The sequence below is a fragment of the Oryza sativa genome, chromosome 1, assembly GCF_034140825.1.
Source record: "Oryza sativa Japonica Group chromosome 1, ASM3414082v1".
Lineage (NCBI taxonomy): Eukaryota > Viridiplantae > Streptophyta > Magnoliopsida > Poales > Poaceae > Oryza > Oryza sativa.
The window spans coordinates 13,252,552-13,393,771 of NC_089035.1; the positions used below are offsets into that span (position 1 = coordinate 13,252,552).

Consider the following 141,220-nt stretch of genomic DNA (forward strand, 5'->3'; position numbering starts at 1 on the left):
ATGCTATCGCGTTTCCAGCGCACACTTCCAGCGCGCGTATTTCTTTTCTCTTTTTTCTTTTTTTCTTGGCGTTGTTTGCTTCCGCCGTTTCTTTTTTTTTCTTTTTTTCGCAGTTCGCTATCGTATGGGTAGGAGAAAAAATCGTAATTAGTTTACTAGTGATTAGTTTCCTATTTTTACTAGTGATTAGTTTACTAGTAATTTTTCAATATTAACTTCAAAATTTTCAAATTTGGACTTGAAAGTTTTCAAATCTCGAGATAAAAATTTTCAAATCTGGGCTTGGCAGTTTTCGAATCTCGAATTGAAAGTTTTCAAATCTCGAGTTGAAAATTTTCAAATCTCAAGTTGAAAGTTTTCAAAAATTTCAAATCTAGACTTGAAAGTTTTCGAATCTCGAGTTGAAAATTTTCAAATATCAAGTTGAAAGTTTTTAAATTTTTTAAATCTGAACTTGAACGTTTTCGAATCTCGAGTTGAAAGTTTTTGAATCAAAATTGAAAGTTTTCAAATCTGAGTTGAAAGTATTCAAAATTTGACTTTAAAATTTAAATCTTAAATCAAAAGTTTTCAAATTTAACTTAATTTTTTTTAATTTGTTAGTAGAAAAATCTAAAAAAAATCTTGAGAGTATTTCCTAATTGCTATCATTAGTGTTAAGTGTTAACTAATAGAGATATTAAGCGCACGCGCCAGATAGCTACTCCAGCCATGAGTCCATTTGTCCCGAGGCAGGCTGCAATAGCTGTACACAGTTTTCCGGCCCACGCGGACGGCCCAACACCTGTGCGGTCCAGGCGCACACCCCTCGCTTTTCCTCCCAAAGTCCCAAGCCCACCAAAAGACGTACGTCACCGAGGACGCACTCGCAGCAAGTTCATATGGAGTATTGGGACTTTGCTTTGCTTTCGATCGCCTTTTTGACAAAAACACGACCGATCGGTTGCACAACTGTACATGTACGACTCTGTACATGGACACACAATAATAATTAATCGGAGTTGCTAGCAATATGGCGCCATATGCTATAGTCGATTTTTTTCAGCCACTTACATAACAGTTACACCTCATTTACACCCCACTTATATATGTAATTAGAATGTAATTTTCGAATTTACATATGTAATTTTAGCACTTACATATATAATTTTGAGACTTACATTGTAAATACACTAAAATTACATATGTAATTTAGAGACTTACAATATAAATACATACCGACTATTTTTTGATAAAAATATGACGCCATAAATATAGCTACACCCTAATTAATTAACTAACTCGATCAGTCGAATTAGTATGTATCATGAGTGACGACGACCAGCGACGGCCGGGGAAAGAACCCAGCTTGACTCGCGGTTGACCACCTAGCGCAAAAGCGACCGAGCTACACTAGCTGCATTACGTGTCAGCCTATGATCCATCGCATTCCTCGTCCTCTGCTATTTTAGGTGGTCGCTTCCTTTGGGGAAGCTACCTTATACTTTTCTTTTCTCTGGAGCAGTCCAGACTCCAGATGCAGCAAACTCTACTATACGTTATATGCACGTATACGTTATCTCTGCTATTACCTTCGAAATCTGGAACGGATATATCTTAAAGATTGATAAGATCAACACAAACGTCTCGTTATTAACGGATACGTCACGTAGCACTAAAAGAATAATTAATTATAAATATGAAGTCATACGCCTAGTATAAAATTTAATACTGAGCAGATAACTTTTATCAACAAAAACTAAACTAGTTGAGAGATACGCTTAATTTACACGTTATAAAGTAATAAATAAACTAAAAACTGAGCCTTCAAAAAACAATATCTCATCTCTATCGACCAGACACCAAGTGATTATGTCAAGTAACTATATAATAATTGTTATAAAAGTTAGTCGATATAGAAAAAGAACGACTATCTTCTCGATAGCTTCAATCACTGATCACCAAAACATCCCAAATAACAACCCAACAACACATGATATTTAATAAGGTTCAGCTAAAACTCAATCCTATATGCTCTGATTATGAGCGCTCCTTTTCAATCAATATAGAACCTAGTCACTACAAGTCCATGGCTCGCCGCCATCCTCTTTTAGCGTGTGTATACTACATTATAATCATCATAGTTATATTAGAGCATCTCTTTTTGAAGGGTTGCTAGATTACAGAATCCGATTCTAACTATACCTCCTACCACTTATTTCAACTACAAGTCCAATTATAACCTAATATATAGGACTAAAATATTCGACACCAATGTTAGTAGTATTTATTAGTATCAACTTCATATTAAGTATAATGTGGTATTTATTAATTTTGAATTTTTCAAATTATTAAATCATTGATAAATAATAATTGAGATTATCAACCAAGTACAGCTCTACCTATAAAAATTTGTCATTATTGGATCATTTAAAAAAATGAAAATTGAATGATATATAAGCTCTACCTAGACCAGGTGCATGATATAAGCGATGAGGCAAAATTTAGCGATATGTAAAGATAAAAATAATGTTACTTTTCTCCCTGCTCCTTTTAGCGACGGAGTCAAAGTAAATCTTAGAAGCGTTTTTTAGATGAATCTGAACGTTCTACTCTTGATTTGAATTAGGGATGCAAGCGGGACGGACAAGCGGGTTATTTTAGCCCGCTTATCTTACTTATAATTCATTTTTTTCTTCTAAATTTTATACTAGCATGTGGGAAATGAACTAGCAAACGAGTTTTTCTACGGGTAGCCGGACTACCTACCTACATGCATCTCTAATTTGAATAGCTAGTCGTTATCAAGGCTTGGAACCTCTGAGCAGAAAGGGTTATCTATAGGCTTGGCAGCCATCCGGCCGGTCAAAAACCAAAATCAGCACCACCACCACGTACGCACGTGCCAAAGCATTCTATCACGGTCACTTGGCTTGATCGATCCTATATATATACCAGCAACCATAATTGCACGGAACGCACGGCTTGGAATCGCCTCACTCACGAACTCCTACGTACGCTACACAGGCCAGTAAATTAGCTAGACAGATAACGTAGCGTACATGCCTGCTGATCATATGGAAAAGACCGTGCCAACAGTTGTTCCTGCTCGACCTCCCAACAGCGAGGGGGAGCGGAAGTCAACCAACTTCCATCCTAGCTTGTGGGGCGATTTCTTCCTCAACTATGAGCCGCCAACTGCGCCACAGGTACATGGTTCAGTGTAAATTTTACAATTTTATCATATATCAGTCATTAGGGGTATATTATCAGCTGAATTTTCATTTTTTGAATATATAATATATATCACGATCCACATTCCATGATAATCCCACTAGTACACAAAAGATTTTCCTGGACAAGGAGCTCCCATTTTCCTAGATGGAACGTTTTCGCGTGCGTCTGCAAAATTAGACTTCCATTTTCACGTGCGGACCCTTAAAAGGCCTGCACGCAAAAATCAATTTTCGCAGGCGGGCCTCTTAACGGTCCGCATGCAAAAATAAGCCTATTTTCGCGTGCGGACCCTTAAGAGGCTCGCACGCGAAAATCGATTTTCGCGTGCGGTCCTCTTAAGTGGACCACACGCAAAAATACCTCTGCCTCTTTTCCATCTCAATCACTTCAAATTTTCACCTTCTCTCTTCATTTTCCCTTTTATTCTCCCTCAATCACCCCCATCGTTCTCTCTCTGCCTTTCCTCTCCTCCCCTCCCCACCGAGCGCACGGGGCGCGGGAGGCACCTGGCTTGCCGCCACCACCACCGATGAGGCGGCAGCTGGGAGCGGGCGGGAGGCGGCGGGGCGGGCGACCGGCCGGATCTGTGCCGCGCCGACGACGATGAGGAGGAGGAGGCGTCCGAGAGTGTTGATGCAAAAAACTTGTCGTTAACAGGGAGCGGCGACGACGATGGGAGTGGCGGTGGCCAACCACGGCGACAACGACGGGAGTGGCGGCGGCACGACGACGGCGACAACGAGAACGATGGTGACCACGAGCAGCGGCGGCGGGCGATTCTAGGGTTAGGGTTAGGGTTTTGGATTTTTTTTTTGATTTTATTTTTCTTTCCGTTTTTTAGTGCGTGCGGTATAATTTAACCGCACGGGATAATCGATTATCCTGTGCAGTCCACTTAACCCGACTACACGGGAAGATGGATCATCCCGTACAGTTGGACCGCCCTCACGCGAAAATATGGGTGCAGTACGGGCGGGACCTCCGCATGAAAAATCTTGTATACTCATGTCCATATCATATGGTGGTGGTTTTCTTGTCCAATGAAAGCGTAAACAAGTGGCAATGCTAAGAGAATGGAGAATATATATGTAGGAGGAAGAAGATGAGAGAGTTTTGGGGTTTAGACTTTAGAGAGAGGCCAAGGTGATCACATGGTGTATGGTCTCCGAGCTGCATTATTTATTTATATGGTGGCAGATCCAGTGTTAAAAACCTCTAAAGAAGATGATCAAGATGATGGTAGCAGGCAGTGGAGGCATTGGCCATGGCCCATTCATGGGGTACGGTGGCAGCTATGTGTCTGGAGGAGAGAGAGGAAGACGAGTTAGGGTTAAGATTAGGGTGTGCAGTTGGTTTTTATAAATAGTACAAATCTTTTATGGGTAATTTTTTTGGATGGTTAGAATTAGATCTAAAGGCTAACAAGAATGATTTTGATTTAAAGAAATTTTAGTCAACCGATATATAGAAAGCTACCTAAATATTAACACTTTTCTAGATAAATTGACTAATTAATGTTTGTCATTTACGTACAGCAAGCATGCATGAAAGGAAGGGCTGAAGTGTTGAGAGAAGAAGTTAGAACATTATTAAAGGGTTTAAAGGAAGTACAAAAAATATTGGACATTACAATGGCAATACAACGGTTGGGACTAGACATGTACTATGTGAACGAGATTAATGAGCTGTTGCACTTTGTTTACAGCTCTGATTACAATGACAAAGATTTGAATTTAGTTTCACTTCGATTTTATCTTCTGCGAAAGAATGGCTACAATATGTCATCCGGTAAGCCCTTGCGTTTGTAAACTGTTATAAAAATGGAGTTGATTAACAAGTTATATTATATTTGACAGAAGTTACATTAATCATGGTAAATATTTTATATTTCTTGTTCATCTGGTAATTAATGTGTATTAGTTGTTTAATATGTGCTAGCAACGTAGACATTGTGTCCTTCTTTTCCGAGAAGACCCTTTCATTTAAGATATCAAACTCCATTCACACCAAAATAGCAAAAAAAGCTAGCTCACAGCAATACTGTAGGGAAATTTTGGGAATGAACCTACAGTGAAATCATATTTATACAATCATTACATGTTTCCAAGCTAGAACAACGTTTTTTTTATAGACTACAAATATTTTCATTAAACTATCACAAAACTATATAGATCTAAGGCAATACATCATAAACCTATACATATATAATATTAAGTTTATCATAAAACTACATATTTGAGATGGTATATTGCAAAACTACAAATATAGTAACAGACTTATCATGGAACTATAGATTTTAGAGTTTACCCCTAGCACTAATGTTCTACTAGAGTTATATAAGTAGTTTTGGGATAAAATTAGTGTTGCATCTTTAGTTTTGCTATACTGTATATGCTTAAATATGTAATTTTGTGATAAATTTAGTGCTAAACCTATATTTTGTGATACACCCCCTTAAATATGTTGTTTTATGGTGGTTTGGTCAAAATATCTTTAGTTTTATGAAATTTGCACTAAAAGAAAACATTGCAGAGAAACAATGCAATTTATTTCATCTTAGACCAACAAAGCAAAGAGAGACTAATTTAATATGACCAATTATATTTTTGCAAGGAATGATATATTTACATATATTTAGCATGTTTAACCATTTATTTGGAAGTATATTATGCATGGCTCTAGAGAACCAACTGATCAACTATTGATTCTAGGTCATTTATATGTTGGAAATATTATTGGTTGGTATTCAATACTCAATGAACGTTGCAGGTATTTTTCTCAGTTTTAAAGACAATGAAGGGAATTTCATTGTTGATGACACAAGAAGTCTTTTAAACTTATATAATGCAGCAAACCTTAGGGTTTATGGAGAGAAGGTGCTTGATGAGGCTGCAACTTTCACTATAAGTCGCCTTGAGGGTGTGTTGGAATCATCAGACTCAATATTATCAACGGAAGTATCCTTTGCCCTTGAAGCACCAATATTCCGAAGGGCACGAATTGTAGAAATGAGAAACTACATTCCTATTTATGAAATAGAGGCTACAAGAAATGAAACCATATTGGAGTTTGCGAAACTGAATTTCAACCTTCTGCAACTTCTTTACTGTGAGGAATTAAATAAGATCACATTGTGAGTTTTTTTCAAATATTTATTTTTCATTCTTTAACTTTTTCCTTATATTTTATACCCTAGGGTTCTTTTAACTCATGGACAATAATGTTATATATTGACAATACAGGTGGTGGAAGGAGCTTAAAGTCAAATCAAACTTGAGTTTTTCTAGAGATAGGATAGTAGAAATGTATTTTTGGATGAATGGAGCACTATATGAACCTCATTACTCTCACTCCAGAATTATACTTACAAGGGTGACAGCATTTATGACAATAATAGATGATATATTTGACACATATGGTACAACAGAAGAGAGTATGCTACTTGCTGAAGCAATTAATAGGTCAGAATCTCTTAAATCTGCAATATATTTTTATTCTTTTCACCTAATTATCAAATATTAATTCATTGGTATATTCATCAATCGCTCATACAATGGTATCAATACATATTGGCAAGAAAATGCTCGTAACCGTGTAAACTTGTTCAACTAGTGTCTATTGTTCATATAATAAATTAGTAGCAATTAATATATCAGTTTTAATTACACTATCTACTCCCTCAGTACCATAAGAAAACAAACATAGTACCCGTTATGGCACATTCTAGTATTCCTGAAACTGGATAGAGGCATGTCTACATTGGTAAAATTGAGTTGTGGATATTCCTTTTTTTTTAGGTAGGGGTTTTGTTTGAGTGAGGAAGATTATTTTTTAGGCAAGGGTAATAAGGTTGTTTCTAAGATAAACAAATGGTCAACTCTTGGTCAACAAAATGAACATACTCCCTCTATCCCATAAGATAAGAGTCATAAGACATGGTCAAACTCAACATGGTCTCTAAAACTAATCGTTGGCTTATAATTTCCCACATAGTATATAAAGTTTGTAGCAATAAAATTATAACCATATGAAAATATATTCAAATGCCAATCCAATGATAATATTTTCAACAAATAATATCTAATTTATATTATACCAATTGTTGTTTAAAATATTTTGAAATACGTGTGTCGTACATTATGGGCTAAAGGGAGTATAAAGGATCAAAGCAAAAACTCAAGGGTATATGAGGGATGAAGCAAATATCAGGGGCACGCGTGAAATTTAAGGGGCACGAAGGTTCATCATGAATAAATGATATTGCGTGTAATTAGGAGTCTGTCTTGATGGTAATTTTATAGTGCACGGTACGATGTGTCTATATAGTAAAATATGGGTGAGGAGTATGTATTAATGGATAATTTTAACGAAGGTCTAGACTAAAAGAAATAGTATACTAAAATTTGTAAAAGAAAAGGATTTAGTTTAAAGTAAATCAGGCAAGTCTGGAGTAAAAATATTAGCTATATACTACCTCCGTCCCAAAAGACTTAGGACGGATGTAGTAAAAATGAAAATTCTAAGCTTCATTCCTCTCTACATGTATATCTTTCATAATTATTTATGTATAATATAAATATGACCATAGGGGATTACCTCAAGAAAGGCTAATATTATTTGTGCATTAGACATTGTTGTGCTTCAAGCCACAGTGCCCCCACAAATAATTCTTTGTATGTTTTAAGGTAACAAAAATGAATTCATTATTATTTATGGAAGTACCAAATAGTAACTACTAATGCTAGACAAACTCATTACTTTTACTTGTATTTGTAGAACCATTTTTTAGCATAGCTTACATATTTATTTATCATGAAAATTTCATGGAAATATTACAATTAATGCAGGTGGGATGAAAGTGCAATAGGACTGCTCCCAGAGTATATTAGGGGGTTCTATGCATACTTGTTGAAGACATTTGACTCATTCGAGGAAGAGCTTGGACCTGAGAAGAGATACCGTGTATTTTATCTAAAAGAAATGGCATGTAGTCTCCTTGCTTTTGACCAAACCACATATTTGCCATAAGAAATAAATATGTAGGGATAATTTTTATTGTAGTGTTTTACCAAGATAGAGTAGCTACCTTATGAATAAATACAATAAATATGAATTGATATGAAAATTCACTTGTGAAGTAACAATGATTTTTAATAGGTGAAACTAACTGAAAAGATAACATGAAAGTGGGAATTCAGATTTAACTTTATATGGTGGGAAGATATCATGTAGAAAACTACATACTTTGCGCTTCTCACCATTTAAAAAATAACATAACCAAACTAGTATTACTTGTTTGGAGCAATAATTACTATTATCCATTCATCTCTTGCTTTTCCTCAATGAGAATTCATATATTTCTTGTTATGCATGATTTTCACTAGTTGTAACATGCATGAATCTCATTAATTTATGTTATTGGCTAAATGTATATGGATTTTCAGCTTTTGTGCCAAAGAACTTTCATATTTCTCTTTTAAAGGGTTTCTCGCATATGGGAGGCTATCTAACAGCTATATAATAGCTCAACATATATTATACACCTGAGAATCCACAAGTTTTAGTCATTTATTTTTAATCAACATTTAGTTTGTTTTTCTTATATCAACTGTTGTTTTCTAAAATGACTTTATGTGTATATACTCAATAAATGCAGCTAAAACGGTTAGTTCAGGCCTACACCAAGGAGTTAAAATGGCGTGACGAGGATTATACGCCAAAAACGTTGGAGGAACATTTTGAGGTTTCAATGAGAAGTAGTGGTGGTTTTACATTAGCAGCTGCTTCATTTGTTGGAATGGATGACATAGCAACCAAAGACATATTTGAATGGATTTTGAGTTATCCATCCCTTTTCAAGACTTTTGATATATTTGTGCGACTCTCCAATGATATTGTATCAAATAAGGTCCTTCTCTATCTTTACATGTTTGGACATTCTATTCCAAGTTGGTTCAAACGTGTTTCGACACCAACACAATGCATTAGATTAATTCGAGTTATGGCACAAGCTTGTGCACAAACACATAGTTGAGGTATAGCTATAATGATGCATGTTGTTCTAACTCTCCTAATATATTTTTTACCTATCATATATACATGTTTCAGCGTGAGCAAACTGGGGACCACTATGCCTCTACAATTCAATGCTACATGAAGGAGCATGGGACAACAATTCATGAGACCTACCAAAGGTTAAGAGAACTCATCGAAGACTCATGGAAGGATATGGTAGAACATTGCACAAACCCGATTGATGACCAACCATTGATCGTGCCCCAGACTGTAGTGAACTTCGCAAGGACAGTGACAACCATGTATACCCACGGTGATGCATTCACTTCTTCACACACAATCAAGGAAATGATATCATCGATCTATGTGGTTCCAATACAAGTGTGAAGTTTTCATTTAACAAAATATAAGAATCAAGGGTTTGATGGTAGCAAAGAAAAAGAGGCGCATATATATATTCTTTTTAGAAATAAAATAGAACTTGGGGGCATGTCCAAGAATTGGTGATAAAAAAATAGCACATGAAGCTTATAATAAGAGTGGTGTATGTGTACGACTTGTCATTGCCAAGGGTGGAAATATTAATTTGTATTTTTTTAATAGTATGATGTGTTTATTCCATTACCACTTCTTATATACACACCACTACACGTACACACCATACTCATAAACCGACGAGTATGCCCCCGACACATGTATAAAGAGATGCAGGCCAGTGGAAAAATCCCTAACAACACAAAATTTGTATTGCACTCTCCATGAGCAAGCAAGCTCAAGAATGGTGACCGGAAAAACAAAATCAGTTGCTACCCACTAGCTAATTGATTATTGGATTAATGAAAAAGGGTATTGACAGACTTCAAGCGCCTAAAAGTTTGTAAAATTTCAATCACCTAAAACTACAATGGCACGTAATGTGCAATTTTATTTCTTTTTAATTGCAGTTTTGTTGTTATATATGGTTTTACTTTGTTTTTATCTAGGTTGGAATGTTTTTTTTTCATGTAATTTTGTTTTTTTATGAACTATAAGTTCTTTCATGTAATTTTATAATTTGTGTACGTTAATGTACTTTATTGTTCAATATTCTATCTAAGAAGGTGGGAGGTGTGATGAGAACCATTGAATTCTTCTATAAGGGATGAAAAAAGTGACTAAAATTGTTAAAAAATTTAATCACCTAAAATCTAGATGCTCCTTGACCTTGGCCCATTACCATGTGGTTAGAACGAAGGCACGAGTGGGCTGTAGTTGGAGGCTTGGCAGCCCAATTACTAATTTGGGCACAAGCCCGTATATACTTTACCAATTACATTGTCAAGCTCAACCTGACCATGATATTAGACCATAATTTTAGTCTTTTGATCAACCAAGTGCTATAAACAACAATATCAAATTCAGAGTTTTAACATATTGTCATGACGCCATGCCTCCACTCCATACATAGATATGGGATCCGGTTAAATCCAAGGCACAGCTAGCGTATGGATGGAGATCTCTCTGACTCCAATCTGAGGCTGGCAAGGACCATGGCTTGCCATGAATGCTTGATTGGTGTTGCACGTATAGTGAACTCATTAAACAAAATTACATTTCTACCAACTAGCTATCCTCTTTGTTCTAAAATACAACAACTTCTATAAGTTCAAATTTTATCTCAATCCTATTCTCTCATTTCAACCCATTACAATCATTTTCCATTTAATTTTTCTACCAACTAGATGTCTCATCTCAATGAATCACAACCAACTTTATTTAATTTCACACCTATTCTTAATCCCTGTGTAAAACTTTAGGCTATGTTTGGGAGAAAGGGTTGGGAACCCTCCTATCCAACACGTAAAACAAAGCACACATTAGCTCATAATTAATTAAGTACTTCCTCTGTTTCACAATGTAAGTCATTCTAGATAGATATATATGTCTAGATTCATTAACATCAATATGAATGTGAGAAATGTTAGAATGACTTACATTGTGTCAGGGTTATGGGTAAGGTATAACCTCTACCCTTCGATATACGTCACATATCGATATGGTATGCTTGCGCGTATACGGACGTTTTCGGCATAAGTTAAGGAAATCCATTATGGAGTTCACAGATGTAAGGAGTCCTACTCGGATAGAACTGGGTCATCATTGTATCGTGTCGGGTCCGATGTCTCCGAGTCCTACTTGAAGACCAGTTGACCTACGGTATAAAAGGGACCCCCCGGGAGGACCTAAGGCATCGAATCTCAGAGCCAACACATCCACCACAGCCTACGAAGCTGGAGCTTATCGGAGCCAAGTCACCGGGAGATCTAGTCAGATCAACTCGACTACGATCTCGTCGGTAGCGTCGAGTTCCACTATTCCGTTTATAATCTGTGGTTTCCATCATATAATCTCATATCAACTGAATTAGGGCTATTACCTACCAAGGGGCCTGAACCAGTATAATCTCTGTTTCCTGTTTGCTTGATATCGTACTACGTAGATCCTTGTACCAGCGTACCCCAATACCTTCTATATCTGGTCTACGGGTATCCCCCGTCGATAGTGGCGCGCTAGGTAGGGGGACTTGGTGCTCAAGGTTCTACTACTATGACATCCAGCTTCGTCGACAACAGCGTCAACACCAACCTCAACCAAGGAGTTCCTACTTCAACAACACTGGTGTGGACTCAAGTCGGCGAAATCGTCTTTCCAGTTTACACCACTATGTCGATCTCAGCTGGTCCGGCAATGGCCGGAAACAAGAACGCATTGGCTACAACCCGGGGCGACTCTATGTCAAAGGATCCTCCCGCCGAAGCGGAGATCGGAACGTTGACGACATCCAAGCCCGAGATGGATCCTAGTGCGGCCAAGCCTTGTCTTTCTGACAGGAATCACGAGCCGACGAGGATTACTTCCGAGGTGACAAGGTCCTGGTGTCCTATCCACAAAACCAGGAAACACACCCTGCAAGCCTGCTGGGTCTTTCTCAACGTCCATGCTGAAATTCGTGCCTGCAAAGAGCGTGGAATTCAGCGTACCTCTCCAACTCGTGATGTCTATTGTCCTATTCACAAGACAAAGAATCACGACCTCTCGAGCTGCAAGGTCTTTCTCAGCGCCATGAAGACGCCACCTCCTAAGGTCCAGCAGTCACACATCCCCATCAGGGATGAAGACAAGGAACAAGGAGCGACGCCGATTTCAGATCGATTTGTTGGGGTAATCGACATCGATCCCCACGAACCATCATCTTGCACCTACTCGAAGACTATGGATCATCGACAACAAGTACGCCGCGTGAGGTATTGGCTATCGACGATGTCGGCACGTCAGCGCGCACCAATGCGGAAGCGGAGAATCAAGTGACTACTCCGGCCCAGCACATCAGAGCCGTCAACGCAATACTGAGGGAAACCCCCTACGATCCCGTTTTGAATGATGATCTCGCACGTTGGACAGAACGACTACGGGAATCAGTGACCAACCTCAGCAACGCGTTCGAAGAGGCCGCTGCTACAGCGCACCCGGAACAACCACCAACTGGCGATGCTAATGGTGAAGACCCTGAACGGCGGGGATCGCCTCATCGAGCGACCCCTCCACCTCGCGGCACCGGCGATCTCCGCGATCACCTGAATGGCCGTCGAGAGGCCAGACGCACACGAGATAACAAGAACCGTTCCCGGCGTCATGTCTCTTCACGGCGTCACGATAACGAAGATCGAGGAGACTGTTCAAGCGAAGACCGAGACCGTGATAACTGCCACAACCGCCACGATCATGACGATCGCGAACGGCGGGTGCTGGGCGATACTGGTCGAGGACGTCGCCATAATGACGACGATGATGGAGATCGGTGCCGAGACAACAACGGGAACGACGACAGGATTCTCAAGAGCCCAGCCGACGTCCTCGTAATCATACGCCGGAACCAAGCAACCCATCGTCATCGTCATCATCCTTGTCATCTTCATCATCAGATAGACATCCACGAAGAACGTATGATCGCCGACAACCCACCGCCCCCAGTGATGGGTGTAGAGCTTTCGGTCGTTCACTTCGGGATGTCCGATGGCCTGAAAGATTCCGACCTAGAGGAATAGAGAAATACGATGGGAGCACCGACCCAGAAGAGTTCCTTTAGGTTTACTCCATAGTACTCTACGCTGCCGGAGTAGACGACAACGCGTTGGCGAATTACTTGCCAACTACATTGAAAGGCTCTGCACGTTCATGGCGAATGCATCTCCCCCCTACTCGATCTCTTCGTGGGCAGACTTGTGGCAGCAGTTCGTAGCCAACTTCCAAGGAACTTACAAGCATCACGCGATCAAAGACGACCTACATGCGTTGACACAGAACCCAGGTGAATGCTTGAGGGATTATGTTCGGCGCTTTAACGAGTGCAGAAACACAATCCCCGAGATCACCGACGCTTCTATAATTCGCGCTTTCAAATCCGGTGTCAGAGATCGCTATACTACTCAAAAGTTGGCAATGAGGCGCGTCACGACTACTCGGAGATTATTCGAAATTGTCGATCGATGCGCTCATGCGGATGACGCACTGAGATGCAAGAACGACCAACCGAAAACCGGAGGAGAGAAGAAACCAGCCAAGGACGCACCTGAGTCAAGCAAGAAGAAAAATCGCAAGAGTGAGAAAAGGAAATCTCAATCGGAAGTTCTCGCAACAGAATACGCGGACCCTCCCAAGCGCCCAGACCCACAAGGCAGCAACATGAAGAAAGCATGGTGCCCTATACACAAGTCGGACATACACTCTCTAGAAGATTGCCTCGTCTTCAAAAAGTCGCTCGCAAAACACATGGCATCGGAAAAAGGCAAGCGAGTACGCGTGGTTGAGAAGGATGCTGAGGCGCCTACTCAGGAATCGGACTCAGCATACCCAGATTCCGATCTCCATGTCTCACACAGCTTCGGAGGCTCCACGGCATACTCCTCAAAGCGAGAATACAAGAAAGTGGAACGTGAAGTCTGTTCGACGTGGCAGGAGGCTGCGCCCAAGATGATGTGGTCCAAGCAGAAGATAGAATTCTCAAAAGAGGACCACCCCAAGACTGTTGTCATCCTAGGGCGATATCCGATCGTGGTTGAACCCACTATTCGTAATATCAAGGTCGCATGAGTCCTGATCGACGGCGGCAGCTCAATTAACCTTCTCTTCGCCAGCACCTTGGACGCGATGGGGATCCCACGAAGCGAGTTGACACCCACCGACCAACCCTTCCATGGAATCACTCCTCAGTCATCGTCCAAATCATTGGGCAAAATTATGTTGACTGTGACTTTCGGCCAAGCAAACAACTTCCGAACGGAACAGATCACCTTTGATGTCGCTGAATTCGATACAGCATACAATGCCATCATTGGGATAACTGCACTCGCGAAGTTCATGGCCGCATCTCACTACGCGTATCAAGTGCTCAAGATGCTAGGACCGATGGGAACAATCACTATTCAAGGGAACGCTAAGCTGGCAGTACAATGCGACAAGCGGAGCCTCGACATGGTCGAGCACACGCCCAGCCCACCCGCCACAGCTGAGCTACCCAAGAAAGTGAGCAAAACAAACAAGACGCCGAAGCCGGACGGCACAATCAAGATCGTTCCACTCTCCAACGCCAACCCCGACAAGACCGTCAAGATCGGGGCATCACTAGGCGAGAAATAGGAACTCGTGCTCATCACCTTCCTCCGCGACAATGCTGACGTGTTCGCTTGGCAGCTGTCCGACATGCCGGGGGTACCCAGGGAGGTGATTGAGCACAAACTCATGGTGCGACCCGATGCCAAGCCAGTAAAACAAAAACTGCGGAGATTTGCACCAGATCAAAAACAAGCCATATGAGAAGAGCTCGACAAGCTTTTCAAAGCCGGTTTCATCAGAGAGGTATTCCATCCAGAGTGGCTAGCCAACCCAGTCATGGTGCGGAAGGCCAACAGGAAATGGAGAATGTGTGTCGATTTCACCGACCTCAACAAGGCGTGTCCCAAGGATCACTTTCCTCTTCCTCGAATAGACCAACTGATGGACTCAACAGCCAGTTGCGAGTTGTTGAGCTTTCTCGACGCTTACTCCGGTTGCCACCAAATCAGCATGGCGAAAGAGGACGAGGAGAAGACAGCATTCATCACACCGTTCAGGGTATTCTGCTACGTTAAGATGCCGTTCGGACTAATAACCGCAGGAAACACTTTCCAGCGCAAGGTCCAAGGTGCACTTAGCGACCAGCTCGGAAACAATATCGAGGCCTACGTCGATGACATTGTTGTCAAGACCAAGACAAGTGACTCATTGATTGACGATCTGCGGGAAACGTTCGACAACCTCCGACGATATCGCCTCATGCTCAACCCAGAGAAGTGCACGTCCGGAGTACCCTCGGGCAAGCTACTCAGCTTCCTCGTCTCTGGCAGAGGAATAGAAGCAAATCCTGAGAAGATCAAGGCAATCGAGAACATGAAGTCGCCTACAAGACTCAAGGAAATACAGAAGCTAACCGGATGCATGGCGGCACTAAGCAGGTTCGTCGCTAGGATGGGAGAGCAAGGACAACCTTTCTTCGCTCTGCTGAAAAAGCAAGACAAATTTGTATGGACACAGGAAGCCGAAGAGGCATTCATTGCACTCAAGCGCTACCTATCAAATCCACCTGTACTTGTTGCCCCCCAACCTAATGAAGAATTATTTCTCTATATTGCCACCACGCCATACTCCGTTAGCACTGTCATTGTTGTCGAGAGAGAGAAGGTGCAACGTGCAACGACCAGTCTACTATGTCAGCGAAGCTCTCCACGACGCAAAGACAAGATATCCACAGATCCAAAAACTGCTCTACGCGGTAATCATGACATCAAGAAAGCTACGCCACTACTTCCAAGCCCACAGGGTCACAGTTGTCTCCTCCTTCCCTCTCGGTGAAGTCGTGAGAAACAAAGACTTTGTAGGCCGCATTGCGAAATGGGTAGTCGAGCTAAGCCAATTTGATATCCACTTCGTGCCACGAACAGCCATCAAGTCCCAAGTACTCGCCGATTTCGTAGCCGATTGGACCATGCCTGATAACAGGTCAGACAACCAAATCGACAACGAAACATGGACAATGGCGTTCGACGGCGCACTCAACAGCCAGGGAGCAGGGGCAGGATTCATCTTGACATCACCTTCAGGAGATCAATTCAAGCATGCAATTCACCTCAACTTTAGGGCAACCAATAACACAGCCGAATACGAAGGACTACTCGCTGGGATAAGAGCTGCTGCTGTACTCGGAGTCAGGCGACTGATCGTGAAAGGGGATTCCGAGCTAGTCGCGAACCAGGTGCATAAAGATTACATGTGCTCCAGCCCCGAGTTATCCAAGTATCTCGCAGAAGTCAGGAAGCTGGAAAAAAGGTTCGATGGGATCGAGGTCCGACATGTATACCGCAAAGACAACATCGAACCGGATGATCTAGCACGACATGCGTCCAGACGAGAACCACTTGAACGTAGCACCTTTCTGGACGTCCTGACGAGGCCATCAGTGAAAGAGGCAACCGGCGAAGATAGCTCGGTCGCCCCCAACATCGGCTCGGGGGCTACAAAGGCAGAGCGCGCCGTTGCCGATATTGAGACCACAGACGACTGGCGCACCCCACTCATTAAATTCATAAGCAGCGAAGAGTTGCCCGAGGACGACGCAGAAGCCGAGAAAATATCCCGCAAAGCAAAAGTCTACTATATGATCGGCAATGACCTATACAAGAAGGCACCAAACGGGGTACTCCTAAAATGCGTCTCATCTGACGACAGCAGACACCTCCTCCTCGACATATATGAAGGGATCTGTGGGTCACATGCCGCCGGTCGGACATTAGTCGAAAAAGCTTTCCGACAAGGGTTTTTCTGGCCAACCGCCCTCAAAGACGCCTGCGACATGGTTCAGTGGTGTGAAGCCTGTCAATTCCACAGTAAACACACAAAGCTGCCAGCGCAAGCACTCCAGACTATCCCTCTCACTTGGCCGTTCTCGTGCTGGGGGCTAGATATACTCGGGCCATTCCCACGAGGGCAGGGCGGCTACAGATTCCTATTCGTGGCGATCGACAAATTCACCAAGTGGATTGAAGCGACACCCACGGGGGAAATCAAGGCCGACAACGCCATCAAATTCATCAAAGGGATATTCTGCAGATTCGGATTGCGCCACCGTATCATAACAGACAACGACTCCCAGTTCATTAGTGCCGATTTCCAGGATTACTGCATCAGGCTGGGAGTCAAGATCTGCTTCGCCTCGGTTTCTCACCCTCAGAGCAATGGACAAGTCGAGAGGGCAAACGGCATAGTACTACAAGGAATCAAGACCCGTGTCCACGACAGGCTCATGTCACACGACAAGAAATGGGTCTAGGAACTTCCATCAGTACTATGGGCCGTGCGTACCACACGGACGACGTCCAACAAGGAGACACCATTCTTCCTCGTGTACGGCTCAGAGGCGATGCTCCCCACCGAGCTACGACATCAAAGTACATGAGTACAGAAGTATTTCGATGAGGATCAGGAGGAGCAGCGATACGATGATGTGAATCTACTCGAGGAACATCGCGAACGAGTTGCCGTTCGAGCAGCCAGCTACCAACAGGCCCTTCGCCGTTACCATGAGAAGCGCATCCGAGCACACACGCTTTCGATCGGCGACTACGTCCTCCGACGGGTTCAAAGCCAAGCAGGGCGAAACAAGCTCTCACCCAAATGGGAAGGACCGTACACGATCACACAAGTTCTGCGGCCAGGCGCATTCAAAATTGCAGACGACAATGGTCGCGAGTTGGCAAACTCTTGGAACATTGATCAATTATGTAAATTATATGTATAAGTCAATAGTATCCATACTTGTAAGACATCTTACAGCTTCAATAAAGCCTATTTTCAGGTCAAGACCACAATCAAAGTGTTCCTTCCCGACGATCCCTTACCCAGATGACACCTAGCGTTGAAACCTATCCTCATGTCCCTTTACGCCGTCTTAACAAGGCCTCCGAGGAACCTAAGGGAACTTCGGCTGGGGATGCCCAGAACCGATAAGGCCTTGTCAGATCCTGTAGAGACGAAAGACCATGTAAGATCTGGTCGTGTAAGAGTTCTCGCCGTGCGTATTAACCAAGCCGTGTAATCGGAAATAAACTTTCCAACTTCACGGCTGGGGGCTAGGATCAGTGCTTGTTCAACCGAGGCAGGTCAAAGGTCCAAGAGCCTTATCTTCCGAGAAGAATTCTCCGATGACAAGGCTGGGGGCTAGGGAGAGTGTATAACTCAAACGACTGATCAAAGTCGCGAAGTGAGAAGACACTCATACACACTACATCCAGAGTAAGAAAGCTTAGTTAGATAGATTTCTTTTCTATTCCACAAGTATTTATTACAAATTCCATCAAAATCCAGAACTATATTACACTTTTTCCCTTAGACATTTGTCATAGAACACGGAGACTACCACGAAGGCCAACGCCAGTCCATCGACTGGAAGACCTTCTCCGCCAGCGGCGCCATCAACTTCGCCAGGCCATCTATCTCCGTAGGAGTTCTCCGAGAATGAGAAAACCCTTCGCGGAGGAACTCGAGGTGCAGCTGCGGACGATGATCTTGTATGCAGGCCAACACGTGTCCCCCGGCATATCGGCTTGAGCGACGACACTCCTACTTCAAGGCCTCGTCGATACGTTGACCGATGCCTTCGAGCTGGGCGCAGGCCTCATTCAGCCACGAGATGTATCCAGCCGCCGATTCCTCGGGATCCCCACGGGGTACTCGGAGCTCTCTACAGACTCTCGACATGGATGTGCAGCAACTCTTCAGATATGAGTTGAACCACACCTCACGACCCCGGAGTGTCTCTACGGCCTAGTCCTTTCTCTCTTCTAGCATAGTCCTCTCGAGTTCCGCTACCTCAAACTTCGTCCTCCAATACTGGATGCGAAGATCCTGGTCAGCAAGCGCACTCTCGAGATCTGCTCAGCATGGATACGACTAAGTCAAGCTGCTTTTCTCTCCCGAGAACACAACAAATCAAGTCGATCCAGACGGAAGGGCAAAGGAAATGATAACAAAGACAACCAACCTAAGGGAGTCGTCGCCATGCTCATTTCCACAGGCGAACTTCGATCTACATCGCCCTCCAGCACATGTGGCTCGGACGCAAGTAACGGAACGACCACTAGCAACTCAGGCTGCCCGCGCTGCTGGATATCCTCGACATCAACATCTCTATAAACGACAAAAAAGTACTCAAGATCAAAATGCCAAAGAAAGCTAAGGCGATGACTGCACACACTAAGGCAGTTGGAACCAACGAAAGTTTTACAAAGCATGACTAAAGAGTACAAAAGAGTCAAAATCCTACTCTTCAAAAAGTGGGAGAACAGACTCCCCCAGATCGCCGACATCTTCCATCACATCCTTGCGCGCGTCGCTAGCCGCCCTCTGATCCAAGATCTTCCGCAGATCGAGTTCAGGGTGCGCCAGCCTCACACACGCAAGGACATGGCACGCCCCGGTGTAGTTCCCGTTGGACATCTCCTCTCCGATCCTGGCCGCATGCTTGGAGGGGATCTCCTCCATTGCCGCCGCCAGCTCCGTAAGAGAAGACGTCAGCGAGAACTCATCCGGATTTGCCGGGATGGTAGACTTGATACCGCACTCCCCGGCAAGCTAGTGCAAACCAGTATAGGTGACCCGCAACGAGCCACGGATTTCCGACAAGTTGTTCTCGAGCTCCGACATACGGTGCTCGAGTCCCTGCCGTTGTCGCTCATTACCAGCCACCAGTTCCCTCATCTTCTGGAGGTCCTCACGAACCTCCGCCAAATCGTGCGCCAGCCGGTCGGCGTGCTCATTCGCCGACGACGCCGCCACCGCCCTCGCCTTCATGATCTCGCGGCCAATGCCGCGAGCACCAGCCCCGAGGAGGCGCCCCATCTCAACCTGGAGCTCCTCCCAGGTAAGGACGGCAGCCGGCGAACCACGACCAGCCACGAGATTGCTGGCTGGGCCGCTAGGTGTCGCCTCGCGGCTCGTGGGCACGACCACGACATCCGTCGAGGCCACGGCAGGGGACGCGCTGGAGGTCCCTCCAGACCCATCTTGCGCCGCCTTCGCCCGCACCGCCCTATGAAAGGCTGCGATTGAGACAGAGTTCGACGAAATCATGAAACCTCAAATTCATTCACTCACTTCTCGCCGAGCGTCACAAGCCGCTGCCATCGCGGAGGCGGGGGAGACGCGTCCGAGGCCTGGAGTACAATAGATATGATGTGAGGTGGAAGTTTTCCGACCACGTGATCAAATAACAGGAGAACTTACCGAGGGGGTGGGTATCTTCCGACGATGTCCGACTATAGAGGAGAATTTCCTCCTCTTTTTTGAAACGTCGCCGCCACTCATTGTGGCAGCGGCAGCAGCAGCGTCATATGCCTCCTTGGCGACCTTCTCCTTCAGCGACGCCGCCACCTGATGGTCCACGAGCAGCCCGATGATATCAGTCAGAGGGAGAACCTACGCTTCATCAAGTCATAATGCGATCCCGGAAGAAATATGCAAAAGGACCGCTGAGTACAGTTACATTGATGGCAGCGTCGCGCTCGGCTGCCCCTTTCTCGCAAAGGGGGACGGGGACGTTGCTCGCCATTGTCGGGCCGCTGATCATCAGTTGGCCGACACAGCACTCCACGGTTGCGCTATCCAAGCCTGTAGATCGAGACCAGAATCCGATAAGCTGGGAAGAACATGCGCATAAGGGAGTCAATTTAACTACAAAGGAAATACCCCGAGGAGAAACCTGGGTCGCGTCCTCTCGCCCAGAATAATCAAAGGCAGGATGGGCTCGAGCCTGAAGCGGCTGGATCCGCCTACCAATGAAGTCCGCGGCAACTTCATACCCCGACAACCCTCGTTCTCGGAGGTCGTCAACGATATCGATGAAAGATTGGAGGGATGGGGTCAAGGCGGGTTTGGTGGTCCAAGATGGAATCTTGTCTGGTTGCTCCTCAGGAACAACGAAGACCGGATCCGAATCCTCTATCTGAAGATAGAACCATCTCCCCCGCCATTTGCTGCGAGATGAAGGGTACTGAAAGGGGATGTATCGCGACTTCAGGCCATCCCGAAGTCAGAAACCAACACACCCGGACACCCTTTTGGATTCCATCCAGCGTAACTCATAATAAAAGCGGAAGAGATCAAGAAACGGCTCCACCCCAATGTAGGCCTCACAAATATGCGTAAAAATACTCAGGAAGGCGATGGAGTTGGGGTTCAAATGGAGCAAGGAAAGACCATAGATGTCACAGCCTGATTTTCCGTTTTAGGATTTATAAATCATTTAATAAATTATTAATAGAATTTATATTAATGTTCATTAATTTACAAGTGAAGTTAAATGTGGGAAATAAAATTTTCTAAATTTAAAGCATGGATGGATTTAAATTTTATTAAATTCTCCATGATTAATTATACTCTCTGAAATTTTCTCGGATTTTTCAAAGCTCAATTCCTAAATGATACAAAGAACAGTTCAGTAATTAGTTAATCAATAATCATTAATGATCTAGTTATAATTATGTTAAGTGCTTTTCTTGTTTAAAAATCCTTAAATTATAAATTGTTGTTTAAAAGGAATTATTAGAAATGATCTTAAAAGCCTAAAAGAGAAGATCTAATTTTAATTTGTTAAATCTCAATATAAAAGTGGGCTAGATAAAATTTTGTTAAATACTTCTCTTGTTTCTATAGTTCCTAGATTTTTCTGGGATTTATTTGAGCCAAGGAAGTATTTTTAATCAGTGGAATATCATTTCATGAATAATTCAAATAGAAAAAGGTTTTAAAATCTCCCTTTTGGTTTTAGGCCGAAAGTCGGCCCAAGTCTCTCTCTCTCCCTCTCCTCGGCCTGCTTGTGCCCGGCCCGTTCGACCCAGTCCGCCGTCCCTCCCTCCTTTCTCTCTCGGTGCCGCTGACAGGTGGGGCCCACCTGTCAGTCGTCTTCAACCTCCGGCCGCTCCTAGCCGCGCCGCAAGCCGCCGATCTCTTTCCAAAATCCGGCCGCCCCTTTCCTTCTCTGGCCAAATCAATTGAGGGGAAATAATCTCCTCGATCTCCTCTTCCTTTTCTCTTTAGGAAACCTGAGCTAATTCGTTTGGAAATCGTCAGATTCAATGCCGATTTGGTTAGCTTCTCTTTCCAAACCCTAAAACTTTCCATCTTCTCGCCGCCAGTCGCCGTGGGCCTCCGTCGCTGCCTCCTAGCCCCTATAAAAGGATCCCCGGGACCTCCTCTATCCGCCGCCACCTTCGCCTTAGCCCGCCGTCGCGTGTAGCGCCGCCTCCGCGTCAGTCCGTGCGCCACCGCCGTCGCCGTCGGTCCAGTCGCGCCGCGTCGCCGTTGCAGCCGCCGCCTTCGGTCGTCGTCGCCACCGTCGGGATCGCGAGGAGGAGCAGCATCTCGGCCACCCCTCCGTTGCCGCCGTTTCCCGCCGGAGCATCGCCGTCACCGCCGACCCGAAGACCGCCGCCGCTTCAACATCACCGCCGTCGTCATCTGTCGTCGTTTGCCGTCGTCCAAGCCACTGGTGAGTTCGCCGAGCCGAGCTCTATGCGTTGGTGCCCTCCGTTTGCGCCGCCTCGCCGCCGTTCGCCGTCGAGCATGGTGTGCCGAGCCGCCGCCGGCGATGACGTCATCGTCAACGTCAGCGCTTAGTCAACCGTAGACCCGTGGTGGACCGGATCGATCTCGGCCGTCCGTTTGGCTTAGATTAGATCTCGGCCGTTGGTTTCGTAGACCGCCTCTATGCACCCGGTCTACCGTGGACCGTCTTTGATGACGCAATAAATCCCTTTTTCCTTTCAAAAATAATTCTTTATTGCGTCATAATTCAATTAAAATCCATATAAATGCTTTAATCCGGTTTAATATTTAAAAATTCATAACTAATTCATTGTAACTCGGTTTAATGTGGTTCCAGATGCAAAAGTTGTATAAAATAAAGATCTACATATTAAAATTATCCATAAATTGAATTAAATTTATTTAATTCTTTTTAAATGGGCTTTAATTATATTAAATCTTGTAAAATTCGTAATTAATTCATATGAAGTCAGAATGAGGCCGTTCAAGTCTCATAATTCATCTAAAATTATGATCTACATGTTTGTTTACTTTATATGTATTGTTTATTTGGAGTTTCTTAGTCTTTTTCCTCGTTTTGCGTGTTAGCTTGTCGTTTCCGTCGTTTTGAAGGTTCGCGAGTGCGCCGGAAATGCTCAAGAGGATTAATTGAAGACCCTTTATTGCAAGGCAAGTCACATAGATCCTAAACACAATTCCTTTGAGCATGTTGATCCTATATTTAAATTCTCTATTTATTTCAACTGTGCATTTATTTTCGAATGTCACCGGGTGGTATGAATTATTCCTTTGTTATGGCCAATTTGCATTGATTTACTCTATTCCTTGATACCTTGGGTTGTTATAATTTGACTAGTTGAGCTTTATATATTTGTTCAGCTAGATGTTAGACATAATTGCTTAGCCATACTTAGAAACATTAGCACACTATTGGGATAACTAATGTTTCATTATTACTTAATGATGTACATGGTAAAGGTAGCTCACGATGGTCAATCGTGATTGGTTAATTAATTAATGTGCCAACTAAAACTTGATAATGGTGGGTTGTGAGCACATGGTTTTGATGGTAGTGCTCATGACAATTAAGGACCGGTTCACGAGTTTCGGTCGTGAAACATTAACAGTGCCAACCACAAGCCAGAATGGCCAACGGTTGGACACTTTGTATAGCAAGGCTCATTGTGGAGTGCCAGACTGAGAAGTGGCGGAGATAAGCCCACGGGGGTCGCTGGGGAGTCCATGCCTCTGGTTTTTGAGGGGGTGACTACGATCCAGGAACGGTGCACTGCTTTGAGTTGAGTTATGCGAGGGATCTTGTCACAATCACTCAACATGGTGACGTGTCTGGCCGGGCACGGTAACATGCTAGTGGGTTGTGTCTTATGGGTACAGTGGTACACCTCTGGCCAGAGTAAAACTATTCGAATAGCCGTGCCCGCGGTTATGGGCGGGTCGAACAATGTCTTCCGTGATTAGTCCCACATTACTCATTAATAATAATGTGGTAATTGATGGTAATTAATTTAGCTCCATGTTTGGAATGGTACATTCCTGGTTTGGAGATAGATCTGTGCAGCCGGGTATGGTTGTTCAGGATGGTTGGGCCTGAGCAGCATGGGTGTGCTGTTCAGTGTTGATTAATATTGATGATTAATTACTTTACTGTTTTACAATTCTCAAATGTTTGCTAAATGCTGCTTTTGCAAATGAGCCCTATATTATGCCATCCTTTGGTATCTTTGTGCACTTGCATATTTATTGTGTGGCTTGCTGAGTATGTCATATGCTCACCTTGCAATAATCAATCAAACCTCAATTGAAGACAAGTTGCGAAGGAGAAGACGTTTGGCTTATACCCCAGTTGAGCTGCCTGTGGGAGTGGAGCCGGAGCATCGCTAGACCGTAATTCCGCTGCTGTTTTCCCGTTGTATTATTGATGAATCTGTATATTAAATTGTCAGTTTGTGTACCTCAGCTGATTCCTGGACGAGGATTTAATGCACAAATAAGTTCGGAAATTACTAGTGAATTTCTGGGCGTGACAATAGAAATTCAAGACCAAAAGGAGAAATTCAGAAGGCGGAGGAAGAAAACCGCAGAGAATAAAGTCCTCAACCGCAACCATGCGACCCAGGACAGGCTGGGGTTCAGTACCTCCTACTTCCCTCTCCGCGGTCCCGTGACCAGGAAGGGCGCCATCCTCCTGCAGTTTCTTCAGTGACGCACTGGTGGAGGTAGACTTGTCGAGATCCATTGCCATCGGGGATCGCCGTAGAAAGGACCGAGATGAGCTGGCTAGGGTTTTTGCGGGAGCGAAGAAGACGAGGGACGCTTGGAAGCTGGAGAGTTTTTTCAACAGGCGGACCTCAAATTGGATCCCCAAAACTCCCTTAAATAGACGCACCTCCAACGATGCGAATTCCAAGGAAAGGTGAGAGATGGCCACCGGAAATTTCTGGGTCCGTTATGCGCGGCAGTTTCTCGGACTTCAATTTAAATTCACTCATCACCGTTGAGCTTCACCCGGCATTGTCGATCACTCCTTGTCTCTCAATCATCACACCGAGAACGACGACAACTTCGACATCAGAAGTCGCGATCGGTTTCACGAGTTCATTTAAGCAGAAGTCGGGGGCTACTGTCAAGGTTATGGGTAAGGTATACCCTCTACCCTTCGATATACGTCACATATCGATATGATATGCTTGTGCGTATACGAACGTTTTCGGTATAAGTTAAGGAAATCCATTATGGAGTTCACAGATGTAAGGAGTCCTACTCGGATAGAACTAGGTCGTCATTGTATCGTGTCGGGTCCGATGTCTCCGAGTCCTACTTAAAGACCAGTTGACCTACGGTATAAAAGGGACCCCCGGGAGGACCTAAGGCATCGAATCTCAGAGACAACACATCCACCACAGCCTACGAAGCCGGAGCTTATCGGAGCCAAGTCACCGAGAGATCTAGTCGGATCAACTCGATTACGATCTCGTCGGTAGCGTCGAGTTCCACTATTCCCTTTGTAATCTGTGGTTTCCATCATATAATCTCATATCAACTGGATTAGGGCTATTACCTACCAAGGGGCCTGAACCAGTATAATCTCTGTTTCTTGTTTGCTTGATGTCGTACTACGTAGATCCTCGTACCAGCGTACCCCAATACCCTCTATATCCGGTCTACGGGTATCCCCCGTCGACATATTGTGAAACGGAGGGAGTATTAACTAAAATAAAATTAAAAAATTGATGAATATGGTTTTAAAATAACTTTTATATAAACTTTTATTAAAAAAACGCATTGTTTAGTAGTTTGGAAAGCGTGCGGATAGAGAACGAGTGAGGTGAGTTAGGGAAAGAGGGGGGAAAACACAGTATTAGAAGTGTTTATATTTTGTTTTGAAGGGCGTAGTTTGCAGGAGTAGACGACAGTTGGTGCCTGAACGATCCTTCATCCATAAGTATGACTTCAAAATATTACATGCATGCACATGCTGAAAAATTTGGCTGGTACATGCTTGGTACCGTTGACTAAACGACTCTGACCAAAGGACAAACTGCCGTTGTTTTCTTTCTATCATTTATTTATTTATTTATGCGTTCAAGTCCAACGGGAAAACCTCCTGACGAAGCCATCCGGCGTTACCTCCCCGCTAAGCCAAATCGCATCCATGGCTCCATCCTCCCTCCACTCCAGTTTACCTTGCCTACGCAACGACAATTTTCTAGCTAGATAGCGTTCATTAAACCTGTTTGCAACCAGAGTTTGGTCCGAATTAACATCGTAATCATTTTTCACATGAACGCAAAAGTGAGACAGGTTAGAAAATTAATGGGGAATATTGTAAAAAACACCAAGTTTGACGGTCTATCCCATAAGTTATTTTGTTGCAAATATCCACCTCATACTTAGGCCCCAACTCACCACCCTCGTTTTCCACGCGCACGTTTTTCAAACTGCTAAACTGTGTATTTTTTGAAAAAAAAATCGATACGAAAGTTGCTTTAAAAATCATATTAACCAATTTTTCAAACTGCTAAACTGTGTATTTCTCTGTTCTCTGTGCACATAAGATTTGTTCCCAACACACCCAAACGAACACTGCCTACTTAGGCAGTGCTCGTTTGTGCTGGTTGGGAAACTTTCTTTCTGGCACGGAAAACGGAAAAACACATTAACACATGATTAATTAAGTATTAGCTAAAACTAACTTGAAAAATATATTAATATGATTTTTTTAAAAGCAACTTTTCTATAGAAAATTTTTGCAAAAAACACACCGTTTAGCAGTTTGAAAAGCGTCCGCGCGGAAAACGAGAGGGGAAAGTTGGGAAGCCCTACAAACGAACGCAGCCTAGTTTTGTTGTAAAAACCACTCTATAGTGTGCATGTGCCTAAGCAAATCAATCCATTATCGCTGATGTAGAGTCATTACAGGCTAAGCTAGTCGGATCAGTCTTCTTCAAGTGCTTGCATCAGATTTATTTTACATGTTTGATTGAACTTTTTTTTTCATATAGCAAAACTTAGTGCAACAATATTAAAGCTCTCATCAATAACTCTATTTGTGGATGTTAAGACTATAGAAGTATTTAATTTTGATAAAAAACACATTGATTGCTCATAATATATGGAAACATGTTGATTCGGTTAAGCGCATATGCACTAACAAAACCGAGTAGGAGGGTGGGTATTTGCAACAAAATGACTTATGAGGTGATATAACAAACTTTAAGTGACTTATAGGATGATTTTGCAAATTTCTCAAAAATAAATAATATACATGAAATGTGAGAAAAGGTTAAACAAGATTGGCATGTACTCTTTCCATCCCATAAAAAACAAACCTAATATAGAATGTAACACATTTTGCATTATAGTAGTACGAATCTGGACAACCTCCAAAAATCAAACCTAGTACATGATGTAACATATTCGAGTACTACGAATCTGGACAGGGCTATCCAGATTCATAGTACTAGTATGTACCACATCATGTACTTAGGTTTCTTTTTTATCGGAGGGGGTAGGCTTTAGTTTTTTTTTCTTCATGTTTTAAACTTTTATGAGCACAATTGGCAGCGCAAGGCATGCGTCTGACCAGTTGATATGATCAGGGCAAACGAATAAAATTGTACATTGCAGACTAATTTTACTCAGATAATCTTTTGCTTGAACAAGCCTAGTTCTACTTGCATGTATTTTGTTAAATTTAGAACTAATCATTTAAACACTACCCGCAAAACAAAAAACCTCCTAATTTGAACACGTATAGGAGGCCGGTAGGTGCTCTCTCCTCTGAATGATATTGCCAGTCTTGGCATGCAGTTACCACCTCTCTCTCCCTCACTCTCTCTCTCCCTTAAAACACTCAACAAATCGCCGCAATATATCTCGCCCGTTGCTGCCAGGTTCAGTTCGTTCAAACCAAACCTACGCGCCTCTCTCTCGATCGATCGATCGATCGCCGGGGCGGCGCGCGCGTTGCGACGAGATGGTGTCCGCGGCGGACGCGGTGATACCGGCGTGCGCGGCGGTCGGCATCGCGTTCGCGGTCTGGCAGTGGCTCCTCGTGTCGAGGGTGAAGGTGTCCCCTTACTCCGCCGCCGCGGCGGCCGCCCGGAACGGCGGCGCCGGGCGGGCCGTGTTCCGGCCGGAGGGCGAGGTCGACGACGACGACGGCGGGTGCGGGGACGACGAGGAGGCCGACGGCGACGGCGGCGTGGCCGCGATGGCGAGGTGCGCGGAGATCCAAAGCGCCATTCGGGTTGGTGAGTTTCGATCGATCTCTCTCTCTGTGTGCTGAGCCCTAATTCTTCGGTAGAATCGGTCTTGCCGTTCGGCATTTGGGCTCCGTTGTCAACTATACTGTTCTTCGCTTGGTTTGTTGTAGTAAAGCCAGCAATCTTTTTCCATTCCTGGCTTTACGGTTGATTTTTTTTCCCCTATATTACTGGGGAGATTTTTTTTTCTTTTTGCATACTTAGTTTTTTTGGGGGGGAATTTTTTTTCTCGTGATAATATAAGCAAGTCAGAAGTAAACTAAATATGATCTCGCAATACTCGATGGATTTACGTTGAATGCTGAAGAAGCAGGTAACAATTTCAGGCCATTTTTTCATTTTTTTCATCCTTCGATGCTGACCATGACATGATTATATATATATATATATATATATATATATACACGTGTGTATGTGTGAAACTTAGTAACCAATAACTCTGTTTTGGGATGGTACCAGAAATAAATGTGCAAATGAAATATTATCAAATTCAACAAAGTTCAGGATTAAGTACACCAAGATTCCCTAACAATTGTTTCCTTTCCACTGCATATTAACTTTCCACCACGTACACGCCTAGCAAGAAAAAATTAGCTAATTAGATCTTTTTGCTGTCCAACTTTCTATTCCGTAAGTCAGTTGTGAATGAAGTCATCCATGATATTGCAATTAGCCTCGCCTAAGCAAAGGCGTCATCTGGTCAAAGCTTTGATTTAGTAATATTAGCACAAGTTGTAAAAACACGCGCTCCTGCTCCGAGTCTTGTATCCACCAGTTTCTTCTCCGTTTCCTTTGGAAGAGGTCTTTGTTTTCTTAGATAAGAAGCACAATACCCATTTTTCCCATTTGACCTAGTTTGCGTAGCTTTCTTACATGACCCGCTATTAACCAGTGCTAGTTTGGTCCATTAATTAATTTAAGTGCAGTATATTGCTAGAAGCAAGAACAATCAACATGGGAAAGTACCAGGGGCAAACCCCAATTCAATGCAAACATGGAAACCCCATTTTGCACCGTTGGATTAGAAATGTAGCATCCCCTCCTTCCCACCGCACATTTTCTTAACGAGAAAAAAAAACACGCATCCAATGTTTTTTTTTTATTTAGTCCCTAGCTCCCTCTTCCCATCATCTCTCTTAATCTCTCTTCTCTCCCCCTTCCTCTGTTCTTAAGAGCATCTCCAACAGAGTGGCCATTTTTAACTCTCCAAATACCTATTTGGCTAGCCTAACAAAAACTTAGAGAGTTAAATTTGTCTTCTATTCCAACAGACTCTCTACATTCCACTCTCTAGTCTCTATTAACCAATGGACCCCACCTGTCATTCTCCTCCTCTTTCTTCTTCCTCCCCCTCTCTCCAATCCTCTTCTCGTGCTCCTACTGGTGCCAGCGGGATCGGTGGTGGCGACGCTGCGGAGGTGGTGGCAAAGGCGTTGAGCCACCCCGCCGCAACTCCCTCCCTGCCTCGCCGCACTAGGAAGGCAACGACGGCGGCGCTGGGCGGGCAGATCGAGGACGACGGCGTGGACGGGCAGATCAAGGAGGAGGAGCCGCTGCGGGGAAAGGGAGGGGAGGGCAGAGCGGTTGCCGTTGTCAGCACTGCCGTTGGTGGGTAGGCCATCCTCACTGATCGGCTCCTCATCTCCTCCAGGTGCGCCGGCCTCGGCGCCCCACACCAGTTGCGTGGAGGCGGCGGAGGTCGCACGACGACGGCGTGGACGGCGGCAGAGGTCGTCTGGCGAAGCGGACGGCGGCAGAGGTCGTCTGGCGACGGCGTGGACAATGGCGGTGGTCGCGGCTGGCGACGGCGCGGACGACAGCGGCCATCGCGGCTGACGACGGCGCCGGCGGCGCTGGGGGCTATGTGAGAGAGGAGAGCCGGCAAGGAGATGGGAGGAGAATCTGTGTGGGGCCCACGGTTGGCCAATGATTTTTGGCTGGCCAAGTTTGGCTAGTGGAGGGGGGTTTTGGCCAGCCCGGTTGGAGAGGCTGTTGGAGAATGTTTTTTTGGCTAGAATGGCTAAAATTTGGCTTAGAAAGTCACTTGGAGAGGTTGTTGGAGATGCTCTAAGGCGAGAGATGAGGCGTGCGAGCGGCGCTGAGACCGGCAAGACGTCGAGCGGCAACACGACCAGCAGCTTTGTGCACACAACAATGGCAGTGCCATGTGGAGACCAAGGTCATCGAATCTAGCACGGTGGAGTAGTCATCATGACCTCGTTCATCTCTCTAATGGATATATAGCCATTCCCACAAGCAGATCCGCTCTCCCTGCTCACAGACATCGCTGGATTGGTTGTTCCTCCTCGTCACTGCACTGGATCTGCTTGTCCCACGCATCCTCAACACCCAATCCAATGTCGGTGGCTCGCCCTCCCGTCCCTCATGCCTGATTTGGAGTCTGCAGCCCATGACACCATTTGTCCCCGTCGCTAGATCTACTGCTCCATCTCGTCACTGCCACCACATCTACTCGTGCTACTTAGAGATGCAAGCGGACTGACTCGCGAGCTCACTTATAGGTCAAATAAGGGGTAATCCATAGGTTTTTGCATCGTGGCCCGGCTTGCCGCATCTAGCAAGTGAGTCAACCCATAAACCCGTTTATAAGTTAAATTAGTAGGTAACCCGCGAGATACCCGCTAAATTTTGCCTATAATCGGCCTCGTGGGTTGGCCCGTTTACATCTTACTGCTACCGCCAGTAGATGGCCGGCACAGCGGATGTCGTGGATGGTGACCCCTCAACGCCAGCACCTGTACCCCCCCCCCCCCCCGCCCCCAACAACACCAAAGCACTTTTCATTTTAAAAAATAATCTTTGGGTAATTCTTTTACCCCTAAATTGAGCTATTTGTACTTTTTTTTTTTACTCAGATTCAATCAGGTGAGTATTTTTTACATGGTGTAAGTGCAGTTTTTACTCGTGGTGAAGGGAGAGCGGGAGGAAGAGAGGAGTGAGGGAGCCAAGGAATAGAACACGAAAAAACAATGGAGAAGGACATTTTTTCAAAAAAAAAAACACAGTGGGGAAGAGCGGCTTGACCTAGACAACACATCTTAGATCCCATGGTGCAAAATAACGGCGCATGGTTGCACCCAATTTAGGGGTTGCCCACTTGATACTTCCCCAATCAATATAGCTTGCATTGCATTTGTTTCCCCACTAGTTTGATCTTAAATATTGGGCTTCTTTTTATAGAGTACAAGGGGCATGTGCGCACACATTTATTGAATATGTGAGTGTGTACTCCTAAAACTGGTGGATGCTAGCACTAGGTCTAGGATATTGAATTCTACCGGGCTTTAGTTGAATTTTGACCTCTTATTGACAGGGAAAGTGTTTTCTTCTCTGGAGAGGATATCCTCTTGTTTCTTACATGTCACCTTGAAAGAAGCTAAGAAAAATATTTATATGAGATATCTCATGATGCAAACATGCAAGTTTAAATTCAACTTCTATAAGCTATAACAATTATAACTGTGAAAATACATGAACTAATTTCAGTTTAATTTATTCTTTTTTTACAACTTGTAGAAGTCAAATTTGACCTTGTATATTTGTAAAGTAATATATCTCTTATTAATTTATCTTTTTAGAAAAGTTATGACTATTTTAGGAGGTACGTTCATATTCATAGTATTAAAATGTATTACATCTCGTACTAGATTTGTTTATTTTGGAACGGAGAGATTAGACGCTAGCTGCCCTGTGTTGTACTTACTCATGTAGTATCATGCATGCAACATGCATTCACACAGAAAACCAACAGACCATTTATCTGGTGCTAAACTTAAGATTAATTGAGACAATTTGTTTGGTTTTCAATGCCAACTACGGGAAAAAAAGCAGAAAAATATCTTTAAAAAAGAGAAATACAGTACACAATGTTCGATTTAGAGAGAATAGGTTTTATTTTATAAGGTGGCGCTGATAATGAACGAGAAGGGTGGCAGGCAGGCGAATGAAGGGGCGACGAAGGAATAGGGAGGCAGTGGCAGTGCCGTCGATGGCCATGTGCCATCTGACCGCACAGGGCCCCCAAAAATCAAGGGCCCCAAAATTCTCATATTTCAATACAAGACACTAATTTCCAATATGTTTTTATCCTATTCATTTTGTATTTTTAAAAGCTCCCCTCATCTTGATGTACTGATTTGGCTAGAACATATTTATTTTTCTTTGGGTCCAATAGATGTTCAATAATAATCATGGCAACCTTAAAGAAATATAGTTTATAACAGTGATATGAATGTGCGTTCTAGGTACTAAACATTCCATTTTTCTGCTTGGTAAAGAAAATCGAATAACTACATTAAGAAGCACTTATTTTTCTTACTTAAGGAGGTGACTGCCACCATTTACGTAATATTTTTTTTGAACAATTTAGTATCACTTTTATTGATATTTTCTAAATATAAGGTTTTGTTTTATGTTTCTCACTAGGGCCTAAAATTGCTGGGTACGGTCTTGGGCAGTGGTTGTCATAGGAAGGCGACCCGAGGGACAACAAATGAGTAATGCAGTGGCAACAGAACGCTTGTGATGATAATTCAATTTTATAAAGTTGATGGTGATAAGGAGGAAGAGTAGTGGTGGGTAGGCGAGCAGAGGGGTGACAAAGGAGTAGGGAGGGGGCAGAAATTCTAAAAGCTATAATAACATAATCTCAATAATTATAAGGTTTAATCTTTTAATGTGACAATGCCAACAAAGTGAAAGGATAGCAAGCGGGTGAGTGGAACCCTAGCAATGGGGACAGCTAGAGAGCGAGCAAAGGGGCGGCAAAAGTGTAGGGGTGTAGGGATTATAATATAGGAAAATCGGTATTCTCACCCGCAACAGTATAGAGCAAGACCATATGCCAATTATGTAATTTGTCTCGGAAAAAAAGTTTGATACAATTATTGTTTAAAAAAAAGTTTGATACAGTTAAGCCATATCTTTCCTGCTTATGGTAGAGACATTCAAAAAAAAGTGTCAATACTATGCAAAGAACAATCGGGGTAGGAAGTTGCTCCGACTAAATTTCTGAAAGATGGGCCATACCCCGCCTCGGCATATATTGATATCTGCACGCATACTCTCTTTTGTCATTACTGACAAAAGGGTTGGATTTTTATGTGTTATTATGGTCCACCGAGCAAAGGGCTATATGAAAATGGAGATAGTAAATATCTACCAGTGTCTAACAAATTTATTAATTTGCTAGGATTAATCCTACAACTATCAGTTCGTGTCTGAATTTTTTTTTTTACAATTAACCGTGTGACAAATGATTCATGTTTGCATTCAGGAGCAAACTCGTTCTTGTTCACGCAATACAAGTACCTGGCCGCCTTCACGGCGGTCTTCGCCGTGGTCATCTTCCTCTTCCTGGGGTCCGTACACCGGTTCAGCACCGAAAGCCAGCCCTGCCAGTACACCAGAGGCAAGGCCTGCAAGCCGGCGCTGGCCAACGCCGTGTTCAGCACCATAGCCTTCCTCCTCGGCGCCGCCACCTCCGTCGCGTCGGGCTTCCTCGGCATGCGGATCGCCACGGCCGCGAACGCGAGGACCACGGTAGAGGCGAGGAGGGGCATCGGCCCGGCGTTCGCCGCCGCGTTCCGGTCCGGCGCCGTCATGGGGTTCCTCCTGGCGTCCCTGGGCCTCCTGGTGCTCTACGTCGCCATCAAGGTGTTTGGTCTCTACTATGGCGATGACTGGGAAGGGCTGTACGAGTCGATCACCGGCTATGGGCTCGGTGGATCGTCCATGGCGCTGTTTGGGAGGGTTGGTGGTGGGATTTACACCAAGGCCGCGGATGTCGGCGCCGATCTTGTCGGCAAGGTTGAGAGGAACATCCCTGAGGATGACCCGAGAAACCCCGCGGTAAGAAGTATTTTCCTACATCGAGTTGCATGTACCATTCAATTTATCTGAAAGCTTTTTAATTGCCCGACAAAAATGATTTTAAATCGGTGACGGGGCATGGTTGTGACCCTTTATAGGTCATCCGTGACGTGTTAGAACTACGACCCGACAAAAATGACTTATATCGGTGACGGATCATCCCCGATAGTCATATATTAAACGGGATACTTTTTGAACCGAAACGGGTCGCATTAGCTCGACACAAATGACTTGTTAAGGATGGCCGGATCTGTACTAGTGACTACATAAGAAAAATATTAATGACGGAAAATGTGGTCATTAAAGTTGGAAGCAATATTGTTGCCGTAAATTATTGTGAAGGTTTGCTCATTTTGTGTTGGTGCAGGTGATCGCTGACAATGTGGGTGACAACGTCGGCGACATTGCCGGGATGGGCTCCGACCTGTTCGGCTCCTACGCCGAGTCCACCTGCGCGGCGCTGTTCGTCGGGTCCATCTCGTCGTTCGGCGCTGACCACAACTTCGCGGCAGTGTCGTACCCTCTGCTGATAAGCTCGGCCGGCCTCATTGTCTGCCTGATCACCACGCTCTTCGCCACTGACCTCTACAGGGTCAAGACCGTCGACGGCGTCGCGCCGGCGCTGAAGCTGCAGCTGCTCATCTCCACCGTGCTGATGACCGTCGGCGTCCTCGTCGTCACCTTCACAGCCCTCCCCCACGAGTTCACCATGTTCGACTTTGGAGAGGTGAAGCGAGTCAAGAACTGGTATGAACAAAAACAGTGTATCGCCCCTTGCTCCATGTACATTTTGGCACGGATATATGGAAAGTTCAGCATTGGTAAATGGCAATGATGATAATGGCAGGCATCTGTTCTTCTGCGTCACAATCGGGCTTTGGGCAGGTCTCGCGATCGGGTTCACCACCGAGTACTTCACCAGCAATGCTTACAGGTAATTTCACTTGCACACAGTGTGCCGGAATTGCTACAGTAAAATTCTAGTACAGAAAATTTTGTAAGAATGAAAGATATACAAAGGTTTTCAGAGTGCTTGACTTTGCCCAAAATCCTCGTGCAGTCCGGTGAGGGACGTCGCCGACTCCTGCAGGACCGGAGCGGCGACGAACGTCATCTTCGGGCTCGCCCTCGGGTACAAGTCCGTCATCGTGCCAGTGTTCGCCATCGCCGTGTCCATCTACGTCAGCTTCACGCTTGCCTCCATCTACGGCATTGCTGTCGCTGCGCTGGGAATGCTCAGCACGGTCGCCACCGGGCTCGCCATCGACGCCTACGGGCCGATCAGCGACAACGCCGGTGGGATCGCGGAGATGGCCGGCATGAGCCACCGGATCCGGCAAAGAACCGACGCCCTCGACGCCGCCGGTAACACCACCGCCGCAATCGGCAAGGTAGACGACACTGAGGAATTTGATCGGCTACGTGGAATAACTCGTGATCAAGATGAACATGGTTTAATATGTGCTTGCAGGGATTCGCCATCGGATCGGCAGCGCTGGTGTCGCTGGCGCTGTTCGGCGCGTTCGTGAGCCGGGCGGGGATGGCGGTGATCAACGTGCTGAGCCCCAAGGTGTTCGTGGGGCTCGTCGTGGGGGCGATGCTGCCCTACTGGTTCTCGGCGATGACGATGAAGAGCGTCGGCAGCGCGGCGCTGAAGATGGTGGAGGAGGTGCGGCGGCAGTTCGCCGCCATCCCGGGGCTGATGGAGGGGCGCGCCACGCCGGACTACGCCAGCTGCGTCAGGATCTCCACCGACGCGTCGCTCAGGGAGATGATGCCCCCCGGGGCGCTGGTGCTGCTCGCGCCGCTGGTCGCCGGCACCTTCTTCGGCGTCCAGACGCTCGCCGGCCTCCTCGCCGGCGCGCTCGTTTCCGGCGTGCAGGTAGTGTAGTAGGGAGTAGCAGCGTGTACGTTCTGCATGATGACACTGAGCTGAATTGTTGACGTTTTTGGTTTCTTCGTAGGTTGCCATATCTGCTTCCAACAGTGGGGGAGCCTGGGACAATGCCAAGAAATATATCGAGGTAATCTGATGACTTGACTCTACTTTTAAATTCAGACATTTTTCCATTTCAATTGAAATATGAAACATTTCGAGATATTTCCATCTGAAACTGTGCACTTCTTTTGTTCTCCCCAATTGGAAACGCAGGCAGGTGCATCCGACCATGCAAAGGCACTTGGTCCCAAGGGTTCGGACGCTCACAAGGCGGCGGTGATCGGCGATACCATTGGCGACCCGCTCAAGGACACATCCGGGCCGTCGCTCAACATCTTGATCAAGCTCATGGCCGTCGAATCTCTCGTCTTCGCGCCATTCTTTGCCGCCCATGGAGGATTGATATTCAAGTGAACGAAGAGCAAGCTGAAGCACAATCACACACAGCATACGCACGTCTGTATGGTCATAGAGAACAATGTTGCGTGACAATCGCACGGAGTAAACAATCATTTTGATTATCTGTATTTATTCAGGCTAGCACCTGAGAGTTCCATGCCAAACACAAAAATACAAAACAACAAACAAGGAAAGAAACGAAACGAAACATAAACAAATTAAAGAGCAAGGAATGGCAAAGGTGTACCTTGTAAGAACAGTTCAGAACTCACAAGACAGCGTGAATCTTCCGAAGAGGAATCGGGACCATTAGGAATGGAATCTAGCAAAGGAAGATGAACTGTAAATTGGTAACCGACAAAGCAGGTGCAACAGGCAATGAGAACCCCCACCGAATTACTGTAAGAAAACTAGAAACCAGTTCTCCAGATACTCGAGATACTCGCATCTTTAGTGCTGTCACTATAGCATCCGTGCCGAGCACAGTATTAGAAGCATAAGCAAAACAATGTAGCCATTGGCCAGATTCAAGATATGGTTGTTGATTTGAGTTGAAAAACATATGAACATCCAAGACAAAGTATACCCTGCAAAACTATGAATAAACGAATTACAATTGTGTATGATACCGATACGAGGGCACAAACTGCTGCAAAATGGTGCTCAATTAAAAAAGAAAAACTATTCCTTCCTATTTGTTTTACAACAGTCACATCTCAGCCAATGACACTAGAAAGAAATAATGGAGAAGAGCACATATTCACTGCTTCTCCAGAAGCTCATATTTATAGAAATAATTATGCATCATCAGGAGCGTGGCTCGTGTCAATGCTGAACCGAAGGGCATGCCAACTCTCAGTTGTTCAGATCTAATCCTTGCGGACAGTTAACTTTACAGGCTCACAAATGGTTGCTGCAATTTCACGCAACATATACAGGTAAGAGCGATCTACATCACCTTGAACCATTTGCATCAGGTTTGAGATTACTCTATTTGGCCTTCTCTGGAGCAATGTTTTTGGCCTTCTCTGAAGCGGAACACATCGTGGTTCCTTCTTGTTGGCAAGCATTGATGGTTTGGGTTAGGGATAAACCGTTTCTTGATATCACTTTGTCATCTCACTGAATAAGGCTCTGAATCATTCGTATTTGTGGTATTTACTGACTTCTCAGTAGACAAATTGCCCATGGCATTGACACAATCACCACCAGCTTGCCGTGATGCTTCTGTGTTGTCTGCAGAACGTTGATGCTCCTCAGAATGAACACTATGCTCCCCAAAAACGCCATTGGCTTCAGAGCCTGACGAACTTGAGGCAGGTGAACGGGGTTCCTGCTTCTCTAAATCATCCATGCGTTTACTAACCAGGTTAGTCGAAGCTCCAATCTTAACACTAGTAATTCTCGTTTCTATCTTTTGTCTCTTGTGGAACTCCCCATCAGACTGTTTGCCATCCACTTTACTATTCATTAACTTTCGCTTCAATTTGGCTATAGTTAGGGGTTCATCATCCTCTTCAGGCCTGTCAGGCTCCTTAGGTGGAGGATTGAAGTCCTCATCATCATCATCAGCATAATCCACTAGTCCACCAGATTTAGGCCTGCAACATAAACAAATTAAACTTCAGAACTTTTGGAATTTTGAAGATAAGATTTCACAGCTTGCCATTGATAAAAGTGGAAGAAATAGAATACCTTGAGGAAACATCATCAGCTTCACTGCCATTAGTTAACTTAGCCCCACCATCTTGTTTCTGAGCATGTTTCGTCCGCCGGACTGAATCTTCTTCGTCGCTAAGAAAGAGTAATTATCATATCATTTTACATACCACAATGCAATTCATGAACACTGAAATAGAATGCTCTAGTGCAAAAGAGTGCCATTTTCCTATAAACAAAAAGTGAAGCATTCAATGACTAAAGTGGAAAAAAAAAAGAGAGGGAGACAGCAAACCTGTCCTCATTGAAATAGTCTTCCTCTTCCTTCTCAAGGCCTCTTTCTTCCGCTTTCTTTCTAATATCAGGTACATTGGCACTTAACTTCGTTTCAGCACTCTCCAAGTACTTGCAATAACCAAACAAAAAGACCATCTCATTTGAAAGCAAACATAATGATGAGGTACTGAGCAGAAAATTAGTAGTCAGATAGCAATACAACCAATAGGGGCCTATCTGAAAGCAAAATTAACTAAACATCACAAACCAAATGAATGGGCTGAAAGGCCTGCATGGAACAGAAATCTATGTTTTCGGATACCTAAGTTGCACCCAAAGATTTTCCCAATAGCTCATATTTGATAAACACAACTAAAATTTCAGCTCAGAAAAAATAAATCTCAGATTGCTTTCGTTGTGTTCCAGATCTAAAATCTTAAGTCACATTTTGTCATTTTTTGTTTGATTAAATTGGAACTGTCCATGATGCCGCATCAAGACAGAAATGTACACAAGAAAAGGCCCAACCTGTTGATACTTAAGTCTAAAGGCCTGAATACTCCCAAAGTGTTCAAACTTCATAAGTTGATCCCAAAAGGACTCATTGGCATATATAATAAGTTGTTTTAGACCTTCCTGCAAAAGAAAGAATTCTTTGAGCAAACAAAAAACCATATCAACTACCTGGTAGTTCTGAACGTGTACCTTCCGTATGTATTCCAAAAGTTCGAGTACTCCTGACTGTAGCATGTTATATCTATCCCCATTTTCAACAAAGGCGTCAATTATTGGTTTGAACAAATTCATCTTGACAACATGACGAATAAGAAAATCATCCTACAAGAAGAAAGAAATATTAACTGTGATCCGAAAAACTATAGCAAGTTGTTTGAATTTACTCTATCCCTTCGAATCAGGATATAGTTGCTGGTCCAAGTAAAACATACAAGTCTAAAATATAAAATGCAATAACTTAATTATCCTTAACTCTTGAAATTCTATATCTGATCATATAAAAGACCAATTGGCCGCCTACATATATTCATGTGCAAAGATGAAATATTTTTCTACAGAAGTTCTTACAAATAACACATATACGAGTGCATATTTGCAGCTACAAAAGATCCTGACGATAGGTAGGTGTAGAACCTACCATCACCACCCAACTCTCTCTTTTAAAGAGTAAAATATATATACACACATAAGATTACCAACTATTTTTACTGATAATTATGTAAAGATGTAATCAGACCATGATAACTACTGGACTGATGTGATTTAAGGAACAAGCTGTAAATTTCACGCAGAAGTGGCATGCTGAAATTCAAGCAGAACCATAGGCATGTTGAATACATCAAGTGGTAACAATTGTGCATAAATACAAGATGCAAACCCTGAGGATAGCAACTTTGTAGGTAGGAAACATGTAATAGTACACGATACGTAGTGAAAAATGGAAGGGCATGCAATTACCACCACTCTTTGATGCATTAAGGGATTGAATTGTTGGATGATTAAGAATGTTCCACTATTCCATATACTCCCTCCTTCCCAAATTGATCATCATATAAGTTTATGCACTAAGACCAAGTACAATTTAAATCACATCAATCAAGACACAATGCACACATTCTCCCACAATGCATGCATCGATTAAAACCACATGCCAATTACACCCTAGCATGCACACATTCCCCCATACTGCATTAATTGTATTCTAATGAAATCCGTGTCCATGCGGTTATATGATAATCAAATTGAGAAATTTTGGATTATATTACATGATGATCAATATGGGAAGGAGGGAGTATTTCGTAAATGCAGAAGTAAATAACTTAAGGGAACTTTACATTTTCCCAGTGCTGAATTTCCATCACCAGTCAAAACAAGTGCAAAAAAGTTTATAAAGTCAATAGCACCTTACATTTCTCGATATAGTAGTTCGCATAAATCTAACTGCTGCAACAACCAAAAACTTCTCCCTCCGTCGAGTCAAGGCAAGGATTTTCTCTATTGCATTGTTGATTAGAAAGTGGCACCTACACGATTATATAATGTGCAATTAGCAGGTGCATAAGAATTATAACAGAAGTACTCTTGGAATAGTGGAAGCATGGAACATTACTTAATTTTGTAGGGATGATGAACTATGCAAAAGCATAATAGTTCACAAACATTTAACAAAATTTCAGGCTTAGTGCGATTCACTTCAGTTTCGGTATTTCCAGCAGAGTTAGATGCTCTGGAAATGTTCCTCGGAGGACATGATGATGCTATTACATCAACCAAATAGTCAAGATGCTTTTCATAGAAAATTTCAATAACAGCATCTCTCTGCACCAGAGGGAATAAGAGTTAGTACGAGCTAAATAAAAAGGACAGGTGCAAGTTTCTGTCATTCTGAATTGGCTTTATTATGGCCAGATCATGACAGAAATTATCCATCAAAACTAGATGCATCCAAATATTGGTAAGTGTGATGTCCACAACCATTTTTTTCCTCAGTTTTCATAACAACATAGCTGCGCATTTTATTTGAGGAATGCAGATAACATATGACCTTCACACCTACTTCGACAGAAATTACAACTTACATGTGCTCCAGACATGGTAAAAGAATCCATCAAAATACGAAGAATTTCCAGAAATTGACAGTGCATTGCCTCACCGAAGTCAGTTACCATTCCTTTGACCTGAAATTAAGTGACCAGAAATACACTTTAGTAAGATAGTGATTGAATATAAATTTGATGTGGCCTTCTGAAATGAAACATATTAAAGGCAGCAATGCAGCACTGACGGACAACAGCAAAAGCACCACATAAAATAATGACAGGTTCGGTTCCAGCAAGTTTCCAATATATAGGTAAACAAATTGCCCAAGTTGTGGCCAGTAGTGAACAGTGTACATGGTACGATAGTAAATCACTGCAGAAAGACTGTTGTCTGTTAACCCATCTCAGTTACAGATAAGGGATGGCTTTAGGATATGTGTGTTTAGATAAATCTGTTGTATATTGTAAGATTTATTGTCTTTAGATCAAATAGTTGGACACCCATATATGGAGAAGTGTGCGTAATTCAGAGTTAAGTATTTTATCTCCCAAAAGTCCATAGTCCTAGACAGTCTCAAGTTTCTCCTAATATCCCTCCCCCATTAGTCATTGGTCCATATCCATCCAGTGATCCAGACTCCTCTGCAAGGTCCTTATTCTCCTCATTATGAATTATTTCCCCTGTCCACAAATATAGGCATTTTTTAGGAGTTTTAACAGAGATTAAGGTTGAAGTGAAATTATATTGATGCCCATGGAAGTTCACTTGACGAGACCACTCCCAAAGATGCAGTAATAAATACAGAATCTTGAAGGATGGTTAGATTGGGAAAAATAATACTCCAAAAATTCTTATATTTGTGGACAGAGGTAATAACATTCATAACAACAGTAACACATACCTGAAAGAAGCTGTAGCTTATGCTCAGCTTGTGGTTGCTGTGGTGAGCTGTGCTGCTCTGTGCTTACTTTTTAAGTTGCAGTGAAAAATAGAACTTATAATTGTTGTAGTTTGTTTCACAGATCGAATTATAATTAGATGAAATATGGTATCCAACTTTTCACGTCTTCCCTAGTTGTTTCATATTTTCAGTCTGCAATAATATTATCGTTTACAACGTAGATTCAAAGGAAAGAAATTTGCCAAACACCAAAATGTCTAAAAGCTCTGAAATCAAACGAGATTATCATAATCCACCGCAATACCAAACGGACCCTTACCAGAAGTCCAAGAAGAGAATTCCCTTCTTGTTGGACAATATATGACCTCAGTAGGTTGGGGTCCTGATTAAGAAAAAGTATGAGGACATCTGTCCTGCATTTGTCAAATAAAATTCAGGTAGGGGTTAGAACAAATCAAACTGCATTATGGCAATTTAATAACAATTGCTTGGTAAGTACCCAGCTGAAACAATCTTTCTATCTTGACTCTGCAAGACATCCGAAATGATATCAAATACACCTTCACCTGAAAGATCCCTGAAGAAAGTAGGTGTTAACTCATTTAAGTTCAGCTATGAAATTGCACAGCAAAACGCAGAGCTCACATTTATTTAACTAAGGAAAATAAAACAACAGCAGCTTTGGCTTCAGATTAGTTTGGTGGAATAGATAAACCATATGCATTCTATCACAAGGAATGACAATATTACACAGGTAACGTGAGTAAACATATGAAAATGCATAATAAGCCCTATATACCTAATTACAAGATATCCTTGAGCAAATCTGAGGCTAAATGATAGCAAAACAAAGCATAGGGCTGCCAGATAGTGAATACAATGGCACCACCACCTCAGGCACACCAGTATCATAGGCTCTATTTCAAAAGAAGACAGGACAAGGGGGTTAAAACTTAAACACAAGGAGCTAAGTTACAGAAAATAAGTGTGTTGTTTGAGCATTGTCCTCAAGAATTTGACAAACAGTCAACAAAGATCTAGCACCATTGCATGTTGTTGTGTAAAACACTAAAAGGCAAAATTTGTGTACATTAAGTGTTCTGGAACCATGTGCTGAGCAGCCTGAGCTGTTTGTCCACAGGTAGCACCCCCACTTCTATCATCACGAAATGATCAAATAAATAGGTTTGGCCAAATGACATAGTAATAGGGCTCATTGTGCATATTAATGACCCACATACAGTTTTACTGCTGCATAACCAGCTGGTGTAAAACAAAGTATAAAACTGTTTGACTGTTATCTTTTTTGTAAAAAAAAATGCATTAGATCTTTGTGTTCCCACTATACAGATTTACCACTGTGGTTCTAAGTTCTTAACGATAAAACAATACACAAGCAGCAGCCCAATCTCCAGTCACTCTAGTATTACAGTGAGGTGACCAGACGAGCACCAGAAATTTTTGACATTGGTTGCAAACAAAAATCACAGGTTTTATGTTCATTTCTCCTTCAGTAAGTTCGCTAACTACTATCATTCTCACAGCCAAAAGGCATCAAGATGCAACATTCACCATTATAGGTTTTAGTTTTAAAATTCTCTTCAAATTATGGAAGTGCAACATTATGAGAATAGCTTATATAACGAATTTATTAGCATAATTTCCATGTATGAGTCTATTAAAGAAGATTCTTTTTTTTTCTAAGACCAGGTTCTTTTATCACAAGATCCAAAGGTGATACCAATCTGTAATTGAAAGTAGGTTGTGTAGTAACTAGTAACAAATAAACTGGCCATGCTACTTAGTAATCTACATGAGTTGTGGTGCAAAAGGAATAATGCACCTCAGTGCGTAAAGGAATATAGTTTCTAGATGGTTTCAATCTATGAACATCATATCACATAATCCCTCCATCCCAAAATATAAGCACTTCTGAACTTTTCACGGGGATTAAGGAGAGGTGAAATTAAAAGAAGGATGGTTGTGATTGGTTAAGATGAGAAAGTAGGTCGAGAAATTAAATGAGAGATGGCTGTGATTGGTTGAGATGAGGGAATAAGGAGAGAAGATACTATATTCTGGTACAAATTGTGAATGCTGGATGTTGCTATATTTTGGGACAAAGGGAGTAATAACTAATAAATCAGAAATATAACATCAGAAATGAAAACATGGGATATTTAATTATGTTTTCCCAATGACTGAAAATGTCTAGTGCTGGCAGATAAACAACTGCAAGAAATTAACTGTTTTGGCCACTGCTAGACTCTTATGATAAGTAAATGAGATGCTATGGTTTAATCAACACTTCACATTTCAAATACAAGTTCTCCAAAAGGAATGGAAGAGGACAAGGTAGGCATAGTTTTCCCATTGTGCCTGAAGATGAGTTAATAAGTTATTTCCTTCCGTTACAGGTTTCATCTACTTGACTTTGGATGTGTTTAGTTCACGCCAAAATTGGAAGTTTGGTTGAAATTGGAACGATGTGACGGAAAAGTTGGAGGTTTGTGTGTGTAGGAAAGTTTTGATGTGATGGAAAAGTTGGAAGTTTGAAGAAAAATTTTGGAACTAAACTCGGCCTTTCACAAAACAATACGAAACTTGGAAAACCAAGCTTACTGGAAAACTAGTAAAGAAAACCAACACATCATTTGAAAAGAAAAAAAAAGAATCTAGCAAAGAGAAGTCTAAATACCCCCCCTAAACTTTGTCTTGAAGTCCAATGTTCATCTAGCACCCTGAACTTTAAAACCAGACATCAACCCCCCCCCCCCCGGAACTATACAATACCATTCATACGACACACTATGGTGGTTTTGCAGAGTGGTTTTTATCTAGTTTGGATATACGTTGGATGAGTTTATCGGCATCACATATGCATTGAACTTATATGTTAAAATCTCCACCTAAATCTTTCTTTTTTACCCCTTTTTTAGCTCTCACTTACAAACAAACGTTGATATTAATATTAGTACGACGTCACTAGAGTGCATAAATTGATGACTGATTATGGATGATATGTAAATATGTGATATTAGCTATTCAAAACCATTCTTTTAAGCTTCCAATTACACAAAACCAGCATCCAAAACCACCTAAGGGGGTAATATGAACGGTATTGCAAAGTTTGGGGGGTTGGATGTCTGGTTTTAAAGTTCAGGGTGCTAGGCGGACTTCTATCCAAAGTTTAGGGGGGTATATGGACTTTTTCCTTACCAAAGGTTTCAGCTATTCTCTAACTAGCAAATGCATAGCCAAACAAAGATTTGGCTCGATCCACTTGTCAAACAATTGATTTTCTATTACATCTTGGTATAAATTCCTAATGGTGCACCAGATAACCACTTACATCTTGGTATTCAATAAGGAATGAGGGTGCTATTCCAAAAGACAAGCAAAACCGAATGGCTTATTGTTAGTCTAAGTCTGCTAAATACAGCCCATATGCCACTGTTACCACTTTGGAATATTGACGCATCATCATGTGTTATTAAGCCTGTGAAGTCTAATCACAGGGCATAGGACAAAAAGAAAAGGACCAAACAAATACTTACCGGAACAGTCGTAATTGTTGAACAAGCGGCAAACTCTTACTGAGAGTGCAAAATTCATGCAAGAACAGCACCTACAAACACCAAAAACAATCTTAGCAGTGTCACCAAGGCAACGAATAACACACTAAGTATTTTCAGCTTCTGGATCATCTCGACATGCAAACTATGCAAACGATTTTGGCTTTTTTTATAGCTTTGAATGTGAGTCTCACATGCAGGTCCCAGACCCATGTCTGAGGCATCCAACAGCATCTTCTGAACTAAAAAAATTGCAACATATTTGTGAATCCCTTTAACAAGTAACGACATTTCAAGACCTAAAGTTCAACACCCACAGAGAAACAACTAATCTCTGTTAAGAATCATCGATAATGCAGCAGGAAATTCATGAAGACGATAACAGTTTCAGTTCTTAGTCACTGGCAGCAAGAATGACAGTGATGATAAATAGAATAATATGCTGCAGGTTTAAGGAGGCAATTGTATCTGCCAGCTAAATTTACTGAACTTCCTAAATTTCATTGTGGTAATGCCAAGAAAATTGTGTTAATCACCAAAAAGGAAATAGCTGCAATTTTGTTCATGTTAGACTCATCATGAACAAAATGGTTGAATGTGTGCTCACCAATTCTCTTTTTGATTCCATAGAAATATTTGATAATCTCATCCTAGCAAACAATTCTTGGATAAAGCAAGAATCATCCTTTAGTAAGGAAATAACCTGCACACAAATCATTGTCATAAGCGACAAAAACAAGGAAATTTTAAGATCAAGCAGACCAACACCGAGTGCAAGCTGAAACACTAACAGCGGCATTGTTCGAATGTATCATCGTGTTAAGACTAGCTAGAGTGCCATCATCCAACACTCGAGGTAATATAACATCCTGCAATTAACAAGAAAAAAAGCCCAATCTGTCAAATATGCATTCAAAAATAATATCAACAGAATTCTATCATGCAGAATAAGTACAAGGTAGCACTGACCTTTAGATAGCCTATTCTATATGTTTGATGTATCTTTGAAACCACAGAAACATTTTTAATAGGTATGGCCTGTGGGGAAGAACAATGATCTACATTAACATTCAAATCATTTCTGAATCAGACCAAGGTGTGCAATGATCAGAGTACCTCTTTGAAAACTACATGATCCTTTAGAAAAGCGCGATGCTTTTGTACTTTAGGAACATCTGGGTCATCTGTATAGAATAGAACTCAATATATGAAGAAAAATGCGGAAGCAACCCCACAAGCATTTCAGTTAAAACCATAGCATATGTAATTTCATCATATGGAAATGAAATGGGGGAAACAAGAAGCAACAAAGGAGAAAACATACATTCAAGGGCACCTATGATGTCAAGAATAAACTCATCTGAGAAAATCTTGTCAAAGATTGATGAACTGTTCAGCAATACTGCAGAATGATAAACAGTAAATACTAATCTGTGAAATTTAGAAAACAAAACTTTCATACAGATATGTACTTACTGATTCCCCTGACTAATTTGAAGATCATGTGAAGATCATCTAAGTTCTCTAAATCCTCGCATATTCGAAAAATGTCCAGTAACTTTGGGAAAAACTCGCGCTGCAAGAATTTGTAAATGCAGTAGTTAAAGATTTCTAGTCAAACAGGACTAATCAAGTAATCATACCCAAAATAACAAGTATAATCATCATATGTCACTTCCAAGTGTGCCACTGTTGCTTCCACCATGCCATGTAAACAAAAAGAAGATGGAATGTCAACAGGAGAACACCACACCCCAGTCATCTCTGTTCTTATTACGAATAGCCTTTAGATCTAATAGCATACTGTGTGCGACCCATGGAAGCTGTCCTTCAACATAAAGTAAGACAGTAAGACTATAAGAGGCAAGGTTGCTCCCGTCCCACATTCCTTACCAAAGAGATGTCTTTGGCTTTGATGATTCAATTAACTTCTAGTTATACCTTCTATATAGTTACAACCCACTAAGCCTAAAGCTCAACATGCAAACAACCTAATATCTCGTTATTTTTCTCCTACCTTCCACTTCTTGTGATGCAAATCTTGGCCAGCAATCTAATATTTCATCTACAATCTCCTACATAGTCTACTAAATTTATTTCTCTACAAACATGGCTTGGCAAACCAGTTTTATTTGTTGTTAATAACTAATATCCGTTTTACTCCTGGCTTGGTTGCTGGAAAAAAAAACATATTGAAGATTACTTAGTAATTCCCACAGCAAAGCTCGGAGAATCACCTAGTAAATATAGTACATGCAACCATCCCAGGCACAAAGATGAGGACTTACATCTTGTGTTATCAACTCTGCCACGCGCATCTGATCTGTAATGCCACCCTCCAATATAGTCTGCAGATTTAGATGAACAATATTTTTGTTGTCAGCAAGGATTCTCAAATTTGCAGCAGAAAATGTAGGTCACCCAAACACTAACTGTAAAGTGAATGTCAAATTTCAGGATTGATATAGCCAGCATGCAAGTTACTCTGCACCCATTCTGCTGAGGCTTCCACAGCACTCAAAAGAATTCTCCACAGATATTAATAATATACATAAGTAGATGATCAGAAGAACAAGCAAAGGCTTATAGCCTTATAGGATGAACACAAGGTTCATGATTTTTCATATTTACTCGTCAAGGAGATGAGACTTCAAAACATGGTCAAGCAAAGAAAAAAGACTAGCAAAAAAATAGAAGAATTTTTGCTATTGAGCATGAAAGGTAAGATTAATAAAAAAAATGACTTCGTATAGGAACAAAAAAAAAATCCAAACCTTTAAAATTAAAGGAAGATTGGATAACTCAACAGGTGGAAGCTCCCTCAGCTCACCATTAACGGAGCGGAAGGATTCATCTGCAATGAAACCTACAATTAGTTACAACAATACTAATGAAAACAGTACTATCAAAGGCCTCACAACCATAGCAATGTCATGCATTTAGCACCAAGGATAAATGATTATTCAAGAAAAAGCACAATTAAGACCGTAGGGTGATCTTTCAAAGCTCTCAAGATTTTCTCAGGGGTAAATTCTAAGACTTGGAAGTGGACAGATAGCTTGTCACTGGTCTTTTATCTTAGTAACACATTTGATAACAGCCATGTTTGTTCTGAGTTCTGACCATTTCCTTAACACCTCAAGTGAGTTTTTTGCCTTCCATCGCATTGGAAAATGTGAAATGCTAGATGGCAACAGCCAACAGGGATATGTGCAACTGCAATCCAGTGTACTCTCCAAGTGTGTCAAAAGAACAACACGGCTTTGATAGGTGAATGCCATATTAAGGACTTCCAATCTCGTCATCAAGTCATTCAAATATTTATTCATGTCGGCCAGCCCATGTCGTATGTTAAGTCAATTATTAGGAAGGACTCAAATAACGATGGGAGACTCTTTAGTTAGGAGATTCAGAAAATTGTTAGGGAAACTAGAGAAGGTCAGATGAGTTTCCATGGTATTAGAGATTAGTTTCTTAGGGGTGAAGTAAGTCCCCCTATATATAAAGGAGATGAGTTTCCATGTGAATCAAGAGATGAAAATATAAAGTTAGTCCAATGTTCATCAGAGCATCTCTAGTTGGGGAAAAGCCCTGCCGGTCTAAAGATGGGGAGTGCCCTATTCACTGGTCTTCAAACCTTAACCTCAAGCCAATGCACACTAAACAATACAAAACAGTCCTAATTGAGTAATTTGTCAAATTAATACTGCAAGATTGAGTAATGCAGTACCACAGCTGGTAACTTACACCACTAACGTAGGGCAGATTTAAGTTATAGCAACAAAAAGGCCCTTTTCAATAACATAACGCCCAGGAAGAAATGGATAATTTGGTTACAAAATTAAGCAGTGCAGCACGCATTTAGCAAAGTGGGATCTACCATTTGAATGCAATACTCTAGAGGCTTCTAGAGAAACCGAAGTTGGACGAGGACCGACTTCAAGAGCTGCAGGAAATAGTTAAAAGTAAAACAAGGAGGGAAACAAATGAGCAGTGATGGGCTTTAAACAACTCACCACCAAGGTTATTAAACTGAATGTTTCTCTGAATGTCACATATGTTGTCCCTGCAGAGAACCACCAAAAGCCAATGATACAAAATAAGATATCAGTGCATAGTTGAAGGAAATGGTAATTACTAATTAGATCAGCAATACCATATGTATGAGCACCCAGCAGCTTCCTGAAAGCTCAACGCTAATTCTGTTGCTACTTCTGGATCCCTCCATGAGATGATTGTATCTAATAAAGAAAATTGTTACAGGAAGTTATTTATATATATGAATGGTTAACTTGTAAAAAAAACAAGTTTAGTAGTTCACCTTCTTGCTTTCTGTAGATATCTTCAGAAGTAATGTTGTGCATGAGCAATGTTTCATTGTCTTCTTCATCCAAAACAGTCAAACCAAGTTCTTTAGAATCCTGGAATCGACCCCGAGAAAAGGTGTGTGTAAGCTCCAAAAAAGTTAAGGTAACACACTAACAGAACACCATATTACCATAGAGTAGGACTGGTTATCAACTTCATGTTCTAACTCCAGCTCATGTATTTAAATATAAATGGACATGTCTTACAGATCTTAATGTTCTATAATCAACATTGCTAGGGTGTGTAAACAAGGTAACTGTAGCTCAAACATAATACCCAATTTGTGGTGGATTGTTCCACCTGCAGATGTGGGTAAGCTTATTTCCGTAGTTTAAATAGTTTATTAGTTTGGACGGCTTATGAACTTAGAAGAATCAGCAAATCCAAGTTAACACCAATCAACGAAGCAAGGACTAAAGCTCAACTAATATGCTAATGTAACCTCCCCTGGTTTTGAGTGGATTTTCACAAATTTGGACCTTGCAGGGTTGCGGTAGTACCATGAGATGAATCTAAGCCATGTGTGGCTTCTAATGTATAAGGTTACACAAAGCAGAAAATTATTGGCATAAAATAGGCTACTATTTCCACTAGTTTTAACATAAATATAAACACTTTGACCAACAAGGAAGTATAGTGATCCACAACTTTTGTCATTGAATAAAACTAGAAAAGGTGTTAAACAGTGTAGCTGATCATTTTATAATGGCATGAGGAATGACCCACAGCATGTTGATAAAGGATAAACAGAAAACTAAAAGTAGAGTTGCATAAGAGTAAACTAACAATGCTCGCTGGACACTTGTTTGACAATAATATATAGTAGAACCACTAACGACACAGGACAGTACCTCAAGGAAGTCAATATTTACATGCCCTGTGCCCCGATCATCCCATTTCCCTCCATCAGTCAAACGGTATACTTTCACACGCTGGAACAATAACCAGATACTGATATCATTATTGATATGATTTGGCTACGAATAGAAAAATGTAAAGGACTTCCACGATGATAGATGAAATGTAACACACTTTGATATAAAATACAATGAAAAAAGAGACAGAATCCCTGAGTAGCATGTTACCAATTTATAACATGTTAATACCAGGACAGGGTAATAAAGAAGCTAGATCTGTTATTTGAAACGTTGTGGGAGTATCCAAACTCTTAATCTTGAGCGAATTGTGATGACCTGGCATCAATTGTATCATAAATAAAGTAGCGTGAAGTGCCCAGAACTTAGTTCTCATTGACCCATATATTGACAACATGCCATACGCCCATACAGTCAAACTCCCTCCATTGTCAAATAGATTTGATTTAGAATGCACAGAGTACAAACTTCAACTTTTATTTATTATATTCACAAAGAGGCATGTCTTTTTCGCTTAAGCATTCCCTAAAGAGGCATTTATTTTTCTCCCACTCCCAATCTCCAAAGAAGCACTGGAAATTCCCATTGCAACATGCAGGTATTCCAGTAGGTGAATTGATACCTGCCAATCGACAGACAATTCAATTGCCATTGTTCATGTCTTCATGTGTATTACGGTATCAGACTGCTGTGATGAATGCTATGGGGGTTAATACCCTGGTAATTCGTTGTAGGATTATTAACCAAATGAACCGACAGGATTGTTCAACAGTAAAAGCAACATACAGTCACCAACATAATCACCCATCAACTGATAGTAACTACAAGTTTCTTTGGGTAGTGCCCCAATACAGGCAACCATCACCAAATGGAGTATGTCAAAAGGAAATAAGATATCCTCAATTTCCAACCCACCCTTATCTCTCTAGTCTCTAGCCACAATGGCCCTACCAACTACAACAAAGTCCCAGCATAATGAGCAACTCACTAAGTCCCAGCATAATGGGCAAAGTCCCACCCTTATACTGGGTTTAGAAGCACTAATGTTTGATGACAATAACTCAAGCAGCGCTTAGGTGGTGAAAGTTCTTCAACAAACAATGGTGATCAAATTTATTCAATTTTCTCAACCCAGTATACATTCCCAGCTAAAATGCAAGCGAATTTCCAAGTTCACCATGAAATGCACGGAACCTCCATCATCACGCAGTTTCCAACTAAGATCAGTACAATACATAACTTATGTGTTTGTTCATATGACAATAAACGATGCATATGTATCCGTTTCGAGTTATTTTTCTTAGATATGCAAATCCACTATACTAGAAAGTAAAGATTATGCCCTCGCTTAGCAGCATAGAGTTCATTCAGAACGAAACTAAGTCACGAGGAGCAGCACTGAAGTTAAGCCTATCTAGTTAGTTCCAAGTCTGCTTATACAGGTACCGCAGCTAGTGGATTGAGCAAAGCATCAAAAGCTTCCCCCCCCCCCCCTCATCCTCTTCACCAGAATAAACTCACAACAACTCACTTGGTACTAATAGTCCAACACGAAAATAAGGTGACTTATCCTTCATAAAACACCAAAGTGACCCCCTCTTAAATCATCAAACTTGGATCTTAGGGCACGCGTTATTCCAGAGTCCAGACACTCCCAACCTCCACCAAGCTGAACTGTAACAGCTCTCCCTCCAAGGACCAACTATTTCATAGCCTTAGAAGAAATGGGGAATCGCCACACGCAACCACGCCCAGGGCTCAACCAGCAGCCACGCACGAGTGGATCTACCCAACCAGCACACCAACAGTAGAAGCTCCCCCCGAACCCTAAAAGAGCAGCCGAGAAAGTTGGGTTTGGCCCCTCCTCACCTGCATACCGCTGGTGTTCGCCGCCGCGGCCTCGCCGCCGCCGCCGCCGCCCTCCGCCTCCCGCCGCTCCTGCTCCCCCATCGCCCCCGCCGCCGCCTTCTTCTTCCGGAGCCTCCAAAGCGAACGAGAGAGCCTCCCTCTGCCGCCGCCGGGGACGCTTCCTTCAGTCGCTGGACGTCGCGGGGCCGCGAAACCCTAGCTAGCCACCATGAACCGAGACTCCTAGAGAGAGAGAGAGAGAGAGAGAGAAAGAAGCTCCCCGAGACCCCGAGCCGAGCCGAGCCTCTCTTGCGCTTCCGCGGCCTTGGGTTGGGTGGGGTGTGGGTAGCGTCGCCTTTCCCCTTTTTGCCCCTCTCTCTCTCGTTTTTCCTTTCCCGAATATTTTCTTCGCGTCCGCGTGTTTGTCCGTTTACGGGCGGGCCTGGTCCGCGGTAGAGTGGAGAAAGAAGGGCTTTCGTGGCGGACGGCCGTCAGACTTGGCGACGGATACGACGGTTGGAAGGGATATATTACGGTTAGGGAACGTTAGGCCGTGCACGCCCACGTTTTTAACAACAAGGTCTTGTTTAGTTTCAATTTTTTTTTAAAACTTTTAACTTTTCCATCACATTAAAACTTTTCTACACACATAAACTTTCAATTTTTCCGTCACATCGTTCCAATTTCAATCAAACTTCCAATTTTGATGTGAACTAAACACACCCTAAGTGAATGACCCAAATGCAGGAGTGCTGATACAAACCGAAAGTGTTCGAAATTTGATAAACTTTTGAGCCTTTTGTGTATTTCTCAAGTTAAACGAAAATTTCGGTAGATAATTTAGACTATTATTTTATATTGATCCTAATAATTAACTGTCAAAATATTTTAGAGTGTATATAAATCAAGACCAACGAACCTAAATATACCTTATGTGTCCCTCCTAGACTACAATGATGGCACCCACAACCTATTAGTGTCACGTGTAGACAATATGGTATAGTGCTATTATCCATATGGCAATATAAATCTATCCATTAAATATGGACTAAAAACAAACTATATAATACTATATCTGTTCAAGTCTGATCATCATATTTCAAAAAATTGGATTTTCAAGTTTGATCATCACATTTGCAGTCGGCGGCCATTGCATCTCATCCGATGCGCTGGCCGTTCTAGTTCGCGTGTGAAATTAATCAGCTGCCGCGCGGACGCCTCGGAAGCGGTCTAAAAAAACGCCTTGCATGCATGCAAAATTAATAGCAATCACAGTTGGCTACAGATCATTGGTTCCGTCATGCATGCATGGGCCATTAGAACAGGTACAACATGCTGACTGAGCGGACTCCAAAATAGTGCCACATCATCATTTTTCCTATGTAGATGAGAGAGAAAGGATGAGAGAGAATGAAGCGGATAACTAAATTGTCGCCGAGCGTTAGCACTTCTCTCCACGCAGTATTTCTCGCAAGCAGCCGACCCTAGCGCTAAACAACGTGGTTTGTAGGACCCACACGTCCTTAGCCGATCCTGTGAACTACTTTACCCACGGCGCGCTATCCCCTTCCTCCCACCGTGCGCAAATCCATCTCCGTTGTCCGTGCACGATCTCATCCCCACCCGCGTGCTTCGACTTCCATCCACGTACCGATCCACGCGAGCGCGAGCGAAAAATTCGGCCGTGAAAAACTCAGACGCCACATCGTTTCAACAAAAACCAGCTAGGAAATCTACTCCTTCCTCGCGATCTCTTCTTGCCCATGAAACACTAGTGCTTTGTATTTTTTTATACTACGTACAAAAAACTTGGCTGGTATGATCTATGATATTATCTTGGTGTTTGGTGAACAAAAAGTTTATCTCTCACAACACAAATAGCTACAAGGATACAATTCACTCTTGATTATATACATTGATATGTGCATGTTATAATTAATTATTTGATTATGAGATGTAGTCAGCCAATGGATAATCTATTGTACTAGTAGTTGTGGCTTTAGCTATGGGCTATTAGCCAGTAGCGGGCTATGCTATTAGCCTTGCTCTTATGATAGCCATGATGGCTCTTTGGCCTGAAATATACTCCCTCCGTACTTGTAGTAGAAGACGTTTTGGACATGATTGTGCTTACCAATGACTCATTAATTAAGGGGTATTCTTACATGTTTGCCCTTATTAAATAAGGCTGCGGGTTTCCTTGAACAAGAATTGTTCGTAGCTAGATTGGTTAGGCAGCCGCGCCTTGAGGCATGAGGGCAGGCTTCGAATCCCTTCGCTGATGCATTGTTTTTTCTATTTTGCACGGTCAAATCGAGCGTGCATAGCGAGGCGATGCGAGCGCTGATTTGCTGAACAGAGTCCTGGCGAGTGTAACGAATAGGCGCGATTAATGCGCTTGATTACTGCGGACGGCGAGCATGCACGCGTAGGGGCAAACACATCCACCCCCTATCCTCCGAGTGTACCACAACATCCTTTGCGAAAACGTGAGCGACACCCAAGACGATTTCTAATTCGAGTACGGAGGGAGTATTAGAAAGATGATAAGTACGTTTACTGTTCTTGGTCTGTGTTTCAGGCTAAAATATGAAGATCAAACTTGAACAGAGGGATTACCACTTATGAAAAATTGAATTATTACTCATTTCCTTTTAAAAGAAGATGAGATGATTAGTGCACCCTCCTTTTGCTTTAATAAAACACAAGATAACAAATATGTTGGTTGTAGTTTCTTGAATCACCCTGCCCAGTTAGTGCTTATGAAGTACTAGTTAGTGCTTATCTATATCTATACTAATCTAAAAAGTACGAGTTCATCCTCAATCATGCAATCCTTCAGATCTACTATCACTCAGGACCCATCTGTCATCTAGACTAATATAAAAAGCACCAGTTGTTTAGTATATGGATTAACAGATAATTAGCAGCGGGGTTAGCAAAATGGATTAGCGCCCGTCGTCCCACTCCTTTTCCATCGCGCTAACTCCCGTCGGCTCCTCCATCCCCCCATCGCTGCAGCGGAGCAATCGCCCATCGCCGTCGTACTCCCCATCTCGTCGCTACCGCCGTCCCCACCGCACCCTCCCCCTTCACCGCTGGCGGTGAAACCAGCCGCCGCCGTCCGAGGAGGTCTGTCCTCTCTCTCGCGCGCGGTCTCATCTCTTCCTGCTCTCTCTCGTTCCTCTCTTATCCTCACGCGCAAGAGAGGGAGAGCGGAGATGGCGCGCGGCGACTGGGTGGCGGCCGAGCGCGGCGGCGCGGCCGGGCGGCTTGGCGTGGCGTCGACGTCGTGTGGCGGCATGGCGATGGGAGCAGTGGAGAAGTGGTGCATCGGTGGATGGGGAAGCAGAGGAGGGACCACAAGGCGGCGGCCGACTCGGTCGAGACGACGCGGCCGCTGGGGTGATCGCACGTCGGCGCTCGGCCCGGCGCCATGGTGGCTTGGGTCGGGCGGAGACGGCGATGCCGCGCATATGGCGTGGGTGACGGCGCGGCCACTCGGCGGGGAGGCCAAGACGTCGGCGAGGCAGCGGCCGGGCGTGTCGGCGCAGGCGACGGCGCGGCGGCAACCAGACTCGGCTGCGCGGCGGCGCGGCCGAGGCAGACCTTAAAAGAAAAATAAAAAAAACAACCTGCCGCCCGCGCCGTGCAACCTGGAGGATCGAGGCGGGTTGTTCTGGTCGATTTCGGCCACGACGGGGGCTGGGCAGTTCCAGGAGGCGCTTCGCATGACGGGCTCGGCAGGGGGCAGCGCACTCCGAGTCCACGGCGTCACCACCATGAGCAGGAACCCCGACGGCTGTCCTCCATGGCTCATACGACTGCACCGTCCGGCCTCCAACACAACGGCTGTCCTCCTAGAGTCCCGGTGAACGCAGATCGACCTCATGGGTGACTTACAGGAGCTTCCCGGACCTACGGCAACAGTGATCGAGGAACTCTGCTGCTCGAAATTAGGAGGTCTGTGTTTTGTTTTACCTGTTACGAATTTGCTAATTCTGGATTCTTTGCTTCCTCCCAAAGACGAACACCACAAGATTTCCGTATATGCATGCTTGCGTAATAATATAGCATCAACACATGAACACGATAATATAGTGTCAACCTGTTTCATATGTGCTCTGAGCTTTCTATTTTAGCCCTTTCGCAGCCAGTTTGTGTTGAAACTATTAGTAATCAATCTGTTATATGATAACTCAGGAACTGCAGGTTGGGCCTGAACTAAATTTTTTGAGAAACCTTTTCTGTTCTACAGATGGGATTCTAGAATCCATTGCTTACATGATAATGAAGGTTTGGTGATTACCTGAAATTTGGAAGCAGGTACCTACCGATAATCGTCCATGTTATACTGTTAAATTTAAATGCATCCCTTGATAGCAAAAAAAAAAAGAAAAAACTATACTGTTACTACAAGATTGAGTTATGCACCGCTAACAACAAATATGAGTCATTAGAGTGAAAGAATGTTCTTAGACTAGAAGTTGTTTCAAGGGTGGAGATTGTTAGTAAAAACGTCCAGAGCCATCCTTCGGATAATTTATCCTTATTGATACTAAAAGTTGGATGATGTATTCACCTAGGTAGACCACTTTCTGATCACAAATTTTGCAAATGGAACTATGAATGTGCAGAAATTAGATCTAAATTGCCGTGGCATATAGGTACTTCTAAGTGGCTCTGCTTTTAAAACATGCTACGTGAATGGAGCCATCCTTGTAATTATACTATGGTAATTACTCCTAAAATTAGTTGCCTTCCCCAATTAGTACTGTTTTCTATATATTGATGACTGCCACTGAACATGATTATTTTTCGCCGGGCCGGCACCACTGAACATGATTATAGCTCTTTCTAATTCTAATGTGTTATTGTGTCCTCATGAGTCCTGATCAGTGAAAATTTATACATTCAGGCCACCTTTGTGTATCTTGCGATTTTTTTGGGTGAACTGGTGAGAATGTCATCGATACCTTTGTACAGTTTTTCAAACAGAGGGGTGTTGCTATTTTACATGTACTTCGCCCAGCATCACCAAAAGTACTATTTACCCCGAATTCATATAAATTGTCAAATTAAAATTACATTACATAGTCATTGGTTGATCTTGGTTTTTTTTTTTGCAACTCCACAATTGATTATACAAACCTGTTTCTCATATTTATGCACTGTTTCTCATATCCAGTATTGATTTTCTACTAGAAGATTGAAAGGAGGTACATGCCAGATCCACTATTCATTGCGGTGCTATTGTTAATTTATAGGTAATTATTTTTCCATAAATAGTACAAAATTATACTTCAGTATCATTTTAGTGAATATGAACATTAGCTTTACTATTTACTTACAGGTTCAAATTATTCAAGCTGTTGGTCTGAATTTATTCCCATACATCAGTTCAAGCTGTTGTGGATCCTAAGAACCAAGCTGGATTTATTGGACAACATCCTATTACGAGGTTTGAGTTGTACTTGCTCTGGATTTGTTTCTGTAAAACTTAAATGACACTGTACATTTTTGTAGAAACTATGATGTTGAAATTCAGATTTCTTTACAAATGACCATTAAGTTCTGAGCTCTTTCTCTTACTCTAAAGCTGCATGTACTAGCTAAAATCATGACATTAGACATCAAGTATAGAAATTGTTTGGTTTTTATTCCAGTACATGGCGTCATACTTTGAACAGTTCTTTCATTTATCTATAACATCCTGGATGAAGAATTTTATAGAGTTGATTAGATACCTTTTTATGCCACTTATTGTAAATTGATAAGTCGTGTTAGATTTAAAGATTGTCAAGACTGACATCCCAATCACCAGAAGATTGATTGAATTTAACTGTGGTTCTATGAAATTTGATGTTATGATTATTTCAGATATTATTGTGATTCTCTGCAAGATTTTGTTGTTTTAGTCACAACCTATCTAAATTTTATTTCTTCTACATTTGTTCATGATCTTTCGTTGAACTGTGATGCCCATGAATTTTGTTTTAGATCGCAAGAGATTCAGGTAGACTCTACGGGTGATTGCTAAGCACCAAGTAAAGAATTAATACAAAGGAAATTGTTAAGTCTGTCTTCTGTACTGCTAGAAGTTACAGGTGACGTACACGATTGTTTGTAGAAGAGGAAACTGAGGAAGGCTTCTATGCATAACGTGTCCATACCTTACTCAATTGTTTGGTGTCCATCAAAGAAATGTGCCAGCACGGAAGTCAGTAGATTTCTAGGCTTGCATATGTAGTAACGACAATCATGTATTTAGGTGCACTCGTCTATTATTATGCACTCATGAAATTTGGTTTGCTGGGGTGTAACCTCTGATCTCTCTTTACTTTTGAGCTTAATATATAAGTTGAATTAGAGTTATTGTAAAGGAAACTTTACATGTAAATTGCATATATGATAAAAGATATTTGATTAATTGTTGTGTATTATGTAAGTGACTTGGAAAGTTGAAAATCTTATGATATTCTATAATAATCACTTGCAATATATTAAACTTAATTCATATTTAGCTCATGACATGCTTTGCACGTGCACGCTAACTAGTGGAGTATAATTGACTACTCACTCTAATCGGTTTTAAATGTCATTTCCTATAGCCAAAAGATACTACGCAAGTCATTTCGTTGGTCCATAATGTCAAATATTTCCGTCCGAAGAGAGTATTTGTGTAAGTAAAGTTGTTAAAAGATTAGGTCAAGGTTCACGATACCAACGAAAATAGACCTGGTTTTTGTGGCCATCTTGATAACAAAAACCACTTGGTTTCCCAATAGTTAAAAAAATCGAACAAGGATTTGAAAGTTTTGACAAAATTTGTTTTGATTTCATAGTTTTTTTTTGCGAAAACTGATAATACTGCTTATGAGTGATCTGGGTTTGAACCTTGTTTGTTATTAAGTTAATATTTAGCCTTTGTCGACCATGTGTTTAAAATATGGTGATAGCCCTTTTGTCCATGCAAAGGTCACCTACAGTATCATTAAAATATAAAAGAAGAAACAAAGAAGGAGGACACAAGGGTAATGGAATGAAACTTTCTCTATTTGAAAATTAGCGGCTTCGATGGATCGAACATCTAATGGCAAATAGCATTCTATAATAGTTATCTTTTGTTATACTTCCTCCGCCTCGTATTAGGAATCGCTTTGACTATTTTCCTAGTCGAACTTTTAAGTTTGACTAAGCTTGTAGAAAAATATAACATCATTTTAAATAGAAAACAAATATATTATAAAAATATATCCAATGTTACATTTAATAAAACTAATTTGATTTTGCATATGTTACTAAACCTTTTTATAAGTTTAGTCAAATCTTAAAAAAGTTTGACTAGCAAAAAGCCAAAATGACTTAAAATATCAAACGGCTGGAGTAGTACTTTTGCAGCTCATGTTGTTTACAACTTATGAATAATTGCAATAGGACTAACATAATTTTTCCCACTGATGAATAGGCACAAGAAATACTACAATTTTCGTCACGATTAGTACTTATTAACATCAACGACTATACTCTAGACCGTAACTGTTGGTTTCTATCTTATCACGATAACACCTAAGCTTTTCTACAACTAAATTAACCGACATTGCAATGTCTAGTATTGCTATTTGGTACTATAACAACCACCACCATCTATGCCTCCAGGTTGGATTAGGTTTGTTAGAGGGCTCGATACACACCAAAACCATTGGATGGCATTTAAGCGTTTTAGGACAAAGACATAGCTTCGTTTCATCATTTGCCAACCTAAAGTTACATAGAAACTGATAGTTATCCCCGTGTTGATATGAGGATAGGAGTATCATAATTTGCTTTTAGAAACTAACATATGTCTACACATTGCAACAAAAATCCAAGTACATGTAATGGAACTCAAATCAACCAACCAGAGATATGCACATACTACAAAGGATGCAATTCTCATAGTGCAAACAACACTCATTTTAATATATATCTAGTTGCATGAAATTGTTTACCGTGGCAGGTGCTAGAGCACATTATGAACACCTCCAACTTTTTAGCTTTCAAGTATGTAAAAGTGGCTAAAGTCAGTATACTTTGATATGAATAAATAATGGAAGTCGGTGCTAATATACAATACTATAAATGCTAAAGGGACTACCTATACATTTGTCGACAAATTTTTTCCCAAAAATTTGACAGATGTAATTATAGTATAATTGTAGTGTAATTACACTGTAACTTATATGTAATTATACTGTAACTTGCATGTAACTACAGTGTAACTTATATGTAAGTTTCACATAATTTTAAATCGTTAGATCTATTACAAGATTTGTTTTGGTGAGGAAGAAAACAAATCATAGCACACACATATATGAAATAATTTGTTCCCACGACCACCATTTTACCGAAATAATATGTTACGGAGAGATTTTTGAAAGTTACATATAAGTTACACTATAGTTACAGTGTAATTACACTACGATTGTACTGTAATTACATCTGTCAAATTTTTGCGGAAAATTTTTTCGACAAATATATAGCAAAATCGAATGCTAAATTATCAAAAGTAAAAAAAAAGAACTATTATCCAAGACAAAAACAACATGTAGTGACCAAAACTAGGGGATACAAAGCAAACTAAATCAATTATCCATGATTTAATTACCATATTAAGGAGAGAACATGACATATTATGAGAAAAAGATACATACAGAATTAAAAACAATAATTATTTCAATGGTTATACGATGAGTCATCATCGTCAAACAAACTGTTTTTCTCACCTCAATTTCCTTCCCCCCTTCAGCTCATCCAACTTGATAAATTATCAAACACAATCCGCTTTTATGCCTTTGGAAAACCAAGTTCGCTTAAAAAAATAATAACATGTTATAATAATTCTGAGAAATATGGATATCCTATGCGTACAAAATTTATATCTAATACCGTTAAGTTCTGATCTATACATGGACGGCCCTGGAGGGGGCGAGAGGTGCGGCCGCTCTGGGCCCCCAGATCGTAGGGGCTCCACCTCCCCCCTCCCCCTTCTGATGCAACCTCGGCCCCTCGGCCTCGCGCAAAGAAAGCGAACAGAAAGAGAGAAAATCAGAAGACGCGATTGAGTAGCGAGATTGCTGCAGTGCCGCCCACACCCTAACCCCTCATCTCCTCCTCATGCGAGTCGTGATATCGCGCCATCGCCGTCCGCTGACACAAGCCCGCAGGCCACAGCCGCCGCTTCTTGCAGTGCAGCTTGCCGCCTTGCCGCTTACGGATTGCTTCGCTGCGGTATGTTTTGTGTTCAGGTGAGTGAGTCAATTTCCCAAATCCCAAAATCCCAATTGCCATCGCTAAGTACATGTGAAAAATTGATTCTGTTGCAGTTGTTCCCATAAAAGATTGGATGTTTGGTTAATTATTTAATTAATTCAGTTGATGTTGCTCCTAGAGTTGGACGAACGAAGACCCTGGCTGCACTATTGTGTTCCCGACTTATTTAACATGCACACCGGATGCTTGTCATCAATTAATTGGTAAGATTTTAAATTTAAATTTATAATTTTGCAGTGTAATATGAGTTAAATCACTACAATAATCTTTTTTTAATTATCAGTCCATGTCATCGAGGAAGTAGCGAGAAAAAGGAAAAAAAGAAAAGGTTAAATGGCTTGGCAACTTTATGCACTGAGAAGAAATTATTGGATGAAATTGATATTGGTACCATTATCACTTACTTTGCAGCTAGAAATATCAGAAAAAATTTTCGAGGTAACATATTCAATGTTTCCTATACAAATATTATTTATGAATGCAATTTAAATATTTATGACAATAATTCAGTATATGTATCTATTGATTATTATTATATCGTATATATGATAGTGTCAGGGTTACGGGTAAGGTATACCCTCTACCCCTCGATATACGTCACATGTCGATATTGTATACCTGCGCGTATACGGATGTTTTCGGCGTACATTAAGGAAACTCATCATGGAGTTCACAGATGGAAGGAGTCCTACTCGGACAGAACTGGGTCGTCATTGTATCGTGCAGGGTCCGATGTCTCCGAGTTCTACTTGGAAACCAACTGACCTGCGGTATAAAAGGGACCCCCGGGAGGACCTAAGGCATCGAATCTCAGAGCCAACACATCCACCACAGCCTACGAAGTCGGAGCCTGCAGGAGCCAAGTCGTCGGAAGATCTAGTCGGACCTGCTCGATTACGATCTCGTCGGTACTATTGATTTCCACTATTCCCTTTGTAATCTGTGATTTCCATCATATAATTCCATATCAACTGGATTAGGGCTATCACCTATCAAGGGGCCTGAACCAGTACAATCTTTGTTTTCTATCTGCTTGATGTCGTATTACGTAGATCCTCGTACCAGCGTACCTCAATACCCTCTATATCCGATCTACGAGTATCCCCGTCAACAATAAACGCCTCTATATTTAGTTTCGCACCGGGGCCTGAAAAGTCAGGACCGGCCCTGGATCTATATACAATATTAAATTACACGGTAGTATCATTCTCCCCTGACTCAATGATTTTAAACTCGACCATTTTTTTTCTGGAAAATAATTGAAAAAAGAAAGAGTATTTTCTCCTTTTCTGTTGACCCTGCCTACTCCTACGTGGCAATCTGGCATCTGCATCCAGTATTCCGGTCAGCCTTCATCAATCATCATCCCTTCTTCACTCTCCCTCGGCAACTTCGAATCCTCCGCCCCGTCGTCTCCAAAACCCAACACCCACACGCCCTCAACGCCTCCTCCTCCGCCTCCCTCCCCTCAACCCTCAACTTGACCCCGCCTAGCAACTGCCACCCTGTACACCACCAGCGTCGCCCCCCACGCGCTCACCTCGCCGCCATGTACTCCACGGCTATCTCGCTCTCCGCCGCCGCCACCGCCGCCGCGGCGGTCGGCGGCGCCCGGCCAGGCGCGATCCGGCCGGCGGAGCTCCGCTTCTGCGGCCTCCGCCGCGAGGCCCTCGGGCTCCGCTCGCTGCGGGCCCCGCCGCGAGCGGCCGCCACGCCGCGGAAGGCGGCGGCGGCTACTGGGAATGGTGCGGCCGGGAGCGGCGGGTTCGACTACGACCTCGTGATCATTGGGGCGGGCGTCGGCGGGCACGGCGCAGCTCTCCACGCCGTCGAGAAGGTATGCTTCGCACCCCTCCCGAGCTGCTAGATTTGCTCGGGGTTTGTGTGTTTATGGTGGATGCATTTCGTCGTGCCATCATGGTACTATGCTAGTCGTGATCTACAGTTCCTATCAAATGTGAACTGAGGAATGTTGGTGCCGTCGCCGAAGCTCGAAATTTGTTTGGATTGGAGGAGGGTTTCTCTATATAGGACAAGCAATGATAAACCGTAGGCCTTTTATTGCTATCCATGCATAATAAACCCGGTGATTGGTTTTGGATAAGGAAGAAGCTGCAGGTCTGCTGTGCCTATAATTTGAGAAGACATACCGTGCATCTTATTTTTTTCCTGCCGGGGAACTCGAAACTAGAGTCTAGCATGTTGAGAAAAAGTGTGATCCGGTTGCTAATTTTAGGACATACTACTATAATTAGATTGTCCTAAGAAACTATTTCCTGATGTGGTACTTTAAAACTTCTAATAGCAATGCTGTAGTAACTAGTAATGGAAGTTCAATGTTGTAGCATGGATTTCCCTTTAAAAATGTCATAGCATGAAAATGATACCCGGAAAAAGGAAACCAGAAACATAAAATTGCAACAAGTGTGCGTGGTGCTAAAAATTGTCAAATGTTATGGTTTCGTTTCAAGGCATATGAAATGTGGTTGACAGCATTTTGCATTTTACGCGGCTTAGTGCAACATGTTAAGTGGATTTATTCACTAGTGTGCTAAAATACCTGTCTCGAGATGTTTAGGAATTGAATATAATTTTGATTGACTACATCTACGGATCTACCTAATGTAGGTGGTAAAATTTGAGGATTTTCTGGTAGTTCCATACTAGAAATTCTAGCATTATTGGGGCTATTGGCGTGCTGAATTCTTTGGGTCAATTGCATATTTGCCACTGGATTGAACAGGTATTGTGGATCTAGCACTAAAAAACCTGTAATTTCAAATTTGCCATCAAAAACAGTTTGAACCCAACATAACTGCCACTGAACTAACAGCTTAGACTAACACCGTTAGATGGCTGGTTTTCATGAAAATTAGGACAAGGATGCCCTTGTCATTGTTTGAGGCAAAAGCAAGAACATAGTCAAAATGATGAAGAACAAGCAAGAGCAATATTCGATAGAATTTTTGACATTGTTTCCCTTAACATATATCCTTTGACCCAAAAACGATGCGGTGAAATAAGACTCAACCCTAATAATGGCTGTCAAGAAGCCTCGGCCATTCCTACGGGATAAGCAAAAAAAAAAGAGAAATATTCTAGTAGATCGAAGCAGCCTGAAGCAGCCGACGCTGCAGCCCTCGGCAGTCAACGCCGACACCTTCCGCAGCCCGTTGCAGTCGTCGCCCCAAGCCGCCGCAAGCGCCGCAATCGACGTTAACTCCTGCCGCAGCCGCACGCCGCAGCCTGACGTTGCCCGACGGAGCCGCTCGCTGCAGCCGTCGCCCCCAAGCCGCTACTTGCCTTGCTGCCCTACTCACCAAAATCTATCTGCACCTCTTCCATTGGCATCTGCTACTCCAAAGCGACCGATTTTTGGTTGATTTGCTCCTAATTTGAATGAAGGGATAAGAGGATTGGGCTTGTAGGGTTCGTCGTGGGAGAGGATAGGAGAGGAGTTCGAGCGGATGTTTCTGATGCGGTAGAGTTGGGGAACAAAGCGGATAAGGTCGAATCTGGCAAGGGCAACATGGTCTTATCATGTTGCCATGTTTTTTAATTTAATTTCATGAATTATTTTTATCCTCCCACTCGTACAAATTGGAACGGCAATGGCATACGGAATCTGCGCACACTGTTTTTAGTGGTAAATTTGCAATTCATGATTTTATAATGACTATTTCGAGTTAGGGGGTAAAAGTAGTGGCAAATATGCAATTCTCCCGAATTCTTTTGATATATACTGCTCACAAGGTGGTGAAGATTGATTATGTTTTTCATGGATTCTAAATTGGCATATCTTGATGATTACTCATCAGTTTTTCTTATTTTCCTTGAATATAAGTAAGACCTATTCGATATTTCATTGTTTATCTCCATTTTCTGTTAGTTAACCATGATGAATGATAACCTTGGTTATATAATTCAGAATTATGCATATTGTTACCATAGTCAAGCATTCCACTTTTATATTTCAGGAATGTGTATTGCTTTGCTAGTTTTGATGGCTGCAGTATTAGTGCTGAGTTAGTCTGTAATGTTCCAATAAATGCTACAGATACCTATGATGCCAGTGGATACCTTTGACTCAATCAATTCCTTGCTAGAGTTCTGCAATCTATTCTTTGAGTAAATTGATGATGGATCCATGAAACGGTGCAAATTCCCATATTTTGGATACTGAGCTTTTTCTGGACTGCAAACAATTGAACTATTGAAGATTTCAGGAAGCATTGTAATGAATATGTGAAAATGTACTCATGCAGGGTCTGAAAACTGCCATAATTGAGGGGGATGTTGTAGGTGGGACTTGTGTGAACAGAGGTTGTGTTCCGTCGAAGGCACTTCTTGCTGTCAGCGGTCGGATGAGGGAACTTCAAGATGAACACCACATGAAATCGTTGGGTCTACAGGTGATATATTAATCAGAAGATTTCTGTGGATTAGTTGATGTACTGAAAATAGTTCAGTCTGTCATCATGGCAATTTAGTGTAATATTTAGAAAATTAATATTGAGCTCATCTAACTCTATGCAAATAACTTTCTTTCTCTTGGCTCTTCCAAAAATAGTCAAGATGCCAATATCAAACCAAGAACCTCCTTTTGTTCATGGACCTTTAACTATAAGCATGTTTTTTATGGCCCCTAACTTTGCTAATCATTTATCATATTTGTAACAGGTTTCAACAGCTGGATATGATAGGCAGGCTGTTGCAGATCATGCAAATAATCTGGCCTCTAAAATTCGTAGCAACTTGACTAATTCGATGAAAGCTTTGGGTGTGGATATATTGACTGGTTTTGGCACCATTGTGGTAGGTCATCTATATCTCCCTTGTTTGTCATGAAAGCAGACAATTTATTATTATGGGTGTTGCATATGTTGCAAGAGTGAGCATTGACATATTTTATTTTGTATATAAACATCACTTCTTGCAATTCTTAGTGGCCAAGATCATTCTTGATTGAATTACATGAATTTACCCTGTGACATAAAAGTAGGTCCCTCCCTAATTGTCAAAGGACTCTTAACACCATTATGACTAAAGTTACTTAAGAAGGGCTCAGACGTAGGAGTTGTCAATTCTTTTATAGTTATATTATTCATTAAAAAGACTGTTGTTAGAGTAAATGTATGTGATGTACTGTAAGGAGTGCTAACCGTATTGTGCATTGTAAGCATTTGAGTTACAGCAATTAAAATGTGGCCATTCTGATGTGTGCAGGGAAAACAAAAAGTGAGATATGGAAAAGTTGGTTTTCCTGACAATGAAATCACTGCCAGAAATATCATTATTGCAACGGGGTCTGTTCCTTTTGTCCCCAATGGCATCGAAATAGATGGTAATTACTGTTTCTCTTTGCAACTTTGTATCTTCAACGTAGTTAACCTACTGAAGTAAAAAAGAATGATTTACAATAGGAACTATCATCAAGGCATGCCTGAGATAATTTCCGTTCCATATTCACCTAAGATTAGTGTAGGTAGGGCTCCAATAGTCACAACCCCTTATCTGAGGATCCCACCCTGCTTGATAAGTTCTTCATCAAAGTGGTCACAATCACTTAAACCTATATGGTCTTACATATGTTGTACTGCATCCTGTTATATGGTATTAGTCTGCCGGCAAGGAGTGTTCACTGCTAGTACCTATTTACATCATCTTCTTTGTTTTTCAATTAATCAACCAAGAACGTTGGGAATAACTGAATAACTACATGAGAAACCTGAATAACTACATGAGAAATCTGTTTCCCTTCTACTGTTGTTGCTATAGGTTGAGATTTGACACTGTAACTATGGTGATTGAGCATATAGCCATATACGCACAAGTGCTCATAATTGCTCTGAAATTGCAATGCTCCACGTGGATATTGTGTATTGCAGCTACAGTATATTTGTGGTTACATCTTGGTTTTCTTCTTTCTACGAACTACACTAATAGAAAAGGGATTATTTTAAAATTGGGCCACTAAGATAGATGATACAAAGCACCTTTCAATTGGAGGGCTGAAAATTAAAATTAGATCATTACCCTATAATCACTTGTACCAAAGGTTTTCTCCCATCCTTAGGCAGTAAAAAAATTTAACCAGTTGAAGTAGGCAGTAAAAAAATTTAACCAGTTGAAGTACTAATTATAACAAAAGTGTACGATCGACAATGACAAAGACTTTGCTGGTACTTGGGAGGTACAAAAATGTATATACCTCATAGTGTTAGTAAGGAGGTAGTTACCTAAACCTCTTGAAGATGGAAGAAAATTCAAGAATAAATACAAAGATGGATTCCCAATTCTACTCTATTTGTGACATTAGTTTCGGTACCTCCCTTCATGGAGAGGTATCTCTTAAGTGATGAGGAAGTATATACCTCTCCAAGGATAAGAGAAAACCTCAATATGCAATTAATGTAGGGACCCTCCATTACTAGAATTTGAGGTGTTAATGATGGGTAGCAATTTTTGGTCATCTATAATAATTCTTGACATGATTCCACCATGGAGTACATAATTTCTTGCGCCACTACATCGCAATTTTTTAATGGGTGTCACATCTTCTGGTACTCCTGTAATCTTTTAGCATTTTCAGTTCATACACTATAGGAGCAAACTACTTAACATACAAAGAGATACAAATGAATTTTTTTTTTGAGACCAGAGATACAAATGAATTAACCATGAAAATTATATGATCCACGTCTATAGCTCCTTTCTAATACCATTTACATATATTATTCAGGAAAATATGTGTTGCATATGCACATTCACTAGTTCTTACAGAGCTCGCTGAATGGTTTTATGCAGGTAAAACCGTATTTACTAGTGATCATGCACTAAAACTTGAGTCAGTTCCTGACTGGATTGCTATCGTGGGAAGCGGTTACATTGGACTGGAATTCAGTGATGTATACACGGCTCTGGGAAGTGAGGTACATGAACAGTTCCTAAGATGCATCATTTTCTAACACATGCATAGAAACAGACATGTTTTGGGTGCATACATGTTCTGCAAGTGTCTTTTCTTGGCTTAATTATGAAATAGGCATGTTTGCATGCAATGTTGTAATACACGTTAAACAGATGAATAATACTCTACTTCTATGTTAACAATGACTTAAAACTAGCGATTACACATTTATATTCTTCATACATATATGATATAATTGTGAAGTGCGAACACTAATTGCATGTTAAATTCTAATTAACCATCTATGCTGTTTTATGATTAAGGCCTGTTGTCATCTGATGATATTTCACCTGTATTTACCTAAATTTCACTTGGACAGGTTACTTTTGTTGAAGCACTTGATCAGTTGATGCCTGGTTTTGATCCTGAGATTGCAAAATTGGCCCAAAGGATTCTTATCAATCCTCGTAAAATTGACTATCATACTGGGGTCTTTGCGAGCAAGGTTACCTTGAGATTCAACTCAAGCTTTCTCCATAATATGAAATCTTTTGACACTATTGTAACCTTGCAACATCCATATCTCTAGATTACCCCAGCAAAGGATGGTAAACCCGTGTTGATTGAGTTAATTGATGCTAAGACAAAGGAACACAAGGAAACACTTGAGGTAATATATTGGATAATCTTGTTTTTACTGTAGGCTTTGTGCTCTTCTTGTTAAAAGATTGTTAAGACATGCATTTTCAGGGTAGGATTTAAAAGCTTTGACTATTTGTACTAGTCTGTTGTCTTGAGCTGAATGAAGTCAGTCTCATGTGTATTCGACAAAAGAAAGCTGAATGAAGTCCGCGAACTATTGAAAAGTTGCTGTCCACACTGTTATCAAATGCATCATTGTTAGCCTGCCAGTGTAGATCAAACTGTTATACCAGAATCGCTGGTGATGAATTGTTAAACTTGTAGTCAAAAATATTTTCTGATATTTCTGTGACTTCATGAGCAATCTTTACGAGTGTCATATTTTGAGAATTACAGTCAATGCAAGCATTTTTAAAGTCATTTCTTCAGTATCTCGTTGCAATCATTATCTAGCTCATGGGTGCTATTTTATTACATGACTCAATTTCATTTGAAAAGGTGGGATTTTGTGTTTGCAGGTGGATGCAGCTCTCATAGCTACCGGAAGGGCACCGTTCACCAAAGGGCTTGGCTTGGAAAATGTGAGCACACGAAATATTTGCTTCTGTAATTATATGAAAATTGTTATAGTTACATATAAAATACCATTGATTCTCAGGTCAACGTTGTTACACAACGCGGTTTTGTTCCTGTTGATGAGCGGATGCAAGTTATGGACGCAGATGGCAATGCGGTACGTTAAGTTGCATACTACCTACAATACATTCTTTGTTGCTTGCCATTTTAGACATTGGCACAACTACCAATGCACACCTTTGGCTAATAATCTTCCTAATATGTGTTAATAGAAATTACTAAAACATCAAATGATATATGCAATTCTTTGATGACTATTGATGTTATTTCCATGTGACAAGCCATAATAATTGTGCATACACGGACTCTAATGAGATCCATTTGATTACACAAGGACTGTAATACACCATATTACTGTTTTATTCCTTGGTAATTAATACTAGTGTATTAAGTCACTCATTTGTGCGACTATAGCCATCATGTTATGGATGGTGTGGAAGAAAATATATTAACGATAATATGAAATTAAATAATTAGTTATTCAAAACGTATGAAACATGTGAATTTGTTTGAAACCTAATTAGTTGATATAAATTAAATTAATCACATGGATATACACACTTGTATAGATACACAATGTTGAGTGTTCTTAGGGTTAGGAATACTCATATTTAATTAAATCTGTAGAATTTAGAGTACCATGTTTACACATTTTACTTTGTGATTATCTGAATTTGAAGGCGTATTTGTAATATAAATATAAGCAAATAATCGATTTATACATTATACAATTTATTATATGACTAAGTGTAAAAATAGAATCGCATCTCCTCTCTACACTAAGCTCCATGCGTCCACCTGTAATCACTTTGTCTCCTTATATACACTGTGCTTTGATTAGAGTAAGCAATTATATCTCTATTTGTAAATTGTAATACCTTTCTATCATCTCAAGCTTGTAGTTCTTCTTGCCTGCTAGAAGGGTCTGGAACACCCTATATTTTTTACTACTTGAGTTTCATCCTATGGTCAAAAATTGGTTCTAGCTTTTTTGTTATTTAGTGAATCCGATGGCTAATATTCATTGGATGATGTGGCACATTCTAGTTGCATGTTGGGTTTCACTTTTCATTAGTTAAGATATCTTTGGATCATCATCACTTCCTTTGATATGAACATATATTACTATGCAGGTTCCAAATTTGTATTGTATTGGAGATGCCAATGGCAAACTCATGCTGGCTCATGCTGCCAGTGCACAAGGAATCTCAGGTAGATACAGAATAATTTGTTCACTGTTTTATTGTACTTCAGCGCATATTTCGGGTTTTGCTTTGAACTAGTGTAGTTCTTTGATAACTAATTTCTTGTCTGAATATAGTTGTTGAGCGAATCTCTGGGAAAGACAACATCCTAAATCATCTAAGCATCCCGGCTGCCTGTTTCACTCATCCGGAGATTAGTATGGTTGGGCTAACAGAGGTAAGTCAAAATTACTACTCCCATCTAAGAGTCTTAAGTCTTAACCCCTTCTGCTCAACATAGGGGTAACTAGATCAATAAATATGAAATGAGCATGCAACCTTTTGAAAGGGATAAATGTATTGTATTTTATCCATGCTAAAGCAACTCTTCATCTACTGTGCTTTAGGACAGTAACCACATTCTTAATAATTCGTAAATTAAGTTCCTAGTAAAATTTACAGCCACAAGCGAGAGAAAAGGCTGATAAGGAAGGATTTGAGATAAGTGTTGTTAAGACCAGCTTCAAGGCAAACACGAAGGCTCTGGCTGAGAATGAAGGAGATGGACTTGCTAAGGTGATTCTACTTTTCCACCTTATTGTATTCTAGACCTAAACTGTTTCTTATAATCACATTGGATCCTTGCAATGAATACTGTAGTCAGACTAATGCTAAAGAGGAAATCTATCCTTGGAACTTGAAAATGATGAGACATGAACTCTACTTTTGCTACAGATGATTTACCGGCCTGACACTGGAGAAATTCTTGGAGTTCACATATTAGGTTTGCATGCTGCTGACCTCATCCACGAGGCATCAAACGCCATTGCCCTCGGAACTCGTGTACAAGTAAGTGACGAGCATTTTATTGTTTATGAATGGATTGCATTTGCTCAACGCTGTTTACATCCCCCAGGACATCAAGTTTGCTGTTCATGCACACCCAACTTTGTCTGAGGTTCTGGATGAGCTCTTCAAAGCTGCCAAGGTATATACATTATTTGTCATTGTTGTTTTGTAATTATTTGCACCAATAATATAGTCAACTGTACGTGATATGCCTCTTTTCAGGTTAATGCAGGTGTTCCTCATTCCGTAAATGAGCCCGTCGCAGCCTAGAGAGGAACATCATCTGGGATAGCCCCCCTCTTGGATGTCCTTGATTCCTAGTTACTGGCAAGTGTAATTCGGTAATTCCTGATGAGATCCACCAGTTAGTGCTGAGATATCTAATTACTGCGGAAAAAGAGAGGAACTACTGATGAGATCCACCAGTTAGTGCTGAGATATCTAGTTACCGCGGAAAAGAGAGGAACTACTGCGTCGTTCTATGTATGATGTATCACATATACATAACAGTTTTGCAGCTTATGTAGAGTTCATCCGTACAGTGCTTTCACATGTCGTCGTCTTTTCCCCTGTCTAATAGTAGCTTGATTAGCTTGCTCAGTTTTCTATCCGACAAACACCTACTCTTGCTTGCTTTGGAGCAGCATCAACAGGCCAAGGCATGATGGAAATGCTTCTATAGTTGTGGTTGAACAGGTAAGTTCAATAAACAGAGCAATGAAGTTTTGAAAGGCATTCCTGGAGCTAGTGGTGGCAAAAAAAAAAAAAAAAAAAAAACCGAACCGAGACCAAGAAATTCTGTTATCAATTTAGTCCTATGCGGTGAGAGACTGAATTTTGTTCGGTCAATTCGGTTAGTTTCCTCGGTTAACCGAAAAGATCGAATTAAAAAAATCCAAATGCAATATATAATCCACTAAGCTCAATAGAATTAAATTCTAATTTTCACATCCCTATTCTTTCTAGGCATGCAACCCAATAAATGTCTTTACACAGAAGTGCTTGCATTTTTTTTTGTAATTTTTATGTTGAAAATTTCTATGATTATTTTTTTGCATATATGAAACTATTGCTGAATTTCGGTCAGGACTGATACCGAGACCAAATTTGCCATTCCTGATATTTTTGCCATTCCTGATATTTTTTGTGTTAAAATTCAGTCTTCACTTTTCTTTTCTGACCGAACTGACCAAAAACACAAGACTAAGACCAAACTGACCCAAAGAAAAAAAAAAGCATGCAGGGTGATGGTGGGACTGCATGTAGGTTAGAAGATCTTATTAAAACTTAGACCTCAAAATAAATTATACATCCTCAAATCACCCCTTCCACTATTTGATATGGGTATCGCACTAAATTTCCCCTTTGCCATCATCAGATTTGATATGTGTATCGAGTATCAACTCTTCCATTTTCCATTTAACAATCGGGTGGAAATCCACATCGCCATTCTACCCTCAAAAGATAACACACGATATGATATAGGTGGCTATGAAAGGATTTTGAATGACTCTGGTGGATGCGAATGGGGTGTTTTGAGCTATGTCAAAATTGGAATAATTTATAGCATAGACATCTTTTTTCGAAAACCAATTGAGATTTATAAAATAAATGTTAAGGTGCTTTTTTCCCCGTAGAACAAATACTAAAAACAAACTTTTTTTTAACTCTTTGTGATTAGTAACTTAAAAAAACAAAGTTAATTGTTTCTTATTCAAATATAGGCTAACTTTGTTTTATGCAAAACAAAATCATCCATATGCAATATATTTTTAAATCCCCTTCTTAAAATTGTGCAATTAACTATTCAAACATCCTATCTAGAAAAAAAAACACTAAAAAAATTATTCTCTCCGTTCTAAAATATAAGCATTTCTAGAAAAGAATACGATATCCCCTTATTTAATGCGGTGAGGTTGGGACAATTAGTTATATAGAAGTGATTATATTTTTTATATAAATTTTAAATGCTAGCTGAACTTATATTTTATAACGGGGGATGAGTTTACATTGGCACAACTTGAGAACCCCTAACTCATTCCCTTCTAAGTACTAATCATATATATTTGATCGGTCATATGAGAGTTTACAACAATAATATATATTTTTTGGCAGGGACAACTTTATATGTATAAGTAGTTTGCATTACCCTTTTCAATAGTGATGATATTTTCCTCCAAATTCCAAACTAGGGAGAGCCAGTGCGATTTGCGATGGCATGAACACAACATTGTAACACCAATGCTATTTGTGCTATTGTGCTGTGTTTGCATTAAAGAGCTTGGCTAGGAGTACAAGATGCACCATGGTGTTAACAGTGAAATTTGGTAAGCCTGGAGTAGTCATCGGCTTAGAGTCAACATCGGCTTCGAAGTCCTGAGATTAGCCGATGAGAATTGTCAAGTCGTCGGTTGTCGGATTCTTGCTATATTCGGTTAAGGAAATTGATCTACTAAAGGAAGCTTATCCAGAAGAGACCGAGTTCAAAGAGAATGCGGCATGACAAGTTATCTATTAATTAGGAATAGTTTGTTAGTATCATTTTATCTTTAGAAAAGTGTGTTTAGTGTCCTATAAGGACTTTATCTTTTCCTTTTATCTTTAGGAATGTTTCTTTCTTGTCCGACAAGGACTTGTATCAACCCATGGGTATAAATATGTACACCGGGGTCTATGCAATTTATCTCACGATCAATACAATTCGGCGCATCGCCACCCTTTTTACTTCTACTTTTGTTTTTACGTTCCGGCGGAACTTGGCACTAGACGCGGGGTTGCATCGTCTTCGATCTCCGGCGAAGGGATAAGTCCAATGTTCCGTCGGTCTAGGCAATTGTATCGTCTACGTCGGCGTCGTTCAAGGCTGCATCAGTACATTCGACCTCTTGGATTACTCTAGTTTGGATAATATATTTGCTTAGCTATTTATCATATGTCTATGTTAATCTAGTCCTAGCATCTCAATTTAGCTCTATCGGCTGTCTCTCGCTTTAGGGTTTTTGCCGTTATCGGCTAAATCGCCTTGCTAGATTAGATTAGCCTAGGCATCTACCACTCTGAAAATCAGTCAACGGCTTGATTGTCTAGATATTATGTTTCTTTTCATACTTAGTGCTGCATCAGTTAAGTTTGATCTACTAAGTCGTGCTTAGAACCATAATCTCTAGCCTGCTTTTTGACAGCCAATAAGGGTTTCATCGGGGTTTCAGCCGATGAGTTATCTGGACGTTGCATCGGCTTACAAGGATTGCATACATATTGGATTTAGCCTATCGCAACAAAGGTTTTACTGTTTATCTAATCTTGTGGATTTCATGACATTGGACCTCCAGCCGATATGTGCTTTAACCTTCGGATCGATGCTTATTTATCATATCATTATTTGCCGATTGGTTTATACTGGATTATATTGTTATTTTATTACATCATCATCAGCCGATTGCCTTTATATCATTATCTACATTGGACATATAACCGATTGCTTAAACCCTTTGCTATCGGCTGGCATCGGCATTGGCTATTCTCGGCTATCGGCTGGAACTACTCCATCGGCTTGTCAGCCGATCGGCTATTTTGATCTACTGTTTGCATATCTTGTCAGTTGCAGGATCAAACTGACTAGCACGCTCGCATCTCATCAAGATTTGGACCTGCACAGGAGCTAAGCAGATCTCCCAGGCCAGTGTGTTCGATTTTTTCGTCAACACATGGTGGGTGGTCTATGTCAACATACATTGATATATATTAGACAATCTCATTTTTGTTGTTTGTTGGAAGTACCAAAGATAGTATATGGTCAAATGTGGTAATAGTATGATGCACATAACAAGTCTTTCAAATTTTATTTTTCTTTAACGCAAGGCCACACTATTTTTTTTTACATAATCCCTTAAACACTTAATATACAACAACGTGAATCTATATGTTAATTGACATAATTAGATTTCCACCTAAGAATAAAACAAACACTCAAATGTGCATAACCATGGTAGATTGGCTTGTCTTTCAATTTTTTTTATTATGGCACATAAAATTTAGGTGATTTTGTACCAACCTAACTCAAAACTCTATTCTCCGTGATAATTCATAGAGACGTGGAAATCTCATATATTTTCATTGAATGTTTTCAAATTGTTGGTCATGAGTAGCATGTCAAACACCTATCTATGTATTTGTTGGCGTCCAACGGCTATGATCATATCATAATCCAATTCGCATATGCAATCAAAGATAGAGCAAAATGCAACCATTAAGTTGTCGTTTAGTTGACTTTGTCTACCTAGTGGTAAATCAAATACTCAAGTACTATCCACTAAATCCCGATAAATCCAAATTCGCTTATCGATTTCTCCTTCTTGCCATCCAATATGATTTTAGATTCTTAGATACCGTATTTGTCCGTCAGTTACGTCTTTTGCTATCAATTTCGAAGACGACAAATATGAAGGGGCAGCTAAAAGGAAGTCAACTCTTTGCACCGTGATACGAATTATGCTACCTCTTCCACTTTCGCGTGATCTCATATTCTTGCAAACTTTACTTGCCATCTTTCACCATACTTCTAAATACCCAAAATTCTCAGGTGACATGTGCAAACTTTCTCAGAATGTAATATCTTCCTTCCATATGCTCTCTCCATTTCCCTGTTTCTAGTTGAGGGGAAGTCGATCGGGATTAGGAGGAAGCCGGGCCCACATGCAGGCGCCCACACCCACACTTCAATCCTCACGCCCCAGCAGTTAATGCCTTGACGACCCTCCTCCCCTCTCCCCAACCAAGCATAGAATAGGCGGACACACAGGGTGATAGAGAGAGAGAGATTCAGATCCACCCGCGTCTTCTCTTCTCCCCTCTCGTCCACCCATCCCTCGATCGATCCGGCGATCTCCGCCGCCGCCGCCGCCGCCGCTAGCAGCAGCAACTGCACTAGGTAAAGAGGAGGAGAGGAGAGGAGAGGGCGCGCGGTACAGAGGAGGAAGAGGCGTGGGGAGAGAAGATGTTCCTGTGGGACTGGTTCTACGGCGTGCTCGCGTCGCTGGGGCTGTGGCAGAAGGAGGCCAAGATCCTCTTCCTCGGCCTCGACAACGCCGGCAAGACCACCCTCCTCCACATGCTCAAGGACGAGGTACCCTCCTACCCTTCGCCCGGATCTCTCTCCCCTCCCCCACAACCCCAGATCTGACCCGATCCATTTCCCTTTCGTTGGATCTGATCCGTCTGTGTTTGTGCGTGCGTGCGTGCGTGGGCGGATGGTGCAGAGGTTGGTGCAGCACCAGCCGACGCAGCACCCGACGTCGGAGGAGCTCAGCATCGGGAAGATCAAGTTCAAGGCCTTCGATCTCGGCGGCCACCAGATCGCCCGCCGCGTCTGGAAGGACTACTACGCCAAGGTCTCGCGCCAATCTCTTCCAACTATTCCATTCCATTGCATGTTTATGTTTGCATTCGGTCTCTCAGATCTAGTTTGTTGACGGTGATAACTTTCTGGCTTCTGTATTCCATTTTGTCCGTCTAATTAGGAAACGAAATGATTTTGCCATCCGTAGGCTATAAGGGGATATGCGAATAATTGAATTGTGCCGGTAATGGAATTCTTCAGGAGCCCTGCATATGTTAGCTTGAATAGTTTTGTGGGTATGGTGGTAGCACAATTATGGAGTTGTTAAAATCATACCAGTATCTGCGCTATAATTGATAAAGGTTTAATTGTCTGTTTTCTGCAAAACCTCAAAGTGCCTTTGTGTTAGTGTAAGGATGAAGGATTAAAGCATAAAGGTTTAGTTTAAATACTATATCTTCATTGCACGGTATTCTTTTCTTCATGGGTGGTAATCTTCATTGATTCATTCCTCATTATTCTTTTCTTCACCTGTAGCTTACAGCTAATGTTACGTAAAGTTGTAAATTTCCTTTTATCTCGTGCCACTTGTTAGTTTTGTATCTGGTTAACATTGTATGTTCATATGGTTCTCCGCTGAAATGATTCTCTCTCTGTACTATGTGATTTACGGCACATCTTAGATTTTGTGTGATGCATTAGCAAGTCTTTGCCCTTGCATGGAACTGTCAACTTGTCTGATATGTTGTCTATTCTATGATTAATATACTAGCTGTTCTTATAATATGATTACTTGACCAATGACCATGCATGATATATCTATGTTTAGTGCGTGGCTGTTCTCTCATTATTTGCACCCAGATGTAGGAATGCATGTTTTGTTGAGGATGCCTGTGTTCTGTTTCGGTGTTTCCTATGTTTCATTTGCTTTGACTCTGTCCTTATTCTTCTGATATTATTAAGCTTTTTTCCCCATCTGCTACCACCTTGTATTCTTGCTTGACTTTTCCCTGCTGTCTCAAAACAGGTTGATGCTGTGGTATATTTGGTAGATGCTTATGATAAGGAACGTTTTGCTGAGTCAAAAAAGGAGCTTGATGCACTCCTATCTGATGATTCATTGGCAGCTGTCCCGTTTCTTATCCTTGGCAACAAGATTGACATTCCATATGCTGCTTCTGAAGAGGAGCTGCGGTATCATCTAGGCCTTAGCAACTTCACAACTGGGAAGGGCAAGGTCAGCCTAGGTGAATCCAATGTCCGGCCCCTCGAAGTGTTCATGTGCAGTGTTGTCCGCAAGATGGGCTATGGTGACGGGTTCAAGTGGGTCTCCCAGTACATCAAGTAGATCCCTTGTCAAGACATACTTGCATACTCTGCCCAGCGATTTTTTTTCCTTCTCGTTTGTTTCAGTTGGTTGTTCTTCACGACAACAATCATCATGACGGTATGGAGGGTATGAAGAGAAAACAGTGCTTTAACAATTGGGGACGATGTTCCATGTTGGATATTTAGCCTCAAACCATTTGTTATGTCGAGCTTCTAAAATTTTTTTGCTTTTCCATAGGGCGTTTACTAAGGACTTGGAAGATGATGAATTATAAGATTATTGGTTTCTTAAATGTTGCTTTGCTTATGGATTGCTGCATGATGTGTTCCCATTGCGATGCATTTCAGCATTTGTATCATCTATCACAACATCTGCAGCTTTTCTTTTTTGAACATCCCTTATGGTTTGCTGGGGACTTCTATTCTGTCAATGCACCCGGCGTTGGTGTGTTCCCGATTTTTCTTCCAGAAGGAAATGATCTACCGAGTTTAAATGCCTATATTGGCCCAAATTTGAACATGGTTACCGTAGAAAACATCTCTATGTTTTTCACTTAGAACTTAAAAGAAATTTCAAATGTTTTTAAATGTAACACTTTTGATAAAAGAATTTGCACAAATCAACGGAGCAAAAGCAGGGTTTACGTTACCGCGCGGTTACTGCGGTTACCGGGCTTACCGTGGGGGTACGGTAATATAAATACTGCGGTAACCTCCTTAAATTCAAATAAAATTAAAAAATAATTTGAATTTTTGATAAATTTTGCACGGTTTTTCACGGTTACCACGCGGTAACCCCGGCCCCTACGGTTTGGGAAACCCTAAGCAAAAGAATGCCTTGGTGCATTGAAATGCGAACCATGGATAATAAACTCATTGCTCAATCAAGAAAAGAAATAAAGCAAATGAAGAAAATAACACCCTAACATGCAAAAAATATTGCAACCGATTCTCCACACGAAAATGTGAAAGACAAATAATTAACAAACACAACTTTCATCAATGACCATTGTTTAGTGACTGTTGTCTTGTCTAACTCAGGTTACCTTCCCCTCCGTTTCCGGTTATAAGTGTTTTTGATTTTAGTTAAAGTCAAACTATTTTTAAGTTTGACTAAGTTTATAGACAAATTAGTTTCATCAAATCAATGATTGAATATATTTTCATACCTAAACCTAGAATTGGATGAGAACTATCCTAGTTAACTAGTATATTCCTTCTATTTCATAATATAATAATTTAGAATCAAATGAGACCTATTCTAGTACTACGAGGTTCGTAGTAGTATGATACATGCAATCCGATTCTAGCATACCATATTGTGGGATGGAGGGAGTATATATGAATGCAAACCATGTAATTTAAAACAAATGGTTACTCATGCTACTCATGGTAATAACTTACTTCAGTAAAATGTATTTGGTCCTCAGTTTTCCCAACGCTAAATAAATTCGACCATGAAGAGTACTTAAATATACTGCTTGGTGCTAAAGCTGTCCACAATAGCATAATATCAGTTCCCTGTAAAATTAGTGGTATATTGTCACCGTGAATATACTCAATAATAATTAAACAAAAGCTACTAAAATTTCTTTTTGGAGGGAACAAAAGCTACTACCTCCCTCCCAAAATACAGAGAGTTTTAGGTTTGGACACAGATATTAAGAAGGTATGTAGAATTAAACGAAAGAAAGTTGTGATTGGTTGACAAGAGAAAGTTGGTGGAGAATTTGAATGGTGGAAGATTGTGATTGGTTGAGAAGAGATTGTAGGTGAAGAAGTTGTTATATTCTGGGATAAATTTTGAATGTTAGAAGTTGTTATATTTTGAGACGGATGGAGTACTAAACTCGGTGGCATAAAGTCAATTCCTTAGTACCAAAGATAACAAAAAAAAAAACAAAGTGGGAGGTAGGCAACAAGTTTTAGGAATTAAAAAAAAAGGGCATTGAGGAACATTCTAAAAATGAAGTTGCCATTGAAAAAAGATGAATTCATATCTCCACCCGTTTCTCATTAGGTCCATATCTTCCAAGAATATTACTTTGGAGTATTGAAAGAGTTAAGATATCAAGTTGCAAGTTGTCATGTCATTTAAGACCAGAGGTTTGCCACTCTTTCTCCTTGTGCACATTACCACCACAACCACTAATCTAGTTGTAGGTCCCATTGCAAATCCTTGTTCATTCATCGTCATCGGTCCTTAAGCACATCGCCATGATCTAATTTTAATGGCACTTAGATTTAGCCATCTCTTTAGCGGCGGTGGCAAGTGCTCCAACATTGACTTCTAACTTTCTATTGGAAACGTTTAGCTATTTGGTTATCATTATTGTCGAGTTGTTGACGCTCTACTCTCTATTATCAGATCTAGCCATAGGTACAATAATTTGCCTGTTCCTCGTCCTTTCCCTATATGAACCATTTTCTTCACATTTCTAAGTACTAACTCATTATCCTTTTTTAAGTGCTCTAATATTTTTGAAAGTGTTATTTCTCCTTTATCTTTAAGTGGCTCATGTCTTCTTTATCTATGCTCTCCTGTATCTCAAGTCTAATGTTGCAATCACTGACTGAAAATCACCCAGTTCTCGTAAAAATGCCGTGGGGACTGGTTTACGAAAACTAAGTGGTTTTACTCCCTCAAATATAGCAACCTTGTACCTCTGTCCAGATTCATTGTACTAAGATATGTCTCATCTAGTACAGGTTGTTATATTTTGGAACGGAGTGAGTAGCAATTTTCGTATGAAATTGATTAAAAATTGCTATTCTTATTGTTTTTTTTACCAAACCGATACAAACCGGTCTTCACTCGAAAACGGTAATGCAAAACTGGACAATATGGTGTGTTGCAAAATTTCTCAAATGGCCCGTTTGGTTGGAGAGAGTTTTCAGGAGGGATTGGGAGTTTAGAGGGATGAGGCTATTAAGTGTTTTGTTTGGTTGGGAGACATAAGAATTTTGGTGGGATGTAGATCCCTCCTTTTCAATACGGCAGGTAATTGGGAGGGAATTCCTCCTTTACTTTGTCTAAGCAAATCTCAGCCATCCATTTTTATTAATGACCTAATCTCTAACTAAACTCCTTATCAATTTTTATCATCTCTACCAAACAAGATATTAGGATTAAAAATTAAATTCTCATCTTAATCTCATCCGCAATTCCCTCGTGTAAACTCCAAATCATACCATACAAGCCGCAAGGACCGGAAAATTCTCGAATCGCCGCCGGTACGCTCACCAGCTGCTTCCTTCCCTTCGCCGCCGGTACGCTTCCGCCGCGATTGCCTCTCCCCCTTCCCGGCCTTACGCTCCGCCGCTAGTGTGAGGCTGACTCCACTCGTTTCCTTCCAGTTCGCCCCTCAGAAATCCATCACGGCTGTGCATAGTGCACGCGAAAGCCCTAAATCCAAGCGGCGGCGAGGAGCGAAGGGAAGGGGAGGGGAGCGCCGCCGGCCGTCGGGAAGAGGGGGCGGGCGGCGTCCGTCTCCCTCCCTCACCCCTCGCGTCCTTCGCTCTTCCGCCGGGATGCAGAACCCTGGCGGCCACCACGCTAGCCCGGCCTCGGCGGCCAAGTCCAAGTCCTCGACCGCTGCCGCCGCGTCGGCGTCGGGCCAGGGGAGCTCCCACCACCACCACCACCACCACTCCGGCGGCGGCGGCGGCGGCGGCGGCGGCGCCGACGCGTCCGCCACCACCCTCAAGCGCAAGCGCGGCGTCTTCCAGAAAGACCGTACGGCACTGTTTTTTCTAAACTTTAGTACTGCTGCTGTTCTTCGAATTCGTTGTTTATGCTGCATTTTTCCCCGTTCTTGCAGTGCAGCACATGATGTACGGATTTGGGGATGATCCAAATGTAAGCCCGACCTCGATCTATGCCTTTCATCTCTTAATTTTCAGGCTAGGAATTGTTTGGGGATAGGATGCAATTTGTGTACTTTGTGTTGTGGAACATTGGAGGTAATTAACACCGACAACGACAATAATTGCAAGTAGGCCATGGATTTACAACACAACTACATGATTGCCTAAGAAAGAATGGACATGCTGTTCTACCTTTTAAGTTAAAATCTTGTATGTAAATGACATCTTTCTGTTGGTTTTGCAGCCGCTTCCAGAAACTGTTGCACTTGTGGAGGACATTGTTGTAGAATATGTCACTGACCTGGTAAGCTTTCATTGTATTTGTCTTTCTTGTTTTCTACTGAAATTACATTTATGAAGGTTGTATGGATGAAAGGAGTTTATTTGGATTTCGACATCCTTATTTGTTGCCTTATTTAATTCAATTCTAGTGTTCTGGAAAGAGTGATTAGGTAGTTTTCTGGAAAGAGTGATTAGGTTCAGTGCTTCTGTTTGTCGGGAAACATGAAGCCTTTTATGTTTTGAGAATTAATAGGGGCTTCACTTTAACCTATAGTTCATATTTGTGTAGAGCCCAAGGGCTTGAAGTTTGAACACTGGTTTCGGGAAAAAAGAACTACTCCCTCTGGAAAATAAGTTGCCAGGTCTCTACTGGACAAAAGTTCGATTCCAAAATTTTGAATCAAAAAACCAGTTACCAGCTAGTTACCGGCAGTAAACCAGTTTTGTGATAAAAATATTGGATTCGAACTTTTTGCATGCTAATATGTAATAATTCAGATCCGGCATATGAAAGTAAACTAGTGTACCTGTACATGAAATTTCAAGAAAATATAAAGTTATACTTTATTCTTATGGTCTCAAATCTGAACTTTAATTTAAGTGTGAACTGTACTTTGGACTAGATTTTATTTCCTAAGTTGCACATTGGATTAGGTATTATCAAAGGTTTTCACTTTGAACCAGCTTATGGTATCAAATTTTGCACTTTGGACCATTAGTCCCACACGTCAGCCTCCATATAGTCATCTTCCTCGTCAGTCCTCTCGTCTCCTCTCCTTGTGCGCCATCATGTGCTCTCGTTGCGGCAGCTCATTTGTGCAGGCCGCTATGGTGGAGCATCTTGCCAAGCCTTTCTCAGCTAGTCCACCACAAATAAAAGCCTTAATTAACTTTTTCCATCCTCAGTTCCCTTCTCAATCATAAACCACCAGATAAGTTGAAGAGCTTCATACAGTGACAAACCTTCCAGACCTCTCCATGCTAATCACCTGACCATCCCCTGCTCTTGCACCCACTGGCCGGAACACCGTCTCAGCGCTATGGTGGAGCATCTTGAGCTCAAATCAGGGGCTAACACTAGTGGAGCTCGAGGCTGAGCAAAAGCTGGAGCTGGTGGATTACTGTGCATAGGCAGAGTGTAGCGATTGTGATGGCATTGGTAGAACTGCGGGTGGAGAAAGAGTTCTACAGACAGTTATATAAGCCCAAATTGCAACATAGAGGCAAACATACATAATCCAAAGTAAAAACATTGGCTAGAGCATATGGTTCAAATAGAAAGTTGGGTAAATATTCCTAGCCCAAGGTGCAATTCACTCCAATTTAAATTGTTCTGGCTGGTACACTCCATACCTGTTCAGCAACGGTTATAGTTATCACCAGGATTTGCATCTCTTGTGGAGCCCTTTTTGTTAATGATTCATAGAGCTTTGCCATCTTTTGGCAGTTCTTCCCTGCTTAAATTATCTGTAAACTATATTAAGAAAGGCATTTTCTTTAAAGTCTCTATATAGTCTACTTTCCTGCATGATATGGAACCTTGAGTTTGTAATCGTGCATAGTGTAAATGAAATGTACCTGTGACATGGGGTGAAGATATCTAAACATGCCCCACTTGTCTGAATATATTTTTGTAGATAATTTGTCCATGCGTGATCTGAATACGCGACGATATGAATTTATTAGGTCTGTTTACCCTGCAGACTTACTTTGCCCCAGGTTGTTGGACAAAATTTTTACATGACTACAATCTAGTATGCACTCTGTAACAGCAGAAATACACACCAAACACAAGAATTTAGTTAACTGTAATTTTTTATTTGATTTTAAATACCTGCATGTGGATAAAACCATATGTGTATGTAATGTTTATTTATGATTCCGTAACTGTTGACTGTATAATGTGCACTTTCTTAGGTCCACAAGGCCCAGAACGTTGCATCAAAGAGGGGCAAGCTCTTGACAGAAGATTTTCTTTACCTCATTCGCAAGGTACATTTCTGAACTCCACATGTGAAGTTGCTTGCAATACAGTTGATTAGGTCATATTAAAATTTATCTCTGTACTTTCTTTCTAGGATGTGCGGAAACTGCACCGTGCCACTGAGCTACTCTCCATGAATGAAGAGCTCAAGCAGGCAAGAAAAGCTTTTGATGTGAATGAAGAGACATTGGCAACAAATAACGAGTGATTTCTCTTGGAGAAACCCCGGCAAAAACTATGTGTAGTACGGAAACTAGTCGTACGATGATCATTTCTCCTGCAGAAGATGTGCATCCATTACATTATGTACTACATTTTTAGGAGAGTAATGAAACATTGTGCAAACTGTCATCCTATTTAGGAGTATTAAACCTAGGTTACTGACAAAATCCATTCCATAACTCTTGGGCTAATTTGCAAGACGAATCTAACGAGATATATTAATCCATACTTAGCGGATTATTACTGTAGCAAAACATGGATTAATTAGGCTTATTAGATTTGTCTCGTAAATTAGCCCAGGAGTTATGGAATGAATTTTATCAGTAATCTACGTTTAATATTCTTAAATAGTAAGATTCTGGAGGGCTAATTATTAGCCATCTGGATCCAAACAAGGCTTTGGTTTGGTATTGTTATGGGATAAGATAATCATGTTTGGGGCAATTGCGGGCGTGAATGCCTGATCGGCAGCCGCAACCCAGGCAGCCGATGGCATTTGGTAATTACCTTTTGTTTTAATCTAAAGTCCCAAACGATGGTATTATTGCCTTTGTGTTTTAAAAGGACGCGACTGGGGTGCATGGTCGTGCGTTAGGCTAAACACCCGTTCGGACATTCTTAGATTTTCCAATTAGTAATTAGGCTATGATGTGCTACAAAGGCATCTGGATCGTCTACATTACTGCAGATGAGTACGGTTCATATGAGAGGGAACAGATCTCCTTCGTTCGCGATAGATCGGACTGTTAAAAATATCCTAAAGTCATAGTGCTGCGCTTCTCTATCTTTAGCAAGTAAAGGCAGAGTAATGGTTTGCTTGGTTGCGCAGACGATAAGCTTATTCATTGGCGCATAACACAAAATATTTCCTTTTCACCCTGGGACAAAAAAAAAAAAAGTGCTCCTTTTGCATGGGTGTGTTCGGCTGCAGCAGTGCTGCAGCCTATACGAACAGTGAAGCAAGCTTTCACAAGCAAAAAAGGCCAGCGGCTGCACCTGCCTGCTGCCTGCCGAACAGACCCAGTCCACAAGCTATTCTATTTGTTGTAATAGATACTCTCTATTTCGTGTTATAAGTCACTTTGATTTTTTTTCAAATTTTTTAAAGTTGATTAAATTTATAGAAAAATATAGCAATATTTCTAACGCAAAATTAACATATTATTAGAATATATTAAAACTTAGTTTTAGTGAAACTAATTTTATATTATAAATATTGCTAAATTTATCTATAAATTTGATTGAAATTTGAGTATGAAAAAAATTGGAGTATAGGCACTAGCTTGTTATATTTACGTGGCACACTTTGATGAGTAGTTAGTGTTGACAAAAGGATGGTTCACACCTGCATTATGTGCGTAGAGTGTCCACATATCAAGGACTTCTAGTTTTACTTGCTCTCTTCCTCACTGTTGAGAGACTATTGTTGCATTTGATAAACATTGGATATATTAGCATATTTATGATTATTTAATTTTTAAAACAATAGATAAAAATTTCTTTTGAGGGGATAAATTATACATAATATTGTAGCATATATCGTATAGTATATCCTAACTGAGTATTATTATATCCTAACTAAGTTATCGTACATTCAGGATAAACAGAGCAAGAGATAAGAACACAAATGAAAAAAAAAAGAGGATCACCTAACTATGTTGACATGTTGACGATATGTGGCCAGATCGTCTCGACAAATGACAACTCCGCGAGGGGCTAAACTGCAAAGAGCCAAAGAGGAGATAACAGGAAAATTCAAAACCTTCCAAGGGTGCAAACGCAAAACAAGCCGAATCGCAGTATCGTATCGTATTCGTACCCAAAGTCCAGCAACGTGATCGAATTCCTTCACCGCCACACCCCACCAAGAAAAGTCCACTTTACCTCATTCCTAACCCCAACCCCCGCCTCGCCCGCCCGATTCCCCGCCGCCGCCGCCGCCGCCGCCGCGGAGCTCGCCGGAGAAGCGGCACTCGCAGAGGAGTGGCCCGCCATGGGGCCGCCGCAGCAGGCCAGGGGCGGCGGCATCGACATCGAGGCGTGCGCGCGCCCGATCGCCGTCGACCACCGCATCAAGCTCCCCTACTACTTCCGCATCGCCGGGAACCTCCTCCGCCAGGTCAGGCCCGCCCCCGTGGTGAATCCCTCCCGGGACGCCAGATCCCTCCTCCTGGTCGATGAGAGCGCCTGCCGACTTTGGTAGATCAATTTGCGCGATTTCGCTGTAGCACGCTGATTGTGGTTGGGGGCTGTCGGGATTCGATGAATTGGGGATTGTTTCGTTACGCGATTAGCGTCGATTCTTTTGGTTCCGGTACCGAATTGTGTTAATGCTGGGTGCTTCGATGTGGTTTTGCGCAGGCTAAGATATATCGAGACGAGAATAATCTCGTCGACCTGTATGTCATCCTCCTGCGTTACTCGAGGTGGGTTGGTAGCTGAATTATCTTGATATTTTTTTTGTTCTAGTGAAGTTCCGGGGTCACACCAAACGTATGTATTGTTGCAGCTTGGTTTGCGAGACGATTCCAAAGCACCGTGACTACCATACATTCAAGTTGAGAGAAGTGGATTTCTTCAGGCTTGCTCCACATAATCAATCTGTAATTCCTCTCGCTTTACTACTGTGTATATATATGGTTTTAAGTTGTCTAGTGGATCCCAGTTGATTGTTTTTAATTATGGATAACGATGTTCTTTGCTCTATCAGCTGTCTCTAAGTAACTGTCATTTTGTCATAGAAACTAATTGAAGTGCTCAGTGAGCTTGAGTCACTGAAGCCAGTTGTGCAGCGGCAAATCACTGAGCATAACAGAGCAAGAGGAGGTGCCATCGAATCCAATAGTATAAATGGAACCATTGCTGTAAATAATATAACAAAACAGCATATGACAAATCCTTATACATATCAGGTATATATATATAAGCCTGTTATGGTTATTCTCTCTCATTATGGTCAGCTTCTAAGTGCTTGTTCTGGTTTACTTTCTTGTTCAGCCATTTGTAGGAAGCAACAATGGATCATTTGAAAGACCTGTCCCTGGTGGGAATCATCAAATGGCACCATTAATGAGTGCTCAACCTGATAGACTGACCCGCAAACAGTATGTGTATATTTCAGTCATATTTATATGTATGTTTTGGGTGTTTCATCTGTCTTAAATAAAAAGTAGACATTTATTACTTTTCATATTGATACTGTGAGCTATTAATTAAGGAAAGGAAACTCAATAGACATGTTTATTAGCTTACCTAAAACATCATAGAACTTGATTGACTCAATTAGGTAAGATTTAAGACCAAAATTTTGCTTGTAGGTAAGAGACCATTCATGTGCCCTAAATTAAATTGGGTGTTCAAGAATTTCACTATTTTTTTCAACAAAAATAGCAGATTCCTTTGGAATATGTTGGTTCTCCTCCACACCAAACATGCTCATAGTTCATAATGTGCAACAGGTCACAGATCTAAGTCTTCAGTTAGGAGATATTTAGAAATCAATCACTAGTTGTACAGTACAGTCTTTTTTAATATAAAAAATAACATTTTTCTTGCATGAACCAGCTGTATTTATCACTTGATTTTTTCGATGGGCTACAATTGTATAACAGTATAAATCGATGAACATAAATTCTATACTGCATCCAGGGTATTTGGTAATCGTTGATTCCGCGCATGCCATAGTTGTAAATGTAAAGCTGTGAAACATCATTACATGGCAATAGAAAATATTAAAGAAGGCCAGTTGGTTCGCAGCATCGGTTAAAGTTAGTCAACTTATAGAAGAGTTATAGCAAGAATGTTACTTTTATTTGCATGCTTTTGATTAAGTGTTTTCTTTATTCCTATTTGACTCTCTTGTCAATGTATTTCCTGGAAAAATAGACAAATTCATTATTTATCCCTGACATATTTGTAGCCATTTGTGCTAGTAGACTAAAAACTTATCATTTGCCGTCTATTTTAAACAGACTTGCAAATCTCCCTTTCCCTAAAGAAGAAACATTAGCTAGACACTCTATATTGGGACCTAATGGGCTTCATGGGCAATGGACTGGGCCTGTTACTGCAATCAAGGTACGGTTATTTTCCTCATTCTCTGAATGTGTTTGCTTGAAAAAAAATTAACCATAGAGAAGACATCCATAGTCTTATTGATTTCCTTATTGCTTGTTGCAGGTTCAGTATCCAAGCAATCTTGATATAATAAAAAGCGATGTGTCTAGGTGAGAATTTAGATGCTTACAGCTTAATATCTCTAAAGTGATTATATTTTCTACTTGTCTCTTTCTTCTTCCAAACCCTGTGTTGAACTTCTTTCAAGTCGGAAAAGTTTATCTTACTAATTATCTTCATAGCTTACCAGCTCCATAAACTTCATTTGAACTTCAGTGTTTCTTGGAACTTCTGTAAGAATTAAATTGCTTCTAAAAAAATAGTACACAACTACAAAGATCCATTAAAACAGAAGTTACAAAAAACTGTAAAAAACAACCATACAAAAAAAAAGTAAAACAGATTGAATATTCAGTAATGTCTTTTCGTGGAGTTTTACTATCTTATATTTTTTTTGTTTTTATTGGTGGAATTCATCTATATTTTTTTATTATTGTATGATATTTATATTTTTTACTGCCTTCTGTGTACTAATATTTTAATTCTAAAAAAATTACGTTGTCTCTTTGACAGAACTTTTGTTGATCACATAGGTATCCCAGAACATTTATCTCAGTTATTTTCTAATAGCCCTACAGTTTTTTTTTGAGTGAGTTGCACTTTGGGCCACCTTTTATTACCGAAGTTTCACTTCAAACCACCCTTTAACCAATCTTTTCACTTTGGACTAGGTATTTTTCCCTTTCTTGCACATTGGATCACCATAATGCTTTTGTCTAGCCATGTCCAACCTCTCCTCCGGCAGAAGATGTGACCTACACCTAAACAGGGGAGATCATCGGCATGAAGGTGCCGATGAGCTTGAGGCTGTTAATATGCTCGCGAAGAAAGTTTGGGTGGTCCAAAATGCAAAGAAGGCAAAAATACCTAGTCCAAAGTGAAAATATTAGGTAAAGGGTGGCCCAAAGTGAAACTTTGGTAATGAAAGGTGGAGTGAATTGCAATCTGGGCCATATATTTTATTACCCAAGTTTCACTCTGGACCACCCTTAAACCAATCTTTTCACTTTCGACCGGGTAATTTCACCATTTTTTTGGTTTAGACCACCCTAAACAATTCCTTCAGCGCCCATCAACAATCTCAATCAAATCGGTTTCGATACATCGGTGAACTTCATCGTCTATATGCAGGCCATATCTTCACCAGAATAGAGGGTAAACATGAATAGTAAAGAGAGTTGGGTGGTTCAAACTGGAAATATGGCAAAGTTACCCGATCCAAAGTGAAAATATTAGTTTAGGGGTGGTCCAAAGTGAAACTTTGGCAATAAAAGGTGGCCCAAACTGTAATTTACTCTAAAAGGTAGTCTAAAGTACAGTTCGCTCTTTTTCTTTTGTGGGTAGGAACCCGGTTATTTTATAATCCATTTTTTAAAGTTTGTCAATAATTAATTCAGCAATATATGAGTATATTGGTGCCTGGCAACTGAAGTTCTGCTGATAAATTTAATTCACATATGGAAATAATTCTAGATTAACCTAATTTTGTACTTACTATTAGTATATTGTAAGAAAAATTAATGGTAATTGTTCAATTCCAGAGGCTTTGCAAGGTGAAAAGATGCCTTGTATTTTATATAGAGCGATGTTTTCTTTCAGGCATTTTGTCAGTTACACAAAAGCTTAAAGCATTTTCTTGAAATAATTTTAGTGATGACGTGCTACATACGTATAGAACCACCTGACAGAAATGTCAAATGGCTCTACTAAATAGATATATTTTGAAAGGAGGAAACATCCAAATTTGAAAGCAGAAGTGCTTATTCACATTGTTGCAATAGTAGGGATTGCAGCTGGACATTAATCATATTTGTATGGAAATTAGTTCATACTCTCAGCTGAAAACTTTATGTTTCTTATCATGTGACATTAGCACTGTCTTGCTTATGCAGTTTATTTCCATCTGTCTTGAACCAAGATGGTCAGAATGGTCCCAGTACAATATCCACAGATAGCACTCAAATTGAGAATGATGATATGAAATCTGTTCTGTCCCTTGATGATGGTCGATGGTCTAAGCTGGCAGAGGAATGCGCCTCTGTACCTTCTGTTAGTCTGGAAGAAGAATTATCCCAATTGAGTATCAAACAGCCTTCACCTCCTCCAGTCTTGGCAGAGTTAGAGCGCAGGCCAATTGCTCCATCAGAAGTTGCAGATCCAACACCAGGACTTGCTGTCTCAGAAACCGGGCGTTATCAGAACTTACATGTTGTAAGTTGAGATATGCACTATCCTTTGAAAGTTGAAACTATAATATTGTTCTGGACCTACAGCTTTACACTAAGCACTTGAGTAGTGTTCTTCTATCTGCATTTTATTTGCATGTATTGTTACTATTGACATAATTTCACTGATGATTTCAATGCTACTTTCTTATTAGCCGGTAAAGTTGATGGAATGTTTTCTAAGGGTTGCTGAGGCAAACACTAAGAGAAGTTTAGAAACATGTGGAGTTCTTGCTGGTACCCTGGTATGTACATTCCCCAAAGAAAATAAGAAGAGTGATTTGACTGGACTGCTTAACTGGACTACTTAAATTTTGTTATATTTTCCTGTAGAAAAAGAGAACCTTTTATGTGACTGCCTTGATAATTCCAAAGCAGAAATCTACATCTGATTCAGTAAGTTATAAATATTCTATGTTACTATCTCGGTCGACATATTTGTTCCATGCTTCATAGTTTCAGTTATACATGTTACTGAATGAGTATATAATTATGACACTTCAAGAGACAACTGAGTTACATGGCTTTCTTTATTTTACAGTGTGAAGCGACAAATGAAGATGAATTATTTGATGTTCAGGACAAGGGCTCGCTTTTCACTCTTGGTTGGATTCACGTAAGTCTGGTTCAATGAAACTTTGATACCATTGATGCCTTTTGTTGTTTGCTCAACAGCTCAAGTCAATAGGGTACATCTACTGTAATAATACCTTAAATTGGTACCAGCACTTATTTTACTATATTTGATATAAAGATATCACTTCATCAGTGAAGATGAACATCTTTACATTAGTAATCCAACTTGATAGCTTCTTTAAAAAAATATTGAAGATGAGCTCCTTCTCTGCCATGTAAAAGAGCCTAATCTCTTCTTTAACACTGGGAATGAAAATGTGATATCAAATTCTTCAGTTGGCATGTCAGTGGGTTGTTTTTTGAAACTTGTTGGTAGAATACTCGATTGCCCATATTCAAGAGGGGCATTCTTGGTACATGCTTAAAGTTGTCATTCCTGTTATCAAGCTTGAGTTTTCAGCATCTATTAGCAGTTTAGGATTCAGATTTTGTCTTCTTCAGTTCTTCTTTGGACATATACGACATTGGAATTCAACTATTGTGCACGGCATTACATAGTACTACCTCTGGTTTTTAATAGATGATGCCATTGAATTTTTTACACGCGTTTGGCCATTTGTCTTGTTCAAAGAAATTACATAATTATTATTTATTCTGTTGTGACTTGGTTTATCGTTAAAGATACTTTAAGCATGATTTTCATTTTCGCATATTCGCACAATTTTTAAATAAGATGAATGGTGAAATGTGTGACAAAAAGTTAACCGCGCCATCTATTAAAAACCGGAGGGAGTACATTGTTAAGTGTCAGAAAATGCTGCCAAAATATCATTCATTTTTCATGCACAAATAGGGCAGTTCTATGACTGTGTCAATATTTATGAGCGGTTTCAGTAGATAAAACTGAATTACACATCTCATGCAACGTTTTTTTTTGTTTTCTTTGATTAGAACAACTGTGAGTATAATTTGTTGGGCCTGCTTTCTTGCGTTAAAATATTCTGTTTCTTCTGACATCATTTTTCTGTTCTTTTTTTCCAGACACATCCAACACAGTCCTGCTTCCTGTCTTCCATTGATCTCCATAATCATTATTCTTATCAGGTAATATTTGTCAGATTGGATCTCACATAGCATTACCACTTGGGGCTGCAATTTCTATTGAAGTAATTTATGTTGTCTTGCCTACACTTTATTGTGATATTAATCTTATAACTGTTTTCTCATTGATTTCTATGAGGAAAACACCAAACAAATGCATGTCCTAGAGTAATTGTCAGGATGTTTCCCAGTAGTGAAATTATAAATGTCTGCAATGCACTGATCACCCTTAGACCAGGAGCTGAAAAAGAATGTCTATGTTACCCACATATGGGGATACGGATACGCGATATGTAGATACGGAGATACGGCGTTCTCTAAAAAAACATGGATATAGGAATCATCTATACATGTAGAAAATAATATGACTCGTGCAAGGAAATCAGAATATTGTAATACCAGTGACAGCCTTCAAAAAAGTATCAGTAATAAACAGTACATCATGTCTTCCTCTCTAACTTTTCTCTATCTTCTCCAATAACTCAAACTTACCTCCACAATCCACTGAATGGCATGGGTAGCATGTTAGTTTGCCCTTGCTTTGCTGGCCCATTAGTTCCTCTATGAATTTGCAGCTACATATCAACCGCACATTAGCTAATCCGAAATTCATCAGCTCTAAACTACATAGCACTTGTACTAAGAAAATAGAAAAGGGGAACAAGAAAGTTGGAAGGGCCAACAACTCAAAGCCTCACTGGGGATGAATGAAGTTAGTGGCTGGTGACGGTGGCGTTTGTGGTGGCGATGGAGGATGGCAGTGGGGGCAGTGCTACGCTCCACGGCGGCGGCAGTGCTGCACCACTGCATATTTGGCATCTGGCGCTACACCTGGCTTCCATCGACAGCGGCACTGCATTTGGCTTCTGTTGTCAACAACGACACTGTGTTCCGCTTCCATTGACGGCGGTCTTGAACGAGAACAACAAGGGCCTCACATTGTGAATGGTTGCCAGGATGAAGCGATGCATAGTTTTCGTTTCCGGGAGGAATTGGGATATGTATCGGGGAAGTATCCTGATTTGTTTTATTTACATGGAAACAATGAAAATCACTGATACATACGGTATACGTATCATTTGGACCCTATCCAATGCACGCATCCGTATCCTTTCGTGTATCTGATACGAATACGTGGCTTTTTGGCGTATCCAGGTAACACAGGAATCTGTTCATGACATGTGCAATTTACCCAGTGCTCATGGCAAAGTTTTGTGCTATCTGTTGATTTTCTTCAGAATATTATTGCATACCCAGACATGGTTAGATCCAATATGATATGATGGTTTCATTTCTATGTATTCTCGTGTTCAATTAATTACTAGAGTAGCATGCGCCCTGCTAATTTGCTTAGTATGTACTGGCTGGTAAATTGAACGACATTGTTTCTATGTCAGAATTTTCTGCCTGAAATCATTTCATGAAAGAAAAAAAACATTATTTTCTATTTGTTCATGTGTTTGCTAATTGATCTTTTATACCAACAGGTGATGTTACCTGAAGCAATTGCAATAGTTATGGCACCTACTGACACAAGAAGGTATGTGATTTGCTCTGTGACGTTTACTTGTGCATTTGGCAGCCAGTTGAGTCAATTCTTTTATACTCCCTCCGTCCCAAAATATAAGCATTTTTGGATTTCGACACAGTCCTCGAGATGCTACTTTGACCAACAATATCTATAAAAATAAGATGTTTTAAATAAAAAGATTTACATGTTATGATAGTTTGATTAATATTATAAATCTAGTAACATCAGTTTTACATGATTGTTCTCTTTTATTTCTTTTGCTATTAATAGTTAACGTTAAAAATAGTTGACTTGGCACTATGCTAAAAATGGTTATATTTTGGGACGGAGAGAGTAGTTTGCTTCTTGGGATGCTAATTTTGAAGCATTTGTAGTTTGCATCTTTCAACTTAGGTCAAATGTGCAATCTGTTGCATCTCTGACCGAGTAGTACAATTTCGTGCTTACAATTTCCTCAATAACATCGGAACGTCTTTGTTTTTACGTTCTCTAGCAGTACATATCTCTAGCAGTACATTGTTAAGCCACTCGCTGCAGTTTCTTTTTACCCTATAAGATTGATGAAAATTTTTTGAAGCGGAATTAATAGTCTACATAATGTTTGCTTGTCTGCTTGTGCTTGCTAGCTTGTGATTGTCTGCTTGTGCTAGCTTGAACCATGTTGAATATGGACTGTGCATTAGATGATCATGTGATCTTGAATGTGTTGTTGAACAGAAAACATGGTATATTTCATCTCTCTGATCCTGGCGGTATGGGTGTGATCCATGATTGCCCGGAGAGAGGATTCCATCCTCATAAGGCCCCTCTAGATGGTTCACCAATTTATGAGCATTGCTCCCATGTGTATATGAACCCCGATGTAAAGTTTGATGTGATTGACCTTCGATAATGGTGAGAACTCCATCCGCGAAAGACTGGCAGCTGAACAAGTTGGCTGCCTTTATTTTTTTAACTGTGCTGAAGAATCTCGAATACCGATGTAAGTGATTGTACATAGCTATTTGCATGTATAGAGTTCCGTTGAAATGAATATCTTCGGTATCTATGGGGAATTTATGAATTTATTGTATTTCATTATACTCACTTAGCTCTCAAGATATACGCTTGTAAGACGAGGTGGAAATGTTCAATCTCATTTTTATGCCAAGTCAATTGTTGTACATTTGAACACTCAGATTATTTTAGCGCTATTTCTATTACTTATATTTGGTTTATTTTAGGATGGTTATTTACTTATTTATTAACAGCCCCATCTTTTGGTTTATGTTTATCGGTCAAAATTTGAATTTTTGATTTTGAGTTTTTTTTAATCGAAGTTTATTTTTTTTGCCTTTGCTTTAAGATTGTTAAGAACACGTATGCAATTTTTTTTTCAATTTTTTTTACAAATAAATAAGTGAAACAATGGGCCGTAAGGTTTTTGAAGTATATCTGCAACATGATCATCTTATAATGATGGTGGCTATGGTCCTAATTTCCCGGTTTCCTCACCCGGCCGGTCCAAATCCATAGGTGGCATTGATGCTTGCTTGCTTGTCCTTAGGGTTTATACTTGTTCAAATATGATGTTTCACACTATAAGATATTTTATGTTTTAAATAGATTCATGTATTTCTATGTATGTGCTGATGGAAATATAAGCACATACTGATATAATTTATTTAAATAAATTATAATGTTGAACATGTGAACTAGTTAAACATGTAAACATCATGTGATCTAAATTAGACAGTAAATCATGAATAAGGCAAATAGGCGGAATATGATGAACATTTATGGAGGGTTTGGTTATGGTCTGGATTTAGTCGACGAGGAGCGGCATGCATCGCATGAACAACGTGCGGTGTCAAATGTTGTCGTCAGTGCGCAACCCTTGAGCATAGGGGAAGATGAGCCGTTGTGGAAGACTCCTTGTTATGGTGTGGATTTAGTCGACGAGGAGCGGCATGCACTGCATGACGTGCGGTGTCAAAAATGTTGTTGTCAGCGCGACACCCTCGAGCGTAGAGAAAGACGAGCCATTGTGGAAGACTCGTAGAGGTTACACAAGCATGAGGAGTCCATATCAGTGGACCATTCACGTGCATCTCGTATACGAGTGTTCACAAGCATGAGGAGTCTATATCAGTGGACCATTCACGTGCATCTCGTATACGAGTGTTCCTCTAGTTCTCTCCACCACACATGTCTCAATTGATTAGAAGAGCACTCTTACATCCACGCCTTCCCACTAGATGGGCTTTTGTGATTCCCCAATAATTAATCTCCATATGTACCTTAGCCCACATATTAATTCCAGTGTGTTCTTTTTAAGGATGTCAGTGAACCTAGATAAAAAAAAATGAAGAGGCCAAAACGTCTTATAATATAGACCAAACTGAGTACATGACTAAATGGTAGATATAAAATGTAGAATGGATTTGCCTCGTTACAACAGTTTACTTCACGTGTTTTGCACCTTTGATCAATTATCCAAATGGTATAGCGCATACATATGCGTGATATAGCTTTATAAGAGAGGATAGATAATTTATACCTTACATCAATTATTTAAATGCAAATGCTAAAATAACTGAGGTGACATGGTGTTACTAATATTTTTGTGGCAAATTATGATGCTCAAGAAACCATATGGAAGTTAACTCTTACCTCTAGTGCTCCAAGTGACAAGATTTTCAATTCAAGATTCCAAAGAATCAGAAACTATCAGCATATTGTTGTTGTTACAACTAGGTTGGAGATAGCTATGCTGCTCCCATTGGATTACTTCCGTGTGCATTCTTGGTCGTTTGTCATCTATATATTTAAACTTTTCTATATTAATTCTATTTATGTACGTACAATAATTGTTTTATTTCTCGTACACCATTCTCTTCACCTAAAACATCATTGTCTATAATATTTTATTTTTATTTTATTATTTTTTAGGAATTCCCACAGCAAGGTGCAATGTATCATTTAGTTATAGAAATGCTATAATCAACACGATAACATACAAGTGCTATGCATGTTGCATGGATTCTTGCCCCATTATAATCAGTGCATGCGGTATAGTAGTCCTCATTGTTTGAACCGATGACTGCGAACTTGAACTTGAATTGCTACCATGCGACACCCATAATTACCTCCATTTAATTTACACATTACGTGTTTATTTCATTTCACACTATCTAATCGTTTAGTAGCATGCGAGGAGATGCGCCCTACCATGTCTTTATGCATTGGCATGTCTAGAAATATGACTACACACGTATCACATGATATAACTATAAAATGTAAGATGAAGTGTGGCTTAATACTCCCATCATAGCGCTTGCTAGTTGCAACGTGTATACATGTGTATGATTCTAGTAACAACTTGAATTCCTATAACATCATACACACGAGAAAATCCTCGCAAAATAGAGGGCAACTAAATCATGTCACTGTCTTGAAACGGTATAGATTATGATCTTGACCCCATGTGCCACCGCATGGACGGCTGCATATGCACGAAGATAAATATTTAATTTGGAGGTATCACGATATTAGTTATCATCAAGGTATCACGGAGATACATGCAAAGATAATGCATATCAATATCTCAATGTATATATCCAGGTACAAATGATGGTATCATCATGATACTTGAAGTATTTGTGGTATATCTTCGAGGTATCACAGAGACACACATGAAGATAATGCATAATGATATATAAAGCTATCATGGTGATTCCTAGGTCAAGATACATATTGATATTTCAAGGTATCATGGTACTACGATGTAGTAGCGGACATAGGAAAACAAACATAGCTATAGCAGAGATGAACAAGTTGATTAAGAGCATTGCGATCCAACCAAGAAAAAAAACATTAAAAAAGCACACATTGCAATCACAAACATAAATAGATTATATACTAATTGAGTCAACATCAACTACGAGAATGCAAACATGCAAAAAAAAAAAAGAAGAACACAATAGATACAAGAAAATACCTTGTTGATGTCCTACACATCACAGTTGACCTTTAGCCCTAAAATAATATAAAACAATTATAACATGTCAAATAAGCAAAGTATAAGGGTCAATATATACTTAGTAGTTGATGCTTTTTAAAAGAAAAGGAAGCCAAAAGACTTACTAAAGCACTAATTTTGGTTGTTTTGCTGGGAGACTTAAGTAGCTGCATTCTCCTAGCTTTCATGTTTTGGAACTACTTCTTGATGGCATTAAACAAATCATGCTCAATATACCACAACATCAAGTTGTTAAGCCACTCATTGGATAGCCTATTGCGCAAACCAGTCTTGATATTCATAGCCGAGAACACTATTTCAACAATTGTTGTTGCAACTAGTAGAAGCAAGGCTAACTCAATAATACGTTAGACCAATGGATATACAATATGTCTCCCGGTTTGAACCATCTTCTTAGCTAGACTTGCAAATTCTTGGCAATCAATAAAATCCTATATTCTTCGCACATGCAGAATGAAGGTTTCAATTTGATCCTTTATAGCGGCACAATCACAATTTGAGAAATCTTTCTCATAAATCTCTGAGTAAGTCGAGCAATCTTGCTCATATCAGACATAGAGAATAAGTCTCATTGAAGCGGTGATTCATCTCCGTGTTGATAACATCAAGCGCAGCACAGAAAACATCAATATGATAGTGATGGTCTTGAGTGACTATGATTCCACTTAGCCTTGATCTGCCCTATCTTGGTCTTGTTTTACTCATATTTGGTATTGGAATCTTGTATTATTCACAAAATGTTTTAATTTCTTCAAGTAACGGCTCCTAACCATCATTGCTCACATTGACCAACTCTACATGTTTTTTTTACATCAATAAGCTATGACATAGCTTGCACAATGTTTTGATCCTTCCTTTGCAACATCAAAGATAACTCATTAGTAATATGAAAAAAAACATCTTCATGATGAATACAAAATTAAAGCTCTCCATTAGCCTCATCAAACCAATTGCTAGTTTTACAAAACCCATCTTGATTTGGTTTTTGGCTAGATCGAGGTGGTTGTCAACTCCATATTACCACAAGGTGTTTAGGTGCCGGATCCTGATTGTCTTATTGCCAAAAAAAAAGTTCCCAACAACTTGGAATCGTTAATTCAGCGCAGAAGTGCACGGTTCTAGCTAGGAACAATATGTCAATATCTGTATTTATCGGGAGCCAAAGCTATGGCAAACCTTTAATTTAATTTGAGGTGCATTTGTGTGCTTAGCAACCGTTGTAAGTTATAACCACAACAAAAATGGCATTTGGCGCTAGTACTAGTAATTGAGGAGACAAATTAAACGTTCTAATATTTTAGGAAAAAAGGACCCATTCCTTAGTCCCTAAAGACTAATTAATGTGACCTCATCTACACACTTACATGTATTGTTATTCTTAATTTATAAGAAGGAAAAAGTACGAATTACCCCCTCCCCCCCGGGAACTATCGCGGTTGACCGAATTATCCCCTAAACCCGAAAACCAGACATTGTTTAACCTGAACTTTCAATACCGGACAAATTACCACCCTCGACCTAATCTAGAGCGGTTTTTTCCTACGTGCCGTACGCGGTAGTCCAGTCGGCATTTTATTTATAAAAAAGGGACCCACCTGTCATATTCCTCTTCCACTCTTCCTCTCTCACTCTCTCGCGGGTTGGTGGCAGATGGTGGGCGTCGCTGACGTCACCAGCGAGGTCACCGTCACCAGCTAGTGCGGCGGCGAAGGCGGTGGTGGCGGCGGAGCGGAAGTTTGCAGGAATACCGCTGGTCAGGAGGACGCCGGCGACCTCCGGCAGGGGGCTGTCTTCGTGTCCACGTTCGGCGGCCGGCGAATCTTCTCCAATGATACGGTTGTGTACACATGCTCCACCTCCTCCGGCATGGATGCCATCGTCAGCCTCGGCAGGCGCAGTGTCCTCGGTGCGTCATTCTGGAGGTTCGCCTACTTCATCGACGGTGATCTTAGGAGCTTCGTGTGGCTCGGCGACGCCGCGGCGCCGGCGCAAGGTGGTGGTCGGAAGAGCACCACTACCCCGCTCATCCCAGTCGGCGTCGACAAGGCGCCGAACATTGACCCTAACCTCTACTTCGTCGCCATCACCGGCATCAAGGTCGGCAGCGGCGAGACTGTCAACGACAAGGCCGCCGCAATCATGACCACTGATACCATCCATTTCACGCTTCTCAACCTGGTTCACTTCGACCACCTCAAGAAGTAGTTGCCGGGGACGGCGGACAAGGGTTCATCCGTACTTGTAGCCGCTGCTGCCGCCTCCTCCTCATCCCCCGCCGCCTCCGCGTTCGGTGGCGCCGCCCACTGTCTGCAGCCGACTCGCGAGAGAGTGAGAGAGAGAAGAGAGAGGAAGAGTGAGAGAGAGAGAGTGGTAGAGAGAGAAGAGAGAGAGGAAGAGTGGAAGAGGAATATGACAGGTGGGTCCCATATTTTTTTATAAATAAAATGCTGACTGGATTGCCATGCATACGCCACGTAGGACAAAACTGATCTGGATTGGGTCGAGGGGGGTAATTTATCCGGTATTGAAAGTTCAGGGTGCACGATGTCTGGTTTTTGGGTTTAGGGGGGGGGGGTAATTCGGTCGACCGGGATAGTTCGGAGGGGGGGAGGGTGGGGGGTAATTCGTACCCTTTCCTTATAAGAAAAGGCTTTGGTGAATAGCATTCTATGCAATCTAGTCCGTTAAGTTTTAGCAAAGGCCCAATTTGATCCTTGAATTTTTATTTTGTTCGCATAGGCCCTCCAAGTATTCTTTTTTTCCTTACAATCATACTTGGACCCACTTGATGTGTCACTAGAGATTGTATTAGGCCTCTCACAGTGCGGTGAGCTAGACCGGTGCTACACGGTGCCAGCTCGGATTGAAGCATACGTGGCAGAAGGAATCGCACCCTAGCAGAGCTCCTCGCCCCCAAGCAGAGCCGCGCGAAACCTCGCCAAAACGAGGGCACGAGAAGGAGAGGAAGGCGCGAGGCGCGTGCGCTGTGGGGTACGGTTCTTGGCCACGCCGTGCCCTCGCACCGCATCGAGTGGAGAAAACCCCAATTCACCCACGATTCTTCCCGCCACCGAAACACCCCAAGCAAGAACGTAGAAAAAAGAACTTGATCTGTCCCAAGAACACAAGAGGAATCACCAAGAAGCAAAAGAAACAAAGAAATCTCGATCCGTCCCAAGAACACAAGAGAAATCCAGAGCCCTAGATCTCATATTAACCAATGAACAACACATCTCACATGCACAAAAACAACAATCAATAATCCCCTAAGTTGTACTATAGTTGGAGCCAATCCATCATCAGATCATCAGCGAGGAGGCAACTCGCTGTCGCGCGCCCGCTTCCTCCTCGCCACGGCTTCTCATCGGCGTCGCGCCATTCGTTCTTGCCGCCGCCCCTGCCGCGGCCACCACATCCGCCGCCACGACCCCCAAATCTAGCGGCGAATCCGGGGCCCCGCACTGACAACCGCCGCCACAACTTGGATCCGGACTCGGGCTGTATCAGCGTGTCGTCTTTGGTCAAAGCCGTAGGCGAGCCAAGAACCGGCGTCCGCGCGCTGCCAAGAACCAGTGGCCGCCCGCGCACTAGCGAGCTGCCGCCAAGATCGAGGGAGAGGAGGTGCCGGCGAGCCTTCGGAAGACCACTGAATTCGCCGCCGATGACAGCCGCAACTCCGGAAGACCACACCGCTGACTGCTGCTTGGGAGGAGAGGAGAAGGAGGCGGCGCGGCGGCGTGGGAGGCGAGGAGGCGCGGCGGCATCGGAGAGGAGAAGGAGGCGTGGCGGCGGCGAACCGGGAGGATCGACGGCTGAGGCGGAGTGGGAGGAAGCAGCGGAGAAGACGATGGAGGAGAAAGAGAGGAGAAGACGGGTTGCTGAAGGTAGGTAAGGGAATTAATTTCCTTCGGTCCCCCTCGCTGCCCAAGTCACGAGCGCTGTGAGTGCCGTTTCCTTGTACAATGCCCAAATCCAACTAGGTCACGCAAAATAGGATTCTTGCACTGTGGGGAACGGTGTCTTTGGGCCAATTTTTTGGGCTAAGACCCTACCACCGGTGCTTGCACTATGAATGCTCTTAGAAAACTCGTTCTTGGGCTTTGGCTTACACAAACCATTACTGTTAACAGCAAAATTTGGCAAGATAGACTCAGATTTGGAGTTGGATATCGAAGCGGAATCGAAGGAGATTGAATCTTGCCGAAACGGACTGCGCATCGGCTGGGCAGCGTATCGGTTGGAAGCAGAGTCAGAATTCAATTGAGCCGATACAGGTCGACTTGGGGCTCAGTTTGGGCCTCGATTGGGATAACTGTCATTACCGTTTAGGGATAGAGCTCATTTAAGGCAATTGTATCTATTAATTAGGATATTGATGTCGGTTTGAGTTAGAAATATGACAAGAGTCCGCCATATGGACTTATTTGTATTTTATCTTTAGAAAAATTTGAGTCGTATCCGTAATGGACAAGTTTTGTACTTAGGGTATAAATATAAACCATAGATCATTTGAGGAGAAGCCCACGTTTCCTTGGGCAGGAGAAGATTGATCTGGCTTATGACACTCCAAGGAAAAAATCTAAGGTTCAGCCCATCTCCAGCATTTTCTCCCAAGTCCCAAAGGCACAAGGTTCAAAAGGCCTCCCTCCTCCAATACCAGTGCAGCAATTGCAGAAGATTGGAATTGATCAATGTGGCATGCTTCCTGAGGATGTAGCCACTGATAAACTACTCAAGCAGAAGAAATGAACCCAATCTCGTATCATTTTCAGGCCTTGCTAGGCCTCTACTTTTGGTGTTGTAATAAGGCTATACTCTCTGCCACTTTCATGTGTTCTTTTGCGGATGTTGGTTTGCTGAACCTCTCTGATAATATGTTACGCTGCACGATATCTTACTTTTGCTTATTCGTGGTCTTGAATGCTATATTTTGCTTCTGCTCATTCTGGGTCTTGGATGATATACCTCCTATCGAACCTTTTGGCTGTGATTGGTTAACGGCCTGGGCTTGTTTACTGGAAAAGCTTCACAATCATTCAGAGAATGCCATTATGGAACATCAGCTAGACTGTTTTCCATCACTCTTCAAGATTTATAAGCCAATTGATGAATAATCAAAACCACAACAAGTCTTGCCATATTCTTTGTTGGAATGTTAGGGGAATCAACTCTACTAAAAAATGGCTAGCTCTCAAAGACAAAATTGCTGAAACCAACTGTTCTATCATTTGTATTCAAGAAACAAAAAGGGAACATTTTGATCACTCATACTTAAGGAACTTTTGCTCAAAACGTTTTAACAAATTCGTCTATCATCCTTCGGTAGGAGCATCTAGAGGTCTCATTATCATTTGGAACAGCGCAACAGTAACTGGAAATGTAATCTCATATCTGCCCTATGCTATCACTGTGGAATTTACATCAACATCCACTTTAATTGAGAAATGGAACCTCACCAATATCTATGGACCATGCGCAGGAGAGTTGAGGGATGAGTTTGTAAACTGGTGTTTAATCTTGACATAGAGCCTGATCAGTGCTGGATTCTAATGGGGGATTTCAACTTTATAAGATCAGTGGAAAACAGAAACTTGCCAGGAGGAGACATGAATGATATCCTTATTTTTAATGAGATTATTAGTAATACAGGGCTGGTAGAAATCCCTTTAAAAGGCAGAGCCTATACTTGGAGTAACATGCAAGATCAACCCTTATTGCAACAACTGGATTGGGTTTTCGCCTCTACAACATGGACTTTAAAATTCCCCCATACCATGGCCACAACAACTTCAAGATACATATCTGACCACGCTCCTTGCCAACTTTCAATTGAAACTTCCGTTCCAAAATCAAGCATTTTCAGATTCGAAAACTACTGGGTGTCAATTCCAGGTTTCCTGGAGGTAGTTCAGCACTGTTGGAATATACCAGTCAGAGGAAATAATCAGGCCATCACAATAAACTCCAAGTTAAAAAAAAATGTAAGAAGAGGCCTTAAAGCTTGGAGTAAAAGATTTTCTAATCTTAACAATCTGATTGCAAATTGCAATAAGGTCCTGTCAGCCCTTGATAATCTAGAAGAACATAGAACATTGGTCATTCAGGAATGGAACTTTAGGATCATTTTAAAAGAACACATTCTCAAACTGCTGAATTACAAAAATGAGTTTTGGAATAAAAATATGTACAATCAGATGGGTAAAATTTGGAGATGAAAATACCAAATTCTTTCAGGATTTCTCACCTAACTCTTGAAGATGGAACAATCATCACCTCTCATGCTGAGAAGGCACATGTGCTGTATACATCATACAAATCCAAAATGGGAACCCAGGGAATAATGCAAATGGTACTTGACCTCTCAAATCTTTTACATTCATCTCAAGAGTTGGAAGCTCTAAGTGAAATACCTTCAAATGATGAACTGGATTTGATTATAAAGCACTTGCCTTTAGACAGAGCACCTGGGCCAGATGGTTTTAATGGTATGTTTCTTAATAAATGTTGGAATATAATCAAGCAAGATTTCTATGAGCTGGCTCACCAATTCTTTCTAAGCAATATGCCTTTGGATAATTTGAACCACTCTTTCATTACCCTCATCCCAAAGAAACCTTCCCCTGAATCTGCAAATGACTTCAGGCCAATTGCCCTGCAAAGTTCTGCTCTAAAATTCCTCACAAAGATCATGGCTAATAGATTGCAACCATTAATCCAGAATCTTATCCACAAATCAATATGGTTTTATTAAAAGCAGAACCATTCAAGATTGCCTAGCATGGACTTTTGAATATCTTCACCAATGCCAGCAAACCAAGAGAGAAATAATTATCATGAAAATTGACTTTGAAAAAGCTTTCCACCTGGTGGAACATGAAGCAATCCTGCAAATCTTGCAGGCTAAGGGGTTTAACCAATCTTGGATCAACTTGGTCAACAATGTCTTGAAATCTGTTTCCACTTCTGTGATGCTGAATGGAGTACCTGGAAAAACCTTCAAATGCAAGAGAGGAGTCAGGCAGGGTGACCCACTTTCCCCACTGTTGTTTGTTCTAACCGCAGACCTGCTGCAATCCATTGTAAACAAAGCACAAACTTTGGGCCTCCTCACTGCCCCAATCCCAAATGGAGATAGCCAATTTCCAATCCTGCAATACGCTGATGATACTCTGATAATTATGAAAGCGGACCAAAAGGAAAATTTCACCCTTAAAGCCCTGCTCAACACCTATGCCCTTTGCACTGGGGGCCGAAAATCAATTTCCATAAATCTTGCATGATCCCGATAAACACAGACAGTAACAAAATGGAAATCTCAGCATGAACTTTTGGTTGCTCAATAGGCAAAATGCCCTTTACATATCTTGGACTACCTATGGGAACCACTAAACCGAATATCAGTGACTTTGCTCCTCTAATTGACAGAACAGAGAGAAGGCTCCCCTCCACAACAATTTTTCTGAATTATGGACAAAGGCTCTCAATGGTAAACTCAGTTCTATCATCCCTGCCAACATACTATATGTGCACACTAAAGCTCCCAAAAAAGGTTATTTAACACATTGATCGTGCCCGAAGACATTGCTTATGGAGGAAAGACACTGAAATGGAAACTAAGACACTTTCTTTGGCAGCTTGGGATATAGTTTGCCAACCAAAGAAAAAAGGGGGACTGGGAATAATAAATCTGGAATTTCAGAATATTGCCTTACTCATCAAACATCTGGATAAATTCTATAACAAAGAAGATTTACCTTGGGTTCATCTGATTTGGAACAAACATTATCTTGAATCAGACAAACCCCCTCATGCAAACAAAGAAAAATGATCTTTCTGGTGGAAAGACATCTTCAGATTAATACCCTTGTTTAGAGCTTTTTCACAGGTTAATATGGGTCAAGGCGACACAGCTTTATTCTGGAAAGATAATTGGAATGGCAGCTACTTAGAAAATGAGTTCCCAATCTTGTTCTCATATGCAAAAAACCAGGATACCTCAATTCAGAATTTCATTATGGCATCTGATTTGGATATGCACTTTCATCTCCCTCTCTCAAACCAAGCTATGCATGGGGAAACTTTACACGACAATTTGCAAAGTGTACAACATACCAATGAGCCGGACAAATGGACTTTTATATGAACTCAGATCGATATCAATCCAAGAAAGTATACTCAATGTTTTTTGAACATCTGCAACCGGATAAACCCCTAACCTTCCTCTGGAAGAGCAAATGCATGATGAAACTAAAGGTGTTCCTATGGCTACTACTAATGAATAGACTAAACACAAAGAAAATGCTGCACATGAAACAATTCAATATCCAGGGAGGAACACACTGTGTACCGTGCAATTCTATGTTAGATGAAGACATGCATCACCTATTCTTTGCTTGCCCAGCAGCACAGCAATTCTGGTAACTAATTGGAATTCATTGGAATCTCGCTACTAATTTCATGAACATGAATACATCAGCACAGAACCAATTTCCACACAATTTCTTCTTTGAGGTTATGGCTTTTAGTTGTTGGCACATCTGGAGCAGAAGAAATGATCTCATTTTCAATAATGTGGCTTACAATTTAGACAGATGGAAAGCTGATTTCAAACAGGAGTTTGCCTTGCATATGCATAGAGCAAAGGAAGCTGACATCCCTCTTTGGCAATCATGGCTAGATAACTTCCTTTAGTTTTCCCCTATAATTATTTGTAACCTTTGTGAATTCTCCCCTTTATTTTTTATATTAATATATATCGCAGTAGGAGCCTCTCCTGCTGTTTCATGTCAAAAAAACAAAAATAAACCATAGATCATTGTAATATGGGAGACAATCCAATCAATACAACTTTCGGCGCATCGCCACAATTTTGTTTTACTTTTCGACGAGTTCTTGCTTCAAGTCGGGACATCGGCTGCAATCTGTCGACAAGAGGTAACTTGTCTCGATGGCTTGCGCTATCAAGGCTCCTATGTCGCTTTAGATATACTAGTCCTTTTATCGTGGTCATTGCTATCATATGTCTTAGTTAATCTAGTCTTAGTATTTCAATTTAGTCATATTGGCTGATTCTCGCTTTATGGTTTATGCCGGTATCGGCTAAATTGCTTTACTAGATTAGATTAGCTAAGGTATCTACCATCCTAAAAAGTGGCTAATTGCTTCATTGTTTAGACTTTATAATTCTTTGCATACTTTGTGATGCATCATCCCTAGCCGTGTTTAGAATCATAAAAACTAACCTAGAATTAATCAGAACTAAGGACGGTATCGGGGTTTTAGCCGCATGTTTCATGATCTGTTTATATATATTTTCCACTTATATAGATAGATTGCTTTATATAAATACATCAAGATAGATTGATCTCGCTTAAACTAGATATCTGGTGATCGATTGTCATTTGGTGTGTTTATATAGATTAGTATATTTATATAAGTCTGTATTGGAGTATTAGCTAGTACAATATCTATATTTGCTCTAAATACTGGTCTATCGGCTATTTCTATAGTACTGTCTTAAAATGATTGATAAAAACCAAAGAGATAGTGTTATAGCCGATAGGGCATATTTAGGGTTTTGCTTTAATTGACTATCGTAAAGCCGCATCCGATTAGGTTTATCCGTATTGCATGGGTCCTAACGATACGTCATCGCCCCATCAGCCGATCAGCTATCGTTCATCTAATTACGTTTTGTCTTTCTTGCTGGTTGTTGGATAAAACTAGCTAGCACGCTCTTGACACTTGAGGCAAGCCTTGGACATGCACTGGAGTGAAACAAATCTCCCAAGCCGCCATGTTTTCCGTCAACAATTACATACTTATCCCATGATAGGAATATTTGTAGGTACATTACTGTTCTTTTACATCTTTCTCATTCTGTTGGGCTCTCGTAGGCCGCATCGCGCAGCTACTAGGCCAACCCCTTATAGGGCATGTCCTGGGCCAACCCCTTATAGGGCATGTCCTGCAGTTATCCGCTTTTGGCCCTTCACCATCTTCTTTTACTTAGCGTGCCACCTAGCCCGATTCGGATTGACTTCGTCAGGCTTTGCTGACCTTTGCCACCTCATTGAGCTTCGTTATGTACTTCGTCGCACCCCGCTGGGCTCCGCCGTCTCACTGAGGTTTGCCATGCTTCGCCATGCTTCGCCATCTTTCGCCCAACTTTTCATGCTTTGGATTTGTTTGCTTCAGCAACCCGGCTGAAGGGCCTCATGGTGGCTTGCTTCCAATAATATGTGAACGAGTGGTACAAGAGTTGTCTAATGATCTAAGGGATGTTGATTATATTTTGCCATGTGGCTTCCTTAGTAGGCTCAAGAACGAGTTTGAACTAAAACAGAAAACTTGGATCAAAGATGGATAAATTTGAACGTTAAGGACCAAACCAAGCGTTAAGTAAAATTTGGAGGACTAATTCGGCTATCTATACAAAATTAAAACACAGTAGCGAAAAGCAATGGTGGTGGTTCTTCCACCCACAACCACTGAAACGTGGGGCCACCGAAGGGAGTCACCGAAGGGAGTCTTTCAACAATGCCCTGATTCCCTCCCACAGCCTTCTGCCTCCCACAACCTGCTAGCAGGCTAGCTTCCACCCTAGTTGAATAAAACGAATGGTCAAACGTTGATCGAAAAGTCAACGGCGTCATACATTAAAATACGGAGGGAGTACTTCGTTTCGTTTCTTTTCCTTTTTACCTTTTTCATGTTTAATAATAGTTCAAATGGTAAAAATCCATACTAACATATTTAAAACCATATTTTTATGCGAATTAGAATAGCTAAAAAATAAAACATGAAACAATTTATGAGCCAGCAAATATAAAAAATATTACCAAACCATAAATCGGAGGATGAAAATAATTTTACTTTTCTACTGTCTTTGATTGTATTTCTTAATAAAAAAAATCCCGTTGCAGGGGCATTTAGCTAGTTCACACAAAAAGCTTCGGACCCTATAAGTATATTAACATGCTGTTCGACAGAAGGAAAAATATTGTTCTTTACTACAACATTATAGTGCTGCATAGGCAACATTATGTGCAATATACTCTTTAAACCTTACTCCGATGTGTATAACTTTCACGAGTTGGGATTCGAAACAAACCTAGGAATTCCAAAGGAGCATTATTTGTCCACATGGCGGAACAGATAGTTGAATTGATCGCAAAAGTTGTGCAAAATAATAGCTAAACCCTCTCAAATAAAAAGTAGCCAGGCCACAGGTCAGAAATAGTAAGAACTTTAAATTATTCCATTCAATGATGAACCAGACATATCGACAAGCTTATTTGGTTTATACAAAATTCAAAACAATGGTCGAAAGGATCTTCCCCGATTTGAAGGTTGCACCTATTCGGCTGTGTCATTCCTGAGTTTCAGAGTGAACACAGCTAACTGAACCAAATATTCTATCACCAACCAGCCTACAGACAAAAATGGGGGCGAAGCCCCTGAGGAGCTAATCCAAGTAGAATAGGGTTACGATCTTCCGGAGATTCTTGGCCTCCTGGCAGGTCTCCATCAGCAGCTTGCTGTCATGGAATGCAAAACAAATCACCTGTTGGACCTTCGAGATGATGTCCATGTTGCATAACCTGAATATTGTGATACATATTAAGCACCAATAGCTGCTAATTCTAATTGCACCAGTAGCTATTAGAATGTTTTGTTTATGCAGGAGCCAGTGGATTAAGGATTACCGAACTGGTATATGATATATTTGTGTAATGGCACAAGCAAATGTTTCATATCTTAAGCACTTGTCTGGAATAAAATTAGTTAAGGAAAATCATGATCTCTATTACAGCAAGCAACTGATGAAAATAAAAGATGAGGCCAATCCATTGCCAGGCTTATAGAGGACCATGTATCAAATATCCTATGTCTATAAAATGGCCCCTGTTCGGTAGCCATAGCAGCTGCAGCCGCTGCGGCTGCCGAAGCACAAAGTCGCTGCAAGCTGCAGCAATTTTTAACTGCTTTCAGAAAACACTACATTATGATGATTGACAATACCTAATGACATAAATTTAATGAGAAGTAAAAAAATCACAAATATAACTTGAAAAGGTAGCTGACATACCTGCTCGCTTCAATTAGTGGCAAATGGTCATATTGAGGCTTCTCAATTAAGTTTTGTACCTACAAAATTTCAAAATCCCACCAATTCATATTCAGCTTACCATATGGACAAAAGATTAGCTTTACATGGTAAAGTAAAACAATGATGTTTTCTGCAGAGGTACATTGTTGGAATTCAATAAAAGTTACGGTGAAGGTCTGGTCAGCTTCTAAGAACTGTCGGATACTTTAGATGGTGTATGAAGAATTCATGATACATTTCATTCTCACACCATCTATAATACCCTGAACTCATATCCTTAAAAAAATGATGTTCATGTTTGATAAAGATAGCTAGGAAATATCCAAAGAATACAAAAAGACCATGAATACCTGATGTAAGACCGAACCTATGGCAAACCAAAAGGATAGAGGACTGGAGATGACAAGACAGAATTTTAGCATAATTGATTAAACAACCTTTTAGTAATAGAGGAACACTACTAAAGAAATGCATGCTTTTCTGGGTTCCAAGGGGCCTCATTTCTAAGTTCTGGTGAAAACTCTGCTGATAATGGAAGCACATGAATTCATGAGTCACAATTGCAAGCTATTTAATTGGTGTGGTAGTGATAATCATCTACTTTGACCATAATAAAGATTCTATAAACACAAATCGTCCACAAGTTGATCAAAGGATTCAGAGTCCATTTTCTCCCATTTGACATGGAGTTCCCACTTAATAAATCCTTCCCATAACTTATTGCCAAAAATGTTGGGACTTCTGTGCCTATAGCAGCATCTAGCAATACAAAATCACAGAAGAGAAACTGGTCCATGTAGAGCTCTCTAGTAAAAGATTTTGATAAAAATGGAACAGGTAAGAAATGATCAATTCGGGACTGGAATATCATGAAATCTTACTTTAGATAAAAGCTCTTGACTTTCAGGAGGTTGCTTCTTTAGACTTTGAGGTAAAATTACAGTGAGCAACTCTGGCTTTTCAGCCCTTAAAGCACCCCGGATAACAGCTGCATTAGTCCCAGAAGCACCAGATGTGAATATATGATTTTTCTGCAGCCAACAAATAATATTAATTAGAGTAGTACATGAATCAAATATTGGAAGAACTATTATACCATAAGACTCTGTGACATACCGTTATGACCATAGCATAGCTCAGGATCTCAATAAGCTGTTGATGCATAAACCCCATGTTACGGGTACCAAAAAAACCTATAGCCCGCGGTCCCTGTTGCTGAATAGCCAGCAACTCCTGCATTACCACTAAGTGAATAAGATCATTCTATAATATAAATAATTTCATACATGTTATGCTATTTATCATTCATTGGATGAGGATGAACAGCATGGAAGATATCTGTTGGCCCCAAACATATTTACAGAAACTACTAGGCAAAAACTGACTTTGTTAAATTGAATGGACACAATAGAAAAAGGAAAGAGAAAGCCACCTGCAGGTAATCTAGATCTGGAATCGACTTATACTCTGGAGTAGCAACCGTCGCAGTACCCCTAACAAGTGTCTCAACTTGAGTAGGAATATTTGAACCATTATCATCGTCTGGCCCAAACATAAGAGAATCCTCTATTCCTTGACTCCTTTCACCATCTTCATGCCCATCTCTTCGCATGTATCCGCAGAGAAACTATACGAGCACAATAAAAACAGCCCCTGGCAGTAAATCATTAGTGAAAACCGATTATATTACATCATTCTAGCATCAATGAATCTAACTTTTTTTATGTTGCACCTTTTCCCAATTGTGAAAATTGGCCAAACTCATCAAGTCGTTCTGGAATGACAGCATGCACCCTGCCGCTTTAGAAGAAACATGTGTGGGAAAACTAAGAAAAATACTAGTGGAATGTTTGTTTTGAGGAATCAAGCCAAACTAGGATGAGTTGGTCCAACATGGGATAATCCCATGATTTTGGTAAGATGATCCCATTCATCATTTATGTACACGGATGTGTTTTTTGAGGGATGGCTGACCAACTCATTCCATTCCCCAAACAAAAAACTAAATGGTTCATGGACTCAATCTTCAAGCCAACAAGCTCCCTAAAGGTATGCTAGATTAGCAAGCATTGGATTCTGAATAAATGGCCAAGATCAACAGTAAAGTGACTCTAGGTTAGCCTTTGAGACATACCATACCACACTTTGATTCTCTATCTGGCAAGTAGTGCAAAATGAGAACTTTTTTTCATGTAGAGTACATTACTTAGACGCAGAATCTTTTACTCTAGTGCATTGTGGGTTCTGATATCCAGACCATAATACTCAAACGGTAAAAATCCCAACCATAAAGATTTCTTCAAATGACTGCAGTAAGTGCTTACGCACCATTTAATTATGAACCAATGTTTGCGATTGAGGTGGGAAATTATCCACTTGAAACAGCGAACATGGTGGAAAGTCATGAGTGGCGCCATTACATAGAATCTAGATCCTAGCAAAGAACAGTAACAAGACCATGATTACTGTGGAATGTAAAAAAGCTTCAGTTTTCAGTAAATGTCACATCCATCATACCGCTCCTTCGGTTTCACAATGTCTGTCCACTCTCTCTGGATGTATCGTTTCAAATTTGCCACCGAAGAAATCAAGTGCATAATTATTTTAATTTGTCCATTCTCAGCCCCTAAACTAATGCAATTAAGTGGCTGCACAGTCGTTGTACGCCATCCAATAGAGGTATGTATGGTCATTTAGCACTATCATTATTTTCCCCCCTTAAGATTTAGTGTCTTCTTGGACTATAGGATATTAGTAACTTGTGTAAAACTGAGGCAGAATATCACTGGGGTGCAGTTTGATGTCACAACAGATGCTCAGTCAAGACCATAATTCCCACAATAGCCATTTTTCCTCCCATATTTTTCGGTTTGAGATGAATATATTGGACTGACATTTCACTAGATTGTGCAAGATTAGTTTCTCACTGGCATCAGGAAATTGTCGTCGAGCAAGGACAAGAACCGGGAAAACGAACACTGCCTTGCCTCTGGTAATTTCAGAAATATATAAACTATCTAAACCCCCGCGGACACAAGTCCATGATCCTATCCCGACGATAACAAGAAGAAGAAGAAGAAGAAGAAGAAGAAGCAAGCACAGGTCGCAACAAGGATGGAAAGGAAACAGCAATACGAGTGGGAGAAGCAAGTACCCGGTCCAGCCCAATCGGGGCCGGCGGCAGCGGCTCCCTCATCCTCGCGCATCCCCCTCGCAGGACGCCACGGCCGCACATGGACAGGTAGCAGCAGGAGGAGGAGGAGAGCGACAACCCTCCTCCACGCCTCGCCCGCGTCGGCCCCACCAACGCTATGCCGAGAGGCGGCGCCGCCGCCGTCACCACCACCATCTCAGCCAAAGCCACCCGATCCACCACCACCACCACCAAGAACCAATCAATCTACACGAGGAGGAGGAGGAGGAGGAGGGTCAGGCAACCAATCCGCAAGGGGAGGAGGACCCGATGGTGGTGGTGTTGGTGTTGGCGGCGCCCTCAGAATTGACGAGGCTGGTGGTGGTGGCGCGGCTGCGGCTGGGGCTGGGCGTTGGTCATGGGAATGGCTAGGCCTAAGCCTACTCTCTCCTTGGGTTGGGTTTGGTTTGGGTTTGGTTTGGTCTGGTCGATTTGGTGGCTTGCTGGCCGCCTCGCTGTCGCTGCCTGGCTGTGTGTGCGTCGTCTCGTCTTGGATTGATGGATGGATCTCACGGAGTGGTGGTGGATAACAGGTGGCGCACGCGCAACGCCGGGTCTATCGGAGAGAGGTGCGGGAATTTTTTTTATTTATACATTTTTTTATTAAAATATTTAAAAAATAATTTTTTGTTTTGAAAATTTACAAATCTAATCGCCTGCCGCCCTCCCAAAGAGCGGCAAGGGACCTAAATGCAAAATTTTTATTTGTGTTTAAACCCTTTCCACCTATTTTAATTGCTTAAAAACTAATAATGCTTATTCGATACTCTAAATGATTTTAAATGGAAAACTGATAAACTACAAAGTTTTATATAAAGTTTATCTCCATCCAACATCGTTTGAAATGTAGATCTGAGATTTTTTAAAATGTGTTTTATATTTTGTAACGAATATTTGGATATCTAAAACATCTTAAATGAAAAAGTTGTTAACTACAAAGTTGTAGATCTCCTTGAAATCTACAATTTTGATATAAAGTTTTATTTCATCTGACTTTATATAATATAATTTTAAATTGTAAAATCATAGAGCTAACAAGTTGTGTTGAAAAATTTGCATTTAGGTCCCTTGCTGCCCTCTGTAAGGGTGATTTTTAAAAATCGCCCTCCCAAAGGGCGGCAGGCGATTAGATTTGTAAATTTTTAAAACAAAAAATTATTTTTGTAAATATTTTAATAAAAAATGTATAAATAAAAAAAATTCTGCGGCCGTGCGTGCGGGGGAGAAGGATTTCCTGGGCCGGCCTGGTTCGAGGCCGATATTTGTTTGAGCCTTGCTGGGTGTGTTAGGTAAGAATGTTTTGGAATAAGTCCATTTTACCTCCCTCATCTCTTACGCTTGTGTGAATAACATCCCCCAACCGAAAAACCGGGTATAACCTCCTTCATCTCTGAAAACCAGAGCAAATCACCTCCCTTGGTGGTTTTGCTAGCGGTTTCGTCTGACGTGGCATTGTTGACCCGGTTGATAAGCTGACTCAGCGTGGTGGGACCCACATGTCAGTGTGGCAGCCACGTGCCCACGTCATCTTGGATCGACAGCAATTTACCACCGGGGAGATCGACGGCCGGCGACGCACAACGGCAAGCCGACGAACGGCGGCGAGGTAGGAGTAACGGGAAACGAATGAAGAACAAGTGAGGGACGGGTGTCGGTGAAATGGGCCCGGGGGTACGCGCAGTAGAGGGAAATATCCTTCCCATCTAGTCGCGTAGCCACGCGGCCTCGCCTCACCCCGCCCCTCGGGTAGCGCTGAGGTGGCCAGGGGGCCTCGGCGTGCCACGCCGCACCTCTCGGGCTTTCGGGGTGTGCTACCCCGAGGCCCTCGCCCGGCCACCACGTGGCAGGGAGAGCGGGCGGGGCGAAAGACGCTGCTCCGCGCCTTTAATGCGCGGCGCCCCAACCGTCCCACGCCGCATTCAATACGGCGTGGGGGGACGTGCGGCGCCGCTCGATTAACCCATGTCAATCGAGCTTGACCGGCCTGTGACCAGTCATCACAGGCGACGGGACGGGTGGCAGTGCCCCCACGTTCCGTCCTGTGTCAGGCGGAGTGGGGGTAGGTATGCCCTGTCCCATCGGCACGCTGTCAGGGACGCCCCATGCGTGAGGTGAGCCGCCAAAGTCTTCACACAATTAATAGGGAATGACAGGGATGTCCCCTGTGTCAAGCGGGGGGCGGCGCTGGGTCCCACCTGAAGCCAGGCGACCATGTTGCTTCCGGTTGAAGTGAAGGATAGCGGTATGAATAGGGCCATGTGCTCCCCTCCCTTGGAGGGGTAGGGGCAAACGGTGCATGTGGTATCCCCTTGAACTATAAAAGGGGGACCTCGCCCACCGAGAAAAGGGACGATTCTCAGAGGACATGAGCTCGGAGGAAGAACAGCTAGGTTTCCCTTAGAGCTCAAAACCTCTTGTAAAAATTCACAATAATCCCACACACTGGAGTAGGGTATTACGCTCGACAGCGGCCCGAACCTGTATAATCCTCGATCTCCCATTCAGCCACGAGAGCGATCTAGCAATTATACTGCAAGCGGAAGTAGGCCCTTGATCATCGCGCCATTTCCCCCGGGCGATCACAAAGGAGGGGTCTCACGACCACCCGCTAGAGAGGATTACTCCTCGACAACGGGGAACTCGGTGGCTGGCTCGGATGGTGGAGATGGGCAACTACGGACGCCGACGACGAGAGGACGAGGGCAGCGGCGGAGGAATGCGGCTACGGGGAAGAAAAGTTCACCGTGTCTAAGAGAGTACTAGAGGTGTCAATTTGGAGTGGAAGAGGGAAAAGAGAAGGGGAGCTCGCTGGAGGGAGGAAAAGAGATGGCGGTGGCTTCGCGAGCTTGACCACGACAGCGGCGGAGAGGATTTTGGGATTCTAGCTGTGGTGGTTACTGGGCCTCGGCGAGGGCTGGAATGGAATCGCAGGGATGTGAGGGATGTGGTGATGGCGGCGGCTTCGTGGATTGGGGACTGGAAGAGGGGGAATTGAGCACCCGAGCGGTGACGGCCGATGCGAAGGTGGCGAGGGAACTGCCGCTGCCTTCTTCTCCGCTCCCTACCACCGTCCCAACCACCACCGCCACCGCCTCCTTCTCTGCTCCCTACCACCGTCCCCACCGCCACCACCGCCGCTCCCTACCGCCGTCCCCACCGTCACCGCCGCCGCTCCCGACCGCCGTCCCAACCGCCACTGCCGCCGCCTCCTTCTCCGCTCCCGACCGTCGTTCCCACAGCCACCGCCGCTGCTCCCTACCGCCGTCCCCACCGCCACCACCGCCGCTCCCGGCTGCCGTCCCAACCACCACTGTCGCCGCTTCCTTCTCCGCTCCCGACCGCCATCCCCACCGCCACCGCCGCTGCTCCCTACCGCCGTCCCCACCGCCACCGCCACCGCCGTCGCTTCCGACCGCCGTCCCAACCACCACTGCCGCGCGCCCCTCCGGCCAAGGTGAAGAGAAAAGGCCGGGGGAGAGAGAGAGTGTTACACACTGACATGTGGGGCCCACCACGCTGAGTCAGCTTGTCAACCAGGTCAACAACGCTACGTCAGAGGAAACCGCCAGCAAAACCACCGAGGGAGGTGATTTGCTCTGGTTTTCAGAGATGAAGGAGGCGTTATACCCGGTTTTCTGGTTGGGGGATGGTATTCACACAAGCGTAAGAGATGAGGGAGGCAAAATAGACTTATTCCGAATGTTTTAGTAATGGAATAAGTTCATCTGTGGTTCCTTAACTTGTCAACAAATCAGATTTTCATTCTTTAACCAGAAAACCAGATATCCCTAAACTGCCAAAACCGGTGCAAAATAAGTTCCAAGGTGGTTTGGATGGTGGTTTCAGCTGACATGATGTCTATGTGGCTAATTTAACTCGATCTTCATCTAACGTGGCATTGACATGACGCTTACATGACAATTTAATTTGGAAAAATAATAAAAATGTGGTCCCACATGCAGTTACACAAAAAATAATTTAAAAATGGTGGCCCACATGGGCCCCACATGTCATTTTCACTCCCCCTATTCCTCCTCTCTCCTCATCTCCCCTCTCTTCATCTCTCATTCCAGGTGTGGCCCGATTTGGAGGACATTGTTCGAGTGACCTCGCCTTATGCATGCTACCTTCCTCGCCGAGCTCCGCCACCACCAGCGGCTGCCCGCCTGGGCCATCTTCATCACAACACTAGCTTCGCCGCCATGGAGGTCCCCCCCCCCTCCCCAGCTCCGGCGCCTCCTTTGCGCTGCCCGTTGGTCGGGTCACTACGGCTTCACCTCCACGGCTTCCTTATACTATTCAACAGGAAGAAGGCAGTGGCACGGACACGGACGGAGGGGATTGGGGAGGTGGCATGGGCACGGATAAGGGTGTTGGCGAGGAAGGCGTCGAGCAGGACAGAGGGGCGGAGGTGGACAATGGTGTTTTTGAGATCGAGTTCTTTAACCCGCCGGGCTCCAATGATACCTACGTCAGGGTGTGGTACGCGTGGGTCTCCCGCTGCACCATCATCTAGGTTGTCAACCGCGCCGACCAGGTCCCAGGCCCCGTTGGCGCCACGCTGTCCATGTCCCGCGGCTGCGAGCTCGCCGACGCTAACTCCACCGTCGTGTGGTTGGTCTCGCCGATGGCGGCGGTGAAAGGATCGTGCGCGGCCAGGATACGGGACGACGGCAACTGGGTCGTCACCGATATGATGCTTAAGACGACGGTGGGCAAGCAGCGACCGGAGCTAGGCGGGCGATAGGAGTCGGCGGTGGCGGGGGCGAGATCGTGCAGCTCCGGTCACCGCTCCCTCCTCTCCCGTCTCCCGTCTCCTGTCTCCAGTCTACCACCGCGTGCCGCTCCGCCCGAGGCCGCAGCCACCTCACTTCGCCAATGGCAGCGACACTTGGAGAGAGCGACGAAGAGAGGGGAGATGGGGAGAGAGGAGGAAGAGGAGGAGGGGGCGTGAATGACATGTGGAGCCAACGTTGGCCCCACCATTTTGTATTTATTTTTTTGTGTAACTGACATGTGGGACCATAGTTTTTGTTATTTTAAATTAAGTTGCCACGTAAGCGCCATGTCATTGCCACGTCAGATGAAGATTGAGTCAAATTAGCCACGTAGATGCAACATCAGCTGAAACCGCCATCCAAACCACTTTAGAACTTATTTTGCACCGGTTTTGACAGTTGAGGGATCCATTGTATCTGGTTTTTCGGTTGAATGACGAAAATCAGTTCGTTGATAAGTTAATGGACCTTAAATGGACTTATTCCTTTAGTACTTTCTATATATAAATATATCGTGGAACCAGTATGAATTTCATTAGATTTTTGTAAAACCTGAGGGCATTATTGTTTGGCTTATCCTTATATTTATAAGCTAAAATTTAAATTTTAGAACTTATTTTACAATATTTGCTTTGAATCACTAAGGACACAAATATAAAAGTTTTACTCATAAATATTTTTTTATTTGTTAATAAACGATGCGGATAAGCATAAAAATAAGCGAAACGATGAGGACTGAATGGTACTCCGTGAAACAAGGTTAAAATTCTGAGACGGTCAAAATGTTTCACTCTATTCTATAGGATACGGAATCGTGATTCGTGATGCACTGATGCAAGATGAAACAGTGTGAACTTTCAGTGCAAAGTGCAGTCTATTTGTTTTAACGAAAAGGTCTACTTTACATCACTAAACTTTCATGAAAGTCTTAACAATTATCAGTAAACTTTAAAACAACACACTGTTCATCCTTGAAATCCCCACACGATTCGCTTTTCAATCTTGGCTAGATTCAAAAGTAATACTCCCACGAGTGTGTATTGGACGACATGGAGGTTTGTTGACAATGAAAATTATTTCAAATTCTCAATTTTTGTTCCTGAAATAAAAATTCTTAAAAATATGTTGGTCTACACAATAACCTAGATTACTTTTTTTGTAGGCTATATAAATAGTAATTAGCGTTAAAAAAAGTTATATAATTAATTTGTGTAAAATCAATTTTCATGCTTGGAACAACTTATATTTTTTCCATTTATCCAAATAATTTATATTTGATATACACAATTGTGCAATTGACAATTTTCAAGTTTTTAAATAAATTCTTAATTTTAAAATTTCAAATACAAATTCAACCATGCGTTATGTGTTTGAATTTTTGAAAAGTAACTAAACTAAAAAATTCTTAGAAAACAATACTATCTGTATATTGAAAAAAAAAGAACCTACAAAAATTTGGTATAAAGTGAAATGAAGTTCAATTATCTCTTAAAAATATGGGTTTTTCATATCTAAGCACTGTTTTTTGGGGGCAAACTACAGTTTATTTTTGTTGTAAAAAATATTTCCACTGTAAATAGTTTGTGAATTTTCCTTATTTACGGGTAAATTTGTAGACTTTAGTGAAAAAAAACAGATTTAAAAAATGTCTTTTTTCCTTATTTCACTAGTACTACATGTAAAGCCTCATTTACGTTGTAAAAAAATGTGCAGCCTCTAATACCATGTGCAAAGTTGGGACGTGGCGCGTGTCCTCATCCTGCCCTGTCGGAATTTCAACACCAACTCGACTGGAACCATGTATATACAGCCATATAAGAGGAGATTCCATATGGTTCGGTGGAAAAAGAGAAGGAGAAAAGGTCAGTGGCATACGATAGTATCTCATGATGACGTGGCTAACAACCAATACTAAGGGGTGTCTGGAAGGGAGGGACTAAACTTACTTCCAAACACTCCCATGGTCGTCGTGGAGGAGCCCAAACATACTGAGATACCCTACCTTAAATAGAATAAATCAAATAAGTTTAGAGTCAAAGATACATGGATCCATAACAAACGGACGTGACTATGACGAGACGGTAGCTGGAAAGACTCTCAGGTTCAGTTGCTATTAGTACACCTAACAGTGCTTCTCTTTTTTTTTCTTCTTATAGAGTTTTCTTTTGATTTACTATTCGATTTATAACAAGGTTTATATTTTGATAAAAATATTAAATTACTATTATAATGCCTCTAAATTATATTTAGATTTCATTAAATTACTTCTTAGATATATAAAAGTAAATTTAATAAAGTTTAAAAGTAATTTACTATAGAAGTAACTTGAAAGAAAAAGAAAGTAACTTGTCACGATAATAAGAGTAAATCTACTGAGGTAAAACATACATCTATCTAGAAATTATATTTAATAAACATATTATAGAACTAACTAATAAAGTAACCAGTTCACTTAATGTCTAAAAAGTAATTTAATCAAATACAAAAGTAATATATATATATATATATGACAAAAGTAAATTATATATATATATATATATATATATATATATATATATATATATATATATATATATATATATATATATATATATATATATATATATATATATATATATATATATATATATATATATATATATATATATATATATATATATATATATATATATATATATATATATATATATATATATATATATATATATATATATATAATAAAAGCAATTTACAACGTAAATATTTTTTTCTATCGTAATATAATCATGTAAGATTTTGTTATAAAGATTTAATTGCAACGAACACCAAGGTATAATCGGATTGTAGATCGGATAAATAGTTTAAGAAAAAATTCTATAAGAAGAAAAATAAAATATGCACTATGTACTAGTAGCAACGAGAGTGGTATCGGTTTAGATTTTACCATGGTTCACATGTCGGTGACTGACTTAAGTCAAAGGTTTTTTTAATCCGAATACAACCATGTAGAGTAGATCAGGCTAATGGAGAACTCCGAGGAGTGGTAATATAATGAAAATTCTGAAAAGAAAGATATCATATGTAGGAAAAATGGTATCACTGTATGAATTTTTTTACGATACAACTTTCTTTCATTTGAAAGATACAAAATTCACACCGTGCAATGAATGCCTTGGAATGCTAATGATCTTCCAGCAAAATTGAGTTTGTTCTTGGAATTTTCATCGTTTACACATGATAATAATCTTTAAATCTGTAAGTGTAGTTTTGTTTAGATCAGGTAATGTTGTAAACCAACACTAATTAATAAATATAAAAGTTTCGTACTGAAAGCTGGAATAGCTCAGTTGGTTAGAGCGTGTGGCTGTTAACCACAAGGTCGGAGGTTCAAGCCCTCCTTCTAGCGTATTTTTTCTTTTTTTTTATTTAACCACTTTTAAATTTATTCAAAGCACCAAAACTGTTTTGAATTTATTTTAATCACTTTTGAAATTGTCCAAAGCACCAAAACTGTTTTGAATTTATTTTAATCACTTTATTGTCTTCCTTTTGACATGTTTAAATTTATCCAAAGCATCCACCAAAACTGTTTTGAAGCATGATCACACGCATACTTACTAGACACACATATGTTATACTCCGGCGTGGCTAATGCACGCGTACGCGCCAGCTAAATATTTATTCAAAGCACCAAAAATGTTTTGAATTTATTTTAATCACTTTTGAAATTGTCCAAAGCACCAAAACTGTTTTGAGTTTATTTTAATCACTAAAAATGTTTTGAATTTGTCGATGGGTGGTACCGCGACTACGGTATTTGGATGGTATGGAGATCATTGGTACCAGGGTATACGCGAGATTGAGGTAAAAGAGATGGAGACATGGATTTTTATACAAGTTCAGATCCCTTATCTGACATATAATAGCCCTACATCCTGTTGGCCGAAGCCGGTGTTGCTCATTTATTCATCTAAATCATACAAATACAATAACTGGGATAACCTATCTAGCTGTCGTCGACTTGGTGGCATAGATAACCAACACGTAGTCGATGAGAGGGTAGTCTTCCTCCTCGAATCTATACTCGGCGAGATCTGAGATGGCGCTAGATCCCTCTTGCCGGCCTCCGTAGGCGCCGTCCAAGGGGGCTTGTATTTATACCCATAGGTGCCCCCTTATCAAGTAAAACTAGGGAAACCAATATAGATACAATCCGATTAGTCCTTGTTATTTCCATATAGAACTCTATTTGTTCTTCTTTATCCGGAACTCCTTCTATATACGAGATTTGTTTCCGTATAAGACATGGTATATGGTGGGGCTTGTGAGTTTGGTCAACTACTATTAGGTATGTGGTATCCATAACCATGACATAATTTATTTTAATCACTAAAAATGTTTTGAATTTATTTTAATCACTTTTGAAATTGTCCAAAGTACCAAAACTGTTTTGAATTTATTTTAATCACTTTTGAAATTGTCCAAAGCACCAAAATTGTTTTGAAGCATGATCACACGCATACTTACTAGACACACATATATTATACTCGGGTATGGCTAATGCGCGCGTACGCGCCAGCAATTTAGCTGGCACGCGCGTCATTTGCCCCCTCCCCTTTCTTTCTCGCTTTTTTTTTTCCGATTTTGGCGCTCGGATCCGGACACGTTTTTCTTTTTTTTTGCCGTTTCTTTCTAATTCTTTAATCTTTCACACACCTCTTTACAAATGTGGAGTTGAAAGTTTTTAATTTTAACTTCAAAGTTTTCAAATCTTGACTTGAATATTTTCAAATTTTGTGTTGAAAGTTTTTAAATTTGAGTTGAATGTTTTCAATTTTTAAGTTGAAAGTTTTCAAATATGGGTTGAAAATTTTAAATTTGAGTTGAAAGTTTTCAAATCTGGGTCAAAGTTTTTAGAATTTAAATTCACGTATAAATTTCTTTTCAATCTTTACTTAAAGAAAATCTTCATAAAAAACAAATCTTATCTTGATTATCTAAAACTAATGGATTTTTTTTACACGCTAAAACTAACAGATTAGTTAATGCGCTACGGAAAAAAAATCCCGATTAGGAATTCTGCTCTGGCATGCCATCTCCATGAATGCGCATGACTTGGGTGTGTGACCATGGAGGAAGAATAGTGAAGTAAATAAAGAAAGAGAGATTAAGAGGTTAATTATCTCATAGAATATTTCTTTGATTAGTTGTTGAAGATAAACTTAGAAACAAAACAGTAAACAAACAAGCTTAATCACGGCAACAACCAACAAATTAAGCTGCTTAGTTTGCTTTCCTATACATGTGCGCTGATTTCCAGCCCGAGCGAACGGTGGCGGCGCGGCTAGTCCACGCTACCGGCCGCGTTGGCGCTGGCCAGCTGCGCGCAAGCGCTCGGCAGTCGGGGCCATGCAAGAGTCACCAACTAGTACTGGCGTCGACGCGTCGTCAGTCCATGCTGCAACTCCGGGCGATGGCGTGCGACCGTGACGCGGGACCCGCTGCAGTTGGCACGCCGTTGAGGTGATGCTGCACCAGGGCGGAGGCGCGCACCGATACAGAGTCCCGCGAATTGGTCGCGCGGGATCGAGGCAGTCACGCGTGTTGACGTCGCGCGAGTGCTCCTTCCGTCTGTGAGCTGCGTGGAAAATGTAAATATTTCAAAGATATATATGCAAATTATATTTCAATAAAAAAGTATATTTTAGAATTTAATTCCCGACTACTCCATATATCTCTATCTCCACTATTATAAAAATTAAAGATGATTTTATCAGAATTTTGATACATCATCCGTGTTGAATCGGTTTCATTTTTTTATGTTAAATCTTTTTTTTTCTTACACCATAGTGTTCCTCTTATCCGAGACGCGCACGAATTAATTGGCTTGCACCTTTTCACGTGGCGATCGTGCCCACGCCTAAGTCCATTTTCCACACGCGCCCTTTGCGCGCTGCCTCGATTGGGCCCGTAACATCCTCGCATGCGTGATTTTCCTCATGCTTGATTGGACCCGTGACGCCCTCGTGCACGATTTTCCCTTGCCACATGTTCGATTAAAATTGTGTCCCCCTCGCCCACAATTTAAAAATTAAAGATGTTTGTGTAAAAACTATGGTATGTCGTCCGTATCTGATTCCCGCCCCACGTAACATTAATTAACTCGTCAGCGAATTGCGAAAAAGAGTCCTTGTGATGTGGATACCAACATAATGTAACTCGTAAAGTCCGTGTGGATATCACGTACGATGTTGCCCAAATCATCCATTCTATTCGTATTTACACGGCGTGATTTCTGGGACATGTTAGCATGATTTCAAGTCGTCTCCACACATGCTCGTACGTACTATCAGGGATACCGTTGCAATAATCCATAAGAATCAGTTTTACTTTCGAAAAGAATATGCCAACTGAAATAAAGGATGATCGAAATTGCCGATTAAGTCCGTCATCAATTTCTACTCGACTTCAGATAAAGCAAGACGACAAATCGAGCTTGTGTTTGAAGGCCCTATTATTTGGCTTATGCTTATTTCTATAAGACAAAATTTAAATTTCAACTTTTTTGTTTTTTATCGTATTTTATTTATATCATTTGCTTTTGAGTCGCTACAAACATGTATATAAAATATTTGCCCAAAAATAGTCTTTTATTTGGTAATAAGTGATTCGGATAAGCACGAATAAACAAAATAATGGGTTGTGATTATTTATCCACCGACATATGTATAAATTAAATTGGTTGGGCATCTTTTCTAGTTTTACAAAAAGTACGAATTACCCTTAGATTCAAAAACCAAATATCTTTTACTCTCAATCATTAATACCGGATGAATAATTTCCCTAACTTAATAACTTCCTTAACTTAATCCGGGGTGGTTTTGTTACTACGTGGCAGTCCAACCATCTTTTTTTAAAATTCGGTGGGACCCACTTATCAGATTCCCCTACCTCTCACCCTCTCTCTATAATAGGTGGGTCTCATCAATCTTTTTTAAAAAACATTGACTGAACTGCCACGCAGGACCAAATCCAATGTAAAAAAAGTAGGGCCAAAACAACTGCATATTGAGTTAGAGGGTTCTTCAACGGGTATTAATAGTTAGGGGTGAAAAATGTCTGATTTTCAGGTCAAGAAGGATAATTCGTACTCATCTAATAATTCATGGGTGTAATTCGGATTTTTTCCCTATATTTATACTAATTGCATGTGTGCTTTACTATTGAAAATAACTCTTTTATGTATGATTCTATCCTATTTCTCTTCAAAATACAAGTTTATTATGCAAATTCTTCCGTGGTGGCAAAATTGTTCCAAAAACCACACAGGTTTTGTTCCCAGCAATATTAGCACACGTATAATTTATTTTAATCCATAGTGAAGCACATATGCTGTATGCACATGTTTATGTATTTAGCTACTCACTTCGTCCTAAAATATAACAATTTTTAGCATTTAATATTTATTCCAAAATATAATAACTTTTTCATCTATATTCTCTTTTCAACCAATCATAATATTTCACCATTCAAACTCTCCACATATTTTCTCTTCTCAACCAATCAAACCCTCTCACATTCAATTCTACCAACTTTCTTAATCCCTATGTCCAACCCCATAACTCTTATATTTTAGGACCGATGTAATACATTTTTAAAATACACTACATATCAACATGTGCAGGTGTGCTACATATTTTAAATTAATATATCATCTCAGTATTCATTAATTCAGATTTTAAAATTATTAAATCGTACAAATATCATAATGGCGATTCCACATTAAGCACAACTCGGTACTTATTAACTTTAAATTTCTAAAATATTAAATAATAAAAACTAATTGAGACTCTAGACCAAATATAACTCAAAATTAAGTATTTAATTGTTAATGCTAATTTCAAATTTTGGATTATTAAATCAAGAAAGAAAATACTATAACTGACACTCTATATATACTATGTACAACTTGGTCATTATTAATTCCGAAATTTAGAGCTATTAAATCAGTATTCAGTAAAATTTGGTGTTTATTAACTATGAATTTCAGAATTATTAAATAAATAATAAAAATAATATAACTGAGACTCCATATCTAGTAGCTAGTACATTCTACATTTATTATTTCCCAACTATAAAACTTTTACAACATTAAAATGCGAAAAATGAGAGTCCAAAGGAAGTACAAATTGACATTGATTAACCTAATTAAATTTGATAAATCCACATACTATGTGCTGGAATTAATATCTCAGTTATACATTCATTGAGTTAGTGTTGGACTGGAAAGTTAGTTGACAACGGTATATGCAAAGCTAGCAATAAAAGAAAAATATATTCCCTTTAGATACAACAGCTGGAATAGCTCAGTTGGTTAGAGCGTGTGGCTGTTAACCACAAGGTCGGAGGTTCAAGCCCTCCTTCTAGCGCCTTATTTTTTTTATTTTCAATTTCTTACTCACTTTTTTTTCCTCAAATCACTCACTCTCTTTTTAATTTCTTACTCTCTTCTTTTTTTCTCAAATCACAATACGCTCTTTTTAATTTCTTACTCTCTTACTCTCTTCTTTTTTTCTCAAATCACAATACGCTCTTTTTTTTCCCTCAAATCACTCACTCTCTTTTTAATTTCTTACTCTCTTACTCTCTTCTTTTTTTCTCAAATCACAATACCCTCTTTTTAATTTCTTACTCACCTTTTTTTTCTCAAATCATTCACTCTCTTTTTAATTTCTTACTCTCTTACTCTCTTTTTTCCTTGTTTTTTTCCTTTTTAATTTCTTACTCACCTTTTTTTTCCTCAAATCACTCACTCTCTTTTTAATTTCTTACTCTCTTACTCTCTTTTTTTCCCAAATCACAATATCCTCCTTTTAATTTCTTACTCACCTTTTTTTTCTCAAATCACTCCCTCTTTTTAATTTATTACTCTCTTACTCTCTTTTTTTTTTCAAATAACTATACCCTGTTTTTAAAACTAAGGGGTTGTATGCAAAATAAAAAAAACATTTTAAGTAGCTTTTGTCTAAACCAAAATTTCACCAATCTTTAAAGCATATATGTTGTGGACACATCTATATCTCTAAACCAATATTTAGCATACTGTGAGATTACCTCGCAGTTACCTGGTAACCATCTCTTTTTTTAAAATCCTTTATTTCTTGTTAAGTTTATGGTTTTCATGATAACCACACAGTTACCACCGTATCTCTGCATCTGGTTATAGCCGTAACCCCCTACGAACCCTGCATCCAACACATTAGTGAGATAAAGCATGAATAGCCTTTGTGCATGCAAATTAACTACTACACCATGCTTCCATCTTTTTCCAGCATGAAGTGACACAAGCATGGCGACCGGCCGAAAAGACAAGCACTAGGGTTTGGTTTGCATATGTACATGCACGCACGTACTGTGGTCGCTACTGGTCCATCAAGCTAGCTTCTTCTGCATCATGCACGCTTGGCAACTTAGGTCCCCATCTCTCGATGTCGATGTGTATACGCTTCACAGATAAGGCCCCACCACTTTGAGTTAACTGAGCTTGAACATTTCGTGAAATTAACGACCTTTGGTAGATGGAGGAGCAGAGATGATCAACGTGACAACGTGCGTGCAATTATGTCTTCAGTGCTACCTTGTTCAAATTTCCTAGTCTTTTTGCCCCTGCTGATGGGTGATGTAAGTTGTAGTAGTAGGTTGAGTCTCTTGCCTTTTGGTTTCGATGCTTTGATCTGTGAGTAAAAAACAGGATGGTGCTTTGGTCCTTGGGTCTGAACTGGAATCCCCAGTTAGTTTTATTCAGTAGTTGTTCTACTATGTTTGTTTTCGGGCTTTCCTTTCAAATCCGGGTAATGAAAGCTACTTTCCTAAAAAAAAAAGTTTCAGTACACGTAAGCATCCATATATCAGACATATTAGATCGATCTTAATTAGAACATGGTATAAATTAAAGAGCACGATCAAAAGAATACGTACATTCACACAATAGTACTATACCCCCCCCTCCTTTAATATTTGACTACATAAAAAAAATAGTGGGAGTATATCACAAATCAATTATGTATACTAGCATAGGAATATTAATGTCCTATGGTACTGGTAGAATAGTAAAGTCCTATGGTATGTCCTATGGTAATCAATTATGTATGGTATAGGATATTACTATTCCTATGTTAGTATACATAATTGATTTGTGATATACTCTGTCTATCCTAAAATATAAGGGATTTTAGACGGATGGGATACTTATTAGGATTACGAATAGGCAGGCTCTTTATCCACATTTGTAGTATTAGAAAATGTCCTATTCATCTAAAATCTCTTATATTTTAGAATAGGGCTATTCATCTAAAATCTCTTATATTTTGGAATGGAGGAGTAGGTGATATTGTTATGGTGTGATATTCTGATGGGTCCAAATGATCTCACTGATGTTTCTGCAGAGAGCGTATGCAGAGCATTTGCTCCAGTAGTCGATCCGGTCCACACTTTAGTCGTGAATGAGTAAAATGCGTCTCACTATGATTGGTGGAAGCGTCGGCTCGGTAGTGCCTGTCTTACTCAACATGTATGCATGATCATCTAGATCAGACTTTACAATATCGGGCCTCATCGATGGAACTTCCTGTTGGGTTGGTTGTATATAACGTATGACCGAATTATTGTATATAAGATAAATTGTTTGATTTTTTTTAGGGAGAGAAATTGTTTGATTGGCTGGATTAGATGAAATATGGTTACTCTTCTCTCGCGTGATAAGGTTAATTACCCTCACAACTCGAGGATATCCTGAATTCTATATTAATAATGTTTCAATTTATAAACTTAAAGGATATCCTGAATTATATATTAATGTTTCACCGATTTACCTCTTTGAGGCAGAGGAAGATCACCACGGCAATAGCTGCAGGATTTTTTTTCTGAGCCTGAGGGATTAGTTCGGTGAGGTGTTTTACCTGAGCGAACTAGGCCAAACATCCTCTTTGGGGCAACCAAACGTACAACCATTGTTTGCATCCACCCATGCGAGTGGGTTTTTTTAATTTTATGTTATCCTCATGAATAGTGTGGTGTGTTCTTAAATGCCACTCTCCTAAATAATCGGATTATTTGCTACCTTGGCGCATCAAATTGTTTTCATTTTGCCATTTTGACTGGCTAACTCAGCAAATCAGATGAAAAATTACCACCTTGCCCTCATCTTTTTCCTATCGCATACCCAATCTTGGAGGAGATGGAGGATGCGGAGAAGCAATAACGGAGGATAGGGCTGCGGCGGCAGGAACCTAAGGCACTGGCGCTCCTCTTCTTTCTCAACTTCAATGTGGTTATAGCAATGACGACGTGCCGATAACAGTATCTGAGGAGGAGGCAGAATGATCGACACTGGTGTAGGCACCGCTAGAGAGGAGGACGTCTGGGGCCACTGCTGTCAGAGGGGAGGGAGGCCCATGGCCGCCACCATTGTCGGAGGGGAGCGGGGCCCGGTGCCATTACCACCGGAGGGACGCAGCTGCCGCTGTCGTCAGAGAGGAACTGGGCACGGGGCGGTCGCTACCGAAGGGGGGTTGGGCGTGAGGCCGCCGTCGGAGGGGAGGGGCTCACGGGACCACTGCCAGATCTCGTCGTTGTTTTTGGGCTTGGGTAAAAGGAAGAAAAGGGACAACGTGGTCATTTGCGACTTATTGCCACGTCAGTTTGCTGAGTTGGCTAGATAAAATGGCAAAATAAAACTAATTTGATGGGCTTGGGTGACAAATAATCCAAGTTATTTGGAAGGATGGTATTTAAGAACTAGAGTTTTTATGGTCCAGCGCTCGGTACTGGTACCGCCCGGTACCAAAATCATCGAACTGTTGAATCCGGCATGGGTAGGATCGGGAGAAAAAATGAGCAAGGGTGGCGGGGCCGCGTTGTCGATCTAGGCAACGGCATCGTTGAAGTCCAGGCGGCGACGGAGTTGAAGTCCAAGCAGCGACGTCGTTGATCCAGGCGGCGGCGGCTCGTTGTTCCCGGTGGCGGTGGAGTTGAAGTCCAGGCGGCGGCACCGTTGATCTAGGCGACGACGGCTCGTCGTTCCTGGTGGCGGTGGAGTTGAAGTCCAGGCGGCGGCGGTGGCGTTGAAGTCATCGATCCTGGCGGCGAGGACTCATCGATCCTGGCGGAGTTGAATCCCGGCACCGACTGGCGGAGGAGAAGGAATCCCGGCTCCGACGGGAGGCTAGAGGAGGAGTCCTTCCTGGCACCTGCGGGCGGAGATGGAGGATTTCTTCCCGGCACCAAGGGATGCGCTCGTCGATCCCGACACTCCAGGCGGCAGCGGCTCGTCATTCCCGGTGCCGGCGGAGTTGAAGTCCAAGCGGCGGCGGCTCGTCATTCCTGGCGGCGGCGGTGGCTCGTCGTTCCTAGTGGCGGTGGTGGCGTCGATCCAGACGGCGATGGCGTTGAAGTCGCCGATCCACGAAGTTGTTGCACGTTTGCGCTTCCACCTCTGTTCTCTGGAGGTACCGTAGCAGGAACAAAATTGGTACCTTGCGGTACCAAACTCTACCAGCCGTTGGATCCGGTTAGATCCAACGACCAGGATTTTGGTACCGGTCCATACTGGTATCGACTGTTGGAAGGTAAAAATGCTCATTTGAGAACATACCATCCGGGAGGATGGCATGGCGTAAAGTCCACGACCTCTCACCCTCCGTATCTCATACAGACAGATAACCAATTAACCATACACGCCCATATATACCAGTACCAGATACACAGTGCAGTACTAAAAAAATACTAAGCTAGCTATCTGTACAGTAGGCACGAGTGTTTCCGTCATGGCGTCAATTCATTGACAAGGGCAAAAGGAAATGCCCTTTCCGTCACACTCATGGATTGAAGAGCCTTTAGGCCTCGTTTGAAACAAGGAAAAACCATAAAGAATTTTATTGTCTGAAATATTTTATGGAGCTATCTGAAATAAAGGATTGTTCTCTGCCCTTCCTGTGAAATGAACCATTCTAGATCAAACATGTTTTTCTCTCCATACGTATAGACTATAGAGTTTCTCTTTTTTTTCCCGTGCGTTAATCAAATGACAGTTTGAAATTTTTCTATGATTTAAAATCCCATAGGAACCCAATGAGTATGATATTCTATTCCTACGTTTTAAAGAGACCCTTTAAATATATATCTCTCTACATAGTGATCAGTCTGGGGCTCTAGGCTGAGTTCGAACCAATAGTTTCATAGTGACTCATTAGCATATAATTAATTAAGTATAGCTAATAAAAACTTGAAAATAGATTAATATATTTTTAAAGTAATTTTTAAATATATTTTTTAAAAGAATACTCCATTCGTTTCAGGTTATAAGAAATTTTGACTTTAGTCAAAGTCAAACTGCTTTAAATTTGATCAAGTTTGTATAAAAAAATAGTAACATTTTTAACCCAAGATAAATTTATTATGAAAATATATTCAATTATTGATTTGATGAAACTAATTTCGTATTATAAATATTACTATATTTGTTTATAAACTTAGTCAAACTTAATACAGTTTGACGTCTTATAACCTGAACGGAGGGAGTACCGTTTAGCAATTCCACAAACTTACTCGAACCAGATATTATAGGTTGGTAACCTGCCCATCCGAGCAACGTTGCAGCATGGACTTTAAGATGTAACGTGTGTATGACAGGTGAGACCAGATATTAATAGTATAGTAAACAAATATTGTATGAATTGGCTATTATACTGGTTTTAGATAATTTGAAGCTAGTAGCTGGCTATTAAACTTGCTCTTAAGCTCCAGCCTGCAGGCAGCACTAGCAGCGGCACTGACGGCATGTGTGTGCATGCAATGCAGCTGCTCTTGTTTGTCCCGGCTTCCCTGTACGTATGTGTTTCCGTGTTAATTTCTGTCTCTTTTTCAGACAACCTCTCGCACTGACGTACCTGAATAAAGTCCAAACCTTCGGCTTTTTCTCCCCTTCTCTCACACACACTTTTTCTTCCTTCCCACTTTGCAAGATCCCCTCTCCATTCTCTGATTCTTCTCTCCTCCTCTCATGGTCTCTTGTGGCACATGGACACTGCTCGTCCAGTCCATCCCTTGCGTGTGCATGGCGAGAGCATCCGCGGCCTCCTCCTCCTCCTCCTCCTGTTCGTCGTGCAGTGCTCGCTGCTCAGTTGCTGTTTGGCGCATGCCGCCGCCGCCGCCGACGCCGTCGACAGGGACGACCCCGTTGTGACGGCGACGGCCGGCCGGGGCCGGCGGTTTCTCCCATCGCCGGCGCTGCAGCTGCACTCCGTGCAGGTGAATGTGGCGGCTCATCCGTGGAGCAAGGAGAGGAGGAGGAGCAGAAGAAGAAGAAGAAGAAGAGCCGCCACGTTGATGGCCGTGAGCAAGCATCAGGTGCCCACCGGCGCCAACCCGGACTCCAATTAGCTAGGCAGTAATTAATTAGCTAATTAACCTAGTAAAGAACACTGCGAGAGCTCTATTTGCCCCTGCCATGCATTCTGTGAGATGTGATGAGATGTCATGAGCGATCTACCGTGTATGTATGTATGTTTTAGCTTGTTGAGCCTAATATGTTATTTTCGTCTTATTTAATTTATTTATGTCATGATTTCTTTTCATTTTATCTTTATGTTCAGCGTTTTGATCCTGTTTTTTCCCTTAACCTTTCTCTACTACTAGTAATGTATGTTTTCCACAAAATATATCATATGGAGTATGCACAATCACTCACACATTCGTAAAACGGAATCTATGTTTTCAAATTTATATAACATTCTTGTCCACCTATAACTTGAAGAAAGTAACCAACATTATACAATTGCAGCCTCGCATGGAACTAGAACTACTAGTGAAGTAGTAAAATTACCAAAGGTCTGAACGAAACTAAAAACATGGAGCAAATAGTAAATATGAACATTAACTTACAAAAATGGAGTAAAATTTGTAGATAAATAATTTATAGCCAGGGAAAATGGAAATTCCAGCGGTTTTTGAAACAGGGCCCTAATTATCGAATGGGTCGCCTCCATCACCTCCATCCGCGCCATCGCCGTCTCCACCGCCGTCGATCATCATCGGCGCCGCCACCACCTTGTCGTCGTCCGGAAAGACTTCGTTGTACTTAAGGACGGTGTTGTCCTCGAATTTGAACTCGAATTCGCCATCCATGATATGGTTTACCATTTCGGCTATTCGTTCGGTGTCAAGCTCCGCGACGCCCAGCTGTGTGTCGCCGTCGCCGTCGGCTATGGCGCCGTAGCCGTCCTCGCCATCCACAAGCAACGCTGGCTGCGGCTCCTGCGGTTGATGCTGATGCTCGTGCTGCGCCTGGACGCCGCCGTTGTAGCCGGCGAGCTCCGGGTGGTTGTAGTTGCTGCCGGCGGCGTCATGCGGAGGCGAGAGCCGGTGGTGGTTGTCGACGGCTGGTGGTGGCGCCGGTGAGCTCGTCGGCGGCGTCATCGGTTCCGGCGGGATCGCCGCGGTGGGCAACGGGTGTTCCAGCATGTACGACGTTGGATTCGCCGCCATCCCGAGGTAGCCGTCGTGCTGCACAGGCTCGCCGTTCGGTGACGGCCACCACCCCGTCGGCGAGCTCTGCGGCTCCTCCCAGCTGATCGTGCTAGGAGACGGCGGCGCCACGGCGCCGTACGTGATCTCGAACTCGTCGTACCAGTCTTGCAGGAGCTCCGACGACGGTGTAGACGCCTGCGACGTCGAGGCCATGTTCGCCTGGTCCGCCATGGACATCATCCCTCCAGCCAGGCCCGGCAATGATAGTGGCAGCGGCATCGCCGACGACGACCCGGCCATGCCCGGCATCTGCTGTGCAGGCAGCGACATCGCAGACGACGATCCGGCCAGGCCCGGCAATTGCAGTGGCAGTGGTAGCGACATCGCCGACGACGATCCGGCCAAGCCCAGCAATTGCAGTGGCAGTAGCGGCGTTGATGACGACGGTCCGGTCATGTCCGGCAATTGCAGTGGCAGTAGCGGCGTTGCTGATGATGGTCCGGCCATGTCCGGCAATGGCCGCGGTGGCGTAGGAGGTGACAGTGCCGACGACGTGGAGGGCTCGTCCGTGCTCGACGCCGCGGCGGCAGCGTTCACCGGTTCTTCGTCCTCCTTCCTTTTGATCTTGTACAAGCGGTACACGGCAAGGTCCTCAAGCTTGGCAAAATCCACAGAAATTGATCCGCCCAAATTAGCACAAATTGCATCCAAAATTCAAATTCAAACAACAAAAATCGATCAATCCACTTGAGCATAATTAGTAAATTACAAGACGAACATAACAAAATGTTTAAATATACTCGCTCTGTTTTATATTATATACAAGTCGATCTTGACTTTCTCTTTTTTTAAGTAAAACTTTTTAAGTTTAACCAAAATATAATAATACTTTTAACATAAAACAAACATATTATCAAAATATATTCAATATTCAATGTTTACATTTAATGAAAATGATTTTATATTGTAGATGTTGAAAATGAGTTTAACTTGAAAAAAATGTCAAAACGACTTATAATACAAAATATAATGGAGGAAGTAGATTGCAACGTAACGCAGATTGATTTAAGTTTAAATTCGAATTAGATCAACAAGGACTACTTGGTTTTTTGAGCCATCAATGATCTTGGTAAACTCGTGCATGCCCCAATTGGTCTTGATGGGGTTCTGGTCACCCTCGAACCTACGCTCGTAGAACACCATGGTGAGCTTCTGGCCGACGTCGATACCGCCAACCTTCTTGCTCCTCAACGTCTTGCTCCCACCAGACGCCTTCCACGTCCCGCCCTTCGCCACCCGTGTCGGCCGCCTCTTGTTCCTTGCCTTTGTCGTGAACTGCCTCCTGCTAAAGAAGTAGATGTACCCATCCTCCTCATTCCCGATGTACGTCTCTACACACGTCATCACCATAGAAGAAGAAGAGGAGGAGGACGGTGATTGATGAAGGGTGAAAGAGAGAGGTAGAGAGGCGGCGGCGAAGCGGGCATACCATGGAGGAGGGCAGGGTGGAATTCGAGGATCCTGATATGCTCGAAGACGTTGTTGAGGGCGCCGGGGAGCTGGCTGCGGACGAGCTTGCACCTGAGGATGGCGAAGAGCTCCAGGTCCTTGGGGACGAAGTAGCAGCCGACAGGCATGCCGTGCCGGTTCTTGCCGTACTCGGGCACCACCTTCTCCTTCCCCTTCCACTTCCCATTGTTGTTGCCATCGCCGCCGCCGCCGCCGCCTCCTCCTAGTGGTTGTTCTGCCATGGCGGGCGAGTTAGTTGGTCAGAGTTGTAGTTAACCAGGAGAAGGAGAGAGGATTAATTAGTCAGCGAGATAGAGAGAGCTAGCCGAGCCGTGATCAGTCGCGGCGGCGGCGCTCGCGCGTGGCGTGGCGTGGCGAGGGCTGCATATTTGAGGGGAGGGCGTGAGGCGGCTGTTTGATTCGAATTCAATTTGGGGGGGAAATTGAAGGGGAGTAAGAGTAGGAATACGGTGCAAATATGATGTAAGAGACCGGCTGCTATTTCCAATTTTGGTATGCAACATGACAGCCAGCCGGAGACGACGACGGCGGCGGCGAAGGACGGAGAGCTCGCCGTCTGATTGAGCCGGTATGACCTTCTTCCTGATTTTCTCGCAGAGCTCCCCTGATTCGACCACCTGCTCAGTCCCCTCCCTCTAGCGACGGATTTCGCCGCCGTGAACTCGCCGACAGCTTCCCCTCCTCGGCCGCCGCCGCGCAGGAGGGGGATTGGTCGAGTGTGCCACCAGCCTCACGGCTCCCGACGGCCATAGCCCCCCTTCTCTCTTCCCACTTACTTTGCCCCCCCTAAATTTCTCTTGATTTGGGAATTCCGCCGGGATTCCTCGAAGCAGACGCTGTGATTTAGGGATTTAGAAGCTGCGTGGCTGTTCTGTAACTTCTGTTTAGTGAAGAGAAGTTTATTTGGGTTCTCTTATGTGTTGGTGTGTCGATGACCTTCTTTGCGGTCTCTCTGATTACTTGCAGTGGTGCTTGTTTCACAGATGGAGATGGGGATGAATTCTGTGCAGCCAAATGCTCAGTTTCATGTGCCGCACAAGTCCCTCTCGTTGGATATATGTAAGAGCCTTTGCTCTAGTAACTTTTAAGCATATATGATGAGTGCATTGCATATGATTGCGATAAAAACACCTTCAAGAAAACAGTCTGATAAACTGTTCCTGGATTAGAACTCAATTCAACATGTCATCGCATATCGTTAGCCATTGCCCGTAAGAACAAGTTTGTTCTGTCGTTGGATCAGAACATGATCTGCATTGGCTATCATTGCTTTGTCGATTGTTATCACTTTGGCAAATTGTCACTGTCTAGTCCTTGCAAGAACCACATCTGCATTGTTTGGTGTTAGTTATTTCAGTTCTTTGCGTGCAGCTAACTTATTTTCCTTCTTGGTTTTCTAGGGCAATAAGACAGATATTGTTATCAGCAAGTATGAGGGTAGCTTTATGGTTAGTTACACCTTGCAAGTGTTATTTATTCGATTGGATGACAAGTTTTCACATATAAAATATGCTCACCTAATCATAAAATCTACAGGTGATGGTGACACAAATAGGATGCATGGGAACCATATTAGCTGCCAGGTATGTTTTTTATTCTCCCATATAACATGGTTTATTTTGGGCATTGCTAGTTCAGGATAGACAATTCTTTCCATGCTTTTAGTACTATCGAAATTTGAAACCTTTAGCTCTCAGCTTTTTGCTGATGTTTCTGAAAGAACAGTGAGAATCCATCCACAATTCCGCATACATATGTTGGTGCGTTTATCCCCTAGTTGCAAAAAGGCTAGGAAACTGTTGAGCATAGATTTCGGAGTGCATGTCAGGTCATAACTCATAACCTCATGATGCTACAGTTTATACAGGATAATGCTTCTGTTATTTCTTAAACACGATAGATGATAGTTGACAGCTAGTACTTTATTGATGATGTACCATTGTAGTTGTTATTATGTGCTGTATTTCCTGTCACTTTAGTATTTCTGATCATGCTTTCTTGCTCATTAATAGGAAAGATGAAAGTGTTTTTTCTGATCCAACCTACAATGTTCTTTTTGGAAAGAGGGATGAGGTAAGGTTATTATACTGTTCAATGTAGGGTCTGACCATAGATAGATCTAATGAATGTGCATATTGTTGTGATCACAGCCGTTACTACTAGCTTGTGCACGCCAACTTATCGAACACATAAGGTAAGATTCCCTCCCACCCCACCCCATATATCCGAAGAACTTCTTGTATGATATATGCTTGCTTCTCATGCAACTAAAAATTAAACTTCATGCCAATTTCGTGGATAAGAAATATAATTGAAACTGTGTCTGCATCTGCCTATGATTCCATTAAATTTTGAATGTAATTTTCACCAATAAGCTCCACTTCTTCTAAGCTGCTCTTGGCTGAGTTCGTTTGCATGAGTTCCCAACTCACTCTGACCGTTTTTCGCGCGCACGCTTTTCAAACTACTAAATGGTGTATTTTTTGCAAAAAATATTCTATACGAAAGTTGCTTTAAAAATCATATTGATCCATCTTTCAAAAAAGAATTAGCTAATATTTAACTAATCATGCTCTAATGAATCGCTCCGTTTTTTGTGCGGGAGGGATTTGCTCCCAACAAGAAGTAACAAACACATCCTTAGATGCAAATGTCTCCAGCAATGGCCCTTTTAATTGTGGTCAATGATTTTTTTATCTCACGCAACTATTGTGACACTTCGGTTGCTGAAGTTAGTTACATAATTTGTCCAGCTCTGATTTGTAAACTGTCCTTTGGCACCTGTACCACACTCCATTTTCTTACAGACACGGTCATTGATGATATCTCTTGGTCTGAAGGATCATTCCCAGGTATTATTTGAACTTCCCTTCATATGACTGTAATTCTCCGTGTTTTTCTCCTGAATCTTGCCAAATCAGCGAGCATGGTCGACTGTACTGTGCATATCAGTGTTTCTGAGGTTAGACCCCATTATTTTGCATTGGAATCAATAGTATTCTCGTGCATGTATCTCAAACAATTTTGTTACTTCTGCAGGCAACAATGAAATATATTGTTTCCACCATAATTGAGAACCGCCTATAGTAATAGTTTTGCATATCGAGCTGGGGTTGGAATGGCTGGGCACATATCTATTCACTTCATCAACAGAGATGTTGACATGATTAGTGCTGAGCAATTAACACTCTCTTACCAATCTAGAATTTTGTAACTATGATTTCTTCGGAGTCGATGTATCACAAAGTAGTTATATAACCAAAGTTATAGCGAGAATTGCACTACTAGCTTTGATGAGTATTTCATCTACGAACTTCTGAATGCTAATGGTTGTATTCATGTTGCTTTGCTAATTTGTGGCCTAAAATCGCTCGTTGAGCTCAGCAAGCTTGGACCTCATTGGCATTCTATATCTAAGCTCATGCCCCAGCTCGAGATCCTCACCAGATCGCATGCCAACAATGGACTTCGCACATCCTTTTGGAATGACTGCTGGCTCACCGACAAATGCTTACGTCTACAGTACCCTGCTCTCTTCTCGCACTCCCTGTTCCAGGCGGCGTCGGTGTCTTGGACGCTTTCAAGGTCCATCGGCTCTACTTTGGCACCACGACTGTTCACAAGAGCTGTCCCAGCTTACACTGGCTTTGCAAGATGTTTCCCTCTCGGGGGAAGAGGACCTCAGATTATCGCCGCTTTCACAACAAGGTGATCTCACTACGAGGGAGATTTACCATACCCTATTGCCACCGTCAGAAACAGATCTAGTTCACAACTTCATCTGGAAGAATGCCTCACCTCCAAAGTTTAAATTCTTTGCATGGTTGCTCTCAAAGGACCGATTGTCAACTGCCAAAAACCTATTTACCAAAATAATCCTCCAATCACCTCAATGTGCAATCCGCCAGACAGGGGAAGAAACGTCAAATCATCTCTTCTTCATGTGCCCCTTTGCAACAGCTTTTTGGACGACAATCAGAGTTCCGCCTAATGTGACCGAAGTGAGCAACATCCATCTCTTAGCCCGGCCACCTAACATTCCATCAAAACACTTCAAGACCTTCTATCTACTCTGCTTTTGGGGTCTCTGGAATCGCAGACATGATGTCGTCTTCCGTGACTTCCAACCGTCAGTCCAACGGTTGATCCTACGCTGCAAGGAAGAATCATTGCTATGGGCAGAGCGTCTTAAAGTTAACGACAGATTAGAGGCTAATGTTTGGTGTAATATTTTTTCAAATAGCCTGTCTTCTCTACACCCATAATAGCTAGCCCTAGGGCTGAAGCATGTACCCCCCATGTAACCTAAACAATGGTTTTCAATGGAAGATTCAGGTGGGGAACCTCTCCCCTCCGGTTACTATTTCAAAAAAAAAAATTGTGGCCTAAAATTGGTGAAAGCAAAGCACTTTTCAGGAGCATATTTATTTGGTATTTCAAGGTCGTTTTTTTTGGATGGAATTTTGTTAATAATCTATATATACCCTCTCTAGAGCAACACATGACTTGCACTGTTGTGGTGCGGGTACGCAAAACGAGAAATCCATTAGCGCGTGATTAATTAAGTTTTAATTATTCCAAACTTGAAAAATGGATTTATCTGATATTTTAAAGCAACTTTTATATAAAATGTTTTTGTAAAAAATACACCGTTTAGCAGTTTTAAAAACGTGCTAACGGAAAATGAGGAAAAATCTGTATCTTTATGAGGTTAGAACAGGAGGAGCATCTCCAACAGCCTCTCCATTCCACTCTCCAAGCTAAATTTTAGCAATTTTAGAAAAAAAATCCACTCCAACAGAATGGCTGTCCCCCAAAATATATCAATGGCCAAAATACAATTTGTAAATATTTTGTATTCCTTCTTTTAATTTAATTTATTAACTGTGGGGGCTTCCCCTGCAGTGTTTCCCCTAAAAGAACAATATATCAATGGCCAAAG

General features: G+C 41.5%; 11 protein-coding genes, 1 long non-coding RNA gene and 2 other non-coding genes across 26 annotated transcripts; 11 read left to right on the forward strand and 3 right to left on the reverse strand.

The window, feature by feature from the left end:
- Positions 1-3,041: 3,041 nt before the first annotated feature.
- Positions 3,042-9,618, forward strand: LOC4326845 (beta-sesquiphellandrene synthase). Its single transcript, XM_066307644.1, has 8 exons — positions 3,042-3,188; positions 4,752-5,004; positions 5,986-6,135; positions 6,175-6,349; positions 6,459-6,677; positions 8,064-8,199; positions 8,873-9,124; positions 9,325-9,618. Exons 1-8 carry the CDS (start codon positions 3,042-3,044, stop codon positions 9,616-9,618), a joined length of 1,626 nt encoding a protein of 541 aa, XP_066163741.1.
- A 2,715-nt stretch (positions 9,619-12,333) lies between these two features.
- On the forward strand, positions 12,334-13,316 carry LOC136355263 (peptidyl-prolyl cis-trans isomerase-like 4). The gene is made up of 2 exons (XM_066307649.1): positions 12,334-12,541; positions 12,673-13,316. The coding sequence occupies exons 1-2, from the start codon at positions 12,334-12,336 to the stop codon at positions 13,314-13,316; spliced, it is 852 nt and encodes a 283-aa protein (XP_066163746.1).
- A 14,890-nt stretch (positions 13,317-28,206) lies between these two features.
- LOC4326846 (pyrophosphate-energized vacuolar membrane proton pump) lies at positions 28,207-37,147 on the forward strand. The gene is made up of 8 exons (XM_015758280.3): positions 28,207-28,676; positions 33,985-34,559; positions 34,948-35,327; positions 35,428-35,514; positions 35,641-35,971; positions 36,052-36,462; positions 36,545-36,604; positions 36,733-37,147. Exons 1-8 carry the CDS (start codon positions 28,208-28,210, stop codon positions 36,931-36,933), a joined length of 2,514 nt encoding a protein of 837 aa, XP_015613766.2. The 5' UTR covers position 28,207; the 3' UTR covers positions 36,934-37,147.
- A 334-nt stretch (positions 37,148-37,481) lies between these two features.
- On the reverse strand, positions 37,482-53,276 carry LOC4326847 (uncharacterized). 3 transcript variants are annotated; one of them, XM_015758265.3, is made up of 25 exons: positions 52,998-53,276; positions 51,105-51,185; positions 50,207-50,306; positions 50,042-50,126; positions 49,902-49,951; positions 49,766-49,831; positions 48,660-48,739; positions 48,174-48,233; positions 47,362-47,461; positions 47,210-47,287; positions 47,002-47,069; positions 46,855-46,923; positions 46,677-46,754; positions 46,493-46,588; positions 45,868-45,938; positions 42,810-42,887; positions 42,630-42,723; positions 41,448-41,546; positions 40,979-41,187; positions 40,778-40,892; positions 39,559-39,690; positions 39,382-39,489; positions 38,873-38,982; positions 38,614-38,712; positions 37,482-38,519 (listed from the first exon to the last, which is right to left on the reverse strand). In XM_015758265.3, the coding sequence occupies exons 1-25, from the start codon at positions 53,076-53,078 to the stop codon at positions 38,033-38,035; spliced, it is 2,694 nt and encodes an 897-aa protein (XP_015613751.1). In that variant the 5' UTR covers positions 53,079-53,276; the 3' UTR covers positions 37,482-38,032. The 3 variants fall into 3 exon arrangements, with proteins under 3 accessions (XP_015613751.1, XP_025881018.1, XP_015613756.1); XM_026025233.2 differs by lacking the exon at positions 51,105-51,185; XM_015758270.3 differs by lacking the exon at positions 49,766-49,831.
- Positions 53,277-55,979: 2,703 nt separating this feature from the next.
- LOC4326848 (uncharacterized) lies at positions 55,980-59,406 on the forward strand. The gene is made up of 5 exons (XR_010742751.1): positions 55,980-56,939; positions 57,235-57,302; positions 58,165-58,243; positions 58,330-58,437; positions 58,977-59,406. It is a non-coding gene; the product is annotated as an uncharacterized lncRNA (long non-coding RNA).
- Positions 59,407-63,673: 4,267 nt separating this feature from the next.
- On the forward strand, positions 63,674-73,061 carry LOC4326849 (dihydrolipoyl dehydrogenase 1, chloroplastic). The gene is made up of 15 exons (XM_015769527.3): positions 63,674-64,125; positions 66,554-66,700; positions 66,969-67,103; positions 67,515-67,632; positions 69,096-69,220; positions 69,578-69,703; positions 69,788-69,868; positions 70,359-70,421; positions 70,499-70,573; positions 71,610-71,688; positions 71,798-71,898; positions 72,123-72,236; positions 72,396-72,509; positions 72,577-72,648; positions 72,732-73,061. Exons 1-15 carry the CDS (start codon positions 63,838-63,840, stop codon positions 72,777-72,779), a joined length of 1,686 nt encoding a protein of 561 aa, XP_015625013.1. The 5' UTR covers positions 63,674-63,837; the 3' UTR covers positions 72,780-73,061.
- Positions 73,062-77,281: 4,220 nt separating this feature from the next.
- On the forward strand, positions 77,282-79,469 carry LOC4326797 (small COPII coat GTPase SAR1A). The gene is made up of 3 exons (XM_015766481.3): positions 77,282-77,634; positions 77,768-77,899; positions 78,875-79,469. Exons 1-3 carry the CDS (start codon positions 77,506-77,508, stop codon positions 79,193-79,195), a joined length of 582 nt encoding a protein of 193 aa, XP_015621967.1. The 5' UTR covers positions 77,282-77,505; the 3' UTR covers positions 79,196-79,469.
- Positions 79,470-82,403: 2,934 nt separating this feature from the next.
- Positions 82,404-86,075, forward strand: LOC9268703 (transcription initiation factor TFIID subunit 13). Its single transcript, XM_015762321.3, has 6 exons — positions 82,404-82,446; positions 82,534-82,912; positions 82,998-83,035; positions 83,288-83,347; positions 85,243-85,317; positions 85,404-86,075. Exons 2-6 carry the CDS (start codon positions 82,708-82,710, stop codon positions 85,515-85,517), a joined length of 492 nt encoding a protein of 163 aa, XP_015617807.1. The 5' UTR covers positions 82,404-82,446; positions 82,534-82,707; the 3' UTR covers positions 85,518-86,075.
- A 1,287-nt stretch (positions 86,076-87,362) lies between these two features.
- Positions 87,363-96,303, forward strand: LOC4326798 (AMSH-like ubiquitin thioesterase 3). The gene is made up of 14 exons (XM_015766269.3): positions 87,363-87,650; positions 87,893-87,957; positions 88,041-88,134; positions 88,273-88,443; positions 88,529-88,635; positions 89,503-89,608; positions 89,711-89,757; positions 91,600-91,918; positions 92,088-92,177; positions 92,266-92,328; positions 92,474-92,548; positions 93,550-93,612; positions 95,097-95,149; positions 95,858-96,303. Exons 1-14 carry the CDS (start codon positions 87,525-87,527, stop codon positions 96,030-96,032), a joined length of 1,554 nt encoding a protein of 517 aa, XP_015621755.1. The 5' UTR covers positions 87,363-87,524; the 3' UTR covers positions 96,033-96,303.
- Positions 96,304-110,391: 14,088 nt separating this feature from the next.
- Positions 110,392-114,848, reverse strand: LOC4326799 (uncharacterized). 6 transcript variants are annotated; one of them, XM_015766544.2, is made up of 6 exons: positions 114,428-114,848; positions 112,706-112,900; positions 112,390-112,506; positions 112,155-112,304; positions 111,253-111,311; positions 110,392-110,764 (listed from the first exon to the last, which is right to left on the reverse strand). In XM_015766544.2, exons 1-6 carry the CDS (start codon positions 114,620-114,622, stop codon positions 110,629-110,631), a joined length of 852 nt encoding a protein of 283 aa, XP_015622030.1. In that variant the 5' UTR covers positions 114,623-114,848; the 3' UTR covers positions 110,392-110,628. The 6 variants fall into 6 exon arrangements, with proteins under 6 accessions (XP_015622030.1, XP_015622031.1, XP_066168386.1 ...); XM_015766545.2 differs by having other exon boundaries at positions 112,706-112,926; XM_066312289.1 differs by having other exon boundaries at positions 112,706-112,926; positions 113,006-114,848.
- Positions 114,849-122,555: 7,707 nt separating this feature from the next.
- Positions 122,556-122,629, forward strand: TRNAN-GUU (transfer RNA asparagine (anticodon GUU)). Its single transcript has one exon. It is a non-coding gene; the product is annotated as a tRNA-Asn (tRNA).
- A 4,949-nt stretch (positions 122,630-127,578) lies between these two features.
- TRNAN-GUU (transfer RNA asparagine (anticodon GUU)) lies at positions 127,579-127,652 on the forward strand. Its single transcript has one exon. It is a non-coding gene; the product is annotated as a tRNA-Asn (tRNA).
- Positions 127,653-133,976: 6,324 nt separating this feature from the next.
- On the reverse strand, positions 133,977-136,499 carry LOC4326803 (uncharacterized protein PB18E9.04c). 2 transcript variants are annotated; one of them, XM_015795691.2, is made up of 3 exons: positions 136,238-136,499; positions 135,850-136,139; positions 133,977-135,405 (listed from the first exon to the last, which is right to left on the reverse strand). In XM_015795691.2, exons 1-3 carry the CDS (start codon positions 136,497-136,499, stop codon positions 134,242-134,244), a joined length of 1,716 nt encoding a protein of 571 aa, XP_015651177.1. In that variant the 3' UTR covers positions 133,977-134,241. The 2 variants fall into 2 exon arrangements, with proteins under 2 accessions (XP_015651177.1, XP_015651245.1); XM_015795759.2 differs by lacking the exon at positions 135,850-136,139 and having other exon boundaries at positions 136,238-136,456.
- Positions 136,500-136,704: 205 nt separating this feature from the next.
- On the forward strand, positions 136,705-139,562 carry LOC4326804 (uncharacterized). 5 transcript variants are annotated; one of them, XR_001548592.3, is made up of 8 exons: positions 136,705-136,846; positions 137,262-137,337; positions 137,679-137,726; positions 137,815-137,861; positions 138,291-138,351; positions 138,429-138,472; positions 139,032-139,240; positions 139,318-139,562. XR_001548592.3 is itself a non-coding variant. In XM_015795976.3 (8 exons), exons 2-7 carry the CDS (start codon positions 137,293-137,295, stop codon positions 139,096-139,098), a joined length of 258 nt encoding a protein of 85 aa, XP_015651462.1. In that variant the 5' UTR covers positions 136,705-136,846; positions 137,262-137,292; the 3' UTR covers positions 139,099-139,130; positions 139,318-139,562. The 5 variants fall into 5 exon arrangements, 3 of the variants coding, with proteins under 3 accessions (XP_015651462.1, XP_025881042.1, XP_025881044.1); XR_001539670.3 differs by having other exon boundaries at positions 139,032-139,130; XM_015795976.3 differs by having other exon boundaries at positions 139,086-139,130.
- Positions 139,563-141,220: the final 1,658 nt, after the last annotated feature.

What these genes read in the sequence shown, in the direction of transcription:
- LOC4326845 (XM_066307644.1), top strand. Translation starts at nt 3,042, where the DNA reads ATGCCTGCTGATCATATGGAAAAGACCGTGCCAACAGTTGTTCCTGCT. An exon ending in CACTATAAGTCGCCTTGAGG is followed by an intron (nt 6,136 to 6,174) that starts GTGTGTTGGAAT and finishes TATCAACGGAAG; the next exon opens with TATCCTTTGCCCTTGAAGCA. An exon ending in GAATTAAATAAGATCACATT is followed by an intron (nt 6,350 to 6,458) that starts GTGAGTTTTTTT and finishes TTGACAATACAG; the next exon opens with GTGGTGGAAGGAGCTTAAAG.
- LOC136355263 (XM_066307649.1), top strand. Translation starts at nt 12,334, where the DNA reads ATGAAGACGCCACCTCCTAAGGTCCAGCAGTCACACATCCCCATCAGG. An exon ending in GCTATCGACGATGTCGGCAC is followed by an intron (nt 12,542 to 12,672) that starts GTCAGCGCGCAC and finishes CACGTTGGACAG; the next exon opens with AACGACTACGGGAATCAGTG.
- LOC4326846 (XM_015758280.3), top strand. Translation starts at nt 28,208, where the DNA reads ATGATATTGCCAGTCTTGGCATGCAGTTACCACCTCTCTCTCCCTCAC. An exon ending in GTGAAGCGAGTCAAGAACTG is followed by an intron (nt 35,328 to 35,427) that starts GTATGAACAAAA and finishes TGATAATGGCAG; the next exon opens with GCATCTGTTCTTCTGCGTCA. An exon ending in CCACCGCCGCAATCGGCAAG is followed by an intron (nt 35,972 to 36,051) that starts GTAGACGACACT and finishes ATGTGCTTGCAG; the next exon opens with GGATTCGCCATCGGATCGGC.
- LOC4326847 (XM_015758265.3), bottom strand. Translation starts at nt 53,078, where the DNA reads ATGGGGGAGCAGGAGCGGCGGGAGGCGGAGGGCGGCGGCGGCGGCGGC. An exon ending in CAGAGTTGATAACACAAGAT is followed by an intron (nt 47,462 to 48,173) that starts GTAAGTCCTCAT and finishes AAATTCTTGCAG; the next exon opens with CGCGAGTTTTTCCCAAAGTT. An exon ending in GACTATTTCAATGAGGACAG is followed by an intron (nt 38,713 to 38,872) that starts GTTTGCTGTCTC and finishes ACTCTTTCTTAG; the next exon opens with CGACGAAGAAGATTCAGTCC.
- LOC4326849 (XM_015769527.3), top strand. Translation starts at nt 63,838, where the DNA reads ATGTACTCCACGGCTATCTCGCTCTCCGCCGCCGCCACCGCCGCCGCG. An exon ending in ACACGGCTCTGGGAAGTGAG is followed by an intron (nt 69,221 to 69,577) that starts GTACATGAACAG and finishes TCACTTGGACAG; the next exon opens with GTTACTTTTGTTGAAGCACT. An exon ending in AAGGAGATGGACTTGCTAAG is followed by an intron (nt 72,237 to 72,395) that starts GTGATTCTACTT and finishes CTTTTGCTACAG; the next exon opens with ATGATTTACCGGCCTGACAC.
- LOC4326797 (XM_015766481.3), top strand. Translation starts at nt 77,506, where the DNA reads ATGTTCCTGTGGGACTGGTTCTACGGCGTGCTCGCGTCGCTGGGGCTG. An exon ending in TCCACATGCTCAAGGACGAG is followed by an intron (nt 77,635 to 77,767) that starts GTACCCTCCTAC and finishes CGGATGGTGCAG; the next exon opens with AGGTTGGTGCAGCACCAGCC. An exon ending in GGAAGGACTACTACGCCAAG is followed by an intron (nt 77,900 to 78,874) that starts GTCTCGCGCCAA and finishes GTCTCAAAACAG; the next exon opens with GTTGATGCTGTGGTATATTT.
- LOC9268703 (XM_015762321.3), top strand. Translation starts at nt 82,708, where the DNA reads ATGCAGAACCCTGGCGGCCACCACGCTAGCCCGGCCTCGGCGGCCAAG. An exon ending in CGGCGTCTTCCAGAAAGACC is followed by an intron (nt 82,913 to 82,997) that starts GTACGGCACTGT and finishes CCGTTCTTGCAG; the next exon opens with TGCAGCACATGATGTACGGA. An exon ending in TAGAATATGTCACTGACCTG is followed by an intron (nt 83,348 to 85,242) that starts GTAAGCTTTCAT and finishes GCACTTTCTTAG; the next exon opens with GTCCACAAGGCCCAGAACGT.
- LOC4326798 (XM_015766269.3), top strand. Translation starts at nt 87,525, where the DNA reads ATGGGGCCGCCGCAGCAGGCCAGGGGCGGCGGCATCGACATCGAGGCG. An exon ending in GATAGACTGACCCGCAAACA is followed by an intron (nt 88,636 to 89,502) that starts GTATGTGTATAT and finishes TATTTTAAACAG; the next exon opens with ACTTGCAAATCTCCCTTTCC. An exon ending in ATAAAAAGCGATGTGTCTAG is followed by an intron (nt 89,758 to 91,599) that starts GTGAGAATTTAG and finishes TTGCTTATGCAG; the next exon opens with TTTATTTCCATCTGTCTTGA.
- LOC4326799 (XM_066312284.1), bottom strand. Translation starts at nt 114,622, where the DNA reads ATGGTGGTGGTGACGGCGGCGGCGCCGCCTCTCGGCATAGCGTTGGTG. An exon ending in CCCCGATTGGGCTGGACCGG is followed by an intron (nt 112,901 to 114,427) that starts GTACTTGCTTCT and finishes GTGCTCGTATAG; the next exon opens with TTTCTCTGCGGATACATGCG. An exon ending in CCACTAATTGAAGCGAGCAG is followed by an intron (nt 111,130 to 111,252) that starts GTATGTCAGCTA and finishes AAATTGCTGCAG; the next exon opens with CTTGCAGCGACTTTGTGCTT.
- LOC4326803 (XM_015795691.2), bottom strand. Translation starts at nt 136,499, where the DNA reads ATGGCAGAACAACCACTAGGAGGAGGCGGCGGCGGCGGCGGCGATGGC. An exon ending in CCACCCTGCCCTCCTCCATG is followed by an intron (nt 136,140 to 136,237) that starts GTATGCCCGCTT and finishes TGACGTGTGTAG; the next exon opens with AGACGTACATCGGGAATGAG. An exon ending in TTGATGGCTCAAAAAACCAA is followed by an intron (nt 135,406 to 135,849) that starts GTAGTCCTTGTT and finishes GATTTTGCCAAG; the next exon opens with CTTGAGGACCTTGCCGTGTA.
- LOC4326804 (XM_026025257.2), top strand. Translation starts at nt 137,293, where the DNA reads ATGCTCAGTTTCATGTGCCGCACAAGTCCCTCTCGTTGGATATAT. An exon ending in AGTATGAGGGTAGCTTTATG is followed by an intron (nt 137,727 to 137,814) that starts GTTAGTTACACC and finishes TAAAATCTACAG; the next exon opens with GTGATGGTGACACAAATAGG. An exon ending in CAACTTATCGAACACATAAG is followed by an intron (nt 138,473 to 139,118) that starts GTAAGATTCCCT and finishes CTTGGTCTGAAG; the next exon opens with GATCATTCCCAGGTATTATT.